The 135,000-nt window shown below is 39.0% G+C and overlaps 10 protein-coding genes across 13 annotated transcripts in view; 4 read left to right on the top strand and 6 right to left on the bottom strand.

The window, feature by feature from the left end:
- The window catches only part of p4ha3 (prolyl 4-hydroxylase, alpha polypeptide III), a gene marked incomplete at its 5' end in the record, with an annotated part of 11,164 nt that extends 3,245 nt beyond the window's left edge, over positions 1-7,919 (bottom strand). The window contains 8 exons of the mRNA XM_079246023.1: positions 1,119-1,295; positions 2,235-2,392; positions 2,501-2,552; positions 2,648-2,797; positions 5,569-5,792; positions 5,910-6,064; positions 6,547-6,671; positions 7,914-7,919. Coding sequence (XP_079102149.1) covers positions 1,119-1,295; positions 2,235-2,392; positions 2,501-2,552; positions 2,648-2,797; positions 5,569-5,792; positions 5,910-6,064; positions 6,547-6,671; positions 7,914-7,919 — 1,047 coding nt within the window. The remainder of the gene's footprint in view (positions 1-1,118; positions 1,296-2,234; positions 2,393-2,500; positions 2,553-2,647; positions 2,798-5,568; positions 5,793-5,909; positions 6,065-6,546; positions 6,672-7,913) is intronic.
- A 1,706-nt stretch (positions 7,920-9,625) lies between these two features.
- Positions 9,626-10,564, bottom strand: or95a1 (odorant receptor, family 95, subfamily A, member 1; the record flags this gene model as incomplete). Its single annotated transcript, XM_079246024.1, has 1 exon — positions 9,626-10,564. One exon carries the CDS (start codon positions 10,562-10,564, stop codon positions 9,626-9,628), a length of 939 nt encoding a protein of 312 aa, XP_079102150.1.
- A 4,803-nt stretch (positions 10,565-15,367) lies between these two features.
- LOC306760226 (diablo IAP-binding mitochondrial protein-like) lies at positions 15,368-16,915 on the top strand (the record flags this gene model as incomplete). Its single annotated transcript, XM_079246025.1, has 6 exons — positions 15,368-15,486; positions 15,740-15,839; positions 15,963-16,088; positions 16,257-16,367; positions 16,493-16,589; positions 16,710-16,915. 6 exons carry the CDS (start codon positions 15,368-15,370, stop codon positions 16,913-16,915), a joined length of 759 nt encoding a protein of 252 aa, XP_079102151.1.
- A 2,583-nt stretch (positions 16,916-19,498) lies between these two features.
- Positions 19,499-20,131, bottom strand: LOC306760227 (odorant receptor 131-2-like; the record flags this gene model as incomplete). The annotated part of the gene is made up of 1 exon (XM_079246026.1): positions 19,499-20,131. One exon carries the CDS (start codon positions 20,129-20,131, stop codon positions 19,499-19,501), a length of 633 nt encoding a protein of 210 aa, XP_079102152.1.
- A 2,523-nt stretch (positions 20,132-22,654) lies between these two features.
- LOC306760228 (odorant receptor 131-2-like) lies at positions 22,655-23,431 on the bottom strand (the record flags this gene model as incomplete). Its single annotated transcript, XM_079246027.1, has 1 exon — positions 22,655-23,431. The coding sequence occupies one exon, from the start codon at positions 23,429-23,431 to the stop codon at positions 22,655-22,657; it is 777 nt and encodes a 258-aa protein (XP_079102153.1).
- An 8,596-nt stretch (positions 23,432-32,027) lies between these two features.
- LOC306760229 (odorant receptor 131-2-like) lies at positions 32,028-32,957 on the bottom strand (the record flags this gene model as incomplete). Its single annotated transcript, XM_079246028.1, has 1 exon — positions 32,028-32,957. The coding sequence occupies one exon, from the start codon at positions 32,955-32,957 to the stop codon at positions 32,028-32,030; it is 930 nt and encodes a 309-aa protein (XP_079102154.1).
- Positions 32,958-37,736: 4,779 nt separating this feature from the next.
- On the top strand, positions 37,737-41,750 carry LOC306760779 (diablo IAP-binding mitochondrial protein-like). The gene is made up of 6 exons (XM_079246766.1): positions 37,737-37,820; positions 38,093-38,222; positions 38,304-38,426; positions 40,593-40,703; positions 40,846-40,942; positions 41,219-41,750. Exons 1-6 carry the CDS (start codon positions 37,777-37,779, stop codon positions 41,425-41,427), a joined length of 714 nt encoding a protein of 237 aa, XP_079102892.1. The 5' UTR covers positions 37,737-37,776; the 3' UTR covers positions 41,428-41,750.
- A 5,663-nt stretch (positions 41,751-47,413) lies between these two features.
- nectin3a (nectin cell adhesion molecule 3a) lies at positions 47,414-82,134 on the top strand. Its single transcript, XM_079245786.1, has 6 exons — positions 47,414-47,549; positions 67,467-67,814; positions 73,075-73,374; positions 74,404-74,521; positions 75,595-75,746; positions 77,789-82,134. Exons 1-6 carry the CDS (start codon positions 47,462-47,464, stop codon positions 78,433-78,435), a joined length of 1,653 nt encoding a protein of 550 aa, XP_079101912.1. The 5' UTR covers positions 47,414-47,461; the 3' UTR covers positions 78,436-82,134.
- Positions 82,135-124,544: 42,410 nt separating this feature from the next.
- Positions 124,545-129,118, bottom strand: rrp8 (ribosomal RNA processing 8). 3 transcript variants are annotated; one of them, XM_079246385.1, is made up of 9 exons: positions 128,980-129,118; positions 128,735-128,852; positions 128,217-128,472; positions 127,115-127,973; positions 126,000-126,129; positions 125,818-125,924; positions 125,640-125,736; positions 125,007-125,163; positions 124,545-124,902 (listed from the first exon to the last, which is right to left on the bottom strand). In XM_079246385.1, exons 2-8 carry the CDS (start codon positions 128,837-128,839, stop codon positions 125,050-125,052), a joined length of 1,668 nt encoding a protein of 555 aa, XP_079102511.1. In that variant the 5' UTR covers positions 128,840-128,852; positions 128,980-129,118; the 3' UTR covers positions 124,545-124,902; positions 125,007-125,049. The 3 variants fall into 3 exon arrangements, with proteins under 3 accessions (XP_079102511.1, XP_079102512.1, XP_079102510.1); XM_079246386.1 differs by having other exon boundaries at positions 125,013-125,163; positions 128,972-129,085; XM_079246384.1 differs by having other exon boundaries at positions 128,972-129,085.
- Positions 129,119-129,600: 482 nt separating this feature from the next.
- LOC306760939 (scaffold protein ILK) overlaps positions 129,601-135,000 on the top strand; it is an 18,056-nt gene continuing 12,656 nt past the window's right edge. The window contains exons 1-2 of one of the 2 annotated variants that reach the window (XM_079246992.1): positions 129,601-129,709; positions 130,470-130,679. In XM_079246992.1, the coding sequence (XP_079103118.1) occupies positions 130,591-130,679 (89 nt within the window). In that variant the 5' untranslated portion in view covers positions 129,601-129,709; positions 130,470-130,590. The remainder of the gene's footprint in view (positions 129,710-130,469; positions 130,680-135,000) is intronic. The other variant, XM_079246993.1, reaches the window with a different exon arrangement.

Consider the following 135,000-nt stretch of genomic DNA (forward strand, 5'->3'; position numbering starts at 1 on the left):
TAATTTCTCCTCACAGATAGCGGCTCCAGGAATTGCTCTGTCTTATCACACAATTCATTACAGCACGGCGTAAAGTCAAACACTGATGAGTTAACTGCATACCAATGAGCTCATGATTTTAAGATTTTAACAGGCACATAAGCTGTTGTATTAAGAAAATGTTTCATGGAATATTTAATGCAATTGATTTTGAGTAAAAACTCATGATGAAACATAATGAAATGGCGCCTTATAGAACTAAAGGAAAGTAAGTTACACATCAGTGAACCAAAGATTAAAAAGGCTATGAAATGGCAAAACTGCTAACTGAGAACAGACGTGTAGTCTGGCAGTTATAGTCAAAAGCTCTGTGACCCAGCAAAACAAAGGGAAACCATGGTGTTCAGTACCACAAGCCTGTTTTCAATCAGCCCACAAACTGACAATATGATGAAATAAGTACAGGGGTTTTCATCTGAGCAAAGGATGGAAAGCCAAAACCTCCCAGAAACTACAGAAACACCAGTTCAGTTAGCCCACCAAATATTCAATGCAGTACCTGAGTCAGCAGACTGAGACTGCTGAGGACAACATACTGCAGATTTAGCATGAAATGGCATCTTTAGATAAAGTTCAGAGATTTTTTAGTCAGATTTAGTCCAGCAATTTCCCCGAGCTCACTTGTTTAAGGGTTAGAAATAAGCGATTATTAAAAAATAATTTTATTTTACTCTCAGTAGCATCTGAGCATATTCCAACGGGCAACAAGAAATTAAAAAAAAAAACAAGTTTAATAACATTTTAAAATAATCATTATCTATAAAAATCAGCAAAGTGCCTGACAAAAATGAGAAGCAACATGAACTTAATCTCAAACAACATGGACAGTGACAAGTGAAAACAACAAAAATAAAATCCTGCCAAGGCCATGTCAAACTCTTAATTAGATTTTCTGCCTGTTTATTGATTAGGATAAACTGAAACAGACTCTGTGTTTCTCTCTGCTAAATCCAAAAAATAATTTTCAGCTTCAAGCTCCTCTGCTTGTTAAAAAAAAGCTGAACAAACAAGACCATTTGGGTGAAATCTGACAGATTACGGACATATGGGTTGTTTCAGCCAAGACTACAAGCACTTACTCCAGGCTTGGCAAGATTCTTGATGTCCTCGGCCTCTGTGTCTGTGATGAAGTCATGGTAAAGGACAACATATGGCTGCAGACTCAGCACCTCTCGTCTTACAGGCTGAAGCAGCAGCGCATGGTTGTCATTGGTGAAGTAGTCACAGAATAGTCGGGGGTTTTCAAAATGCATTGGCTGTTGGGAGAAATAGGCATCTGAAGTCCATTAACAACATCAAACAAGGGTCTTTTATTTTTAATCCGCATGCAATAACTACATGGTTCTTCCCACACATTCACTTTAAAGTAATAATGAATTCAGAATAATTCTTCAGAGTAATTATGGTTGTTTTATGGGAAAAGGAGTGTTTTACAACTCCAAATAAGGAAATCGATTAAATATGGGAAATACTAAGTGGAGCAAAAGCAGTTTCATATTAAAAAGACAACATTATGCTAACTAAACATATTAGCATATTAGCATTTTGCACTGTCTACATATGTATCATTGCTAACATTGCTAAATGCTAACAGGCAAATTTCAGTTTTAGTAAAAGTAATACCTGCAAGACAAAAGGTCAGACTGCAGACTTTCTGTCTACATTTTTAAATATTTATTTAATTTCTCAGTAATTTGACATGTCTACAAGTTTGTTCAAGCAGTGCAAGCTTCCAAAGTTGGACAATCAAAAGAAGCTAGCATTTAGTCAACAGAGATGAGTTTAAAGAGCTTGTCTAAGATAGAGGAACACACTGAAAATATGAGCTGAATAAAGAGATTTTTGTTGTAAAATAAGTGAGAATTTTTAATCAAATGTGTCATGAAAACTGTCTCTAAGACTCACTAGATAAAAGCTTACATTACAAACTTGGTAATGTGACACATATTTTAAGTAATACGTATAGTTTAAGTATGATTCCTCTTTCTTTTTTTCTGAATCTAATTGTTTTTGAAATTCACCTCTTCTATGGGTAGTATAACCTCTAAATTTATGGAAAGCTGTTTTTGTTCCCTCAAGTCTGAGTAAAAACAGTGAAACCAGACCATCCTGCACACGGTGCAGTTATGTTTGTCTATATGGAAGACCAGCAGCATGAACAACACTTGTCCAGAATCCTACATTTTAATGAGTACCTGAGAGCCTTGGGTCTGGCAGAGTCTTTCATAAGTTTCCCTGGTCTTTAGGTAAGAGGATGTGGGTCTCCTAAGCCTATCACCCCTGGGTGGACCTGCAGCAACTAGCAGCTTCTCATACTTCTCAACATTCTGCAAAACTCGTCCATTTGTGGGATCTGAAAAGACATGCATGTACAACGCAAATAGTCTCAGTGATAAGTTATTTTATTCACTGAAGCAAAAACAGAAGCAACAATAAGGGTTCATGCGAGAGAAAGATTTACCATGATGCAGCAACTCATGAGACACACTCAAAGCGTGGGAGACGTTTCCTGTCTGAATCAATGAGAGAAATTCAGGGCGTCACAATCGAGTGAACATCTCACAAACATCTCACAAACATGCATGTCTTAAAATGATTGTATTCCTACTTTAAAGTGGGAGAAGGCCAAGTGATCCAGAGCATCTTCTAAAGTTCCTTCATTCTCAGTGCTCCACTGTCCTCCTGCTCCCCTGAAGAGACGCACCGACTCTTCCAACCACTGCACCGAGTGATAAAAGTCTTCCTGCTCATACGCCACCTGCAATGAAACCAGTTACTTGCACCCTTTTACTAGTTTTTACAGTTTTTTTTGGCTATTTAAAGGTCACTGGCCTGCAAATTTTTTACAACCCTTAGGCACTGACTCATAGGGATAAGCTGAGTTAAAGTAACAATTACAGCATTCAGGCCAGCTCTGAGCCAGAGTCCAACTAGTTTCTTCCATCGTGCCTTTCAGCTGGCATCATTTACATCGGAGTGTGGCTTTTTCTTTTTTTAAGTAAATGGGAAAAAAGTGTTGGTACAGCTGGCTGGTCAGAGGAATACTGAAACAAGCCAAAATGAGGAGTGGAACATAGTGGATAGCCATAATGATAATATGAGACTTTAACAAATGAAGGTCTATTAAATTCATTTAAACAATAAATTAGCTCCTTTAGAACAGGAAATTGTTACTGATATGTGTTCCTGTGCAGCTGTTTGTGTTTTGATTTTTTTTTTTTTTTTTTTAGTTGAAATTAGGTTTGTAATGATTTCATCAGTTAAATGGCACAAGTGTCTCAGTGTTTGTTCCATTTTTACTCTTCACAAAATTGATTTAGTTCTTCTTTATTTCATTATTATTCAGTAATTTAAGTGAACAGCACATAACCAGCTAATTCTACCTTGATGACTGCAGTCTTTGCATGCTTATGGTATGGTTGGATATTACAAGATGCATGTGGGGGCTTTTTTGCTGTCTAAATGACCCAGTTCACTGCATCATAGAGTTTTGATTTGAGACCAAAAAAAAAACCCAATCCTAAACTTATGAAAATCTGTTTAACAATCTCATTATAATGTAAAAGAAAGTTCTTAGTCTATTAGTAAGAATCTGATGCTTTGATTTGGTCCTTTTTATGCACTATAGATGGAATTTTAAGCATCTTATTTAGCTGAAGCTTGTCTCACTCATCAGTCATCATCATCACTTTTTTGTGAATGAAGATACAAGCATAAGCATTAGGTCTGGATACTTAAGAAGTTACAAACAAATGCTGCAATCTATTAACTACTTTAACTGGTTGGAAATCAGTTTGCAGAGGATCTGATTTATTAAGTTTGGTCAAATCAAGACAGCATCAACATAGAAACCAGGTGAGATGTGGCTCCTGTTGTTCCAGGTTCCTGCAGACATCCCACAAATAAAAACTTTGTGGACCAAGTAAGTCACTTAACCTCACAAATTATCCCAACATGCAAATTTATCTACTAAACCGCGGATAACACTTTATATCCCTGAGTTTGGGAGCTGTAACTCTGCTGGGAGAATAACTGATTAAAGTCTGAAGAAACCACAGACTTTTAAAAAATGTTAATACCCAGTCTTGAAGAAGTGTCAGCTGTTTCTCAACTCAAACAACATCTAATTTTTTCCTCAGTGAAACTGACAAGCCTCAAACATCTATCATCAAACCAGCTGTTTTTGAAGAGACCTCATAAAATCCCCTTAACTGCGAACAAACTAAAACTGAGCATGTCTGTTCACAGCACATCTCTGGTAATCTTGGTCTCTCTGCTCTTTACTCCTTATTCCTCACTCCTACTGCATGAGATAATGTATTTTCCATCCAAGAGCGTGTCTATGCCGCACAATGCCCTGCCCTTACACATCAACACTGCAGAAAAACAGTAGAGTATTGTGGAGAAATCTTTTTTTCATCCCTACTTGTCGAATAGCATATTCATCCTCACATGAAAGGATTAGCAGACATGCAATTGGAAGAATCCCACTTTTTCCAGGCTGACTGGCTGAGCTCCCACCACACAGTGACTGACAGATCTGGGATAAAACCACCACAGACTTTTCGAATGGAAAATGAATCAGGGAGGGAAACTTACACCGACACTAGTTCCAAATATCTATTCATTGACTGTCTTTGCATTCTCCGTTTCAGCTCATTCTTCTCAGGAAACTGACCCTGAAGGATAGTGTTAATGTTAAATGTGTTAAACAAACTCTCCCCTGTTGAAAATCTGTGAAAAATCCATTGCAGGCTAACTTTATTTACTCAAACAGTTACTTTGCTGCTCCTCTTTTATACAACTTCACATGTTTACCTCAGTTGATATGACAGTAGCATGTAAAATGTGACAGCCTGCATAGTCAGTACTGATGAGCTAAACCCATGATGTTTACCACAGCATGTGAAAATGTTTTGGATTAGCTAAATGTCTTTCACCTCTTCTTTCAGACAGTTTAATCAATTTTTTCCTGCAAAAAAGTTAAAATGCTGCAAGGTTCCTTGACTTTCTTAAAAGTCTATCTGTGTTAAAACTTTCAGCTACCCTACAGATGGTCTTTTGGGAAAGTTTAATAGGTTTAAGGTTATTGGAGATGCATTCATAATTTCCTTTTCAGTTTTTTAAGGCAGCATGATGTGTACTTACATGATATATTGGCATTCATTTTCTCTCTCTAGTCAAATATATAACATATATTACAACCAACTCAATCTGTTGGTTTCCTTATATAGGCTTTTATGAAATGGCTTTCATTATGTAATTTGTTTTTTTTTCCTGTCTGTAAAGCGTCTTGAGATGGCATTGCCTTGATTTGACACTATATAAATAAAGTCGAATTGAATTGAATTGAATTGAATTTAAATGTTCTCTATTCTACTAGCTGCAGCTCAAGCTGTAGCCTATATTAGCTATATATTTCAAAATAAAACTAGTGGAAACCACTTGATTATATATTTGAATAATATCCGAGTGGCTGGTGGTTTTCCTGTACTGTGGGTCCTATGTGAAAAACAATTAGTGCATCACCTTCCCAACCAGAAAGCAGTCATCGCCGGTCAGAGAGACAGACACCGCAGGCATGTAGACATCAATCGTCTCGCCATTAGCGAATCTTTGGAAACGGCCCCTCACAAGACTGGAAACTTGGAGGGCATAAACATCCTGCAGCCTCATCAGTCCCTGTGCAGCCCCCTGGAGATCCTCCACTTTGGGCAGATGAGCCTCTTCCTCCTCGTAACTGGACCTGAGGGCTGGACAGCAGAGTCAAAAGGTGAACCGGTGGGTTTGGAAGTGACAGCTGAGAGGAGGAGCGTTTTAAACATATTACAACCAGATGTGTTTGTGAGGGAAGAAGATGGACAACCAACCTTGTGCATTTTCTTGGGCTTCATTGCTGTAGACGACATTCAGCCACTCTGACTGCAGGCGCTTGATGAGGGTGAAGGCCACCAGGGGGTTTGACATTGCAGTGGTGGGACCTCTGTAAAGTTCTTTGTGCAGGTCACACACTTTGGCATAAAAGCTGTGTGAGATTATGATTGGGAAATTAGATTAAAAATAAATAAATAAATAAATATATGTATATATATATAAGCACAATGAGTTATTTTAATATACAGGGTAACACTAAACATAATTTAAAAGTGTACAACTTTGATTTCAATTAAATAAGGTTTATTCTTTGAACTCTTCAGTATGACCCATAGACTGTATATAAAGAGAAACAAAGGTATATTAAGGCATACAAAGGTATGACCCCAACACTACACAAGTGCATGATTATGTCCACTTCTTTTGTGACTTCACAGTCAGTGGAGTTGAACGACAAAATCATCATTGAGTCTTACAAATAACTGAAATAATTGATCCATTTTACACTAACAAACACTCAGCCTCCCCGCGCGCAACTCTGGGACTTTATTATTCTTTCTTGCAAATGAAATATGCACATGAAGACTACACAAGATTTGGAGTAAGTCGATCTCCATCGTGACCATCACTCACCGCTTGACGTCCTCCAGTCTCTCCAACTCGTGCTCAATGTAAACTCTCAGGTTATCGATCAGTTTTTGTTCAACACTGATCGCCTGCTTTACATTCAGCAGGGACGTGTACATTTCTCCTACTGACTTATGAACAACAACAAAAACAATACCCCAAAGAAAAAAGGCACGCGCAGGACAACTCATCTCGGAGAGTTGACTTCAGATCAGCAGCTTCTTCTGCTGTCTGAATGTCTCTTCAGTCCTCTGAGCAGCTGACCTGCACGGTTCCCTCATCTGATCTCAGATCTGCTTTCACCCTGACTTTATGGGACTGGCCTACAGCCTGAGCTAATTCAGGACTTTTAGTTTTTTATTTTACTCTGTACTGATCGGAAATTGGTAGTTTTGTGGAAGCTAGTTCTGATTAAACGAAGGTCTCATTCAGTTTTTTTTTTTTTTTTTAATAGACTTTTTTCAAAAATGGGCTTTACTTGGCCTTATTTATTATGAGATCTTTAAATTTAAATGCCAAATGAATGTATTTAATCGTGTTATTGAAAGTCTTCGTGGATAGTTTGTTTTTTAAACACACACGTGTGTGCGCTCGTAATGAAGTTTGGGCTTATAGCGACATCTGCTGGTTACGATTAGCACAACACTCAAAATGCAGCCCTGAAAGTCTGTGGTCAAGTGGTCATTATAGTCGGTCACTGTTGGTTATTTAATTTGTTCAAATGTATAAAAATGTTTTTGGATGTCTAAATAAATAAATAACTTGAAACTCCGCAGATAACCACTGACCAACGATCTATAAAAAAAAGAAAAGCCCATTGAATAAGTCATGAGTTTAAAAGGGGGGCAAATTTATTATATTTTTAAAGTATTTTTTGTAACATCAGCACAAGAGCTTACTTTTAAATTTATTTGTTGAACTGGACTTTATTGGATTTAAGCCAATTTCCAGTTTGTCTCAGGGCATGAAAAATTTAACAAAAAATCATTTGCCTTTTGTAAGCTGCCTGCACCTCCTTAGGTTTAAAAGGAATTAGGTTGTACAGTGGCTTGCAAAAGTATTCATACTCCTTGAACTTTTTCACATTTTGACACATTACATGCTACAAACAAACTCAGACTCAGAGGGGTTGATTACTTTTGCACACTGCTCAGTTTTTTATTTTGTGAAAAAATTAAAATGAAATCATGTGTAGTTTTCATTGTACTTCACAATTGTGTGACAATTTTTGTTGATCTTTCACATAAAATTCCAATGAAATCTATTTATTTTTGTGGTGTGTGATTGTGTCAAAATGTAGAAAGGTTCAAGGGGCATGAATACGTCTTCAAGCCAGCCCCCGTAGATGTATGAAATAAGTCAAAGTTGTGTACCTTCATGATGTAAAAGTATCAGAATGGTGCTGAAAAAAATAATGCATAAAATCTGTCGAGAAATCTTAAAAAATAGACATTTTATGACATGCAGTTGTAAGTAGGATTTTAATTAATAAATGTTTATAGTTTATTTAAAGTACTTTACAAAAAAATCTATCTGCATGACAACAGAAATGAAATATTTTACCATTACATTATTTTGACCCATAAGGAAATCCATATGAATTAGACATGAAAACTCTACAAGTATACATTAAAGCAACTTTTTTCTTAAATCTAGGATAAACTCTATTGATATGTATCAAACTTATAAAGCAAAGGAAGACTGTTATAAAAGAATTTAGCCTTTCAAATAATTGGATCACCAAGCATTCACAAAGTTAATCATCAAGCCTGCACCAGAATGTCATGTTTACTGGCACAAGGAGAGGATAACACCCAGTACTGCTGCCAACCTCCACTTACCCCTAATTCAGTCAAACAACAGAAAAATATTTGTCAGTTCTGCTGGCACATACCTGCAGCATCTGTCTGGGTTGTGTTTAACTGACTCAGACCTATAAAACTCTTGATCTTGTCTGAATAAATTCTGGTCCAGCCAACAAAAGTGAACAGTTTTATATAATCTTTTATTCAGAGATTGGATTCAGTCTTTAAAAATGCAGTGTTGTCATTCTCTGTAACATGTATCATATATGTTATTATAGAAGACAGGAAGAGGTATGTTTATATTCCAATAGCTCTTCTGCATGTTACAATAAGTTATACGCAAGGTTGTTTGCAGATCACGATTCAGTTTAGCACCGGTTTTATAATAAGTGTGAAAGTAACTTAAAGATAATGAAATGATCAATGTTAATTAGTGTTTTATGACATTCTTAAAGATTAAAAGAAGTAAAATAAAAAAAGAAACCCTTTTGTGGTATAAGTCACTCCATTAAGAACATTTAATCCAGTGAGGAAACAAAACTAATAAAATTATATCTAAAATCTGTTTTCTTAAATGAGGGAATAAGCTGTTACTGATTATGTAAAACTATTTTATGACCCTGGAAGAGCTGACTGAAATGCCAACCCAGCAATATTTAACTTTAAACTCTTTCATACCCTCTTTCACCACACTATTACCTAATATTTTTAGATTGCTCAGTATTCTGATTGGTTTTTGGTTTCTTTCTACAGATTTCTCTGTGGTTTTATTGTAAGGGATGTAAAGGAAATCCACAATTCTTGTTCTGAGTGAAAAAAAATGTTCCAAAAATATTGTAAATATAAGCCATTTCTGTTTTTTATAGGGACTGTAACACCAAGATAATCATCTCCTACTGAAATCAGTTTAAATCTGTTCTTATATCTTCATGCTCCCTCCAATTTAACATTTTACGTAATTTAAGGTCCCTGTCATTTATATTTACTGTAAATGTGTTGGGTGTTAATAGTCCAAATAAACAAGAGGAATGATGTGATTAAATGGCATCTAGGAATTTCAAATCAAGCAATGATCCAACATGACAACCAGATTTATATTACTTTTAACAAGAAAAAGATGAAGATTATGAAGTTTTGTGCCTTTTTCATAGCTTTTTCCCTTAGTCTTTCTTTGATGACTTTTTTTCTTCATATAAAGGTTTTCCTCCAGATTTGTTCCTGTTTATACTTTACAAAAGCATCTTTTGTCATCTTCTGTTTATGTCTGAGTGAAAACTAAGTCAGCGTCCAGCCTGAGACCGGACTTTCTTTGAGGAGGACAGGAATGTTTTACTGATGTGGGCCCTGAGGCTCTGATCTCTGAAGCCGTAGATGAGTGGGCTGAGGAAACGTGGAATCAGGATGAAGCAGAAGTAATTTAGAAAAGTGATGTCCTCTGCCAGCCAGTTTGCGGTCATTCTGATGAGAATTTCAGTGATGGGGTGAGTGAAGGCCAGCATGCACAGAAGCAGCTGGAAGCCATGCAGCAGCACTGTGTGCATGGCTTTGCTCACCGACACCCTGTCCTGCCGCAGCTTCCTGGTTTCCAGCAGGATTCTCACATAGGTGAAGAGGATGATAACAGCAACTACTGCAAAGAAGAGTATATTTACAGCAGCTCTGAACAGTACCTGCATTGGAGACGAGTTGAGAGCAGTCGTTTTGCAAACCACAGGGGTAGAGAAGACGTTCACTGTGGGACTTTGTTTACTTAGTGAAAACTCAATTATGGGGAAGATGAAGCTGATGGACCACAGAGACAGAACAATGATCCAGATACGGTCTGAACACCAGGCAGTCGGGCGCTGCAGGGGATAGAAGATGGCAATGTAACGCTCCAGTGACATGGCAGCCAAGATTAAAGGCGTGTTCTGGAAGGTGGCCGTGGATATGAGGAGCATCGGCACACAGTACACAATAGCAAAATTAACTTGACCCATTACAAAGAGGAAGAGCAGCACGGAGGAGAGGAGCTGAAAGGTGTCGTTAATCAGCATGTGTGCAAACAGGATGTAACGTGAGCTGTCCATGAACTGGCTGTGAGAGGCAAAGATGTGCAGCATGACAAAAATGCAGCAGAGGAAGAAGCAGAAGAAGGGGATAACCACACACACCTTTATGATTACAGAGGGGCTTGTCTGAGAAGTTGCATTGATGGAAAGTTCAGTCAGATTTAGCATATTGCAGCTGTGGACTGGAAGGCATCTGTTCATGAAAAACAACTTACGTCTCCATTTAAAAAACAGACAAGAAACATCATCTCAAATAAAACGTCAGCTTGCAATCTAAAAATGCTCGACACATTGATCAAGAGCTGGGAAAAAATAAATGTAGTCATCCGTTTAAACAAGCTCAATTCACATTTTCACTTTCCAAAAACTTTGCTCACCAAAAAGGAAGTCAGGTTTCTGTCTTGTCATTATGAAGCATGTCTGCGGGATGCATCGCGTGAAGGAAACCCTTCTTCTTATCAGCTGTATTTGGCCAATTTCCAGCATGTTTATGCAGATGTGATTCCTCCAGAGATGGATTGCTATCGTCATTAAGGGGTGTGTTTCTCATTAGTTGCAGATTTCAGGGGGTAGGAAAGTCTAACACAGAGTTCAAAGAAAAAAAGCAAAGCAGAAAAAAAAGTGAATAATGTGCAAACTTTGTTGTTAAAGGCTTAATTGTCAGGTTAACACAGGTAAATAAATAAATAAATAATATTTTTTCCCTATTTTCTGTATGTACAATGTTTTAAAAAAGACACATGCTTAACAGGCTTTCAGACAATTTATTGCTTTTATTGAAAACTAAGATCTTCCACCCATTGCTTCTCTCTGCTTATTCTAACACAGGAATGCACCATTTTCATCCCCTTACCTTATCAAAGCGTGAGGATGTAAGTAAAGAAAAAAATACAAAACAAATAATTAATATGTCTTTTAAATTGAAAAGGCCCCCAATCAGTGCAAAACAACAGTTTACAATATTTCATCCCATATTTTTAGAAATGGTACCTAGTTCTCTCCTAATCTTAATCAACAAGGCTCAGTGAAGTATTTGTGATTTCAGGGATATAAAATGGCTTCTGCAGTGAGGAGACATCCACATTTCCCTTTAAAGGTGTATTTGAGCTGTTGACTTATTTCTGACTGACGTGGGAGCTGTCATATTGATTTTGGCACTGAACCCATAGTGCTGAGTGGACATTTTCAGCACTCCTGGGTTATTTGTTCTGGCTTTGTCTCATCTAATGAACATTAACAACCACTGACATTTCTGATCTGGAATGTGAACCAGATTAGATTCTGATTCACATTTCATGAGCTTGTAGAAATCTATGTGAGGGATTCAGGTTTGAAAGAGTTTGTCTGACTTTTAATTTCATTTTATCTAATTTTATTTAATTTAATTTAATCTTCTTTTATTTTTTTATTTTAAATTAATTTCTACTGTCATTCACCATTGAGGGCTATCTTTTATTTAGGCTACATTTACAAGTTCATAACTGCAAATTAATTTCCACTGAGTTTTGTTTTTCATTTCACATTGTGCAAACTTCTCTAAATATTGAAGAATGAAAGTTAAAATCATATTTCCAAAATACAGTTTACAGATGAGACACTTGTAACTCAGCGGGTTGTTAGATTTAGTGGGATGTGGTTCAGAACAGCAATCTAGTGATACTGCCAAATGAAAATGGACATTTCCAAGAGATGAACGGAGTTGGATTTATGTCTCATGTCACATCCTTGTCATATTCCCTTTTCTTTTATTTATAATTTTTGGGCAGTTATGGTCGTGTTTTAAAAGAAATTCATCAGGGAAAAGGGCCGCACACTATCGGGGAATTTCAGTCTAATGAACTATAGTCTTGCTCTATTTCTTGTCCTCAATGTATAAAAATGTGCCTCCCCCTATTTATACAAATACACACACACACACCCACACACCCACATTACTGCATCAATGAATGAATGAATGAATGAATCAATCAATCAATCAATCAATCAATCAATAAAAATGTTGTTTATATATCACTTTTCAGACAAAAGAGCAACACAAAGGCCTTTACATAAGAAGACAAAATAAAGATAAGCCTTCACATATCCATGTTTATATAACAGCCAGATTAAAAAGAAAAACACATCCAGTCATTTTCACAGCAAAACTAATTTGTTCAAAGAAGTAATAAGTACATCATTAAACAATAAAACATTGATGGAAATAATAATTAAAGGAATGAGCATCGAATAAGAAATAAGATAATATAAAAATAAAGACTGTAAAGTATATTAAACATAACTTATAACATGTATGTTCTCAAAACTGTATTTGAGATCACCACAAATTCCCCTGGCATCCAGATTTTCTGATGTCTGTCCAGTTTTTTTTCTCAGATTGATGTTTAAATTGCAGTCCAGTCACACATTTCATCAACTGTCCGTATCTAACATGTTGAAAATGTTTAAAACTACTTTTAACAAACTAATATTACAAAATATATTGCATATAGATGATATCAAGGTCACCTCAGCGTTCAGAAACATGCAGAAAACACAAACTACTGTCAGAAACATAGCAGGATACTGGTTCACATCAGGGTCAAAGCATGTTGCGCATGAGGTGTGTTTGGTTAAACATGTATGTAATCATAATGGTACAACTTCTTGTGGAAGTTTGCGTGAACTTTGGCAAGTCAGTGGCTTAAGTTTTGTAGAAAGGAAAATAGCTAACACAACAGAGGGGGGATGGGCAAAACAGCATTCAGCCCAATTCCATCCCACACATCATGTCAGCTTCTGTAAATGCCACAACTGGAGGATTCAGGTTTGTACCTGCATGGATGCTTGGATGTTTGTGGAGAGCAGTGCAGCTGGTAAACACCATGAGAAACATTGATGTACCTAGCAGCTGGTATGTTTGACGTTCTACATTATCTTTTCTGACACCGTTCCAGTGTCATGCTCTTACACAACAGCACTGACTGAGGTCAGGGATAACAATGCATGGTCACTGGTATTGTCTTTTTATACGGATGAAACAGTCCACTCTGTGGTGAAGTATTGTCTGATCTCTGTCACAGTTCAAAAGCAGGTACTAACAAGTTCTACACAGACCTGCTGATTATTAACACAAAGCTCCTGAGCTCAACTTTGTAATCTGCAGTTTTCATCTGACTGGCAAACATGTCCCCTCCTATGAGAGCTGCTCGGAGAATTTCGTCAGCTCTTTACGCAGGTTCTGCGTCAACAGTCGGCACAGCAGGGGATTGGACCACAATCTTTCCTAAACAACACTTTTGCATGTGAACCCGGCTAATTCAACCTTTGCAAGTAAACTCAGACTAAATACATGACCAAACAAGAAGAGATTTGAATGGGACAAATGCCACGGCAAGGACAAATAAATCTAAGCAATTTTTTAGCAAAATGATAGATCAAAACAACTAAGATGAGTTTTATAAGGACACCACACAGTCTTTAATAGTCTAAGACCTTATCTTATTGTGCTTAAACCACAGATGTGGTTTCCTAAAATCGGTTTCCTAATATCATTCATTACTTATGAAAACTAAAACCTCAAAAAATATGAATTTATTTGAACAATTTGTTAAAAATGAGTGGTCAGTGAGACAGCAAACTTAGTTAATAAAATCATTTTGTTAAAAATTATATGTTTTCTGCAACCATCTATCAAATCAAGTTTTAAATATGACAGTTTTCATACAAGAATTGCAGAAGTTGCATAATGTCTGTTAAAGTAAAATGACAGTATTGTAAAAAAAAACAAAAAAAACAGTTTTCAACCAAAATTTATTTTAAATATACTTGATGATTGTGACAATTGACCGCTTTGTAATTATATGATCAAACAAATTAACTCTAAAAATGTTAGATGGGCACACATAAACACTTTTCTGGCAGCTTCTTGCTCATGTCAACTCAGCCATAGCCACAATAAGTACACACACACAAACACACACACACACACACACACACACACCCTTTCCTCTCAAAAATGTCTTTGCATGTTCAAAGATCTACTACACTGAACACGCTGGGCTAATCCAGTGTGTCCTTCAGAAGTCAATATAAAATATGAGCTATAAAAAGTGCATTTGATAAATGCCTCATACCTTCTCTCCATTCATTCATTCATTCATTCATTCATTTATTCATTATTCAAACCGCTTAGTCCAATTAAGGGTGAAGCTGGAGTCTATCCCAGCAGTCTTTGGGAGAAAGGCAGGGTACACCCTGGACAGCTCGCCAGTCCATCGCAGACCTTCTCTCCAGTTATCCGTAAATAAAACAAACATTAATATTTAACTATTTAGACTTGTCAGAGGATGTATGATTCACTATCAATTCTTAATGTTTTCAGCTTGTTGCATTCAAACCGAAAAGTGTGTATAAGCTGTTTAGTGTATGATGATGATGCTCCACATGATCACCTTCTTCCAGATTGTTGCAGCAGCTGAAGGTTAATTGTCTTTCTAAGAAAAGGGATTTTTATATTAACCCCCTTTTTCTGCAACTGTTTGAAGCATCTTCTTATCTGCTTGACGTTCCTACAACTAACTCTGTCTGACCTTGTTTGCTTTGCGCGTGCACACACTCACAGAGCAAGAGATATGTTTCAGCATGTGTGGGTCAAACTACCACATTCAGGTTCCCTAACCTGCACATATCAGTGGAGCTATGCAGGTAAAGCCAAATGCGCACATTTTACAGGCATCGTCAACAGATCAATATGTTTTACGCAATGGAAAGGAGCTGGGGCCTTACAAAAACCCACAGGACGTGACAGTGGATACTCACTGAGCAGACTTCAAGCTTTCTGGCTGCGAACAAGACCATTTCTCTCATTTTAGAAAGACACAGTAAGTTAACAGCTAACAGCTTGATACTTCAGGAAAAACAAAAAGCTGCAGTCAGAAAAGAAAAAAAATAAAAAATTATCTGTAAGCGCAGCAAAGCTTTTCAATCTGCAAAATGCAAGCTGTTCGCCAGTGTTCAGTGTGCGCTAGACGTGCTGCTGGAGGACTTCTGCAAAATCAGATGGACGTTTCTGTGCTGCACATGAGAGGAGCACTCTCTGTTCGCTTTATTTGGTAAGTTATGACTGAAAAACAATGATACATACGTGGAGTAAAACTTTTTATGCTTTTGGAGGTTGAATTTACCAGAATATTTGTCCAGTTGTAGCCCATGACTGTAATTTAGCAGTCATTTAGTCAGTCATTTTAGCACAAGGTTAGGATTCAGTGCAAAGCAAAGAGAAACCTGTAATATAATTGTTTTAAAAATCCATTCATTATTTGTACTTTTCAGCCCTGCTTACGTTTTGTTGTTTTTTTTCTGCAGTGGCTCTGATGGCAGGAGACCTGGAGTCCAGAAGCTCGGGGATTTGGCTAGACCTTCATACACCAGCTTAGCATCTTTGAGTGTTGGTCAAGGGCTTTGGGTGAGTCTCTGGGTCCTTTCAACTGTCACATTTAATTTCTTCAATAATATTTTTTTTTTAATGCGGAGTTTAAAAGAATGAGCATCTAAAAAGGTTTTCTTTTTTCTTCTTCTCTGATTTCAGCAAGTGGAAAATCTCTCCCACTTCTCACTGATCAGGAGAGCAGCCTCTGTGGTGACAGACAGTTCAAGTACATTCCTCTCCCAGGCTACCTTGGCCCTCACTAACGCCCTGACAGACTATTCAAAGGTTGGTTTTCCTTTCATGTGAAACAAACTTCACATATTTCCTATCAGTTCCTATTGCAGAGTTTTTTTTTGGCTGAAGTGACAAAAAATTCCATTTTGAAATTTGTTCAAATTAATTGTTTTTCAGCACTTTTATGACTTTTTTGTCTTCCTTCCTTCTTCCTTCTAGGCTGTGCACTCTCGCATTGCTTTCCAAAGACAATATTTGGCCGCCCTGGGAAAAGTTAGCTCTGCAGAAGAGCAGACGCTGAAGCAAGCTATCAGTGACTGGCGTTCAGAGGTAAATGGCCATTGAAAAAGTTTTTGGAAACAAGCCATTAACATATTTTAAGAATTGTTCTAATGAAGCATTTTATCTTCAAAAACAAAGAATGACTTTTTTTTTTTTTTTTTCGTATCTAACAGGCTGCAGAGAGACTGAATGAATGCAAACGTTATGAATCAACTTGGATCAGTGCTGTCAACCTGTGTAAAGTGGCAGCTGAGGCAGCATACAGTTCAGGTGAGTAAAATCTCAACCGCATTCATTTGCATTGGCTTTATTAAACACTGAATGCTGTGTTATAAAAGTGGAGGAATTACTTTTATAAAGTCTGTGTTTTTTTCATGTGTGTGTTCGCAGGAGCCCAGCAGGCGTCCATCTCCGTCACAACAAACATTCAGGTGGCCCAGTCGCAGGTTGAGGAGGCACAGAGAAGGTCAGAAGAGGCTGAAAAGAAGTTGGCCGAGACTAAAGTAGATGAGATCCAGAGGATGGCAGAATATGCTGCTTTCCTAGAGGACAGTGAGGAGCATGAAGTGCATGAAGCTTATCTGAGAGAAGACTAAGACAAATAAAGTGTTACAGAAAAACATGTCAAAGTTCAACAGTTTTCTGTTGAAAACTGATCCATGCACAGTGCCTGTTTTACCATTTTGGCTTCTGCCTGTAGCCTTTAACATGTACATAGTGTATATATTTGTATTTACTGAAACAAAATATCAGTTTGATATGAAAATGAACCAGAAAGCACTTTATGATTACTTACAATTTCATCTTTATTTAAAACTATTTATTTGATTAGTTAATGGCAGCAAATTTAGCAGTGGAATCCACAGGAAATGTTGTGTGTCAGAGGTTTTTTTTCCCCATCGTGGGCTGATGACAAAAAGTTGCTGTAACAAAGCTATTTCCTTTTATACAGCTGTTTTCTTTATTGTTATTTTAAACTGTGAACATAACAGAAAAAAATTAAATAAAAAAGCAGAACAAACCTGTGTGTTTGTGATTATGTATTTAATGTGTTTATGTTTGTTACCTTTTCATATTGTCTCACTTATATTTTGGTCTTCTGATGATTATGAAGATGGAGAGAGAGAGAGAGAGAGAGAGAGAGAGAGAGAGAGTGAGAGAGAGAGAGAGAGAGAGAGAGAGAGAGAAGAGAGAAAACAAATGCTGGCCATGTCTATCTTAGTTTAAATTTTAATGGCTGATAAATTTCTAATAAAGGGAATAAAGACAGAATGACAGTCTGGCCTTTGATAAGAACATGAAAAAAGGAGGAAATTCACCAATTTTTAAGTCTAAAAACCAAAAATAAAAAAAAGCTCCAAAAAATGTGTAACATACAATAAATATCAATGCAAAAAATGATAATAAAATCAGTAAATTTTGCATCTATAATTATGATCTGAGATGAACTAGAGGAGAATTATTTTCTTAAATATTAAGCTAAAAACTGAGTCAACACAGCCAGAGGGGCTTTAATTTACCAGAAATCCAGTCTATATTAATGTTGCAGCACAACAGTAGTTAAAGATGTATATAATAATGAAACACTTCTTCAAGGTGGATTGTGGAGTTTTGGTTTTCAAATGTCAATGATCAAAACCAAAGGTTAATTCTTACCATTAAAGATGTATGTATGTTTCAGTTCCTGTTCAAGTTTGAAAAGTTTTTTTTTTTTAATCTATGTTTGTAAAAGGTTATTCTGTCTTTATCAAAATTTCTAACTAAATAAGTGAATAAAAACTTCAAAGGATTTTTTTCCCTCCCTCAAAGCTCATTTAATTTGAACTGAAAGATTTTTCCAAAAGCAAGAAAATACTCAATTACAAGTAAACCACATCCAGCTGGGAGACAGACTCTCCATGTCTGCTGATCCTTTTTAATTGCTATTGTGTAGATTTTCAGTCTATTAAATGTATTTATGTTTGAATATATTCTAAACATTGTAAAGAAGCAATGAGAACTTGTGAATGTTGCGCCTGAGATGAAAAGCTGAGAAACACAGTCCAAACACTGTCTATCCCAGCTTTTTTTTCTTCTATCAAACAAAGAACACGTCAAGCTTTTAAACTCTTTGACTAAAATTTTTGTAATTTTCATTTCCACATAAAATACTTTAACATTAATATTCTGATGAATATAAAGTACAAAGACAGAATATGAATTTCAATTGAAAATAGTAATGTTCATATGTGGAATAATCCAGTCTCTAAATAAGTAAAAGCAAGAAAGGTTTGGAAAAAATGTTTCATTCCTCACGCGGCAAATTAAAGTGATGAGACATTTTTGGACAAAATTAGGAAGAAAAACACAACATTTTAATAAATACTGCTCAAAACACACCATATCAAAGTAATCTTATTTAAGCAACATTCTAGATAAGATAAAAGATATGCAGATTTCATTCTTAGGTGCATGAGCATATATGCAGTTCTAAACATGAATGTACATAATGCAATATTTCACTTTTGCAATTTAAACAAGCTATCTTCATCACCAAAGGCATAAAAAATACTGTTGTGCAAATGCTCCTTCCAGCATTGCAAGTGGTTGATTTGATCAGGCAGAAAATATCATGAGATGTTCTAAACTTAAGCCAGTGAAACGCTCTGTTGAAGAGATTAAATAAGCAAATAACTTATAAGCTGTGCTGTACACAGATACAAAGTGTGTAATTCAGTCAGTCAGTCAGTCAGTCATTTTCTTAACTGCTTGTTCCAATTAGGGTGGCAGGAAATCTAGAGCCTAACCCAGGAATCATTGGGAGAGAGGCAGGGTACACCCTGGACAAGTCGCCACTCCATTGCAGGGCTGTGTTTATTTTAATTAATAAAAACAACAACAACAACAGCAATAATAATAATAATAATAATAATAATAATAATAATAATAATAATAACAAAAAAAGATAAGAAAAAAAATCATTGCTCTACAAATGATATTTTTGTATGGTTTAATTTCTTTTTTAAAGAAAAGTATGTACAAGATGCAGATTATTTTAATCACAACAAGATCATCACACACACATGCGCTCAAAAAAACATTTTAAAACACGTCCACCAAGTTAACTGTAAACATTTTCTGTTTAAAAATGAAAACCTTGTGTTATCTGAAATTAAAACTTATAATAAAATACATTTCCTTTAACTTGATGATTGTTTCTTGTATAAGCCACAGAGAGCGTAGTACTTCAGTGCACAAAAAAACATTTCATCTCGGAGGCCGTAGATGAGAGGACTCAGACATCTTGGAGCAAGAATGAAAGTTATGTAATTAAAGTACCGTACATTACTGAATAACATTAGATCGATCTGAAGAACTGCAAATTCTATGAAAGGACACCACAGCTGGAAAAGACTGAGCATCAGCTGGAAAGCATGAAGGATTACAGTTTTGAGTGCTTTCCTTGTTGATTTTTTATTCTTTCCCGAAGCTGCTTTGGCCACTTTCATTATTTTAGCATAGGAGGAAACAATTGTAACGCACATAATCAAGAAGTAAAACTGGCCAAAAGCTGATCTGAGATGACCCTGCCAGCTATACAAGATGAACATCTCCACTGAGCATATTATGTTCTGGGTGTAAAATGAATGAGGAGCAGATACAAAAAAAATAGAGAGAATAACAGTGCTGGGAACAGAACTGAGGCTGTGAATGATGATGATGAGATGCAAGGTGCTGCGTGTGGAGCACAGCTCTGCATGCCGCAGGGGCATGCAAATGGCCACATAGCGCTCCAGAGTCATAGCTGTCAGAACAAGTGGAGTGACAAACATGTACACAGACAAAACAATATACATGAGAAGACACAACCATGTTTGTATAAAAATACTGAAGTAACTCAGAATGAGCAGAATATCACTCATTAATAAAAACAGACAATCGGACAACAATATGACAGCAAATAAGATGTAACGCATTGTCTTGTAGAAAGTATCTTTCATAAGAAATATTATGATTTGAAAAAGGTTAATGCAAAGAAAAATTAAGACAAAAACTTGAACTATGATTACCTTATCACTGGTTTGTTTCGGAAACAATCGACCACCAGTTAGTGAATTATTGGATTCCATTTCTTTTGTTAAATAAAACAGCCTAATTAATCTTGAGAAAAATTAGTTTGAATAAAGTTATAATAAGAAGAAATATTAATAATTTGACTGAACTGTGACTAAATTGGTGATCAAATGTTTAGATATGTTGTGTCACAAAACCAAAGAAATGCAGAACAGATTCAATTTTCAAACCCTCTTTGCAAACCTGAAGGGTCAATGTCTTCTGCTGAGCTCCGTGCAGCCATCTGAGAAAAGGTTGTGCTTGAACTCTTTATGGAGACATCACTAAATCACTGGGGACAGTTTGTGATTATGTATTTAATGTGTTTATGTTTGTTACCTTTTCATATTGTTTGACGGTTACTTTGGTCTTCTGATGATTATAAAGATGGAGAGAGAGAGAGAGAGAGAGAGAGAGAGAGAGAGAGAGAAGAGAGAAAACAAATACTGGTCATGTTGATCTTAGTTTAAATTTTAATATCTGATAAATTTCTAGTAAAGGGAATAAAGACAGAATGACCCAGTCTGGCCTTTGATAAAAACATGAAAAAAGAGGAAATTCAACAATTTTTAATTCTAAAAACCAAATTTAAAAAAAAAAATAAATAAATAAATAAAAAAAGTTCCAAAAGATTTAGTTCTTATAGGCTAATTCTTACTGTTAAAGGTGTATGTTTCTGTTTCTATTTAAGGTTAAAACATTATTTATTTATCTATGCTTGTAAAAGGTTATTCTGTCTTTTTCAGAATTTTAGACTATATGAGTGAATAAAAATTTCAGATGCTGAAGAAGATTTTGTTCCCTGTTGATACACAAAGGCTCCTTTAATTCTAACTGAAAGATTTTCCAATAATAGCAAGAAAATACTCAATTACAAGTAAACCACATCCAGCTGGGAGACAGACTCTCTGTGTCTGTTGAACCTTTTTAACTGCTATTGTGTAGATTTTCAGTCTATTAAATGTATTTATGTTTGAATATATTCTAAACATTGTAAAGAAGCAATGAGAACTTGTGAATGTTGCGCCTGAGATGAAAAGCTGAGAAACACAAGTGCAACACTGTCTATCCCAGCTTTTTTTTCTTCTATCAAACAAAGAACACATCAAGCTTTTAAACTCTTTAAGACTAAAATTTTTGTAATTTTCATTTCCACATAAAATACTTTAACGTTAATATTCTGATGAATATAAAGTACAAAGACAGAATATGAATTTCAATTGAAAATAGTAATGTTCATATATGGAATAATCCAGTCTTTAAATAAGTAAAAGCAAGAAAGGTTTGGAAAAAATGTTTCATTCCTCACGCGGCAAATTAAAGTGATGAGACATTTTTGGACAAAATTAGGAAGAAAAATACAACATTTTAATAAATACTGCTCAAAACACACCATATCAAAGTAATCTTATTTAAGCAACATTCTAGATAAGATAAAAGATATGCAGATTTCATTCTTAGGTGTATGAGCATATATGCAGTTCTAAACATGAATGTACATAATGCAATATTTCACTTTTGCAGTTTAAACAAGCTATCTTCATCACCAAAGGCATAAAAAATACTGTTGTGCAAATGCTCCTTCCAGCATTGCAAGTGGTTGATTTGATCAGGCAGAAAATATCATGAGATGTTCTAAACTTAAGCCAGTGAAACGCTCTGTTGAAGAGATTAAATAAGCAAATAACTTATAAGCTGTGCTGTACACAGATACAAAGTGTGTAATTCAGTCAGTCAGTCAGTCAGTCAGTCAGTCAGTCAGTCAGTCAGTCAGTCAGTCAGTCAGTCAGTCAGTCAGTCATTTTCTTAACTGCTTGTTCCAATTAGGGTGGCAGGAAATCTAGAGCCTAACCCAGGAATCATTGGGAGAGAGGCAGGGTACACCCTGGACAAGTCGCCACTCCATTGCAGGGCTGTGTTTATTTTAATTAATAAAAACAACAACAACAACAGCAATAATAATAATAATAATAATAATAATTATAATAATAATAATAATAACAAAAAAAGATAAGAAAAAAAATCATTGCTCTACAAATCATATTTTTGCAAGGTTTATTTCTTTTTCAAGAAAAGTATGTACAAGATGCAGATTATTTTAACCACAACAAGATCATCACACACACATGCGCTCAAAAAAAACATTTTAAAACACGTCCACAAAGTTAATTGTAAACATTTTCTGTTTAAAAATGAAAACTTTGTAATATATTGAATTAAAACTTATATTAAACACATTTCCTTTAACTTGATGATTGTTTCTTGAATAAGCCACAGAGAGCGTAGTACTTCAGTGCACAAAAAAACATTTCATCTCGGAGGCCGTAGATGAGAGGACTCAGACATCTTGGAGCAAGAATGAAAGTTATGTAATTAAAGTACCGTACATTAATGAATAACATTAGATCGATCTGAAGAACTGCAGATTCTATGAAAGGACACCACAGCTGGATAAGACTGAGCATCAGCTGGAAAGCATGAAGGATTACAGTTTTGAGTGCTTTCCTTGTTGATTTTTTATTCTTTCCCGAAGCTGCTTTGGCCACTTTCATTATTTTAGCATAGGAGGATACAATCAGAATGCACATAATCAAGAAGTAAAACTGGCCAATAGCTGATCTGAGATGACCCTGCCAGCTATACAAGATGAACATCTCCACTGAGCATATTATGTTCTGGGTGTAAAATGAATGAGGAGCAGATACAAAAAAAATAGAGAGAATAACAGTGCAGGGAACAGAACTGAGGCTGTGAATGATGAAGATGAGATGCAAGGTACTGCGTGTGGAGCACAGCTCTGCATGCCGCAGGGGCATGCAAATGGCCACATAGCGCTCCAGAGTCATAGCTGTCAGAACAAGTGGAGTGACAAAAATGTACACAGACAAAACAATATACATGAGAAGACACAACCATGTTTGTATAAAAATACGGAAGTAACTCAGAATGAGCAGAATATCACTCATTAATAAAAACAGACAATCGGACAACAATATGACAGCAAATAAGATGTAACGCATTGTCTTGTAGAAAGTATCTTTCATAAGAAATATTATTATTTGAAAAAAATTAATGCAAAGAAAAATTAAGATAAAAACTTGAACTATAATCACCTTATCACTGATTGGTCTCTGAAACAATCCACCACCAGTTAGTGAATTATTGGATTCCATTTTTTTTATTTTTTTTTATTTGTTAAATAAAACTGCCTAATTGATTTTAAGAACCATTAGCTTTGAATAAAGTAAATATAATAACAAATAATAATATTTGTGACTGAACAGATGATCAAATGTTTAGATATGTTGTGTCACAAAACCAAAGAAATGCAGAACAGATTCAGTTCTCAAACCCTCTTTGCAAACCTGAAGGGTCAATGTCTTCTGCTGAGCTCCGTGCAGCCATCTGAGAAAATGTTGTGCTTGAACTCTTTATGGAGACATCACTAAATCACTGGGGACACCAAACACGTTTCATCATATACTGTAAACACCATTAGATAACCAATAATTTTCTATTCTATAGTCTAATCTGCAGTCATTTAGCAGATGCTTTTATCCAAAGCGACTTTTTCATGTGTGTGTTGGCAGGAGTCCAGCAGGCGTCCATCTCCGTCACAACAAACATTCAGGTGGCCCAGTCGCAGGTTGAGGAGGCACAGAGAAGGTCAGAAGAAGCTGAAAAGAAGTTGGCCGAGACTAAAGTAGATGAGATCCAGAGGATGGCAGAATATGCTGCTTTCCTAGAGGACAGTGAAGAGCATGAAGTGCATGAAGCTTATCTGAGAGAAGACTAAGACAAAGAAAGTGTTACAGAAAAACATGTCAAAGTTCAACAGTTTTCTGTTGAAAACTGATCCATGCACAGTGCCTGTTTTACCATTTTGGCTTCTGCCTGTAGCCTTTAACATGTACATAGTATATATATTTGTATTTACTGAAACAAAATATCAGTTTGATATGAAAATGAACCAGAAAGCACTTTATGATTACTTACAATTTCATCTTTATTTAAACTATTTATTTGATTAGTTAATGGCAGCAAATTTAGCAGTGGAATCCACAGGAAATGTTGTGTGTCAGAGGTTTTTTTTCCACATCGTGGGCTGATGACAAAAAGTTGCTGTAACAAAGCTATTTCCTTTTATAAAGCTGTTTTCTTTATTGTTATTTTAAACTGTGAACATAACAGAAAAAAATTAAATAAAAAAGCAGAACAAACCTGTGTGTTTGTGATTATGTATTTAATGTGTTTATGTTTGTTACCTTTTCATATTGTTTGACGGTTACTTTGGTCTTCTGATGATTATAAAGATGGAGAGAGAGAGAGAGAGAGAGAGAGAGAGAAGAGAGAAAACAAATACTGGTCATGTTGATCTTAGTTTAAATTTTAATATCTGATAAATTTCTAGTAAAGGGAATAAAGACAGAATGACCCAGTCTGGCCTTTGATAAAAACATGAAAAAAAGAGGAAATTCAACAATTTTTAATTCTAAAAACCAAATTAAAAAAAAAAAAAAGTTCCAAAAGAGTTAGTTCTTAAAGGCTAATTCTTACCGTTAAAGGTGTATGTTTCTGTTTCTATTTAAGGTTAAAACATTATTTATTTATCTATGTTTGTAAAAGGTTATTCTGTCTTTTTCAGAATTTTAGACTATATGAGTGAATAAAAATTTCAGATGCTGAAGAAGATTTTGTTCCCTGTTGATACACAAAGGCTCCTTTAATTCTAACTGAAAGATTTTCCAATAATAGCAAGAAAATACTCAATTACAAGTAAACCACATCCAGCTGGGAGACAGACTCTCTGTGTCTGTTGAACCTTTTTAACTGCTATTGTGTAGATTTTCAGTCTATTAAATGTATTTATGTTTGAATATATTCTAAACATTGTAAAGAAGCAATGAGAACTTGTGAATGTTGCGCCTGAGATGAAAAGCTGAGAAACACAAGTGCAACACTGTCTATCCCAGCTTTTTCTTTTCTACCAAACAAAGAATAGGTCAAGCTTTTAAACTCTTATGCCGGGCAGACACTGTGCGATTTTGAGGGAATTTCACAACGATGTGTCATTGTGGAAACATTGTAGCGTCGGGATGTCCGGTCGGGAGGTCATAAGCTGTACAGTGTGAGAACACTCACGAGGAAGGATTAATCGCTGCTACGTTTTAACGATGATGCTGCAACCTCCCGATCAAACTTTTTTTTTTTTTTCTTGTCTTGTCCAGCATTTAAGCAAGCAGAATGATTGATTTTCTTGATTTTCTAGATTTTTATTTTATTTCTTTATTTACTTTGTGTAAATTTTTGAGTTTCTACTGCTGGACCAGACGAGAGAGGATAGGAGCAACAGAAAGATAAATGGAAAAAGAAAGAAAGCACCTCGTAGAGATAGAGAAAAAGAGAGAGAGAGATAGAGAAAGAAGGAAAAAACAGACATCTGCATAAACGCACGCATATACACTCATACACATTTGCCTATATAGACACATGTACCTACATATTCACACTCATAGACACAAACAGGCCAATGTTAGATTCTTATTCCCCCTGCAGAGAACTAGACTATCAAGGGTCAAGAGCACCATAAACTCAGGTTAAATATTAATGGGAGACAAAGAAAACAAGCTGCTGTTAGTGAATAATCCTGCACACAACCCAGTGACTGTGTCACATGCAGAACATACAGAGTGGAACGTGTTCAGAGAAGAGTGATCATGCCAATGTGACCCCGCCCATACAAAGGCAAGAAGCAGGCCAGGAAGACCCCGAGACTCAGGTGACCGGCAGCCACCCCCAAGCACAGGATCCAACCACCCCACCCTGGAGCCAGCTATGGACCGACCCGGGAGGCAGCGGAGAGGAGCCCCAGACAGAGTCCACGCAGTCAGGGGGAACAGGCCCCAGCAGGCCCAGACCAGCAGGAACCAGCCCCGCCGGGCATCAGCCGCCCAGGGCAGACAGAGCGCGGGCTCCAGGGCCCCAAGAACCCGAAGGCAACCCCCAACCCCCCACGGGCAGAGGGCCCAGCCCACACCAATGGAGAGCCAGGATCACCAGACAGCCCTGAGCGGAGGCCAGGCCGCACCCCAGTGCACCAGCCGCGCACCCGGGGCACAAGACCCCCCCCCCCCCCCCCCCCCCCCCCCCAACATACACACCCAGGCATACACAAACACCCACAAATCAAACCCGATCAAACTTCTGGCATGTCAGAAATTTTCGCCGTCGTGCGTACAGTGCGAGTGGTGTTACGTCATGATTCTACATTCGCACCTGCGAAGAAGAAGTGGAGCTTTAAACAATGGTGGGCAACCCCAACTTCAGACGTATGCGGTGGACAAAGCTGCTAGAAGAGAGATTAGTAGAGCTATGTAGAGAACATGAGGTTTTCTTTTTTTTATTTTGTTTCAGCGCACAAGACAGCGCAAACAACTGCAACAACTTGCTGCCTGCTTGTTATCTTGTTGTCAGGCACGCTGTGGTTGTCATAGGAACTAGGAACATTTGTTTTTTGTTGTTCACACTCGAGCACGTCGTGCAGTCACACGCCGACTGATGCCGACAAGTAGTCGTGGTTGTCAATAATCGTGGCTGACAGCAGTCGTACAGTATGAGTACACATGTCGTAGGGTTAAATAGAGTACGAGGGACAAACCCGGTCGTGCAGTGGGAGCATTTCCCCGACAGGTAGATTTCTAAAATCGCACAGTGTCCACCCAGCATTACAACCTCCTGACTGGACATCCCGAAGCTACGATGTTTCCACGATGACGCAGCGTGGTCTGCGACAGCAAAATCGTGGTGAAATCCCCTCAAAATCGCACAGTGTCCGCCCGGCATTAAAGACTAAAATTTTTGGAATTTTCATTTCCACATAAAATACTTTAACATTTATATTCTGATGAATATAAAGTATGTAGACAGAATCGAAATTTCAGTTGAAAAAAGTAATGTTCATATCTGGAATAATATAGTCTTTACATAAGTAAAAGCAAGAAAAGTTTCGAAAAAAATGTTTCATCCCTCACGCGTGCAAATATAATTAATGAGACAGTTTGGGACAAAAGTAAGAAGAAAAAAAACATTTTAATAAATACTGCTCAAAAACGCACCATATCAAAGTAATCTTATTTATCCAACATTCTATATAAATTCTATATATAATTCTACATAAATAAAAGATAAAAGATGCTGTGCAGATTTCATTCTTAGGTGCATGAGCATATATGCAGTAACTTTAGGTTATTTACATAACCCCGGTTCTCTGAGTAATATGAGTGAAATGTCTCACTATGGGATGCATGCCTCTGTGCAGCTCTCAGAAGCATTAATCTCATTACGCCAATCCTGATTGGCTGGTGAACGTGTCCGTCCGCATCAGGTAGTGCCATCTACCTTAAATAGCTCATGCGGACGGCATCGCCTCATTCAAGATAATCACCTCTTCTCACTCGCCCAAGCAAGAAGGGTTGTCTGGTGAGACACTTCACTCATATTACTCAGAGAACCAGGGTTATGTAAATAACCTAAAGTTTTCTTTCATGATATTTCGCTCAGTGTCTCACTATGGGATGTGGTAGCTCCCGTATTGCCAGACAAGCTTATCCAGCGTCCACCAACCTACAGGAAAGAGTCCTCAGGATGTCAAAACGCGCATGCTAAGCACGGGGCGGAGGCATCCAACATGTAGAACCAGACAAAAGTGAGAGGCGAGGACCAACTCTCTGCGGCACAGATGTCCTGAACCGAAACTCCCCTGAATAAGGCCCATGATGAGGCCAAGCCCCGAGTCGAGTGTGCTCGTAGGCCCCCAGGAGGCTGCAAACCCTGACTTGTGATTGCCTCCACCATCCAGTGGGAGAGGTGCTGTTTCGTGACAGGCTTTCCCTTATGAGGATTAGGGATTAACCCAGGACACGAACAGTTGAGCGCTCCTTCTGAAACTCAGTTTTATCCATGTAAGTGCGGACTGCACAAACTGGACATAACGACCTCTGTTCTCCCGAGGAGAGACCAAAGGCGACCAAGTCTATAGGGGAACAGGAGCCCACCACCTTGGGCACAAAGGCTGGGTTGGGTCTCAAAATTACACTCACATCCCCGGGAAAAACTGAGCGCACGAAGGATGCACTGACAGGGCATGGATGTCGCTAACCCGTTTTGCCAAAGCCAGCAACAACACTGTTGTAGTGTCCTTAAGAAACCCTTAGTTTGACGCTCCAATCCCTCGTAATCCACACCAAAAAAGCCAAAAAAAAAAAAAAAAAACGGGATCCAGTTGAATAGTTTTACTTAAAACTTAGAGAACAATTTGTTCAGTAGTATAAAAGTATGAAAAACAAAATAAAAAATTAAATGAGAAGAAATAAAACAAGAGAATGAGAGGTCAAAAAACTGTACGGCTCTCCTCCACACTTGTCTCTGTCTGTCTGCCCCGGTAATTACAGTCACTCACCCACTGCCTGCCAAGCCAATCTAATATGCAAATCAAGGTAGAGCCACAGTATCCTCTCTTAAGCTGCCAGCCATTCTTACATTACATTAACTAGTCTAAACAAGTTATCTTCAGTTCAAATAAAAATTAGATTACATGCATTCCAAATACATCAAAAACAAACACAAAGTGCAGATATTCACAACTTAAATTCTTAATACAAAAAATTGTATTTAGACTCCTACAACTGTCTTGAGAGACACATATTTCAAATCCACTCCTTCCAGAGGCTCAAAAGGGGGGCCCTTCAGCCCCTCCAAGACCACGGCCAATTCCCATGGCGGGACCATTGGTCTGGACACAGGAAGAAGCCTACATGCTCCTTTCATAAAACAGCAGACCAGCGGATGTTGGCTTGCCGTCAGCTTTCCAAACCCCACGTGGCAGGCAGCAATAGCTGCCAAATACACTTTAACCGTGGAGAAGGCTTTCCGTTTGTGGTGAGGTTCAGCAACCGTGCCCGTTCCTGCAGCACCATAGTTCCCAGCGCTCTCCCCGTGGCCTGGACCGCGCAGCGCTGGACGCGGTGACACAGGTCAGAGATGACCGGGATCTCCTCCCAAGTTGCTGGGTCCTGGGTTTGCCCAAAGTCCTCACACAGCTCAGCCTGATACAGGGAGAGGACATTGAGTGCTCTGGCTGAGAGTGCAGCCACCTTGTACGCCTTTTCAGTCAGGGCTGACTGAAAATGGTCTGTTTTGGATGGCAGGCTGGGGCTCCTGGAAGACACTGCTGACAGTCTGGGGTGAAGGTGAGCTGCCACGAGTGGCTCCATTGGAGGCACCCGGAGCAGGCCCAAGCTCTCCATCGCCTCACAGGGATGAGACTCAGGGAACCAGGCTCCTGCTGCTGTACGGGCGGTCTCTCCACGAGCGAGTCACCTCGTCCAGCAGCTTCGGGAAGACGGGGAGAAGTTGTTTTGCCACACTCTTAGCTGAGGTTAAATTCTTCCCTTTGTAGCGGGACCTGGTGGTCTCCGCTACAACAGCCGGCCAGGGGATAGCCAGACGAGCAGCAGCGCGTTTACACACATCAAGCATGTCTGGGGAGGGAAGAAGCTGGTGTGCTACCCTCGACTCCATCCCGAGTGGTATTGGAGGCCGCAGACTGTGCAGCCCGGGCCGAAGTACTAAAAATGTCGTCCTCCTCCTCGTCCTCTGATATGAGGAGACTCGAGGCGACATCTTCATCTTCTCCATAGTCCAGGTCCAGGACGTCTTCCTCCCGCAGGGGGTCCATGGCCAAGTTGAGCTGGGAGCCCCAGCTGACACTGGCCTCCGGTACCACTATCGCAGTGGACCCGCCATCCCCTCCCCTTTCGACGGCAATGTCAGTGGAGGTGAAATAACGGTCATGTCCAGACAGGGATTGGCGAGCTAGCCATCTGAGGAGACTTTTTACCGTGAACACCGCACAGTGTTAACACGAGCCTCGGACATCTATTGCTAGCCGGGCGTGTTCCAGCCCCGGAGCAGCACAAGTAGAACTGGTGTGGGTCTCTACTCGAAATTTTATTCCCGCATCGGCAGGAACAGGCCCTAGAGTCTCCATCACCTCTGGTGTGAGGGTTCTTCGCCTCCATTCCCAGCGAGCTGGTGAGTGAGCAGGGAACTGAGGTGGTTAACTGGTGTGCTAACCATGAGGAGTCGAGGAGTTAGCTGGTGTGCTAATGCTCGACAGGAAATTTTATTTTTCGCCGTGGTGAGGCTGAAAAATAGTGACGACTGAGCCGTGGTGGGGCAAGGAAGCACAGGAGAAGGTCTGGTGTGACCAAACGAAGCAATAAAAATGTGCCTAAAGGCTAGGTAGCGCCTGGCGACCGAAGCTAAAAAGATCAGTCGGTGGACAGTTTAGCTAGCTAGCCCAGACGCGAGATATGCTGCGAGTGAGAAGAGGTGTTTGAATGAAGCGGTGCCGTCCGCATGAGCTATTTATGGTAGATGGCACTACCTGATGCAGACGGACACATTCACAGGATTGGCGTAATGAGATTAATGCTTCTTAGAGCTGCACAGAGGCGTGCAACCCATAGTGAGACATCAAGCAAAATATTATGAAAGGGAATTGCATATATTGAATGTACATAATGCAATCTTTCACTTTGTGCAAGTGAGAAAGCTATCTTCATCACCAAAGGCCAACATAAAAAAAATACTGTTGTGCAAATGCTGCTTCCAGCAGTGCAGGTGGTTTATTTGATCAGGCAGAAAATATCATGAGATGTTCTAAACTTGAGCCAGGTAATGCTCTTGTTAAGCATTCCCGGATTCTCTTCCAGCTGTGGTCGGAGGAAAAAGAAGATCCATGTCTTCCCGGGCAGAACAACGTGGCTAGTGGATGTTCCAGAACTCCGGAGCTAACTTTGTTGGGTCCTCACTCCGTTCCTAGGAGGAAGGAGGGGGGCATATATAATAAAAAGAATGACAGGCTGCATCTACTGAAGAGCTCTCCTTTATTTTTGGAGGTGCACTGGCATAAAAATGATCGCTCTCTACCGTTTTTCCTGCTGCGATCTCCGTCCACTCACTGCGAACTACACACTTACACACACAATTCCGGTCATGAACATCCGGCCGTGCTTAAGCGCATCTCGTTAACACATACTGCACATACTGAGCTGCATAACCTGCGTGGGTGCGGAACATCTCACAACACTCTGTTGAAAAGAATAAATGAGCAAATAACACATAAGCTGTGTTGTACACAGATATATTGTGTGTAATTTAGTCAGTCAGTCATTTTCCTAACTGCTTGTTCCAGTTGGGGTGACGGGGAACCTGGAGCCTAACCCAGGACTCATTGGGCGAGAGACAGGGTACACCCTGGACAAGTTGCCAGTCCATTGCAGGGCTGTGTGTAGTTTAATTTTTTTTTTTTTTTTTTTTTTTTAAAGATAAGAAAAATCATTGCTCTACAAATCATATTTTTGCAAGGTTTATTTCTTTTTTCAAGAAAAGTATGTACAAAATGCAGATCATTTTAATCACTACAAGATCATCACACACACGTGCTCAAAAACATTTTAAAACATGTCCACAAAGTTAATTGTAAACATTTTCTGTTTAAAAATGAAAACTTTGTAATATATTGAATTAAAACTTATATTAAACACATTTCCTTTAACTTGATGATTGTTTCTTGTATAAGCCACAGAGAGCGTAGTACTTCAGTGCACAAAAAAACATTTCATCTCGGAGGCCGTAGATGAGAGGACTCAGACATCTTGGAGCAAGAATGAAAGTTATGTAATTAAAGTACCGTACATTAATGAATAACATTAGATCAATCTGAAGAACTGCAGATTCTATGAAAGGACACCACAGCTGGATAAGACTGAGCATCAGCTGGAAAGCATGAAGGATTACAGTTTTGAGTGCTTTCCTTGTTGATTTTTTATTCTTTCCCGAAGCTGCTTTGGCCACTTTCATTATTTTAGCATAGGAGGATACAATCAGAATGCACATAATCAAGAAGTAAAACTGGCCAATAGCTGATCTGAGATGACCCTGCCAGCTATACAAGATGAACATCTCCACTGAGCATATTATGTTCTGGGTGTAAAATGAATGAGGAGCAGATGCAAAAACAATAGAGAGAATAACAGTGCAGGGAACAGAACTGAGGCTGTGAATGATGAAGATGAGATGCAAGGTGCTGCGTGTGGAGCACAGCTCTGCATGCCGCAGGGGCATGCAAATGGCCACATAGCGCTCCAGAGTCATAGCTGTCAGAACAAGTGGAGTGACAAAAATGTACACAGACAAAACAATATACATGAGAAGACACAACCATGTTTGTATAAAAATACTGAAGTAACTCAGAATGAGCAGAATATCACTCATGAATAAAAACAGACAATCGGACAACAATATGACAGCAAATAAGATGTAACGCATTGTGGTGTAGAATGAATCCTTCATGAGAAATATAATGATTTGAAAAAAATTAATGCAAAGAAAAACTGCCACAAAAACTTGAACTAAAATCACCCTATAATTGATTGGTCTTGAAGACAATCCATCACCAGTTAGTGAATTATTGGATGCCATATGTAAGAAGTAAAAGAAACTGCCTTAATTCCTCTTGAGACACATGAAACACAATAAACTATCTAAATAGATCATTAAATGCTCAGATACTATTAAGCACAAGACTAATTAGCTTTTAACACAAACAGAGAAGAAAACCAGCTTGCCAAACCATCCACAGCAGAACCATTAGCATGTCATGCTGAGCCCTGGGCATCCATCTGAGAAAAGGTGGCGCATGAACTCTTTATGGAGGTTACTGGAAGTCACGTGGCTGCTTTCGAAATTGTGTCATTATATACAGCAAACACACTTTGTAAACCCCATGTACCAAAGTGGCATCCACTATTACAATATACTTTACCATTGGCAAGGCCAGTTTATTTGTACAGCACAATCCAGCAATGGGGTGATCCAGAGTGCTTTGCAGAGAGATTAAATCATTAGAAAATAAGAAACGGAAAGGTGACGGACTACTGGTTTAATCATTTCATAACCCTTCTCTGAAACTGAAGAGCAGAAATGATGTGATAATGAGCAAATATACTGATGGATTTTTGGGGTGAACTAAATAGAATAGGCCCTGCGATGGACTGGCGAGCTGTCCAGGGTGTACCCTGCCTGTCGCCCAAAGCCGGCTGGGATAGGCTCCAGCTTCCCCGCGACCCTGAATTGGAATAAGCGGTTCGGAAAATGAATGAATGAATGAATAAATAGAATAGTCTTACATGTCACTTTTTCTGAAACAGCGTTTTTCTGGGCGACTTTTTTCTGATTTTTTAAAAAAGGTAAAAAAATTGCACTTTTGTTTAATTACGTACTTAGTATCTAACTTTAGTGAGGTTTGCTCCTGATTGTACTTACAGTACAAATATGTATAGTTTTGTAAGTACAAGGAATCTGTTAAATTTGAGGTTTCATTTAACCATGCTGACACACAGTTTAAAACAGTGCATCTCCTATGATACACATCTCACATATTAAACCAAACATCCATATTTTGTTACCCGCTTAATTACATTACTTCATAACAATGTGATTGACATGAGATTGATATGTCTAAAGCCTCAAAATGAAGGCTTTTTCTGTTTCTTCGGCTGAATGACAGCTTAAAGTTTTATGGAAGCAGAGTAAAGTCATGAATATAGATGCACATCTCAAAAAAATAAAAGTAACACGTTGTAGATCTTCAATAAATGAAATATTTTATTAAATACTTTGTTCTTTCCACAGTTGACAACAAAATCACAAAAATCATCAATGAAAATCAAATGTATCAACCCATGGAGGTCTGGATTTGGAGTTACACTCAAAGTAAAGTGGAAAGACACACTACAGGCTGATCCAACTTTGATGTAATGTCCTTGAAACAAGTCAAAATGAGGCTCAGTAGTGTGTGTGGCCTCCGTGTGCCTGTATGACCTTCCTACAACGCCTGGACATGCTCCTGATGAGGCGGCGGATGTTCTTCTGAGGGATCTCCCCCCAGACCTGGACTAAAGCATCCACCAACTCCTGGACAGTCTGTGGTGCAACTTGGAGTTGGTGGATGGAACGAGACATGATGTCCCAGATGTGCTCAATTGGATTCAGGTCTGGGAAATGGGCAGGTCAGTCCATAACATCAATGCCTTCGTGTTGCAGGAACTGCTGACACACTCCAGCCACATGAGGTCTAGCACTGTCTTGCATTAGGAGGAACCCAGGGCCAACCCACATGGGTCTGAGGATCTCATCTCGGTACCTAATGGCAGTCAGGCTACCTCTGGCGAGCAGATGGAGGGCTGTGCGACCCTCAAAAGAAATGCCACCCCACTGACCCACTGCCAAACCGGTCATGCTGGAGGATAACATACATATATACATATATAAAAATGGCACGCTTTCAAGCACCAGTTTAAGCACTAACAATAAGTAGCTAAAATGTTGCATTTCTTTTAGAACTTGGAGGCTTGACTGTTGGCTGTGTGGCTTGTAAAGTCATCAACTTCTGCATGTTCATGTTGAGCTGCCATGCAAGAGACTTTCAGTCAGAGACAAAAGTATTGCCTTGTTTTTCATCAGATGTTGTTTTCCTTATTCTGATGATAACGATGATGATTAGGCTGTTGTTTGTATACCTGTGTGCATTGGGAAGCTCCTCTGAAACTAATTACAAGTAATGGGTAATGGCATCATTAATTATTCAGGGACTGCTCTATTTACAGGCTCCTTGTGAAAACTTGTGTAACATAAAGAAAGAAACTCACAGTAAATAATAAGAAAACTTTTATTTTAACTTTGTCAGCAAAACTTTTAAACAACATGTTTGTTATCTGATGTTTGTGTTGGATGGAGAGAGTATCTGTTTTATGATATACTGTGGATGATTACAATCCCCAACAATTCAAAGGTCTCCATCCCTCATCCACTGCATATTTCAGAAACTTCTGGGAGAGAAGCAGGGCATACTCTACACTGTTTGCCACTTCGTCATAAGACAGAGAGCCTATTTACAGCATACAGTATTTGTCAACATATTCCTTCACAGAGTGATGAGTCTTTCTTATCTTTATATTTTAACAGTAAGACTTACATGCATTTTTATAAACTGATATTTATTTCCTCAGCCGCTCCTCTGGGTAGCTGAGGAGCTATTTCTTAGGAAATGATTTCATCTGTCCAAACATCCTCCTATGTCTGCCAAACTTCACACGAACATCTACTTCTCAACATATTGTCGTTGCTATAGCCACTGGCAACTGGACGGTACACATTCATTTCAACCTTGGTCAGAACGTGAATAACATTTATACATCAGTTTACAGAATGTTATCAATCAAATGGTTTCCAGTAAAAGACCTTCCCCATGGAACAGGAAGTTATTATCAGTCACCACTGTCCCGTATTTTTCATGGAAAACAGTCTGTATCTACAGATATTATTTCAAGACAGACTATGAATTTGTGGTATTAGGAAATGGTGCAGTATGTCTTTATTTAACTTGTATATGTTATGCTGTTGCAGTTAGAGTTAAACCATGAATAAACACAGTTCCCTTCTTCACTCTGTAACATCAGCAGTTTCTGTCCTGTCATCCCGCCATCCAAATTGCTTGTTAATTCAGTCTCCTCATTGTTCAATCTCTGTGCCGTGCAAAGGCCTCACATTTGCATTGTTTCATTTTACATGCCTGAGATTTCAAATGGAAATAATAATGCTTGTGAGGAATTTCTTTTGTATTACCAAGTAACATGAAATATATCATTAAAAAGGTAAATCAGTGGACTACTAATAGAAAAAACAGAGCAAAACAGAGAATCATTAAGTGGTATCAACTCAATCAAACTGAGCAAAAATCTATCAAAATGGTCGCAAAAAGAGATAAGTAAAAACAATTGCTCTGCTCTGCCATTTACGTCTTTTACTGATGGTAAAAAGTTGGAGGTCTTAACTGGGACTCGTCTGTAAGATGAGGCCAAGTGCCTCAAAATCTGCACAGAATTTGCTCCCTTGCCCACAGCATTTCTTTAAAATATTTAAAACTAATGTTTAATTTGATTTGATTTCATCCATCAGCTTTTTATGATAAATTTTGTGCAAGGCCCAGTAATCATTTGTTACTGGGCACATAAAGCATTTTATTAAAAGTAGCGATTACTGAAGCTCCCTAAATCACACACTTTACTATGAGGACCAAATCATAAAGTTAATTCATCACTAGAGAGAAGCATTTTGTGGTCTGCTTTGGTCTGAGTACAAGACTGTCAGCATTTTCAAGTATAGAATGTGTATGGTGTGAGAAACACAAAAAGAAGTTTAAAAAAGTGTACATAAAAAACTGCTTACACAAACCTATGTCCAAATGTATTAACCAGAAATTTAACCAAAATTAACCACTGATCTTTCAGTAGATATGATCAATATCTGACTGATCAGTTTGAGTTGGAAATTTAGACCAAAGGATATGAAAAAATCTCAAAAGAAAAAAAAAAAAAAAAAAGACACAACTGGCAAGTGGAATTTAAAATTTTGATATAATTGTCCATAATAAAAATAGGGAAAGGGGATTTGGCAGATTTGACAGAAATTAAGAAATGAATTATTCAGAAATTGAAGAAACTGACAAGAACAAATGAAAGAATGCAATACCAAGCATTAAAATGCCTTAAAAATAATTGTTTAACATTGTCGGGGGAAAAACTGAATTCAAGAATAGATAAATTATATAAACTGAATGTTTAAAGATGATGGTGAAGTGTGACTGTAATTTATAGTTTCCTGTTAGCCAACATCAGACATACAATTCAGACATTTACTGTGCATTTTTATGTATACCATGGATATCGGAGTATTTATTTTAAAATCAATAAAATATGCTGTACACAATGGAAAGGATGCAATTACTTACAAATGGGCTGTGAATCTTTTTCTTTATAACGTTATTATTGACTTGTTTTTGTTCTGTGAAGTGAATATTTAACACTTTCTAACTAATGTGAAGATAGATATCCAAGAGCCCTTAAAGGTCAGTCAAAATTATAAATGGCCCACTCCAGTATTTCTGATAACAACGAAATTCAGAGCATTTGAGAGACAGGGAGTGCCCAGCCACCCAGAGGAGAAAGCTCATGGAAACAGTGCAAACAAGGATTTTACTCATTCCTAAATTCATATTTTATTATAGAGGTGGAAATTTTTTTCTATTCTATTTTATTTTAGTTTAGTTTTGTTTACCTCATTTTATTTTATTTTATTTTTAGTTTAGTTTAGTTTAGTTACCAGCTGACCGCAGTAATTTCATGATGATGCGTAGGAACCTTTGTTCCGTGGCGAGAGCTTTTTATGGTGGCGGACCAACATGGCCGCGCTCGGGAGAGGAGTGGCGTACTTCAGTTTCTTTAGGTCGGACGTAAATGAAGTCAAATGTCAATGACAGTCGTTTTACATCTGCCTTGAAATTCATTTAATTATATTTTAAGAGATAAATCATTTTAATATACGCTGTTGCAATACACAATGTGTTTTTTCCCCTAAGTTAATCATGCTAAAACAATGTTCAGCCAGGCTGACAGTGGAATAAATTTTGTTTTCTTTCAGTCTGTTTTATATTTTGTGGCATAATTTGATAAGTCTACTTTATAAGTTTGACTCAAAAGTGTGTTCATTGTGTTCAGGATTTCTGCTCGTATCCTGTTCAGCAAAAAGCCATCAGTCCGCAAACTGAGCAAATGGACAAATATTCTTCACTCAGCTGTGGCGTCTTTAGCTGTGGGCGGCGGTCTCTGTGCTGTACCTTTCAGAGAGGTGAGTCTGTCCCTTCACAGAGTTTACAACCCCTTTTTAATTCACAGCATTATGAATTTACAGTGTTATTATCTGATGTAGGTGGAAAACCTTTCTCATGACTCCCTGATCAGACGAGCAGCCTCTCTGGTGACAGACAGCTCGAGCACTTTTCTCTCACAGACCACTTTGGCTTTCATAGATGCCCTGATAGAGTACTCTAAGGTTTGTCTTCTTGTTCTTGTGTGATTTCATCCTAAATGTTAAGCTGAATGTTAAAAAAAAAATGTTCTCCTTTGCCAGTGAAACAATTAGAAACACAATTCCAATGAATTGAGATGTTGTGTAAAACAAAACAGAGTACAATGATTTGCAAGTCCTTTAAACTTTTTTTTTTTCCTCAAATATTCACTAATTTTGTATTTGATGCCTGCAAAACATTCTTAAAAAGCTGGGATGGGGACACTGGGTTACATCACCTTTCCTTATAACACTCAATAAACCTTTGGGAACTGAGGACACACTGTTGATGCTTTGTAGGTGGAATTCTTGTTGCTTGATGCACAACTTCACTTGCTCAAGCAGGGTCTCTGCTGTTGGATTCTACATTTTGTAATGCACTCGCATTTTCAATGGAAGACAGGTCTGAGCTGCAGACAGGCCAGACGACTACCCACACTCTTGTACTATGAAGGCACAGGACTGTAACTTGTGGAGACTGTGGCTTGGTATCATCTTACTGAAATAAGTAGGCATGTCCCAGAAAATGACATTGCTTGGATGCAGCATGTGTTGCTCTAAAACCTGTATGTACCTTTCAGCATTAACAGTGCTTTCACAGATGTGCAAGTTTACCATGCCATGGGCAGTAACACCCCCCCATATCATCACAGATGCTGGCTTTTCAACTTCACATCCTGGATAATCCTTTTCCTCTGTAGCCTGAAAGGACATGATGTCCACGATTTCCAAAAGCAATTCTGTGTTAATTGACGATGGTTTTCTAAAATGTTCCTGTGCCCAAATGGTATTCTCCTTTACACAGTGTTGTTGGTTTTTAAGGGATCTGAGGTCACAGGCTCTATTACTACTATTGCTTTTTGCTCATGCAGTTGTTTACAAAGTTGTGACCTTCACCCCATCCCTTTCTGTGAACAACTGAACCTTTCTGGGATGTTTCTTTCATACCCAGTCATAACACTCACCTGTCTCCAATTAGCCTGTCATGTTTTTTTGTTTTGTTTTTGTTTTATTAGAATTTCTCAACCTTCCCTGCCTTTTGTTGCCCCAATCCCAGCTTTTTTTTGGAACATGTTGCAGACATCTTATTCAAAATATATAAATATTTAAAACAAGAACAGCAAAGTTGATAAATTTGAACATTAAATATCTAGTCTGTTTAGAGAATGCAATTCAGTATATGTTAAAAAGGATTTGTAAATCATTGTATTCTGTTTTTTATATTTGACACAACGTCCCAACTTCATTGAAATTGGGGTTGGAAATATAAAGTTTATACAGTCGCTGGGTAGTTTTAAGTAGTTTAGTCTTTCATTGCATAATCTTAAGGGATTTCATACACCTTTATAGAACAAGTTTGTTGAATTTTTTGTAAAAGATGTTAAGAAAAACCAGGATAACTTCTTCAAAGTTTAGCTTGTTAAATCATTAATAACAAATGACATTCTAATCCTGAAACGACACAAAATTTTTGTGCATGGAAAATTAAACATAAATAAAGAAATCTAATTGGTTACAGGGCAAAGTCAGGATAATACTGATTTAATATTGAAACATCTTTGCATTCTTATTACATCCACATCTACAGTACTATTAACAGCATGTATTGGGGTGACACTGTGGTTTGTCATGCTTTCTGTAAACATGTAAACTCAAAGATTCACGATAACCTACAACCTGCCTACTTTCTACTTCTTCTGACAACAAAAGCTGACTTTTAAGACTTTGTTTAATTTAGTGTTAGATGGATCATGGAGACTTAAGGTGTTAGTGTATAAACCCATAAACCAGGGGTGCCCAAAGTCGGTCCCCGAGGGCCACTGTCCTGCAGGTTTTTGATGTGTCCCTGTTCCAACACACCTGGGTTCCATTAAATGGATCCAACAGCCAATGAAGTTCTGCACAATGAGGGATCAGTTTGAGTCAGATGTGTTGGAACAGAGACACATGAAAAACCAGCAGGATTGTGGCCCTGGAAGACCAGAACTGGGCTTCCCTGCCATAAATCCACCTCATCACTGGTACAACTTTCAGTCCAAACATCTTACAATTTTTTCTTCTGATTGATTCAATACCTTTCATCAAAAAGCATTTAAAAAAATCTTCTTCTGTGTTACTCTGCTTCCATCCCTGCTCTCTGCTTCCTAATAGGCTGTTCACACACTGATTGCCCTACAAAGACGTTATCTGGCCTCTCTTGGAAAACTGACTCCAGCAGAAGAAGATTCAGTGTGGCAGATAATCATTAGCCAACGTGCTAAGGTTAGTTTCTCTGACATTGGAATGACTCCTGGGAGCTTTGATTTGATTCATTTATGTTAAGATTATAATATGTAAACCCTGCAATAAATTGTTGATCTGTTTCTGCCTGACTTGTTTTGTTTTTCTTTTTAATTCCTGGCAGGTTAATGACATACAAAATGAATGCAAGCGCTTTGAGTCGACCTGGGTAACCGCAGTGAGGTTGTGTGAGATGGCGGCAGAGGCATCGTATGTGTCAGGTGTGTAGAAGATATGGTGCTGTTTAGGCAGGTTTTCTCAGGTCTTCTGTAATCAGCCGTATTAGTTTTCAGTTTCTTGCCTGTTCCTTTGCTTCTGCTGTCAGCATTGCACTCTGGGTCGTGTTTGGATCATTTGCGGTCATTCAGTGGATCTTTGACTAAATTAAAATGGAGATTGACATGAGTATCAGCTTAACAACCACACCCAGCATCAGAACCTGAGATGCTGTGAGTTCAGCCTTTAAAGTTTGTGTTTGTATCCATGTGTGTTCTCAGGAGCGGAGCATGCGTCCATCACAGTGAGGACAAACATTCAGCTGGCCCAGTCGCAGGTGGAGGAGGCCCAGAAACTTTCCCTGGATGCAGATAAACAGCTGGCCGAGACTAAAGTGATGGAGGTTGAAAGGATGGCTCAGCATGCCGCCTCCTTACAAAGCGGGGATGATGAGGAGGAAGTGCCAGATGCTTATCTCAGAGAAGACTGAATCTAGTATTCACATAAATCCAAATCCATTGACTTCTATCATCACCACACAAACTTCTTTTCTACATGTGTTTGATTTGTTCAGAATTTAGTTCAACTGCAGATAAACCGCCTATGAAAAACATAAAACAAACAAAATGAGAGTATCTCCATAATGTAGATCGTACTTTAAAGTGTGGGGCCACTTAAGATTATTTACTGGACTGAAGACTGTGTAATTGTAGGACGGTGTCCTGCTTGTGACATGACGAGCACCAGAATCTGTTATACTCCTTTTCCTGTATTCTGGGAGAAATATTAAAGAGACAAGTGAGTCGTCGTTCATTTTGTGTTTCCAAAACTCATTTTTGAAGTAACTCTGGCAATTCAAAGAAAAGAAATTTTATATTGAGAAAAATCTATGCTTCCACTTCTCTTTATTGCTCAAGGGTGAAAGTTTTTTCACATTTGGTCTGACTTTATTGTTATTGTGAACAGATGTTTAGTATGAGATGCATCAATGCCAACTATGTGAACAAAATATCCCCTGTGGTCATCTTGGGAGAAATTCTACTTTTCTTTAATGGCTCGAAGCCACTTCACAAAACAGCCAACTGGACCACACAGTTGACTAACTCTTTTTTTGTGAGGTTCCACCTCTCTCTGTCATGTTAATGTACACTTTAATTTTTAAGGACTCATTTCACCAGTAATGCAAGATGTAAAAGTTTGAGCACCAAATTTCTGATTGATTTCTTTAAGAGTAAATTTGATTATAACATTTCTTTGTAAATATTTTTTTATTCTTTTTATTTACACTCAAAATAGTAAAAGGAATTGTATGAGGCCAGAATTGGGCCCCCAACATGGTCAGAAGTGAGCACCACACCCTTTGGCAAATATCAGCTTTTGTAAACACAACTCAGTTGTTGTTTCTGTAAAAAGCTTCATGTTCTTTTAAGATTTTTTTTTCTTGTGTGTATTGTTGTGAGTAGCATGACAACATCTTTAAAGTCATGGCTGGATTTTTATTTCTTTTAAAGTAATCCTCATAAAAGCCACAACTATCTTTTTATATCATGGTATTTATCCAATTTTCCTTTTTTCAACATATGCTGCTTGCTTCAAGAACTTTATGATTAAATATATTCTTTCTGATAGAGAAACGTTCTCTATCTTACTGGCTGTACTACAAGCCTGAACTTTTTATTTGCATTATCAATGTGCAAGCTGCTCCTTTGGAAAGTGTTTATGCTCCTCCAGATCCTGCTTGGCCCTTCACTACTTCAGTGATTTCTTAATTATATTCAGAGTCTCAGCTGGTTTAGAAGGAGGAGTGAAGAATTTCATTGGTTTTATTTGTCTTTTTCTCACACTGAAGTAAAATATTGTTCCAAAAAGTTAATCAAGGTGTGAGACTTCAGCAAAAGTTACTAGGTGCTAAAACCTATAGGAATGCCAAAGATTCTGCAAAGTGCTTTATTTATTCTTTCTTGCTGTAAAATTGTGCAGAATATAAAGAATACCCTTATCTTACTAAAATATGCTTCATCTTTGACTTTAAACCTTTTAAAGAACAGTGTGTGTAGGTGTTTGGCTATTCTCATTGCCAAATGTTTACATGTCACTGTGTTAGTTGTAAAATGATGTTCCTCTGCTTGTTATCTTCTTCACTCAGCAACTATACCTTCACAGCAAATTAGCCATGTCCAGACTCTGTCCTGCAGCACTTTCACAGTGTTTCTCAGCCCCCCCTCCCTGTCGTCACTTCATCTGCAGCATTGCATCTTTCCACACTGACACAGAGCAGGAAACAGGACGGCGGGCCTCTGGGCAGCAAGAAGAACTGGATGAGTTGTTATATTTTTACGACAGGTTTTAAAATGGGAAACACTTCATTATTGGAACACTTCTTTCCAGCAAGCGGCTGACTTGTGGGCAGATGGTCAGCCTTGAAAATGTGATTAATGCGGTGACCTCACATGCATGTGCAGAGTTTGCAGCTACATTTTACTTGGCAACAATTTTCCAACATAAACTTATAATGTATAATTATACTCCCATTGAAACAGCAATTTTGCTGGGATTTGGAAAAAAAATAAAATAAAGCTCTTCTCCTTAATCTCAGTTTTGCCTTTAAGCTTTATTCCAGCAGATGGCGATCTAAATCCATTGCTCCAGATTCATGTTTGCTAAGTTTATTGCAGTGTTATTTTTATCTTATCAATGACATGCTAGTCACACTTTACCTTAATTAGGCGATATTTGCATTGCTTTATCTGGTATGGTGTGGAAAGAATGGCATGGGAGACCCAGACTGTTGGAGAACATAACAGGTAGAGTGATAATGCTGCATATCCTGGTGCAAATATCTACATTGGCATGTAATGTTTTGTCCTCAAGCTAGTTTGAGCACAATTTGTTCAATACAAGTGTGTATGACTTTTAATTATTCTAAACCAAAGACTATATCTTTTTTTCTTATTCATATATCTCTGCATAAATAAGATATTCAAAACAAAGTATGTTGTCACATCTCTGTCTTTCTAAATCCGTCATTAAATTGAAAAATGCTGTTTTAATTGACTTCACATATACCTTCTAAAGGTCAGTATGTACTGCAAAGGGGTCATTTCAGAGGGAGCTCATTAATGGGAAGACTTACGCGGAGCAGCAAACACAAGTGTGTAGTGTCAGCAGTGAAGTGACCTCTCCCTGATCTAGATGGCTAAGCTTTGGCAGGGGATGGGAGTGTGAGTGGGGGGAGGAGGCCCTGGAAGGTTTTGAGGTGTGCAAGGACTGGCTCACCAATGTGACTAGTGAGGAATGTTGTGTTTAACAAAGGCTGTTTTCACAGACTGTAAAACCAAATGTCCCAGACAGCCTGTGTGGATGTGCAACCACTGGTCACAGGGGAGATGGTGCCAATGCAGCTTCGCTATGGAGGAGCATTTTTTCAGCACAAAACCTCAAATGAGGTAACCACAATTACAAAGGTTACGCACCATAAATGCTTTCAAACTATTAAGTGCCACAGAGCAGATTTAAGCATTTATACTGCATCATGTGTTTGTGCCAGTGGTGTGAATTAAGCCTCACTGAAATAGTTTCATCCAAATCTGTGATGCTTTTAGCACATTAAATGTTAGGTGGCAGCAAATAAGATATGACAGACACCAACCTTCTTATTACACCAACGTTACTGTTCTAGTGTAAAGTGACCCAGCAGGAGTGATTGACTGGTGAAAAGGACAGCACTTTCACCTGGGGATTTATGGCACTTTGAGGGTATAAATAACCCACCAAAAGGGTATAAAAGCAGGAGGTATAGTGTGGTGACACATCACGGGTCATGCTTTAATCACAGTGAAGCTAAGCTGCAGCACTGGAGGAGGGAGGCTCCCTGCACAGTTCACGTCTCCTGATGTAGACCTGGAGTGGCGCTGGAGGACGTCACTGCAGAATGAAACCGGTGGCACAGCTTGAAGGGGGGGGGGGGGCACAATGAGACAAGCATTCTTGCTTATCTTCAGTGAATAAATATGATGTCCGCCTAAAACTGCTGAGGGAGCAAGTTTATCAGCTCAAGCTTCAGTGCGTGATAATAACACTGTGCAGCACTATGCAGTGTTGAATTCCTGAATGAGTAAATGCTGTAATTATCTCAAAGACAAGAACAATGCACGAGCGTTTCATTACCACTTTGTTTTAGGATGGAATAGACGCAGTGTGTCTGCATTGAATCTGTTGAAAGCGCTCTTTTTCAGCACTTTGCTGGCATGTGATTGCTTTGTCCTTCACTAGATGTTCTCCTGGGGTTTACATTAACTTTCATACTGACTTTCTTGTTTTTCCCACAGTTTTAGAATCAAACACTGGTTACACATTGCCTAAGTAAAACTGTCACATATTGGTTAATTATTATGACAAAATCTTAAAATTTTATGCGCAGTCTCATATATATATATATATATATATATATATATATATATATATATATATATATATATATATATATATATATATATATATATATATATATGTATATATGTATGTATATACATCATTCTTTGTCATAATTTCATTAGGTATGTAAGCTAAAAATGATTTCTAAGTGATTCATTCTCCTGAATCTCTATTTGTATTGAAAGAGTCGTTACCAAAGTTCAATGTGGAAACGGCATTCATATGAGCTTACAGTTCCAAACCTGTACAGGAAAATGGGATCTATAAATAACTTAAGTTTAGATTATAGAAGTGCTGCAGTATAATCAGTAGGTTTTTGGTCCTTTCCTCATGACACCCGTAAGACCTGCCAAAACCAGATAAAGGTTTGGTTGCCTCCTTAAAACAACACAATGCATCTTTTTTTTTCCTTTTTTTTTTTTTTTCTTTTAGTTCAGTCAATGCTGCAAAGGCCATAATCATACTTAAAAAGTAAACAATTGCTTGAACAATGACTGGTTTTATGGCAGATTTCTGAGTGTAATGCATAGTTTCACAAGATTGCCTTGGGAACTGGGGATTCCCAGCAATTTCACGTTGTCATTATTTTAGGGAAAAGGTGAGGAAATAAGCACAATAAAATCAAATATTTTATACTCTTTTCAGAACTATTATTGATAGCAATGTTTACTTTATGTAAATTGTGTAAGAAATACCCCTGAAATAGACTGATTAAGCACATGTTCAAGGACTGTGATCAATAAATGAGAAGAACCTCCAGATCCAGTATTTGTTTTTGGGTGTGATCAGGTCAGCTGACAATGATTTAACAAGACACCATTCTTGAACAAATACTCACTTAATCAGATTATAACTGTTACTTGAATGACCTGTTTAGGTATAGTTTCAAATACTGGGCAAAGGCTGAAGCAGCTTGGATTACTGTGGTGCATCGGGAAGACATTTGATCTGTCCAACTGTATATTAATTCTGTGGCATCACAAGTGAGTATCCTGTGTGAAAATAAGGAGCCCCGTATCAGATGGTATGACCTCCATGGGGTCTTGATTTCAGCTGCATGTTGTCAGTCTGGCATTGCATGAAAAGGCAAAAGACTGTGAGACTTCTTAAATCTTCAAATCAACTATGGCCAGCTCTTTAAAATGGTTAAACAGTCAGTTGGGTGTATGCAGTCAAGGCCAGATTATCCAATAGACATTATGGGCTCAGGCCCAGGGGCCTACGCCCACTTGGGGCACATGGGGGGCAAACACCAACAGTTTGGACATGAAACATTCATTCATTCATTCATTCATTCATTCATTTTCCAAACCGCTTAATCCAATTCAGGGTCGCAGGAAAACTGGAGCCTATCCCAGCTATCTTTAGGCGAAAGGCAGGGTAAACCTTGTACAGCTCGCCAGTCCATCGCAGGAACATGAAACAAAATGTACATAAAATCCAGATAGTTCCACCACAGTGTCTAGTGTCTTGCTATTGGTACTACTGGCTGACAGATGTCAGAAATGTTGTTCCACAGTGTATAATTAACAATTTTCTAAATGCTGCGGTGGGGAAAGGGCCCCCTGGAACGTTCCGGGCCAAGGGGCCCGTGCACTTTTGATCCAGCCCTGCATGCAGTGCAAAAGAAAAAAAAAACCAAAAAACTGGCACTAACCGTTTTCATTTAGGTCTGTACTAGATTTTAAAGTGGATTACTTAAATTTTGCACAGTTCTTCAGTGTAAAATTGTGGCTAAGAGATGATGTATCTTTCCTAATCCTGAATATCTGTTTAGAGCTTCTTAAAAAACTACATGGGTATTTTATGATTGATTATTATGTTCTCTATAAATCCATATCTGCATAGTGACATCTAACCTTACACATCACATAATGTGAAGCAATAAATCAGCGAGGGTTTGACCGAGTGGCGTGCATACAGCACGTAAGTTACGTGTGTTGCCGTTTGTTGTCCTGCAGCAGTGGTCCAGCCCACGCGGCTCGGTCGCCATGGAGAGAAGCTCCCAGGGAGCGCGAGCCAGCCAGAGAGAGCAGAGACGAGCGACGAGGACGGATCCGAGAGCGCCTTGGCGCACAATCACACGAGTCATGGAGAAAAGATCAACGCACAGGAGGACTTTACTAAATGGCAAAATGCGACTTTTAACTTCTCTCCTCATCTTTTACGGTCTTTCTGGTGAGTTAGCGGCTTCTTTCCTGTTGAGCTAATTCTACTTTTGGGATAACAGAAGTTGCAGCGGCGCTGCTTTCCGTTATCAGTCATCGATACGGCAGGACTACATAGGTCTTTATGTACTAAACTGACTCCTTAAAACTCACTCACTTGTCTTTAAGCCAAGTTTAAGGAAGCTGGTTCATGTTGTGGACACTTATATATCAGATATAAGGTTACAGAGTTAGCTAAAACTGCTTTGCTTTTTCCATTTGAATGCAACAAAAGTTAATGTTGACTCACTCCGCGTGCACCGTCTTCTCGCCGCATTCAAGCTAAACCAAGTTGGTTTTTCAGCCTGTTTCTTATAGGATACCACTTTTGACGTCACGCCGATTTACGGGTGATTATGGCCACACTTTCCAGCAAACTATACTCTGTATATCATCACATCATGCCCCTGCTGGCGTCATTGAGGGAAATATCGGCTGGTTTCTCCATTCAGATAGCAACAAGCCCATTGAAAGGCTGCACTGATTTCCAGTGCACGAAAATAGAAACCAAATGGAGTAATCTGGGTGACAGTTATGGTGAGTTAAGAGGAGCTCCTTTCTGAAAAGTTTGCCAAGTAGGGGGGAGAGGCAGAGCAGACTCCCTCGCTTTGGGCGTGAGGGGTGATGGGGGAAATGAAGACATATTTCAAGACAAGCACTGCAGTCACAAAGTCTCTGGAAGTATTGACCCGCAGTTGGGCTAAATGCCAGCCAGAGCACCTTCCAGTCCCATCCTGTCCCGGGTGAAGCAGCTGGAGAGGTTTGCTGTATCCAAACCTTGAGGAGGGATTACAGTACATGGCCGGCCCACAAGAGGGGACAAACACAGAGGGTCACTAAAGTAAATAGGACTCAGGAAGGCACCGTTTCTGTTTTTTCCATCAATGCAAGGGCAGTTTAAGCTTTTTCAGGCATACACATCTGTCAGCAGGTTCCAATGAAAAGAAAAGAACAAGAAAAAAAAAGGAAGTTGTGATATGTGACATTGACCTATAATAACAATCATACTAGCCTTTTAAAAGTTGCCCCATGCTACTTTGACAATAGACACTAGGTCTGTAGAAAATGGTCTATAGATTTTCCCAGTATGCAATCTTATTTCATTTTACGAATCAAAGATGTGCAGTTTGAAATGATTAGAGAGTGAGAAAAATATTTTAATCGGAGAAATCCTACCCAAAGAAGTTTTCTGGCAATGGTTTAATCCTTTCTTATAGTGACTAGAGTGTTTTGTTTACTGCTGCATCAGCTTCATTTCTCCTGCTTACACTCACACACACTTGCAACACATGTTTTTGTAGAGTCCTCTTCATACCATACTTTTTCCGTCTCTACCCACAAAAACACTGGTTCATAAATCAGCGCAGGGAACTGATAAACAACACACTGTTGCAATCTAAGATGATTAGCTTCCAAACTTGCTGTTTGGCACCATACACATGCAGATTTGCAGTCCAATCAGTCACCTAGGCAGCTAAATTAATTTATTATCAAAACAAAAAGCAAACTAGACAGTCATGGGTTTGGTTGCCTTTTTTTTTAGGCAGGAAATGTTCTACAGATTTCTGACTATGGTTGGAGTTCATGTGGCTGAAGGATACAGGACATCTTTTAACAAATATTTTTCAAGTCAGGTTTCCTAACTGTGTCGTGTCCAGATTCACTTGTAGCGTCAACGGGGTTGTGAGGAGGGGATTCGTTCAAGGCGTGGCTAAGGACTGTAAGGTCTGTAATTGAAGACCACAGTTTTGTGGTTTCTTCTTTAGGGGCCGCATGATTCACGATCTAAATAAATAATGTAGTAATGGAGCCACCTAAATTACAGACCTAAAACAGAAATAGATTAGAAAAAGCAGTGCACTGACTGAACAGATTTGATCCCTGTAGAGGTTAATAACTTTGTCACCACATGGCACAGGGTGGATCAGGTCGAGACCTCTCTGTGACGGTGGTGGGGGAGTGTTTGGATTGTTAGATAACTTAATATAGACTTTCAGTCACACACTACCCCTTCTGGCATTATTGGGCTATTGTAATGTAAATGTTGAAAATGCGTTTGTCACAATAACTTTTGCACCATTGGCTTGAATCTCCTTGAAATGACCTTAACACATGAAAAACTGAAAAGTTTTCACTTTGTAGCCAAAAGTTAATAAATGACTGATGTTAATCATAAACACAGGCTCGAGAAAAATATGCATGAAAACTTCTTGAAGTAAGTTTGAGCATTTTAATGCACATCTGTTAGGCACGGCTGTCGCATCCATTTAATCCTACTAATTTGATCCTAAATCTCAGTTATTAAGGACCTGATTGAATACTCCTAATCATGTTAAATGCAGGGAGTGTTTTCTTTTTGAAGGAAAGCCATCAGCGGATGAGTGTGGGGCTTTGTTGTGTGGCATGCTGTTCAGACACCAGGCTGTGGTCACCAGCTTCTGTTGACTCCACCCTTTGCTTCCTTTTCCTCAACAGATGTGACTGACTGTCTGAGGCTGCGAATAGTAGGCAATTCCCCAGTGGTCCATTAGTGAATTCAGCTGTAAACCCCCACTTTAGGTCATCGCTGGACTTGTCTGGAACTTAGCTAAAGATAATGAGTGTTAAAGCTGATGCTAGCGCCTCTAAAGATGCTCGTTTCTGTTTATTCTAATGTAAACTTTAAGGATTCTTCAATCAGGATTTTTTAAAAGTTTTATTTTTATTTATTTTACTAATCTCCAAGATGGCTTTTTTTTTTTTTTTTTTAAAGGATCAGTTACACAACTTTTCAATTGTGACTTTAATCCATCTCAGGAACATCTCAGGAAATATAGATATTCCTTTTAAAACTATTTTTACCAAAGCAAGGAGCTTGTTGCTCATAAGTGACATGCAGGGTCTGCATGCTCAGCAAAATGCAGGGATGTTTGATTACAAAAAGTAACAGACTGAGAAGAATCGAATCAATTTATCCGTAAGAGCCACAGCTGAGACTCCCTTCGGAGCAAAGTAATTTCTTTTAGCTTGAGATGAAATGAAATAGCTGCCTGGTTGCATGTTCAGGAGCCCTCACAGTCCTTTCTGCCAGGGTAAACCTGAGCCCGTCCTCAGACAATAAGAAAGATTGGACAGTTGAGACCAACATCTCTCTCCATGTCCCAGTCTCAACACTGATGGAAACTCTTAGCTACATCCATCTTTTGTTTGACAGAAACGATGAGAATGAGTTCCAGTTTTACCATGAGCCTACACCTGTTAATGTTGTAAATAATTCTATTTATTTTCTTATTTTTACTGCTGACTAAGTACAAGAACAGGAAAGGACTTTCTAAATAATTCTTTAAATCACCTTTTGGCAATCACTTTATTGCTTCAATGCGATGTCAGTGCAGCCTTGAGTCATAATTTGTTTGATCAACAATACTGCTCTACATAACAGAACATTAATTCAATTCAATTCAGCTTTATATGTATAGCGCCACTTCACAACAAATGTTGTCACAGGGCACTTTACATACACATCATTTCAAGCCAATTCATACATAGCCTATAATAGAAGCCAACTGATCCCAACATTACCATATCAATATTGTTTCTGAGCTTTATGGGCATGTTTCAAATCTTAAAATTTAATGATTTAAAACTACAATGAACTTATGTGACCCCCCCCCCCCCCCCCCCCCCCCCATGCAGTTTTGTAGACATTTAAAGGGTTGTACTATACTGTCTACTCAAATATGTTTAAAATAAAAGTCACAATGAGTCCATTGAGTTATCTATTTTAGTAAAGAAACACCATCATAAGTTATTCTGTTGTGGTCTTGCCTGCACAATGCCTTATTTTACAGCCTGCTCACCAAATTCTCTGCCGCTTTAATCCTTTCTGAGGAACAAGCTGTATTCCACATGCTTCAGCTTCAAGGAACTAAATTAGCTTTTTAATGAGATTTAATCTTTGTTTTCTGACTTTAAAGATTGATATCCTCTCCCATAATGGATGTGCTAAGTGGCACAGGGAGTTAGGGAAGTCAGACAAGATTTTGATGGGATTTAATAAAAATGTTACATATAGAAAGGTGCCAGCTTTAACCTTCAACCTCACCATCTGGTTCCATGAGCTAATCACTGCATCTCTGATGGTATTTAGTGATTCGCATCTACATCTCATGGAGATCAATGCTGAGAGTTGGTTGTCATTAAAACCACAGCAAATAATCACTTGGCCATTTGGAATGGGGAGGAAAAGGTAAAATGCTTAAGATTTACTATTTTTCAATGTGTTTCGTGCCAGTGTGTCTTGTCTACTGAATAAATCTCGAATAGACAGGAACTCACTGTTTCAGTCATTGAGTCATAGGAAACTGCACAGTATAAATGGCTTCCAGATATTTCCATGGTTAATTACCTGCTGTGAATGAACAGAGGAAAACTTTCTAAACTTGTTTTGCCTGCTGTTTTCAGGAATCAGGGTTTTTCCCTAAAAGAATAGATCAGACTGTGTTATTGAGGTGAGGGTCATTTGGACACTCTGACTTTACAGTCTATAGTGAAGAGGTATATATTCAGGATGTGCACAGTCAGCAACTGAATCCCCCAGGAGAGGAGCACAAAGGTTATGGGAAACAGGTGTGGCCGAGTTTCACCACTCACTCTTATTTGTCTCATTCTTTTCAGCTGTGGGATGGGCACACAGTCAGTTGTGTGCACTGACCCACCCCCTACCACCCAAGTGGGAGATTATTAACACCCACCAGTCAAATACTCGGCTCTGTTATCTGTAAGATTGTCCCATCTGGAAGTACACAAGAAACAGTGACATGCATTAAAACTGTAGCAAGGAGAAACTAACTGCTATGTGCATCCCTTGTGCACAGTAAGTCCATCCTGGATTTTACGCCAATGCTACATGCACACTACACCCATTTTCACATCCCAGTTGCACAGTCTTTATTCAGGAATAAAACCTGGGATGTACAGAAAAAAGGAAAAATGTTTTTCCCCTTCAATTGATCTGCTTCTTCAGTTGATCTAATCTTCATTATGTGTGTTTTCTGTTTCATAAATAGATATCAATAATCTCAAACACAGAGTGTAAACTGGAAACAGAAATGCAGAAAGCATTTGATGTGGATCTCAGGATCCAAACCATAAGTGAACAGGAAATGTTCACTGCATGCATTATTTAGATAATTGATTTGCTGGTGACTGGCTGTACAAAACTATTTCTCGCTTTACTGATGCTTTAAAGTTGCTGTATGTCAGTTGGAAATATTATGACTTTAAACAATGATGGATTTCAAGTAGATTTCTGACTATTTTGTAACATGGGGATTTGAAATTCAGGGAAAGGAAGACCTGGCCTCCAATTCAGTCTTTGTTACACAGATGTAGTTTAGGATGCAGGTGTGTTGGAAAAAAAGATCATATTGATATTTCACAGTCTGCGTTTTTTAGGTTCTCACCCCCCCTTTTACTTACATTTAAATTATAAACCTGCTCTAATTTTCTTTTCTTGATCAATACTGTATTAAAGATGACCACGTAGATTCAGGTTTTGGTCTAGATCAGTATTGATAAAAGATTCCATGTTTGTATTCCATCTCTCTTTTTCAATCGTTCAGCTGCTCTGCCACAGAGAGTGTTTATAGCTGCTCACGTCTAACAAACATGATAGTTCAGCCTGGTTACTATTTTTGCTTCTGCTTGAATTACAAAACAACTGTCCTGTTCCACTTGGGGATCTAACAGAGTACTTAAGTATTACATATTGCTCAGATTTCATTACATTTCAACGAGGAGGGTGTTTCATTTTAAAGGCATACTTACCCCACAGCTTAGACTTGTTGTACCAGGGTTGCACAGTCCTTATACATTTAAAATATTTGTCTTTTATCATGTTTTGAAGACAGTAATTGACCCCAGACATGTAACCTGAGTTGCAGACTTTGGTTTGGATTTTCTTTGTGCAAACTGATCTTCTGTGAATAGAAGTGGGAGGAAATTGTATAGTTACTCAGTTAAAAGGAAGTGTTGACCCATTTGACTAAAGTATGACAGTTGTATAGGATGTCTGCATCACCGTTAGCAGAACAGCTGTCAAAATCAAATGAACTGGTATGTTATTATCAAGAAGAATCTCTGCCTTTTCTGTAAGGTCATTATTGATGTGTTTCTATAGGTTGGGACTTTTTCAGCAGAAGTCTTGAGTGACCCCAGACTCTGAAGTGACTTTGCTCTCTGTTCACGCTGGGTGGTACATGGAAATTCAGATTCCCTCTTTAATCTGTGACAGAAACAGGGTGAAAGTATGTGCCTGGATAACTGGGTGTGCTGGGAAAATGGACTTCCTGGACATCATAATCTTAAGGGATACCACAGTGACAAAATTGCTTACTGGTTTTATTGACCATTGGATACACACAGACAGTGCAACTTCCTCCCACTGTTGTGAAGTGGTGACTGCTGACATGCAGGGCAGCAGTGATGTTTACTTGTAAGTCCGAAGCAGCAAATGTTGTTGATATTATTTATAAGACAAGTAAAATATATTAAAATAACAAAAAAATAAATAAGGAAATATCTGCACATAACTCGTGTGTATGAAGTCCATCTCTGACTGTCCTTTTCATATCTACTAGTACTTGTAATAGTTTTTGTAAAAACTCTTGGGTGGGTTTTGGGCAGGGAAAGTGGGGGTTTTCCAGGGTACTTAAAGGAGCCACTGCTCAGGAGGATAGACACAGAACATTTAGCTGAATGCTGCATTCATGAAAGCATCTACACATTGATAGTGTTAGAATTTTTTGCATCTTTAGTATCAGTCAAGCTCAAAACTAACTGATTCTGGTGACTAGTCATACTGACAATACATCTCTACAAAATTAAAATAATTCAGTTAATTTATTAAGCTATTGATAATTATGGTTATTGTGAACTGAATGCTGTATTTATATTTATTCTGTCATGACTTGTGTTGTAAGGTTTATTTTTCTACTGTATGAAGAAAAGAAAGACTTTTTAAGATGACTGTTGTGGGCGTACGATTGGACAGCTCTTAAAAATCAAGTTGACCAAAGTTGGGGGACTAAAACAATTACTTCTTTGTATGAGATGTCTGTTACTAAATATGTATTAAATAGGCATGAAAGGAAATATGAGCATGCCCGGTGTCTGTATGTGGCTGAATGGTGCAATTGTGTACTGATCACTGCCCATGTGCATCTCTTATCTTTGTAAAAGTGAAACATAATAATTCCTGACATCACGTTGAGCCCATGAATAAAAACATACATTGGGTTTGGATTGTTGGGAGAAAGGGGCGTTGCGAGAAATCAAAAATTGGGCAATCATGAGAGTAATTTCAAAGGAAAACACTAACAGTCCCTCTTGGGTCTCTGTAACATGTGGGAAACTATGTTTATGTTACATTAGATCTGCCCTAATGAAAGTACAGTAGTCCATTTAGACCCAGGCTAGGACAGTGGCTTCTGTCTATAGCTCAAAACCTTTTATTTTTTTGTCAGGCCCCCATCGCCGAAGAAGTACCAGATCCATTGTTGTTCCGCTGAAGAATAATTATACAAAGTTATATTATTTTGGTCGTGATGGGGTCTGTTAGCGACTTTCAGGAAACTAAGACATGTAAAAACAGTAAAAACAATCTTTAAAACCAAGCAGAGACCATGTAGACTGGAGCTTATAGCCGTGTAAGAAATTGATTTAAATACCTAAAGTAAACGTAAAACGTATATATGACATTTGCAACAATTTGTGTTCAACTTGTAGAGTTTTACAGTAAATGACAAGGATTAGTTAAATAGATAATAAACCTCCCATGCAACACCATGTGGTGTAGCTTGTTGACATATCAGCTGTGTAATGTGTGGATACCTGGGCAACTGTGAAAGACAGCTCTGCAAACAAGTTAATTTACAATGAGTGACTAAGCAACACTGGTCAGCCAGTAGCATTTTAGTGTTAACTCATCAACTGTTAAGCGCAAGATGTTTTTGCGCAGCTTCTCTCTGGGTGTGCAGAGGATCCCTCTGCACACCAATGGTGCACACACCCGTGATAATGAAGGCGAAAACTAAATGTTTTGTATGCTAGCAATCTAGAGTCATTTATTCTAATCCAGTGTGCTCTCTTGTCAAATAAAGCAAACATGTTCTCACAACCTGCAAGCTGTTTTTGCTGACTCATGTAGTCAGCACTCTTAAAAGGAATATAAAAGTGGTCCAGAAGAGGACAGCACCAATGAACACCTACATTTATTACATTCTAGTCTTTAATTTGGATCATCCCAATGATATTTGCTTGGTTGGCCGTGTATTGTTCTGGGATGTTGGCAGCAGATACCCAATTAGTGATAGGTCAGGATGCTGGTTCTATGATACTGTGTGATGCATTTGTGTCATAGTGTTTGTGCAACATTTATTTAACATTTTCACTGAGAGCAAATACCATACATTTTTTTCAATCACCTGTAAATTATTCTTTGCTAAAGTACTTTCTTAAGTCCATGTCGCTTTGTGGAAACGATTTCACCAAACTTTACTTTCCCTTCTCTGGGTGGAAAAAAAAAACTCATGCAGTACAACCCTGTTTAAGTGATGTGTTTTGGTTAGATAGTCTGGATGTTGGTGATGTTGTCTTGGCAAAAGGTGCTTTACTTTCTTGGCTTTTGCAACCTTAATATTGAAATTGGCACCAGTAGAAGAGCTCACAACCTTTTTCAAGTAAAACTACAAATATCGTGCTGTAAAAATTGCAGGGAAAATGTCTCTTTACAGCTTTAAGATGTGAAGAGTTGCAGTGTAGTATTATGAGCATAATGCACTTAAAGAAACTGTTTAAGATGGAGCATTTCATTAATCTATAAGGCTAAATAAATATTGCATTTTTTAAGCCATTGAAGTATCAGATAACAGGATTTTTTTGGATTTAGGCCTGAATAATATTGGGAAAAATCTGACTAATCTGTGATTGTGATTTGATTTTTAATTTAATATTTGAAATTCCAGCTTTTGATCAGTGTTCATGCAGGCATATATTTTTTATATTAGTTGGATTATCACAGGAAATGACATAAAAAGAAAAAGAAGTTATTTTCTAAACCAAGGATACACAGTGGAGCAATGAACAGCTTCACATACCAACTATGAGATGCAGCCTGTGGCCAAAACACTGAAGTGTCATCATTTCATCAGAACATTTCAGACATTGGACTGTTTTCTGTCCTTGAAATAGTGATGTGACTTCACAGCTGAGTGTAGCGGTCACATGATGTTTAATTCAATCATCTGGACCTACCTTGTATTTGCCTCATCTTATAAAGTTGTGAGCCCTCTCACCAGGACAAGTTTGATGGGCTTCAGAGGGAAAGTAACTCCCAGTTTCTCACAACCACCCCAGTCTGTTCTTTCTACACAGCGGCTGCCTCATCTCCCTACCTCACCACACTGTGAGAGAGTGGATAGTAAAATTCAAATGCGGGGAATGAAACATAAGGCATATGCCATATAAACATATTTGAGGCTGACAAAGAGCAAAATTGTGGGCAATTTTTAAAATCCCAGCCAAACAAATTTTTTAATCCTTAAAAGAGAATGTCTGTGTAAAAGTATATAGAAAATCCCTGAATGCAAAGATCTGGGTGTGAAGCCAACATAATTCAATGGCTGATTGAGTAAATATCCAAGGTTTTACATGACTATACATCATCAGAATAACAATGATCAGTTCAGGTCTATGTTAGGTTTGAAATTAGTGTTTTATAGAGCAACATTAGATTACATATTACAAAATGCCTGCATGGTTGTTAAATTTTGAGTCAGGACAATGTCTTATGGTTATACAGTCTAAAAGCACAGTGATGGCAGTGATGTTGTTTTCTTTAGGTTCTAATAAAAAAAAAGTCCTTTCTACTGTGTCTCTTTAAAAAAAAACATGGCAAAAATAAATTTACTTCTCATGCTGCACTTTATTACTATCCTTGGTGTTGAATTAACTTGCTATTCTTTCACGTTTTGTGAACAGATGACAAAAAATAACATTTGGTGTCCATCTTGGAGGATGTAGCATTGTGTGCACCCACTGAAATACCACAAATCCCCACAACAAAAGACAACAAATCCCACACAGCAAAACCGGATGGTGAAGGAATGTTTGTGTTGCTTCGGTACACATCGACAGACATTGTCCTTCAGAAGTCCTACAGCATAGCTGTAGTTGACTCTGATGAGAGGTTGTAACCTCTCATGACACTGTCTATGTCAACACTATTGATCTTATTCTTTTAAGGGCTGATCTTTTAATCAAATGTGACTCAGATGAGAAGGGCACGCAAGTCCATATCTCTATGGGGGAGCAAAGAGAAAAAGGTTTTGAAGGGGACAGTGACATGTGAAAGAGGCCTGGCTGCCCCCTTTTTAAAAGCCTGTCAGCCTGTGTTTGTCTCCACCATCAATTAGCCCACTAAAAAACCTCACACCCTCACAGGATACAATGCTAGGAAGGAAGGGGGTAGATTAGAGCTAGAGTTGGGACTAATGCTTTCTTCACTCTGCACAAATATATCTTGCGAGGAAGGCGTGCTATAAAACATGCAATACACCACTTGTCCTATCCTGTTTCTGACTGATTAAGACAGAGTTATAGACCTTAGGAAAATAGAGCAAAAAGTCTGGGAGGCCTGTGTTGGATGTATAGTCATTGTGTGTTTTTTTTTTTTTTTTTGTTCACCCAGGGCACTGCTTTAGAAACCAACAATGCCAAACAAATAGCTCTACTCGGCATCCTGACCTCATTCCTTTTGCTGTCTTTAACTACGCCTCACATTCAGAACCTGAGTGATAAGATCCCAGTTAGGTAGAAGTTTCTCAGTTGTTTCACAAAGTGTGGACTTTGTCTGGAAAAATCAATGTTTTGACTTCAATTCATTAAATAATAATATAATTATTTGATGACGGCATCCAAAGACTCTACTGTGTATTATTCCACTCTCACAGATTTGTTTTGGGTAAGGTTTGTACTAGGATTTGCTAATGCACTTTTTAAATGTATGGACATTTTAAAAATATGACCTTGGTAATCAGATGGACGTTGAAAAGTCAGTCACCATTTTCATTGGTCTACTGTTGACTTCAAAGCCTGTAAGAAGTATGAATTACTGCTCATTTAAAGAGTAATGAGATCCTGCCCTTCAATTTGCCTGCCTCTTACGCTCACTTGAAAATCACTGAAATAGAGAAGAGATTTAGGACTAGTTGGTGCACACCAGCTCTGTTTGTAGCTCACTAGAGAGGAGAATAACATGCACGGCCAAACCCACCATATGCCTGCTCAGGGAACACAAATATTTTTATCCATTTTGGTCAGACCACTTTCTTTAGTGTGATATGATCAAATGGAATATAATCAGCTTTGAGTTTTAGCAGCGCTTCCTCTACAATTTCACAGTTACTTCATCCATCAGTCTTTTTTTTTTTAATCACTACCAAGCAAGGGTGAAGTTAAAGCAAGGGACAGACAACCATATATAATCCAAATATTTCTTCATAGCTTCAGGACGTAGAAATACATCTGTTGAGGATAAGACAGAAGTAAAGGAAGCAACTGAGAAAGAAAAAATGATTTTTGCATCTTCATTGCACCTCATCACTTTATTTGTAATGAATACTAACAGGAGGGTTTTCTTTATAGTTCGATGGTCAAAGTTTGCCCAAATTAAGCTAATGGGTAATAAAAACAAATGTTAGAAAAATGTTTAGGATTTAGGTTGGTTGAACAATCCCAAAAGTAGTTTGTTACTGAACCAGATGACCCAAAAGAAGCTCCAGTTTTGGTTTTTCAGGATGCTGACAAAAAGTTACAGTCTTCTGAGACTGGAAATGGATTCACTTTCAAGCCACAGTAGTTGGGTTTGCGCAGCAGATTTTTTGCATTGTGCAGATATGAATGGAAATTTTAAAAATGAAATAAAAAATCCAGATATTCATCAAGATTTATGAAATTGCATGAGCTGGGTTTTATTTGTTTTCAAGGGGACTTTAGGAAACAAAAAAACACTGAGTGAGAAGGTCACAGTTTAGCGAGTCTAGCAACCCCTATTCTGGCAAATATTGAAATGATTTATGTCATCAGCTGTCTCAAGTCTAACCCAACAAGCACCGAACTAACAGAATAAGTAGGCATCTTTCCATATAATACAATATCTCAGATAATGAAAGCACTTACCTTTCTGAAGAAGAGCTTATTCCCTTTTCCCCTTATAGATGCCCACTGCAGTTCCTGTGGATCTTGACTCTTTGATGTTTGTTTCCAGTTGGAGCAACTACTTCTTCTACGCGATTAAAACTGCTAGCAATGCAGCCAAGACCCCCCAAAAGGCACACATTATAACTTTTTCACTCCAAGTGAAGTTGTTGTTGATTTTTAAACTTGTCTTAGACAAAGAAAGATGACAAAGAAGAAGATTGCATGCGATATAGTAAGTTCTGTCGTCTCTTGTCAGATGCTAATTTGCTGTCCTGAACAGCCAATTAAGAGTGAACTCTGTGACTGACACACGTGAGGCAGATTAAACATCTGAATTGGCAGAAAAATGACAGATTCTGACACAGAAACAGATTTACCCAGCAATGGACTGTTGGATAGGTGTATGAGGGCCCTAATTCCTCTCAGAGGTGGTTCTTCCCAAAATTTTGGTCCATTAAGAATAGTTGTAAAGGATTCAAGAAGTGCTATTATTGAATCTCAAAAGCCTAAAAAAAAATCTAATCACAATAAATGATGTAATTAATTTAAAAAAAACTAAGAAAAATCCTGTCATTATTTACAACAGTAGACTGACGTGCAAAAACAAAAGAATGATCTATCTGTCTGAGTTCAATTGATCTCAGAACATGCATAATAACTGGCTCGGCCAGTCACTTATTTTTCACTAGTTTTCACAGTTCCTGGCTCCTCATCTGCCATTTCATCCCACTTCTTTCCCTCTCTCAGTAACTGCCTTATTTCTTGCTTTGTGTCCTTATTCATCCTCTACTCAGCTTCCCCTTGCTTTAGTCCTAAACCACGTTCCATCCTGCACAGATCTCTTGTCTGCATTCTTCTCCTGTGAGGTCTTCCCGTCAGTCCCTCGTGAGTGCTGTTTGACATGATAATCTATGCATGGAGTTTGTCTACATGAACATGACATATTGTCTATTTTGTTACTGCTTGGGAATCTCTTGGGCTGTGGTCTTTCTCGTGTCTCTCACGGCACAGACATGCACTGCAGGCTTCACTGGGAGGATCCGAAGCCAGGAGACACTCTCTCCTGGGGAGGTCAGGGCCAAAGCTGGGTTAGGTCTAGGTAGGTGGGGATTTTGGCTCAATGAGAGGCCAATACAGAATGTTTTTAGCCAGTTGCCAGGCGAAAAGGAAGGTTTTGATTTAACATTGTGTCTTTCAAACAGCTTGTCGCAATTAGTGATGTCAGAAGGGAGAGAAACAAATATGAGGCATTTCTTCAAAGAGCAAGCATTTCCTTCCCATGAGTTCATTCTTTCCTTGAGTTTCTCAAGGAAAAGGGGGTAAAAGTGCAGCCTACTTGTCGTTGTTTAGAGCTCCTCTCTGTGAATTAGGCATTATGATGTCCAGGAAAATGCATAATTTCTCAAAACTTCTCATACATTTCTGTGTGTTTACTGTGTGAGATTGATAACCAGTAATACCTATGGTGATATTCCTGACCTGTTCCTCTGCTCTGCAGCAGTTCGCTTATTCCTCAGATGAAACTGTAGGACAGCTTTGTTTAACGCACTGCTTATATTTCATTTGCCAGCAGTATTTTAGATAATATGTCACAGTGCTCCAGTTCATGAGTCCTAGCTCTGTTCTTCATACTTGCTGCTAACAGTGCCAAGTTTCCCCACTCTCCTCCTGGCTGTAGGTATCCCATGCAGAGGCCATCTGTCTCTCCCCCCTAATGGTAAGGGTGGAGTCCTTTTAAACCCCTCCACCCTTCTCTCCTCTCTCTCCTCCATATTTCTAAATGCTTTACTGTAAAACAAACACAACATAGTGTGCATGGAGTTTAGTTTCTCTGTGTGCTTTGACAGGCCTGAAAGCTGACACACCAAGACAGACTCACAACGTACGGTAGCAGTTGGAGCTGCGTGTCAGGTAGCTGTAGTATGTAAAGCATGTTGACGAGAAGTTTAGTCTGAGACACGTGTCTGCAAACATCAGTACAACGTCACGCATGCCAAACATGTTGGTTTTACTACTCGGACAACCTGCACCGTAGAACTTTTTTTTTTATCATGCAGTCCTTTGTGTCCCTGTTATAGATCCAATTGTAAATTTGTATATCACTGTCTGGCTTTTGCCCGTTAGATATACTCTCACCAATTTCTTAAAAAACGTTTTATCCTAACTAGAAAGACAACAAAGTTGTAGTGGAAGAACAAACAGCTGTTGTGTCAACTCAGATGACCATGGAGTGAAGAACGCAAAAGCCACACGACCCTGACCCTGATTTTACCCCCACACCGATGCACTCAAAGGACTCTTGACAGAAGCAATGCAAACACAGGATAACAACTGCACTGTAAAGCACATTATTGTCCTACCATCTTTTCTTTTTTTTTTTAAGCCCGTCCATTAATAGAATAATGGAGAAAAAAACAGAAGTAAATGGTTTTCTAAATCATTATAGTGAAATGATATAATTATTTTTAGTGACTTTCCCAAATGTCTTTTCAAGTAGATTACAACTGAGGTGGGTGGAGTTTAATACTTTTAAGGGTAATGGGTTAACAGACTGTTACCCAGCAAAGAAAGACACAGACCAAATATTTAAAAATGTGGATCTCCAGGGAGAAAAAAACAAACAGGAAAGCCCGAACGGGATATTTCAGTGTTGAACTTCCACAACATAATTCTCAACGTATTTCAGCTTGAGCAGCTATTCAAACAGAAGGTCTAACTCTTCCCCACATGGTCACACACTTTTTTCTTATTTTGGAAAAGAGAAATTCTGCCTGTATGCGCAGTATGTGTGTGTGTGTGTGTAATCACTGAAATTACAGGGGACGTAATGGAGCACAGGGAGCTTCAGCTTCCTTGGCTATATTGCTCACAAACCATGATAGCATTGCTGTGGCTTACCACTCACATTCATGCCAAAGACTTGAAATACTAGTCAGCGGCCCACTTTTATAAGCTTTACTCCATACACATCCGAGACTACGTACAAAGTGGAAATTTATAGCTCCCAAATATAGTTTACTCTCACAGCAACCATGTTAAAAAAACTGAGGTGCCCTGTTTGAATATTTTGAATGAAATCAACATTCATCAACATCTGACATTTTTCTAAGAAGCACATTAGTTTATAAGGTTTAATATGGGTGTACTCTACAATTAAGTCTGGAGCCGAGTTGTAAATCTTTGCACAGTCTCTTAAAAATAAGCATGTGTTCATATCAATGAGTCATATCTATGATTATTCCCACGAAAAAAGAGGACAAAAACAGACTTGGAGGGATTTTTATTTTCATCCCGAGCAGTAGCCCCAACCTGCAATTTAGGATTTATTTCAGGTTAGTTTTCCAAGATATGGTCTCTCACACCAAGCTGGAAGTTTTTTGTTGTTGTACTTAAACCACGTTGCACGTGGTGATCTGTAGATTACTCGGAGTGGGAGTTATTGGCACTTACACTATGACTGGGATTGCTGTGATCCAAATCAGAATAGTGTCCCGATTCAATACCATATAAAGAAAGGAGCGCTATTTATTGATGCCTATGTTCACATCCTTTGTTAAATCCTTTTTTCCCCTTTTTTTACACCAAAGTAGAATTTTTAAAGCAAGTTTTTTTAATCAGATATGAACCCGCTAAAACACACAGATTAAATCATTTCTTATTGTCAGTTGTAGTGAGTTACTGCTTACCTTTAAAGCTCTTAAAGGTACAACTTGGCTCACCAGTAACACTACCACCTTCCAGCAGACAAGCCTGTAACTATGACAACATTATAATTTGTAATGAACCATAGAGGTCAGCCCTACACAGTGAGCTGAAAGTGAACTGCCAGCTGTCTTGCAGACGGTTAAATTGATCGTCTCCTTTTTGTTCCTGTGACTTATTGTTTTCAATTTTAGAGCACTCCATGTAAGATGTTACTTTGAATAAAAGTAAACTGTGTCTAGTTCCAACTGCAGTAAAGTTAGTAAAAACTAACATGTGCACACAGATGTTGTGTTTCCATCAATACCATACAGAGTGAGAGCTGAATTAAAACACCTGTGACCACTCCAGAGTCATGTGACGTGGGAATATTATGGGCAAGGAAACACTGTCAAATTACCTTCAGAAACCAACATTTAGTGTGTTTTTTTGTTGTTATTGTTGTTGATTGTTTGTTTATTGATTGATTGATTGATTGATTTGTGGAATTTGAAGTAAGATGATTTCCCTCTCTTTACAGTACATTTCAGCCTAATATAATCAACCATCCATCCATTTTCTGTATCTACTTTACCCCGTTAAGGGCCACAGGAGACTGTTGCCTCACTGAAATTGCAGTGTAAGGTTGCCTACAGCCTAAACAAATTCCAGTCCATAACAAAACTGATACACCAAGACAGACACCATCCCATGATCACACTTATTAGAATCACAGGTTATCCTAACATGTGCTGCGTGAGAAGGCTGCACTACAAAGCTGTAAACATGCAAAGTGGAGGGTTGAACATAGATTTTCAAGTAGTTTTAGAATCACAAAACAAAACAACAAACATCTGATTTTACGTGAACTTTTGACTTTTCTCTTTTGACAGATCACTGTCTTACACTGGCCTACATGTTGAAAATGTTTGTGTGGAGGATGTCTATTTGAGTGATCATCGCTGTGTGTTTTTTATCTTAATGTTCCCCTCAAGCCCATGCCTGTTCCTCTGAGAGCAGAGGAGGATCATTACAGAAAGCATAGGAGATAGATTATGTGCCTTGTTCGATCCCTTTGTTCTTAAGCATTGTGTTGATGTTGAGGACTTTGTAGAGTGTTTTAATTCTCATTGCGTTTCCATTGTAGACCAAGTTGCTCTGATAAAATCTGGTAATGTCACCAGAAGACTAATATGTCCCTGGATTGACGATAATATTCATAATATGAGAAAGCTATGTTGAAAAATTGAGCGTCTTTGGAAATCCACTGAGCTAGAGCTTCATAGAATACATTTTAGGGATTTGATCTCATTAAATGAACCAATTAAGGAGGCAAGATCCAAATATTTCTCCCAGCTGATAGCATCTATCAAGAGAAACCCTAAAGTGCTTTTTGACACCATAAATTCAGTTGTGTCCCCTACTTCATCAGCTGTCCCTGTGTTTTGGGATACTGACAGAAATGAATATTTGGACTTCTTCACGAATAAGATCAAGGACATAAAAGCTCAGATCCTTCCACCTTCCTTGTGTAATTCAGCCCATGATGAACTCCATCTCAAAGTTGGTCTTCTTTTAATCCTGTGTCATTTGAAGACATCTCAGCTCTGGTAGCTACAATGAAACCTTCCAGTTCGGTGGATGTACTTGCTTTTAAGCATTTTCTCAATGCCTTTGACACAGTTGGGCCTTGGGTGACCAAAATGTTTAAAGTGGAACTATTATGCACATTTAGGCTAATTTATTTTTATTTCTGAGACCAGAAGGGCTGGGATTGATCGAGTTATTGTCACAAATCGCTTTATTTACTTCAGACCGACCCTCTCCATAGGCTGTCAGATCAGCCTGTGGGCAAAACGAGTGGATTGAGACTCTTCCGCATTAAGCCCCGCCTCCCGCCACTGCACTACATCGGGAGCGCGCACAGCAACTGCTTTTGCAGTAACATCTCATAAACAGAAGGATTAGGCTAATATAAACTCAATAAAAAAAACAAAATACAATGTCAACACATAGCATACAGCCCTACATGTTGGAACCTGAATCAGACCCTGAAAACGAAGTGGAAAACAGCAACCCACAGCAATGAATGCAGCAGGATGTCTCTCTTTGGTAAACTCACCAGCCATCGTTGGAAATAACTTTATCCGACATTTTCCACCCGCCTGATGTATTTGTAGATGCCCTTGTTAACCAGTAGAAGGTGACCAAACACCTTATCCCCCGGGACGTCACAAGGATTTCCAAGTAGAAAAAACTCTCTAAAACAACGCGTTTTTCGTCACCATGGAAACAAAACGGAGAGAGTGCTGGAACTCAAACTCAAACTCAAACATGCGTTTAGGTGATAAAAAACAGTGCCGTTCACATGTCTGATGAGGATTCAACACTGTAACACTGTAGAAAGCTCAGAAAACTTGAAATACCAGAATAGGATCCCTTTAACCTGTTGCTCTTCTCTGGCATATTGAGTTCATTTAAGCACGCTATTGTGGAGCCAAGACTCGAGAAAGTTAACTTGGACAAATCAGATCTTAAGAACTTCAGGCCAATTTCCAAACTGCCATTCCTTGCTAAAATGTTGTAAAAGGTGTCAGCAAAGCAACTGATTTCATATTTAGAGTCACAACTACGTAATATTGCAAAGCTGAGATCAATGGTGTCTAAGCAAGAGCTCAAAATGATTATACATGCATTTGTGTCGTCGCGATTAGACTACTGCAACAGCGTATTCACATAACTAAACACAACAGCACTGGCTCGTCTTCAGACAGCGCAAAACTCAGCATTGAGGCTTTTGACTAGAACCAGCAGGAGAGCCCACATCACACCCGTGTTAAAGTCTCTTCACTGGCTTCCGGTTAAATATATTGTATTCTTTTTAAACTCTTGGTACTTACTTTGACGAGCCCTATGTGGACAAGGCCCTAGTTACATTGAGGACTTAATTAAGCCCTACAGTCCAGCTTGAAGGCTGAGGTCGACCGGGAAACACCTGTTGATGGTCCCACAAACCCGTTTTAAAACCCGGGGAGACTGATCTTTTAAAGCTGTCACTCCCCGTATTTGGAATTAGCTTCCCCAGGATCTGCGCTCTCTGGATTCAGTAGATGCTTTTAAAAACCTCTTAAAACCTTGCATTTTAGCTCCAATTAGACTCCGTGACACTGTTGTGTATTTACACTGTTGTGTTTTTCCAAAAGTTGCACGTTTTGTATGTTTTTATGGTTGTGAACCACTTTGTGACCTTGTGTCAATGAAAAGCACCATAGAAGTAAAGTTTATCTCGTCTTATCTTATTTTATTTTATCTTATCTTACATTATTATGCATGACCACACAATCCCCCCTACTTACACTTTAAGTTTATATTTTTTTTTATTCTGGGACTACTGCTTTTCTTGTCAGTCCTTGATTTTGGCATTCAAACAGCTATAAATGTTCAAAGCCAAACTTGCATGTTGTAAGACATTCAGAAAACCTGTGGTTGGGCCCTGAGTCAAATTAGGAGCCTCATAAAAAATAAGGAATAAAAAGAAAGTTGCTGATTTTGTTTCATCTTTTTCCAGAGATTTTTTTCATGCTTTTCTAAAAGGTGCTCTGATAATTGGCAGGAGGAACAGTCTGAGTGTCCTGTGGTGTAAGTGTGCAGCTTGTTAAGAAGGAAAGCAGAACACACACACACAGAGACACAGAGGAAATGTGGTATCAAATAAATGTGTCCACAAGAAGACCAGAATAATGTTAGTGCACATTTTTGTTTAGCTGCTTAACTTTACGAGCATACATTTTCTCCCTTTTCATCCCCCTCTCTCTTGAAGTGAATATGATCTCATCTGAGAGAACATCTTATTATTTGTTGTTCAGAAGCATCCTTCTGTTTAATTACAGTAGCAGCGATGATGTTCTGTTATATATGTTTTTTTTTTTTTAACCTAAATGTCATCTTTGTCCTTTTCTCTTTGCAGGTGTTAGCAGTAACCAGGTGGTTGTTTCTGAGAAAGTGAATGCAGTGCTGGGGAAGAGCATCACACTTGGCTGCAGAATAGAAGTCGGCTCCAACCTCAGTCTCACACAGAGCTCCTGGGAACGCCATCTTCCTTCAGGCACCATTACCTTGGCAGTGTTTAATCCCGAGTACGGGACCTCATATTCTGTAGATTATGGCAAGCGCATCTCATTTGTTTCCCCTTCGATACAAGATGCCACCATTACCCTTGAAGGAGTTGGATTTGCAGATGTTGGGACTTACACCTGCAAAGTGGCCACATTTCCTCTGGGCAACACACAAGCATCAACTTATGTTAATGTATTAGGTAAAGTATAACTCTGTTATTCTTCTGTCTTTACAGACTTCATCATATTGTCCTTTAATCTCACTTTTCAGCGAGGGGTATTGTTTGTTGTGATTAAGCAAAGCTTAAGTGACCACGAAGTGTTGCTCTGGAGAAATAAACTGCTCCCTGTAGCCCCCTAACATTTAAACCACGACCTGGAAAGATGCCATGTACATTTACATCACTGCAGGACTTAGCAGCTGCAGAGATGCTGCTGTGGTGCGGCCTCACTTATCTCATTCAGTTCAGAATTACTATGAAACATTTCTGAGAGGCTTTGGTTTGACCCATCTTCATCACAGCTTCTCAGAAATGTTCGCCTCAGTGTTCCAATGAGTTTCCATTTTATCCTGTTCCCTTATAAAGTGGATGCAGGAAGTTCAAACTGCCTCAGCTTGTAACTGTAAAACAAGTTAATTGCAGGGTGTGATACAGAGTGAATCTTGTTGGATTTCCCCAAGTTGCATGAAAAGGTTTCAGGTGTTGAACAGGTCTTGAAGCTACCATTTTCATTTCTTTTCCTCAGCGTAGTGTTGATTGCTGATGGATGATGTTACTTCTTTACATTTCATTGCTGATAATAATAACAACACAAACTGCCATACAAGGGCACGAATGACAAATGATATTTTTCTGGATCTGCATATTTACCATTATCAATTATTTGCTAGAACAAGAAAAATATCAATAAATTAAAGCTGTACCATACAAAGATGTTTTATTTATTATTTGTTGTTATTGCTACTTAGATGTAACCGTGCCAATCTGATGAAATTCTGATGAGAATTTCAGTGTTTGATCCCTGCTTATTGATGTATAGGCTGTGCATTATCTGTAGAAAGAGATTTGTCACCTTAAGGACATAAGCTTCTCCTCTGAAAACGAGGACCTTTCTTTGTGGTCAGCATAAGTTTCAAGCTTTAAAAAGGAACCGGTGCTGAGAGTAAGATATTGCACTGTAGGCTGCAGCTTTTTGCCTTCCTCCAGAGACAGGAGGAGACTCTGATGTCTAGTGAAAGGTACATTAAGTGCTGCTGCAACAGCCACAGTGTCTGAGACCTTACAGAGTTCAGTTACACCAAGCTGTCCTCTCTATTTTGGGCTTAAAGAAACACATACGCACCCATATGCAAACACACCTTTACAATTCAGATGTAATTAGGGAGGGATTGTTTTAGAAATACATGTTCTCTGCTCTCTCCTAGATATCATTTACCACCGGTGTTTATCTTAGAGAAATAGCATTGCAATTAGAAGACGTAATGTCAGCAGGTTTATATCCCTAAATGGCCTCTTCATTTGCTTTGTTTTGACTCACATTTTTAACATGACTTTCTGATCACAATGAAACATTTACTCTGACTGTAACAAGGTGGCAGTAACACAGCCGTTACTGCCCTGAGGAACTCTGGACAGCTTTTTCTGTATGTGGAAAATATTTTTATGTGGGGGTTTTCTTTATTCTCCTCTTCTTCCTCTTTGCTATTTTTCCTGTGAATCATGGAGCTTTTTGTGTCTAAAAGTTGTAGGAAGGGACTCTTTTTCTGAACTGATGCACATGCCATCTTGGCAGTCTGGTATTATCCTCTTTCATTTACCAATGTGACAATGTTGTCTTATTCAGATGCACCTTCAAACACTTTTAAAAGACTAGAGCTGAAACCGACCATTTCAGAGTTGAAAAATAGATCCTGAAGTAAAAGTTGAGATAATATCATTTTAGATCTGAACAAATTATGTCAAATTCATGTAAAACCATGAGCTAATTGGGTGTAAATTATCTGAGATCATGCAAATTTACTAACTACCATTGCTATATTGTAGTTCTATCTTTTAAAAAGAAAAAGGAATTCATCTCAACTCAAAATTCCTAGGTTGATCCAAGGTTATACTTTGAGGATTATGAAAAGCACATCACTGCTTTTTCATTCCTTTTGAATTAGCGAAAATAAAGCAATTAAACATTTCTAACCCATGAATAATAGACCAAAGTCACGGCAGCCGTTGTAATGATTAACAGGTGCATTGATCATTGACATCAGGAATGACACACAAACATACAAACATACACGATTAAGACGAAAACATATAATATCAGCATATACTGTATATAAGCTTCCTTATTTTCTTTGTTTCTTTCTGACTTTGTCTTCCATGAAGATTTACAAAACATTTTAACAGGAACTCTGTTACAGTAGCTTGTGCGAAGCAAAAGTTATCAAGTGTAAGTAGGAAGGAACCGGGAGGGGAAAGTATTATACAAATTACATGAGCTACAATGACCTTTTGTGTTTTAATGCTGACCATTCAACGGAAATCTACTGCGCAGTTGACTTATAAATGAAACATCCACACAATGAAGTTGTACAAGGTTGGTTTTACTGAAACGAACCTGCTGCAGTCTTTCAGTGTTTAAACTCGAGGAATTCGATACAACCACAACAGCATTCATTTAAGTGTCGGGGTGTGTCGCTAAACTGGTAAACTCTTTTTTTTTTTTTTCTTTTGTCTTTTATTAAGCAATTAAATTTAGTGCGAGAGGGTTTTAAGTTGCTTTAAATGTGATGAGTGTCAGGGTCTCTATAAAAAAAAGTTTCATTTCTGCTTTCAGTTAAAGTGATCCTGGACTTTCCCACAAGCTATAATTTGTTTGCATGTTGCTATAGATCTAATATCTTGTTTTTGTAAACTATCTGCTCAGCCTTAACAACCAATAGTTTGGCTGCTTCTCACATGCAGTCATTTTAACAAATGTTTGACTGGGAAGTATTTAATCTCCATTTATGTTTTTTATATTGTTAGTTTTTTTCTTTTTTTTAATCTTGTTTTCTTCCTTAAAACCCCTGTGTCAAAGAATTACTCCCATCTGTTCGCTAATTGAATGCAAACAACAGAGTAGTGCTCTCTGCCGCCTCTAAAGCATGTTTTACCACTACCGAAGCCGCGGAGGGTCACAAATGTGAAAATGTCAACAACTTGTACAAGTGTCCCGTCAGGACACTTGTACAAGGATGAAGTACCGAACAACACATAAGTCTTTTTGGTTATTGATGCCCTCCATTTATTTGGTACCAAGCTACGGCTAATAACTAATGTCATCGTGTGAAATCATGCGACTAGATGGAGTACATCAACCCCCACCATTCTTGACAAATCAGCTGAAATAAATTATGAAATGCAAAGAAAAACTGATGTGAAACTTATGTGAAAACTAACAGCAACCAAAACTTGTTGCAGCGGAGTCTTTCCACTGTAGGTGAACAAATGATCCATCTCTGCTATTTTATATAGAGAGCAACAGTAAAATACCCAACTCAAACAGGAGGATAAAGTCTGGACTACCTGACCTGTTTCTATCATAAAGCCAAAATAAACGTCACTGTTAGATGGATTTAACTTACCTGTCCAGCAGAAAGCTGCAACCTCCACATCAGCTTCGAAGCCCCCACCCCCACTCCCTGACAACACATGGGGATTCTTAGCTAAAACCAGTAAGGCTAACAAGTTTTTCCCCTTTCAGCCACTCTATTCAAAGATGGCGATGCAACATGGACACACTTTCCCATAGGGAACTGTACTGCATGTATTTACAAATGACTCATTCTGAGCTATGAGAATGCTTTTATTAGGAGGCAATTGTGATTTGACTTTGAGAAAATACATATTAATGAAAGTGACACTTGACTTTTGCTAATGAAAAGCCAAATTAGTCATACATAGTACCTTTTAAATGATGGTTTTTAAGATCATAATGCCACAGTCACTCCAAAACTGTAAAAGTACCTTTTTTATTCTGCTGTTGATAAGTCTTGCTGGAAAAAACTGTCTATGTTTCATGGCAACTGAATATCCAGATGAATCCCGCTTCTTTAGCTTTCCACTCTGCTGTCAGTATTCTGTGTGCATTTGTGGATCAGTGTGTATGTGGACCAGAAAGGGCCAATGCAGCCAGTTTTCTGAAAGGAAATCGTTACCTGTTTCCTCTTAACACATTTCCACTCATCCAAAGAGTTCCCCTCCCTTTTTCATAGCAACTCCAAATTAACACGTCTATCTGATTTAGTTATTCTGATGTTTCAGCCGGCTCGCCTCCCAACATAGAGCAACTACTGTTTTAAAAGCCCAGTGAGGAGGGGCAGAGAGACGTGAGTGAAGAATGTGAGGTGGAGCACTGGGAATAGCGTCCACACCCCTGCAACGGGTACGCGAGACAGCAGGTTATTTTTGGAAAAGAGGGGGCTAATAGTTATTTAAATGCCTTGTTGGACCTCCTGTTTGGAGGAGAAGGATGGCCCGATGTGATGGCCTTGTCTGCATCACCTTTAAACTTATCAGCATTGCATTAGGTGGGGCAGCTGTTAGCTAGTTGTTTTTAAAGGCAGACTTGTAGAGGTTTTTGTATTGCAGCACAAAGGAGAAAAAACAAACAAACCAGAAGTGTAACCTCATGCAACCTATGCAGTTTGTTTACTTCACTTGCAGCATGTCCTCCCCCCTTCTTCAGACTCTTGTGACGGGCTTCTTTTTTTTCTTTTCCTTTGATACTAAAAAAACCAAACAAACATACCACAAAATGCCATTGCTGACATTTTTTCCCTCGTCTAGAGCAGTGTAAGATAAACTGCATTGCTTCTTTGCTGAACTGGCAGCGAGTAACATTTTTCTGGTCACATCCCACTTACGTAGATATGTTTTAGTTTTATGTTGAGAATCCTTGTGACAACTAAACCCTCAGTCATTTTCAGGCTGCTGGTGTAACATTAACCCAGCTCTGAAGTGAAGAGAAGCATAAGGTGACTCAAGTGACTCTGTTTATATTTGACAACTAAGTCAAATATAAACACGGTACAAGAGTTGGCTGCAGCGTCAGATTGAGCGTTTTCTATGGTTTTATGATTATTTTCAGGCACTGATTAACTTTACAGGAGCTGTATAGTAAGACTAATAGCACTGCTGCTGTATTACCATTTCTCAAGCTCACAACAATAACAATAAAATAAGTCTGAAAATAATCCATATCACTCTTTAGAACGGTTCATAAATTTTTAATGTATGTAGGTGAAATGAAAGAAGTCAGTTTGTGCTCTTTTGGGAGTTAAGTACACCGAGGTCTCTTGACATTATTTATTCATACATATACATATACACAAAAAGATCAATATTCATTTTGTGATTTTCTCTGTCTCTAAGTGTCTCTAAATTCTGCCCCTCCTCTTTCTTTCCACTCTCTGGCAAACAGTGGTGCCTAAGGTGTACGTGTCTGCAGGCCCGACGGCTCTCCTGGATGGCACCAATGAGTCACTGGTGGCCACCTGCATAGCAGAGCGTGGACGCCCCGCCGCTGAGGTTTTCTGGGAGACAGAGCTGTACGGGCGATCTGAGCGGCAGAGTCAGGACGAGCCCAACGGCACCACGTCTGTGCATGTGCACTACATGTGGAAACCTCAGAGCTACGCCCAGGGGAGGACGCTTACCTGTGTGGTGCGCCACCCGGCGCTTCAGACGGAGTTCAGAATACCCTACACCCTAAATGTTCAGTGTAAGTGCTAAAAGACATAAAAAACCTACAGAATCTGGACCTCAAATATATTAAAAAATGACAGTTGTTCTAGCTGTAATTGTGACGCTCGAAATGTTGTTGCTACCTGCACACTCCCATTTCCTCCTCACTCATAAAAGGGTTATTTGAGAAGCATCTTATTGTCAGAGTCTCAAATGCATACTTCCTTTGCAAGCTGTGTGTTAGCCTTTGCTTGTTCTGTGTAAGTGCAGGCTAATGAAGGTATGCTATGAAATATTGATCAGGTTTAACAGCAGCACAAGTCATAGGAGGCTGTGGTGGTCAGTGGATAGAAACACACAAAAACCTAAGTTACTACAGTAAGAAAGAGGCTCTGAGTTCAATAAATCATGTCAATTGCAAAGGCAGGGGATTTTAAGTGCAAAAGAAGCACAATTTCGACATTGAACTGTGTGAAAGGGGTCAGCAAACACGGAGAGTGGAGGCATCTTCCCACGTCCAGTAATGAGTTCCTCATTTGTCCTCCAGAGAAATCAAAATGAAAAATTTTATGTCTAAGTCGGTGTTTGCTGTGTTTTATTACAGTGACATGTACCGGGCTTTGTTTCTATTTTTTTTTCTATGTCACAGCGAGGCAAGTAGAGTTTATTATTAGCTGCAGTTCATCTACCATCTAAGTGAGTCTGTCATTTTCTAACTTCCCACCAGCTCAGGCTCATTTGTTTATTTTCCTGGTTCGATTCAACCAACAGATCCTGTACCCTGTTACTGTCCTGCACAGTCTTTGTTTTGTCATTGCTCACTACTGTGCGTATAATACGTGCTTTGTTCCTTCTGGAAAAGCTCATTTATCATTAGGGTGCTGGGAACAAAGTGACCAGCTCAGTCCTAGTCTATGTGAAGAAAATTAAACAGTACATTTTCTAGTTGGTAAAAGGAGGGGAAAAAAAAGGAAAAATCCCAAAAAAGGGCATTCTTTAAAAAAAAATGTACTGATCGTTAATTCTGCACATCTATAATTCTGTCATGTTGCTTTCGGTTCAACAGTTGCACCAGCTGTAACGATCGAAGGAGCTGACAAAAATTGGTATGTGGGTCAGGCAAATGTAAAATTCACTTGCAGAGCCAAAGCCAACCCACCTGCACATCGCTTCACATGGATCAGGTCAGTATCATCAACACTCTGCTCAGTTTTTGTGGACTTTTTCTTTCGTTGCCTCTTAATAATGATTGATATTGACAAAAGTAACCTTTTGTCACGCATAACATCCATTCATGCTGTTGATATTGATCCCAGAACAAGTTAACAAGACTAAATCACAAGAGGCTCAAACAAACCCTCGCTCACTTTGGAATTTTTGTTTCAAGTAATTGTTTTCCCGTCTTATACTTACTGGAAGCTTATGGGGTTTTTTAGTTTTTCTTTTATTCAGGAAAATGATTCAAGTTGCTGTCTGACTACTACTGCTTCTTTCAAGTGGTTCCATTTACTGTTTTGCTGCACTAACTCAACATTTATTGTGATGAAGTTGTTCTGAAATGTGAATTTACACTCATTATTTATCCTCAAGATGTCTGTAGTTAATGTTGCATCACATATTCTGCACCATTTAAAAAGCGGCTTTAAAATCATGTGTTAAAAAATAAACTCTTCACTCAAACTGGAATGCCACGAGAATTCAACTAAATATCTTACTGTCAGATAAACTGCTGGCTACAGCTACAATTTATACCAGTTTTTAGAAAGATACCCCAACGACTGAGGATAAGTCTTTATTTGTACTCTTGTTTTTGATTAGCACAGGAAGTGGAGCATGTTTGTATAACTAATAATAGAAGATGTGACATGTCGGCTTGGCTGCAGTTTGGCTCTATTAGTTTACGATCTATACTGGGTTTAAATAAATTTAAATGTAGCAGCAAAGCAAAGCAAAGAAGCTTGCAGCTATAAATTACCTCCAGTATAACTTTGGAGCCCGGACACTGGAGCTGTTGAATGTGCTGCTGCACCATTTGGGAAGCCTCCCTGCTATAAATAAAACATTCCAAACAGTTCATGCATCAGAGTAACACGGGCCCATGCTAACTTTTGTGTCATCATCTAGATTTGAAAGCAATCATGCCATTGCATTATGAGTCTGATGAAACTACTGTTTATTTGTTGTATAACGTTTTCCTTTGCAGATTTCTGTTACTTTCTGCACAGTGAATGATCTGTCATGCTTAATTTCTGCTCAGGTTGGATGGATTGATGCCTGAGGGTATTGAGATCTCCAACAATAGCCTTGCTTTCCACCGCCCACTGGAACACAATGATTCTGGAATCTATCGCTGTGAAGTGATGAATGACATAGGTCTCCGCAGCCAGGATGTAAACTTCTGGGTACAAGGTACATTTGTCTCTTTCACACAGTTTTCTGGTTTATTGATAGATAAATCTGCTCAACTGAATTTGTATAAAAGTCAACATCCAAGTCTTTTGAACATTTTTTTGTGTAATATTAAATTTTGAGAAAAAAAAGGCCACAGATTAAGACTTGTAGCGGCGCTAAGCCTCCATATAAATATAAATGTCCCTGCCGGGATCCTTTTTCACACATTCCTGCCAGCAGTGTAGATAAAAAGTATCGGTACCAAATGTTTCCAGTGTTGTGGTTTTGGCAACATTAGATGTCTTGGATAAGGAAGAAGCTGTTTACCCCTGCTGGTTCAGCAAATGTGCACGCATGTAGCCTTTTTCTGTGCTTTGTTAAGGTCAGGTTTCACAGAAGGATGTAATGAACTTTGCTCACAGATTTGCAGTACACTGAATTCTGTTTTTGTACCTCATAAAATCTGTTACTCAGCAGTATGTTGGATGTTTACAACACAAGCTCACCAAATGTGTTCAAATGATAAACTTAACTCAACGCCTAATAGATGAAACTACTGAACTCAGCTCATCCATCAGCCAGGCTTCCCTTTTGTTTGGGCTTGATGCTTTCCGGTAAGCTGAGCTGCTCCTGTCTGCTTCTTCTGTCTTTCTGTGTTTGCTGCTCATGTTCATTATTATAAAGCTGAGACATGGATCCTGAGAACTCTGCATCTCTTTTTATAATCATTTCTTTCATGCTCCTTTTTAATCTGTTTCCAACCAAAGCAAATGCTGCTTTTGGACACATATTTCTCCAACACACGCGGTCTGTTTGGTTTCTCACTGTAGGGAGGAAAAGGCTGGAGGAGTCTCAACACAGTCTGTCAGGCTCCATCTGTGTACAGCTCTGCTTTTGGAGTCCTACTCCAAATGAAAGCACAGCTGACATCCTGTCCAGGGTGGACTTGCACTGAGCAATTATCTTGCCTCTCTTGTCAAGTATTCAGACTTTGGGCATGCAGCCTCTTGCCTCTCTCCCCTGTGGAGATGACCAGGTTGGCCTCAGTAATGCTCCATTCCCCCTTCAGGGTTTGTTTTGTATGGATGTTACACATTCCCAGTTGTCTCTGCAAGTTTGTGATTTTTGGCAGCTTGTCACTCAGATGATCAGCTAAATGGTTGCAGAGCCTCGTGGCCTACATGAGGCTGCAGTGTCCCACCGCATGGTGGGATTGATGTTGACTAACAGAGGTAACTGCAAGTATGTCGGCTACCTAACTTTGATCCGTCTCCCATATCCTCCCCCATGCTTTCGCTTCATCCTGATCCTTCAGGCTCACACACTGTGTATAATTTCACATAATTACATTGTTACTCACACAGTTGTGGAAATCATTATAGCTCTACGTGTATTCAGGCTTTGACAACCCTCTTAGTGATGTAGACTTCTTCTTAAATGGAATTCATGTGGCCATATGGTCCGGTCTTTGAAGTGCCTGCAGACTGATCAAACTCATGTTATCAGGCTGCTCTCAGTACCTGAGGCTGCAGGTCATTAGAGCGGTACTTACCCTGACCTTGAGCTCCTTGGAGCTCTTTTCTCCCCCCAGTTCTGGCTGCTATCACAAGAACTGACTACTGGAGGACACATCGGATGCAGGAACCTCACATCGATCCTGCAGCGTTTCATCTTCTCACATGACTTCCCCACTGCAGGGTTTAGAGAGAAAGGCGGAAGAGCTAATCACACTCCCTCAGATGCTTATGAGTGCACGTCCTCCCATCTCTTATCTGTCTCACTGTCTTGCTCACACATTGACATTTTGCACTTAACCTCGTTCAGTCTCTTTCATTTGGCCGTTTTTATTCTGCAGCAGCGTTCGACAGACCTGAGTCAACGCGACGCTCCACCTCACAGTGATGCTGCTGGATATTAATCTAAAAAAACAGCCACACTTGCTTTGTCAGTTGTTACAGAACATAAAGTGCCATCTCTCTCCTCCTTCGCTTTATGACTTCTCACTCCACTTGCTGTCTTCTCTCTTTGGTTTTAAATTTTTCTTCGCATTTGCTCTGCAGATCCACCCCCCACTACTGCAGCCCCCAGCACCACTGCTTCATTCCTCCACGACACCTCCGGAACTGTGGACCAGCGGAGAGCCCTCTTCACCTCCCCCACCTTGGCCTCCATCCCTGATAGCAGCCTGGGTACTATAGTTGGTGGGGCAGTGGGTGGAGTTCTGTTCCTGATTCTCTTGCTGATCCTAGGGGGCGCTTGTTTTATGCGCCAACGCCGAACCTTCAGAGGAGACTACTACACTAAACAGTACCTGGGGCCCTCGGACATGCAGAAGGAGTCTCAGCTGGATGTGCTGCAGCCGCATGAGCTGCAGGAGGTCTACGGGGACAAAATGAGCAAAGGCAGCCAGGAGCTAAAAGCCAAATTAGGTGGGGACATTATTTACCCTGACTATACCCCGGAGCGGAAAGACAGGGATGACTGGGCCGACAAGGGGGATGCCAATAGGAGCTTCAAGGAGGGAAACTACTACCCAGATCATTACAACACCCAAAACATGCACCCATGTGGGCCACCTGTGCACAGTCCCATTGTTAACAACGGCTCCCCCTACCTGCCGGAGGACTGCTATGACAATGGTACAGACAGCGACTATGTGTCCCACATGGACGGATCTGTGATTTCACGAAGGGAGTGGTATGTTTGAGACTAGATGCAGATACAGAAGAAATGGACAACTGACTGAGGAAAAAATCAACAAGTGACAGATATTTCACTGAAGGATGTGTTGTGGGTTAAAAACGCATAAATGAAATTTCTCAGCTCTGCCTTGATTGTAACCACTTAACCTTAAGGATGTGTTTGTGGACTGTATTATACTTTTTGTAGCATTTTGAAGCGCTACAAATGAGCTGGAATGCCTCAGTAATGTTATCATGTTTGCTTTGGCATACAAAGTTGTTGTGACTGATGTGAATGAGGTTCTGTTTTGGGTTTTTTTTTTTTCTGCTTGTTTGTGTTTGCACCTGTCTTTTCCACAGGTCACAGGTCAGGCGTTCAGACTTGTTGGTGAAGTATTTACACCCTGACTGACTGAGCTCTGCTCCCATAAAACCTCAACGTCTGTGGCATTTGGGAAATGGTCTTTTGACTGGTTAGAGCATTTTCACACAAACGTTCATCATGGCTGCAACCAGTATTTAAAACAAAGGATACTGCATGCTTTGTGAATGCAAAAGTATTGGGTGAAAGGGAAAGTCATGTGTTTAAAAGGGAGAAAGGCACGGGCATTGAACCAAGGGAAAAGCAAGCCGATTGATGGGTGTTCATTACATAAAAACACTGCCTTGTGTAAACTTTTTAGTGCATTTCTTCTGTGGCTGTTGCAAACTCGCAGTATCTCTTATCCATCAGTCATGAAGTAGCAAACCTGCCTCCTTCCCTGCGGAAACACCTTTACTTTTAGCTTTAGTAATACATGTATTTTACACACAACCCTGTTCCTAAAGTAGTAATCCAAGAAATGGGCTTTCAACCAGCATTTATTTATTTATAAATATTTTTTGTTACAAATGCACAAAGCACACAATCTCAGGTTGCTTTTACATAGTTTAAAACAAAAAAAAAAAGAATGAGGAAAAAAAAAAGGGGGAACTAATTTAATACAAAGCCCCCTCATTAAAATTCTTATCTTGCTAAAATCAGCAGTGCATTTTTCTTTGTCAGTGTATAAACTATAAGTGATGTGCATCTTGGGGGGAAAAAATGCAGTTACCTGATCTCCTCCCAGTTTGGTCTTTTTGCTCTTATATTGATTTCTATAGTTCAGAGGCTTTGATTTTTCCATGATAATTTAAAGGCATTTTACCCTAATGAAGATGAGTAGCCATGCCTACACCCCAGTTTGCCCGCATTCAGGAGTTCACTTTCTATTACAAAAACAAAAGATTAAGAAGTTTGTGGTGTAGACCTTGATGAAAGTCTCATTTCATTGGCAAATTTTTCTAAACAGTTGCAGTCAACGCTAAATCCCACCACATGACCTACAAGATTAATTCTTCCAATGCAAATAAAACACTGATGTGGTGTAAAGAAGTGACTGTTGAAATGATGTATGATTACATGCAGAACTGTGGCACTCCAATAAAAACTACTCCACAGATACTAGAACGGATGCAGCAGGAAAAGTCCTGACCCAGACAGATTAAAGCAGAGGTTTCATAATAAAGTGAACCAGACACCATTATGCTTTACAAAATGTGTCGATCCAGCCACATTCGTGCAATTAGACAAACAGTTCTGTTATTACAGTTGTCAGTAAACATCAGAAGGAGCCAGCCGGGCCTTTGGCCTTCTTCACTTAGCCATGATAACAGGCTGCGTCGCTGTCTTTCCCATTTTCTCCTCACTGGTATTCTACAATTTCTCTCTGATAGACCAACAGCAATTGGTTGTTGTAGGTTTTTATAACATAAGATCAAAGTAAGGACTTATAAATACCAGATGTGAATATAGCAGCTGTCATCGGCTGACATTGTGCGGCTTCATAAACCAACCGTTTCACTGCAACCGTTTTGATGCTCCGCTGTCGTTCGGGATTGTTAACAAGCAAAGAAATGGGGAAACAACGAACTGGTCCTTCATTTTTAGTTTGATGTATGATGATTTTCTTGCTGGAAGCAGAGCGAGCAGCTGATGTCACCCCTGAACAGGCTATAATGTTGGGGTTTGGCTCCTCTCAGGATATGCAGAGATCATGGAAACAAGAAACCTAATCCATGAGTGAAGAAAATCTGAACCGTGTGGCTCTGAGCTGTCTGTATAAAAGGCTCCCCGAGGCATAGATATATGTACGTATTTTTTTCCTTTTCCTCCAAACAACAAATCCAGCGAAATTAAGTTGAAACAAAAGGAATGACATCATGAGTGATCTCATCTCTTCCTGCTTGATTTGACCTCACACTTTTCCACTTCATGCTCTGTTTTCTTTCCTCAGGAATGATACATGGATCAAAGTGGCCTTTTGCTAAGTCTCGTGTGAAAGGGAAAACTTAACCCTTTTTTTCTTTAAAAGAGTCCCCCTTTTAGGTGTTTGTTGCCAGAAAAAATACCTTCTATGTGTATTATAGTTGGATCCTTGCAGGAGGTTGGCTACACTTTGATGTCTTCGTTTATATTAGGGGTTTTATAGATTTTGGGTGCACTTCTCCACCCTCGTTTTCTCATGCAGGGCTTTAGTCAAAGGTTTAGATGTCTTAGAATAAACTGCTTTAATCTCCGTAGCTTGCTCTCATCACCACACGCACACACACACACATACACACCCGGTCACCACACATCTGCTACTGCAGCCCGCATTCAAAGAGCGATCCTCACCTCAAACCGCCTGCTTTTTAATCAACTTTTATGTCCTTCCTCATCACACTTGGCGACAGAAGTGCTCGAACTGTGTGATATATGACACTTCGCGTCTGCATGCACTTTTTTTTATTTTCTTTTTAAAGTAAGGCGACTTACTTATGGCTGACAACTTTAGTTTCTTATTTTGTAGAGTCACTCAATGCAAAAAATGCCTCTTCTGCTTTAAATCTTTCCATCAGCCTCAGCTTCATTTCAATACTGACTAAAGCTAAATGAGTTGAAGTGATTTAATTATTCTGTACAGTTCTTTATCCTCTATTATGGTCTCTTCCCAGCTGGTTGCCTGTGTAGTTTTCTGCCAACAGTTTTCATCATTTTCCATTAGCGATGTTTATACACATGTACATATTATGGATGGGATTAGTCTGGGATTAGCTTTTCTCTTGGTTGTGTACAGTTTGTTCTGGTCTCCCCTACTGAATAGCTGGTGCCTTAATGGGCGGAGCGATGCACAGAAACTTTAGAAGCTGACACTTACTGAAAGCATTGATGCAAAAGATATTGATCTAATAAAAATAGGGCAAATTTGCCCTTTTTATGTGTATTCCATCTTCATATTTAAGATTTGCTGTTAAAGCATCAAAATAGACTAAAGGTTGATTTTCATGCCTTACAGACTTTAAAAGGACACATGTAACACGTTGGTTACTGAGAAAAGTTTCACTGGGAAATCAGGCAAGCCAGATTGAGAGAAAATATTATTGTTGTGTAAATATGCTGGCTTTTTTTTATTATTATTAAGATTAATTATAAAAATCTTTTTTTTTTTTTTTTTTGTATGAGGTCTGTCATTTTCACAGAGTATTAGTTTATCTCATGAGTGTCCAAGGTAACATAGAGGGCAAGCCTGTTTTCACTGCATTTTCTATTTGTTCGGGAGAGTTTGTGACCAATGATTTTGTATGATGTACTTTGAATGATTGATGTCTCACAAGAATCAAATGAAAGGGTGGTAGATTGTGTTTTGTTGTTCTGTTTGCAATAAAACCACCTTTATTGCAATCAAATGCGTCCTGTGATCTTGCTTTCACAGAGGATTTTTTTTTTTTCAATAATTTTCCAGTTGGTGAATAGAGAACTAATGCAGCTTTCTAATTACACATATCAGCATTTTAATGGAAATTTGATACAAGAGGGATGCAACATTATTGCAATAATCCCGAAGTAAATACTCACAATATTTGATGAATGCATGGCTTTTAGATGATGTGCAACTAGACATCAGGTTTATTTTAAAAGGCTATTTTTTGTATTTGCAACTTAACTGCATCAGTGTAAAATAAATTGATTTAAGTTGGTCAATAGGAAAAATAAAATGACCAATTTCCATGTATGTCTGTAGTTAAAAATGTTCAGAACTTAGGGATTTTTTTTTTTTTAATCAAATCAAGCAGAGAAAATTTTGTTTGACCTTTCTCTTAACATTTCATCTCATGAGATCTGGCAACACGGATATTTCATAGTGAAAGAAAAGCAAATACTTGATTGACTGTAAGTTTCAGCATTTACTCATTTAATTAACTTGTTTTCATTTACTTAAAGTGGAAACTTGAGCCATGCATTGATTATCGTACCATTTATTTGTGTAGCTTGTAATGCACTTTATGACAAGGACTCTGAGAGACAAGTCATTTTGTCTCAGTGGGACCTTACTGTCAAAGTGAAGGGCAAATAAATAAACACTCAGGGCTCTGAGCCAATCCTCTCCTTTCATTTCTCAACTTGTAATTCTTCTCCTTGTGTTCCTTTCTATACCACTTGAGATGTGCGCCGACAAGTTGAGCCAAGTAGAATTTAGCAAAGTGAAGTTTCTTTTCTGCAGCTAAAATTTGCTGCGTCATTTTGCTGCATTCATTGTTTTGTTTCAGCAGCTGCATCTTATGATGCATCTGTCCAGTGAGGACTTGTAGTATCCATTTTCTTTGTTTTTTGTTTTTTTTAAACATTTAATTCAGTTTAAAATGAGACGCAATACAGGGGCGGAGCTAGAGGGGTCACCAGTGGAGCACCGACCACCTCTAAAGCCCAGCTGGACACTCCAGATGCCGCCACTGGTGGTTTACAGGTCACTGGAGCAGAGGGACAGAAAAAGAATTTTCAGATTTGCATGGATACATTTTTTAATGGTTTTTAACTAATTATCCTTAAAAATGTTGACATTTGGCTGAACATTTCTGGAAGAGATACCGTCCCTGTGCTAGTAAAGCTGCTAATGCTATGAAAGGCTAACTTAATGCTAGCCTGAAGCTGTTCAGCTTGGTTCTACGCTGACCACAGTCCTGCAGGTTTTCATTGTATTCCTGCTTCAACACACCTGACTCAAATTAACAAGTAATTGTGAAAAACTTGATCATCTGTTGGATCCGTTTAATTTGACACAGGTGTGTTGATGTAAGAATACTCTGGGACCAAGTTAAATGGCCCTGTGTTAGACTAAAGTCTCAAGCTGAAAACAAACTATAAAATAAGCTCAAACCTCTCCAAGTTACATCACTAGAGTTTTACCCATTTCGATGGGATTCTAGCATTGTTGCTTGTTGATTTTGAAGGTCCATCCATCCATCCATCTTCTGCCGCTTATCCGGGGTCGGATCTCGGGGGCAGCAGCGTAAGCAGGGAAGCCCAGACTTCCCTCTCCCCAGCCACATTTGCCAACTCTGCGGGGGGGATCCCAAGGCATTCCCATGCCAGCCGAGAGATATAATCCCTCCAGCGTGTCCTGGGTCTTCCCCGGGGTCTCCTCCCAGAGGGACATGCCTGGAACACCTCACCAGGGAGGCGTCCAGGAGGCATCCTGACCAGATGCCCGAGCCACCTCAACTGGTTCCTCTCGATGCGAAGGAGCAGCGGCTCTACTCTGAGCCCCTCCCGGATGACCGAGCTCCTCACCCTATCTCTAAGGGAGAGCCCGGCCACCCTGCGGAGGAAACCCATTTCCCTGTATATTTTGAAGGTGCAATATGAAAATGTGGCTAAATATACAGTGTTATTTTGTACGTACAGGAAGATATAAAAAACTAGATATGTCTGATTTTGTTTGTAAAGTAGGATACATCTCAGACAAAAACAGACCCCTGCCCCAATGTGGCACTATCCACACAAGTCATTGTGGTGAAACACAAGGATCCAGTCTACCACCACCATCCGACACAGTAGACCAGAACAGCGATCGGGAAAAGCCATAAAGCCCACACTGCTACATCAAGTGTAGTACGGGCTTATTTCCAAACCAAAAATGAGCTTTCTTTGGAGTATCTACAGTAATTTGTATCACAAATTTCCACTTGGTGATCCAGATTATCAATGTAAAGATATTTTATATCTCATGTATCTCTTATGTGACCACCCCAGTGTACGTGAGTCTGTGTGTTTGAGAGAGGAACAGACTCACTACCTTGTTTACTTCATGTCTGCTCTGATAAAATCTGGCCACTCTCTTGCAAACCCGAACATAAAATTCTAGGTTCACAGCTGAATGTGTAACATACTTTTCATTTGCCACAGCAGATATTTCATGTGGAAGTAGGCGGGTTTTCTGCCATGTTTGCTTTTGATAGGGTTATCGGTACTCTATCAAAGAGTTATTGAGATTATTTTATTTCAAGTTTGAAAGTTAAGGGGAAAAAAAAAGAACTTTTTTAAAAAAACTTCTTCCAATTTCTTCATGAAATTTAATATGGTGGAAAATGACTTCACAAGTTGTGCAGAGGTGTTATGGTTACACATAACATCAACAAATGTAACATATTAAATGAGTTATGGCTTTTGTATATGAACCGCTTATATGTATTTTCTTTCGAAGATGCTGTGACAAGTAACCAAGACAACCAGCAAAAATCAAATGAAATAATAACAGCTCTGCAAAATAAGAATGCATTTTGGCCCAACCATGGTTACCATATTCTCTAACCTTATAACTTGTATTTTGTGTGAACCCAAACACTAAAAGAGTAACAAAGCTTGAGGGGGTTCAATGTTTCTATATGTGCAGTCATATACGGATGTATTGACTGAATTACTGAATAAAGAATTTGACATAGCAGAAGTCTGCAATTTAACTGGGAACATCTTTGTTAAAGTTTCTCTTAACAAAATAAGATAATTCATTTCTTTTTATAGTACCTCTTTATAGACATATTGAATTTTTGCATTTGTTGCATAGATACACATTTATAAAGTAGATGGATTTTCCTCTTTTGTTTGTTCAATGTTCATTTTGACTCTTGTCCCATATGTTTCTTCTTCATACTGGTTTGATGTCTTGATTATAAAGAGTTCTTTTTGGTTTGAGGCCTTTTCAGTTGATTGCCCTGATTTTATGATCCTGCTGGTAAAATACCATTTAGGTATTGTTTGCTTTATTTCATCCAGACAAAGGCAGCTTTCTCAAACAGTGAGCTTTGCTTGCTTGAATCAATGCATGTGCTCTTTATTACTTCATGTTAAAAAATGTTCCCCCATCAACCTCTTAAAAGCTGTGTTGGAAGATGATTTTGGGACATTGGGGAATGGTGTAATATCCTATGCAATTTAAAGATGTGTCATGATACTTCCATTCATCCATCCATCCATCTTCTGCCGCTCATCCAGAGTCGGGTCGTGTAGGCAGCAGCCTAGGCAGGGAAGAGCAGACTTCCCTCTCCCCAGCCACATTTGCCAAGAGATATAATCCCTCCAGCATGTCCTGGGTCTCTACCGGGGTCTCCACGGGAGGGATGTGCCCGGAACACCTCACCAGGGAGGCATCCAGGAGGCATCCTGACCAGATGCCCGAGCCACTGCAACTTGCTCCTCTTGATGCAGAGGAGCAGCGGCTCTACTCTGAGCCCCTCCCAGGTGACTGAACTCCTCACCCTATCTCTAAGGGAGAGCCCGGCCACCCTGCAGAGGAAACTCATTTCAGCCGCCTGCATGCGATGGTACTTGTACGATACAATGTAAGTACTTGTACAGTGGTACTTGTACGATACAATTTAAGATTTCTAACCTTCTTGGCTGTATATCCTTAAACTGAGACATAGGTTGCTGGAAGGTGCAGCACCTAAACTGATTTCTTATAGTACTTTTCTAAAATGCAAGGCTTTTGGAAATTGGTTCAATACTTGCAAAATATATGGAAGAAAATTTCATTTTGGACTTTTTTTTTTGTTGTTGTTGTTGTTTTGCAGAGGATCTCTCCTTAAACCTTTGATGCATTATGTCCACTACGGTGGACACCCATTTAAAGGCTTTTCTGTCGTATGTTCATAAGTGGATGGTATATTTGCAATTTTGCCACTTCAGTCGAAATTAGGAGTCATTTAACACACATCCACTCACTGAAGTTGAAACAATAAAATTTTATATATATATATACACAAACACATTTACAAATTTTACCTCATACTGTTTTCTAAATATTTCTACAGAAGAGATAAAATAAACAAACTAAATAAAAAGTCAAATAACATGAAAGACAAAGAAAAGCGCCTTCGTACGTGTCTGTAGAAGTAAAATATTGTATTTGGAAAAATGGGCATTGATTTTTTAAAATAAAACATGCGTTAGAGGGTAAAAAATCCAATCTGCATACGCTGAATGGTTTCGGACTGCTATCATGCTGGCTAGGAGACCTGCCATTCAACAATAGAGGTCAACTTGTGAGCCATCAATCAGTGACTGGCATAATCTCCTGACTAAATTGGCAGCATGTGAGCATGTCTCTTTGAAATCGGTCGGTAGAAGAGAGCAAATGCTTCTGAGAAAGGGGTCATCTCCCTATTTTTAGTTTTTCTTCTCACAGTTGGTTATTGTGACCTTGTGCATATTTATATACTGGAATATGAACAACGTATTAATCATAAAAATGAATAAATACATGAGATATGTGTAAAGCAAGGCCTGGCCTTGTCTTCAAATACTTATTAATAAGCTGATCAACAGCTAATTAATAAAGTTCAGCAACTTGAACCTTAACAAATGAAAGCTGCTTTGTTGTTCATATTTAAGTCCCACTTTAAAGAATGGACTGTATATGTTTCCATCTAATGCTGATTAATCACAGAAAACACAACAAAAACAGACTGAAAGGTGGTCGTTTTTCCTTCATTTAGACCACAAACCATCAGTCTCTGTCACCTCCAGCTTCTACCACTGTCCACACCTGTGTATGGACTAAGTGACCCATCTCACACAAAACTCTCCATCCCATCTAACTCAGCACCCTCTTCATCACCGGCACACAGAAGAAGAGAGTCAGGCTGCTGTTGTCACACCCGCAGCAACTTCAAGGCTGCTGACCACCCACAGCTCTCTCTTATCACCCAGCAGTCCTCGGAGAGTAAGACTTTCTCCTTCATATCTTCTGAACTTCTCCCACTGAAATTTTGCCCGAGAACGTTTACAAAGGAATTTACAATGGCATCCCTAATCCAGGCCCTCCTGCTCTAAGTGCCTGCTTTTAATCCCCAGAGTTAACCTGGCTTTGGAGGTGCCACAAACAATATCAATATGAGTTGTTTAGGAAAGTGACAATCGTCCCCTCCGGTCCAGATTAAGAACAGGAGGAGAAACCAGATACTTAATCCCTTGTGGCATGTTGGGGAGAAAGCTCCCTTCTTGGACTTCACTTTCATCACTTCAGCATCCGCGTCAGTTTGGCCTTAAAGCACTCACTCTATTATCACAGTGTTGCCTGACTGGGATAACCCCAGCCTAATCCATCACTGCGGCCATCTGCATGTTTGTGCAGGTAGGGCAGGTAAATAATGCTGTGTGTTGGTGGGCTTGTGTTACCTCTTATTTTTCCCTTCTTAAGTTTTTGGCAGATGGCTGCAAGGGGCATTTTTTCACAGCTAATGAATCAGTCAGCAAATGTGTTTAGTTTTGTTACCTTGTAAAACAGCAAGCGGGTCCTTTCAACATTCTTAAAAGACCCCACCCAAAGAAATTACCATCAGCATAGCATCAAATCTTTCATGGTGAAAGCTCCTGCTTTCGTGCTCCTGCCATTCTCCCAGTAGCATCCCTCGCTATGTTACTTTTCATCATTTATTCACTCAAAGTGAGAAGTGGTCTGTTTTGTGCTCCCACGCTGCTCCTCTTCTTAAAAGAAAAAAAACACAGATTTATAGCTAACGAATGCCACCGCAGCACCAGGGAGCTCACATCAAAGCCCACAGCCGACTGGGCTGGGCAGACAAATTGTTTGAGCTCAAGGGTTTGGAAATAATGAAATGCTGCAGAGGCTGGGAGAGTGCGGAGCAGTTACAACAAAAATGTTGTCACATGGCCCGCGGCCTCTCTTGGCCCTCGTCTCGGTGTGAAGCGTGTGAGGCTCCGGGGCTGCAGCCACCTGTGGAGGCCAGTTGGCCTCTGGGAAATAGTAGATGTCTGATTGAGTCACAACTTGTGAGTGTTGTCAGTTGTTCTCTGTTGTTTCTTTTTTTTTTTTTTCCTTTAAAGGGGTGCTATTATGGTGTTTGGAGTTTTCTGAGCTTTCTACAGTGTTGAATCCTCATCAGACATGTGAACGGCACTGTTTTTATCACCTAAACGCATGTTTGAGTTTGAGTTTCAGCACTCGCTCCATTCGGTTTCCATGGCAACGAAAAACGCGTCGTTTTAGAGAGTTTTTTCTACTTGGAAATCCTTGTGACGTCCCGGGGGATAAGGTGTTTGGTTACCTTCTACTGGTTAACAAGGGCATGTACAAATACATCAGGCGGGTGGAAAACGTCGGATAAAGTTATTTCCAACGATGGCTGGTGAGTTTACCAAAGAGAGACATCCTGCTGCATTCGTTGCTGTGGGTTGCTGTTTTCCACTTTGTTTTCAGGGTCTGATTCAGGTTCCAACATGTAGGGCTGTATGCTATGTGTTGACATTGTATTTTGTTTTTTTTATTGAGTTCATATTAGCCTAACCCTTCTGTTTATGAGATGTTACAATGACGGCAAAAGCAGTTGCGGTGCGCGCTCCCGATGTCGTGCAGGGGCGGGAGGTGGGGCTTAATGCGGAAGAGTCTCAATCCACTCGTTTTGCCCGCAGGCTGATCTGACAGCCTACGGAGAGGGTCGGTCTGAAGTAAATAAAGCGATTTGTGACAATAACTTGATCAATCCCAGCCCTTCTGGTCTCAGAAATAAAAATAAACTAGCCTGAAATGCACATAATAGTTCCACTTTAAAGGGTTTTTTTGCCTGAAGTTGTTGAGCTTTCGAACAAATCACAGGAAATTGTCCTGCTTGTCATATCACTGCAGAAGAACACATGTATGAAACCTATCCTCTTGACTACCAGTAGTTCAAATTTGTCCTCTGTGGAGGACCTTTGTAAACCTAAATATTTTCATCTCCCTGAATGCTACTGAACTGACACCTTTTGCTCTTTAAAGAGGACATTTGGTGCTTTTAAATGGTACCTCATTTGTGGGGGTGGGGCTTTGTGAACTTTCTTTCTCTCTTCAAGAAAAACGGCCTCCATTGCAACAAGCATGTTTTATGGGAAGAGCAAAAGTGCATAATACTTTTCTTTGTGCAGATTTTTACTTGAAATTTTGTAGTTATATTTTCATTGAATATCTTATAAACACATTAAAATGTTTCTTAGATAAATATAACTAGATTTTACCACAATATTTAAAAGTTTAAGCAATGTCCTCCATAGTGGACATTTGTAGTTACACATTTTTTTTCCTGGTAGTCAGGAGGATATGACGACATTATGATTATCCTTTTGTTGTTTTTTTTAAAGCAATGTATGTTGAATTCTATGATTTATTGTGTTTATTACGACTGTTTACTGTTTAAGTTTCATTGTAATGGAATTTACTGTATAATTGTATTTTTCATTCTGTAAAGATTTTATGGTGTCATCGATGAGGGGGTTTTGGACTAGATAAGTGCCCAACTTCTTTCAAAACCCTTTTTTTTTAACTTAAGAAACTTATTTTATTTGTTGTTTGTTGGAACCAATATTTGTTCTTTACAAAGTACTTTTTTTTGTTCAAATAAAAAAAATTAAATAAATAAAAAATAAACTTGAATATTTGCATGATGACAGAAAGTCCACCCACTGGTGTGATTCAGCTACAAGAAGGACCTCACATTGAGACTGTTTTATAAACAGACTGTTTTTAGATCATGACACTGTGCATGAAAAAAAGCCCAACCAGCATTTTGGGTTTTCTTTCTTTACTTCATAATTTTGTTTTGTACTATTCTTGCTTTTTCCAAACAATACTACAGAAAATTAGGAAGCAAAGAGGGCAGAGGGAAAACTCTGTAATTAACTCAACTTAATCCATTGTTCTGTAATGACCAAAAGGAAAAAAAAAAAAAACCCCATCCATTCTTTGTTTAAAGTTTTCTTACACCATACAATTGGACAAAGTGTTCTGTCTGTCTTTCACTGCCCTTTTGAGATTTACTGGCCACAAGTGGAGGTTTTCATTGTGATGAACAAAGCATCACTTAAATAATGGAGTTTATAACCAGTGTGACAGACACGGTGGAAGCTGTCTGATTTGCGGAGTAAAAAAAAAACAAGAAATAAACCAAATCTGTTCAAACAAAAGCTGAGGAGAGCAACAGATACAGAGACATCTGAAACAAATCACATTCAGAAACCTACCTGCATCACCTTTCAGCAGCACATACCCGACTTGTTTGCCGTATAAGTGAGTGTGCTTCCTACAAAAAATGAGAGGCCGGGCAATGTCACAAAACCCTCTTTGTGCGGGGATTCCTCCGAGACTGAGAGCAAAGACAATGAAGGTTTTCATTGATGAGCGACATTGTTACTCTAGATTGCACTGAGGGCCATTCACAGATCAGATCATGTGGGCTGTTGCCAGCCCACTCTGCTGCCGTGGAAAAAGCTTGCTGCTGAGGGGCTGCGTTTTCTCTCTGCTGACTCAGAAAGCTATTCGGAGACAGTTTCTTTTAAATTACTGAGAGCAGCACATCTCATTCCACAATGTGAAATTAAACTGTGATAAATGAGTATTTTTCTATAATAAGGTGCAAACACAGTGAGAAAATATCCCTGTCTGAGCATCACCACCACCCACTGCAGTTACACTCATCTTTAAAGGGTCAAAGGTTGTTACATGGTTTCACATTATGTGGCTTGGGTTCTTCCCGTGAATCAGGCTGTAACTGGGCTCATGCCACAGGCTCTGATCAGAATGGGTGGGCGGCCACTTTACTGAGCTGTGACAGAGGGACCCCCACACCCCCCTACATTGTTCTGCAGTGCTGGAGCAGCTATAATCTTCTGTGAAGTTTAATCCCTGCAAAACAATGCTATGTTCCCTGGGAAATGTCCATTGGGTATATAAAAGGGAACAACAACATACATTTGAATGAGGCATGCTTTACTACAGCCACAGAAGGAATGCACCTGCTTGTGTTTGTTGAAAGATATACTACATGGAAAAACTACACAATTATATTTTTTTAGATGTTGCAAAAACCAAACACGCACATGAACTTCTGAGATACTTTATGTTTTGTTCATGCAGTCAGTTGAAAAATCTCAACTCGGAGCAACCTTGAGCCGCAGTCTGAGCGCTGCAGCTGTTTCATATAAAATGAAACTTGTCCCACTTCCATTTGGTTTCACTTGCATCCAAAACAACCGTGTTCATCAGTTCCACAAGGCTCCTGCTGAATGTTGTAAATCCTTCATTCAGAGGGAAGCACCATCAAACATTTCTGTTGTTTTCTTTCCTTTCCCCAGTGCTGGGACAAGTTTTTTTTTGTCCCACCTCTGAAATCTCAAATAATTCATGTATAAATGAACTACACACATAAATTAAATGTGTCCTGAGATGCATTGTTACTATCTTAGTAGAGGAAAATTGGTCTCTTAAATGAAACAGAATCAACATTTTCTGGGCCTACCTTTTAGGGCCACATTACATATCTAACATAAGTATAAGTTCTAAAACTACTCTTTCTAATATACAGAGTTTCTACTGTTACATGTCCTATTTGGTTTGCAGAAGCCTGTTGCAGTGACTACCTGGCAAGATGCACGATACAGGTTATATTGTATATCATAACAATTGTTCATAATATTTAAAATGACCTCATTATCAAAGTTGTTAACTATGTCAAGTCAAGTAAAGCAACATAAGATGTTGTTCTGAGCAGTTCACCCTCCTGTCCTCCCACTAACTTTCACAAATCTCAGTTAGTATGATTATATATCGAAATATTCAGCTAAAAGAAAATTACAGGATATTTTTTCACTTTTCCTCTCATAAAAGGATGTTACAGTGGTTCGTACTCTTAAGGGAGTTCATAAAGGAAACACCCAAACAGCCTTTTATGTCCAGATAAGCTGATGAGTTTCTATCATGGCTGCTATTTTTTATTTAGGATTATTTCATTATTTTGGGATCTTTTTAAGCAGAAAATATGGCTGCAGCCCAAATTCCTTAAGTTTCCCGAAAGTCAAATAAATGCACAAGTTTCAGTGAAATAATGAGAATAATAAAATAACTACATTGCTTTAGCATATTGTTATGACAAACAACACTGTAGCTAAGAAACTGCTTTAACAATACAGTTACATGGTTATATCACTTCATATACAATTTATGATCTATAGTTTCTGATGTGGTTTGTTGAGGTCTCAGTGAGTTTACTTAATTTTATTTAAATACACTGCTGTTTTGTGTTCTCGATGATATTTCCTTAATTTTTGTGCATTCAGTTTAGCCTCCACTTTTAATTTTTATTGTGTGTTTAGATTCTGTTTTCTGTTAAAGCCCATCATCCTAAATATCCTCAGCTGTCTTTACCTGTTTCTCAGATTGTTACCACCTGTTTTCTGTTCCTCATTTACTCACCTGCAGCCAGTCAATCGTCCCTTCCAGGAAATATATAGGCCTTGTTATTTCCCCGTCTCTTTAGCCAGATCCTTTGTTTATGTTCTATTGTAGCCATTAGTTCTTCATGTGGCCCAGTTTTCTTTCCTTTCAGTTTATATCTGGATTATCTGCTTTGAATCTTCATATGTTTATTTGAGTTAAAGCCAGCCTTTGTCCAGGGTTTGTGTCTTAGGTCTTTACTGTATTGCCAAACCAGGACACTATGATCCCAATCAGAAATTTATCCCTCGATTCATGCATATGTGTTTCTGGTTTGTTTGGCAAAAAGAGTTCTTTGCATGTATAAGACTCGACTTGTGTTCATCTAGACCTTATTAAAATGTGACTAATTTGATGGAAATCCATCCAGGTCTCCAGTCATGACACTGAGCAACTGGGACAAATCCCCTGGGGGCCACTTGTGAGGACAAGCCATCCAATACTTAAACTCAGTTTCAATGTGCTTGTGTGGCTAAAAGGGACTCCTGCTATTCTCTGCTTCCCTTGTTAATTTTAGTGTTGAAGGTCTGTTTCCTTCACCTGTCTGCATCTGTCAGTCTGTGAATCCTAAGAGGCCCAATAAGCAGCATCTGATCTGTCTGACCAGACACCCAGCACACCCTTTGCGTGCTCCCAGAGAGCAGCTGGACCTGGTCGTGTGGATGCAGTCTAACAGCCGCACCGGCCATCCACTCCCCACTCTGTTACCACCAGCCGTGTGCATATGACAGCGCCCGTCATGTGACTCCGGCTTGCTTCAGTGTCAGAACTCAGCAGACCACCACCAGAGGCTGTTGTGGTTAGTTCCAAGTCCTTGAAGCAGAGGAGTGGACATAAAACCTCACATCACATTAAGCTTCTGCCAGCTCAGCTTATTGTGAATAAGTCAGCTACTTTGGGTTTTATAATGTTTAATCATCTGTTTAGCTCTGATTTGTGCCAATTTTCCAGCATTCTCCAGAGTCTGTTATCAGGCAGGGTAAGCTGTCCTGACTGGGACAGATGAGGTTGTCACAGTCAGCTGTTTGGCTGGATGATGTATCATCAGTGCTTGGCCTAACAATCAGGACATGTGGTTTTTTTTTTTTGTTACAACACCATCAGTCAACCTGTTAAATATCTGATTAATAGTTTTGACTCACTGCTAGGGCTGAGAGAATCCTCACATATCTGAAGAAAGAAGCCTGTATCACACAGTTCCGCATTGTTAAACCTGTCATGCTTTGGATATTTTAATTTCTTCTCGGAGTGTAAATTATTTCAGGACTTTTCCTTCACCAAAGCAGGAGCCAAAGGATGTTGTCATTGTTTTCTACATTCTGGTTTCTTAGCAAGATGATGCAAAATAACCAAACTGATTTTTTATCAAGTTTGTGGTGAGGTGGAACATGGAAAAAGGGCGTAAAAATAAACTATTTCCATTTTAATTACATTTTAGCATAGATCTCAATCTTTTTCTTTAAAACAGACAAACTATGCACCAGGGATTCGTTTAATATTTCATAATAGACAGATTGCAATCAAAGCAAGTTTCCAGAAACTCTACATCTTAAAGTCTCCACTGCAAACTGGATAACTTCTGACATTTTCAGTGAGATCTTCAGTGTTGCCTAAAACATTATCTGTGGTGTACAATAACTGACTGCATGTCTTAAAGTGTTTCAATAATCTTTTTTTTAGTTTTACTGAAGTTCTATTTAGGAATATTTATAAAAGCCACATCATCTTGCAGGTATACTTCTGATTCTGTTGTTTTGTTTGCACTTCTTATAGACAATAAGGTGCAGTTCCATGGACTATTTTTGCAGCAGGACCAACATGTTATTCTGGCTGAACAGTTATTATTACAGGGCTTAGGATTTTTTTTTTTTTTTAACTTTTTACTTTAACAATGGGTTTGGATCAGTTGGCTGTTTGGATGCTATGTCACATTACTTTTATCATTGATTATAGTCATGTGGGTGCAAAACAAAGTAATACTGAAGCAGTTAACTTCATCACTGAGCATATAATGGACGGAAAAAAAAACCCATCATGATCAAAGCCAGTGCAGAAGAAGGAAACGTCTGGACTTTTTCTTTCCTCCTTTCTTGTTGGACCTGTTCACTCTATATGTCCATCTCCAGATTGACTGTTTGACTTCCTAATGATCTTCCTTCTGCTTAAAACTGCAGCACTTGTGACTTAATTAAACACAGCCATGATCATATACAGAAGCAGGAATGACAAAAGCAAATAGAAACAAAAAGAGGAGATGAACTCCATTGTTCCACCACAACACTGGCGTGCGTTGCCGGAGAGGCTAGGATGAGGTGAAACACAGCTCACGTCAAATCGAATAAATTACTTTCAACAGGGAGAACAGGGGGAGGCGGGAGGCCCAATTTGGAGCGTTTAAAGTTGAACAGCGTGAAGTCTTAATTACTGAGACTTAACACTGGCCAGGGCTGCGCTCAAGCTGTGACGGTCAGGAGTTGGAGGTTGTTGCCCCCATGGCTTCAGAGGAGGAAAACCAAAACTGAAGACCAAACATAACTTTTTCTTCTCTCTCGATCAGCAGGAGGGGGAAAGTAATGGTTGGTTAAACTCTGTCTTATTTCTGGATTGTTGTTGGATCAAAGCCGTTATTGCCTCATCCTATTCTTCGCTTGGTGTTATGATGAAATTCATTTCCAACAAATTACGCTTTCTTTCCACCTATTATCCATCTTGGCAAATTGAACTGTCATGCACATTTGTGTTTATTGGCAGTAATGATCCCAAGTAACTCCCCGCTGACCAATCACATGCTAATGCTTGTTGTTCAGATGAAGAGGGGAGGGGTCAAGCTCCTGGAGAAAGATCAGAGTGGATCCAACAGTAGGATGTGATGGTGAGAATGATAAGGATGTACATGTCCTTTATCTTCATCCCAGTAAAGTCATATTTAGTTCTAAGAAATCATACTCATATATGTACAACTATATAATCCTGATTATATAGAATAACACAAAAAGGGCCTAAGCAGTTGCTCTGTTAATTTGCCAATGCTCGTATACACTGGAAGATTAAACTTTAGATCAGTCTCTACACAGATGATGCACTTTCCTATACACCTTTTTTTTACCACTGAACAGCGAAGTATGTTGACTTCCCTACTGTGTGTTTCTACTGCTGATGTCAAAGCAACCTGTCTGGTGGACCTAGATGCACAAAGCATTGAGGGATTAACTTTTTAAAGTAAATGAGAAAGTTTATAACAATTGTGATTTTTACTTCATCATGTATGATTGGAAAATTCAGCTTTACATTTGCTCCATCTCTAGGTTATCAGACAGCAGTGGGCTCCCATGTTCTGGTGCCCATGGTGCAGTTGGGGGGTCTCCCGAGGGTCAATTTCAGTTCTGGGCCTTGAACCGAGGTTGTCCAACTTCACCACTTTAACCACCAACCTGCCACACGCCCCCCCAAAAAAGAATTTAAAATAAATATATTATCACAACATACAGGAAGATGGACCATGTGCATGTGTGGAGCAACAAGGTCCGTTTCAGTATAGCTGAGTGTTTTCATGCAGGACTGATTTAATCCCCAACCACACACATATAGGTGCTTCTCTTTTGCTTGAGTCATGCAGTATGCTGAATGAAGCTTGTTACATTGTGTAATCTTATGTACATACTGATACAACAATGAAGAAAGGGTTAGGATTATTAGGGTATTAAGTAGCATAAGATGCAAGTAGCAAAGTAAAATTCACCTGTTTACTTAAAAACTCTTAAGTGACTAGTTACTTTCCACAACTGATTTTAGACAAGGTTATTAACCTTTTCATGCATAGTGGCCATATAGTGGACACCTATTTACAAGTTTTTATTCCATATTCTTGAATGAGGGTGGTATTTTTTTAAATAAACCACTTCAGTGGATGTTACTAAATCATCCAATACGTTTCCACTCAATGTAGAATAAATAAATATACATGATATATAATATAATTAAACACAATATAGTTATGCAAGTTTGCCTTTGCAATAAATAGGAAAATAGCTATATTTTATTGAAGATTTAGATAATATAGTCATGATTATAAATTATTTTAGAAATATCTTATAGAATACATTAAAATAAATATTAAATCATGATAAATTCCAAATATCACTTATAAACAAGAAGCATAATTGCATATGTCTGTGGAGGTAAAATACTGTGCTTAAAAAAATGTTGCAATGTTTGTAATAAGTCATTCATGAAAGGGTTAATAAATAACCTTGTTTAAAATCATCAATGAATGGATCATATTCACTATCTATACTCTCTTTAGCATTTGGCATTGGTGCATTCCTTCATGTCCTTGCTGGATTTGCTGAAACAAGCTTAATTTGATAGAGGTGAAATGGAACTTCATTTAGTTAACTGAGAACTGTTCTTTTCACGTCAACACATTTATCTGACAGTCCAAACATATGATCTAATTGTAATATATAATTGTGATCTTAATATATGATGCTTCTTATTGTATTAAAACTGGTTCTGATATAAGTAATAGCATAAATGCATTACAAATATCTTGTATAAAATAGGAAATACAGTTTTCACAACTCAGATATGTTTTAGTCAATTAATTGTTTATATCCGAATATAATAACATTATATATATATATATATATATATATATATATATACATACATATATATATATATATATATATATATATATATATATTATATATATATATATATATATATATATATATATATATATATATATATATATATATATATATATATATATATATATACATATTTACTGTGAATGATTTCCTTCACCAAATTCATAATTACCAAACAACATTTAAGTATTTTTATTGTTTTAGATAGTCAGACTCACTTAATGCTGCCGATTATCTGTATTAACATGTTCACTGGTAATGTGGCCATGTCTTGAGTTAATGTTAACACCCATAAATTCTTGTAAAATGTTTCTTTTTTTTTCTGTTCTTCTTTGCAGAGTAATTTTCTTTAATTAAGTAAGTCAATAAAATCTCACCCAACTTGAACTCCACATCTATCTTCACAGCTGAAGCTCTTTTCCTTCCTAATTAGCAAAATATCCGGGCTTCTCCTGTGGTGATATCGTGAACAAATGTCACGGGGCAGTCTCTTCCGGCCAATGTTTGTGTTTGTTCTTGTGTAAAGATCTCCCCAGGCTGTGTTACCTTTCGAGGCCACAGACTGGCCCATCAGCAGCCGTGAAGATCAGGGGTCTGCAGCCGTGACGATATACTTTCATTTCAGCCAACTAGTAATCCCACAATGCAATAAAACTGTCTGGCCCCTGTGTCTGGCTCCAGTCAGACCAACTTTACTCACAAAAACTTCCCAACCCCCCTCAGCATTATTAAGTAGAAAGTAAATCTTAAAGTACTAGTCCACATCTCTCCCTGCCTGTCTATTTTTTTTTCTCTTTTTCCTCCAGAATGTCTTGAAACAGTTATTGCCAAAGACAGAGTCAGTAATTACATACAAGCAGAGGATCACATGTGTTATAATGAGGGAGTGCATCTCCAGCAAGGCAAGACACCAGTAAGGCCAGAGGCCACTGGAGTGAGGTCGGCTATGTTTACGCTGGCAAAGCAGCTGCAGTTTCATGCAGAAAGTGTCTCTGGGTTGAGACTTTATCTCACAGCTGGTTTTGGTCAGTTTTTCAAAGCAAACGAGTGGCTTCAGCTCTTTCTCCTTTGTTTTGGTACATCACTCTATGAAGGTAAACAGTTGCAAGAGGAGTTCTCACATATAATGTAAATCTATAAATCCCCTGTCAGGCTGAGTAATCTTAGTTTTAGGGAACACAAGTAGAGCACATCTATTGCTGATTCAGTCATTAGTTGTGCAGGTACTGAGTCATGAAGTAGCCTGGGAACCAGACGTTTTGGAGACCTCATGTTTCGTTTGATCTGGCAGGATGGGTCTGGCCCTCCTCCCGCTCAACAGACTTCCACTTAGACTTTCCCAAGCTGAGCCAATCACAACAGTTTGTATAATATGTAGTGGATTTGATGTGATAAGACTGTAAAGAGAATGGCTGTTGGGGCATGTTGTTCAGTGTTACGTCACTAATTCACATTTGCTCATTTGTCTGGCGATGGCATGTTTTTTTAAAGCCAGATTGTTGTCTGGACTATACATGTTTACCTAACAGTGATGCTAAAACACAAGTAAGAAGCTGCAGATGCACTGAAATAATGGATAATATTACACATCCTCTAAGCAACAAACAACCAAGGGGGCTCAGGCAGAAACAACTTCAGGTCTGCTGTAGTGAGGATCCCTACAGGAAGTCACCACTGCCTACATAAACAAGCCACTGCTTGTGTTTTTCTTCCAGCTGATGGTGATATGAATCTTGAACTCCTCAGAACTATTGAGTTTCACTGTATCACCATTTGTCCATATATTTCTGTTTATCGTGACTCTTCACAATAACTATTTGTTTAATTATTACAACTGAAAAAAATGTATGAGGCTGTTTTCCTTTGGGAATTGAAGATGTATTATTCACTTGTGGAGTCACCAAGATATTTGTTTGGGACTTAAGTCCTAATTTTTGGAAAAAGCATCCAGTGAATATTATCCTTTTGAAATCTGATACTAAGTTAGAACCTTCATGTGTATCATCTTATCTATATTTAATACCTCATCTCAATACAGAAAATGTGAAACCTATTGATGACCTTAGTTTCCTTGTTATAGATCCATTTCATGCAGTGCAGCCTGAAATCTAAGCTTCTGGTATTAACCTTACTTCCTGTATCACATATTCTGTTTCTATAAGAAGTCCAAATGACCCCTGAGCATCACACAAAGACAATAAAGAGTAGATTGTGCAAGAAGGAAACTGAATGTGAAAAGGTTTAAACCATTCATCTTCCATATATAATCCATCTGAGATATTCTGACTGTGTTCAGATTTTCCACTCATTGACTCACTTACTATACTAATAAAATGCTTGATCCACTGAGAACTGAATGGATGGAAGGGGTAAAGAGTTGCTCTTGTATTTTAGACTCTATTGCTTCATAATTATGCATCCTATTTTCCCACTTACATTAAAGAAAGTTAAAAAAAAAAATCGACGTTGGATGTCAGCTTAGCATTCTCTACACGAACACAGCTTCAGCCACCTGCCAACAATCCCACAATCAGCTCCTCTGTGTTAATTTTGTACAATTTTTTTTTTCCTTCAGGTTTGTCTCACTCTTTCATGCATGCTTGAGTCTCCTTTTGCCATCACACAGGCTCTTTTACCTGCTTCTGCCGGCTTCTTGTTCCGACTTAAACACTGATTTGCTGCCAGACTCTGGAACATGAATCTATCAAATCATGTTCTGAACAGAGGCTATGATGTTATCACAAACCCACATGGCAAAACCTCATGAATCCTTATGATTAGGTGTTTAGTCCAAAGGTTCCCAGGATTTTAAATCCTGCTTAAGAAGAAGCTGGACCCATGCCTGTCATAAGAAGAAGCTGGACCCATGCCTGTCATAAGAAGAGGCTGGACCCATGCTTGTCAAATGCCGATCACATCCGCAGTCTGTCACCAGCAGCATAATCACTTAACATCAAGAAGCAAATGCTGAGTCAGTGTAGATAAGTTGAAGGTCGGCCTGTGTGCTGGCAGATTCTGAGAGAGAGGCGGTCACTCGGGGACAATGCATCCTCCTGGCTGGAAACTCTTGTTTGGGACAGTGTGTGCTGATGAGGTTGCACAGATACAGTTTCTGTCTGCGCCAGAGGTTGAACGTGTGGGAATGGTCCTTTGGATCCTGTTGTTAAAACTTGTGTTAACATGGGCTGAGCTGCAGCATAGTGTGCTGCAGGAATGCTCTGGCTGAGCGGTCACTGCGTACACAAAAGGCGCCACGGGGATTCCTGAGAGTCCCCATCCTCCGCATACGAGTGTGAGGATCATGACCGTTCACATTCGTAAACAGACTGCAACCCACCCCAGGAACCGCCCCAGTTATCATAAACAAATGCTTTCCACATATATGAGCTGCATGCCTTGTTGGTTTGGGGTTAATTTAAATTGATTGATGACATGACACTGTGAACTGATAGTAACTGTGCACTTTAGGATATAATTGCCTGTCAGGTCTCGTGTATTTGTAACTGGACATTGGTGGGCAAAGCCCTCATACTGTTCAAGTATCCACAGTGTAGACATGAAAAAAAATACCTGTAAAATGCTGAACTACCAGATAGAGAAGTCATGACACAGAATCATCTATTACAGAATATATACAGTAGATTACAGTTATTCATATATAATGTATCTGAATCTGCTGAGGAACTGATTATATAATCTGTCAACTTCATGTAAAAGACATTAAATTGGGAAGTGCACTTTAAGGCATGATCATTTCCACTACTAATGCATTGCTTTGTAACAGTTACCAGTGCTTCCTGTAGGTGGCAGTCGTGAGATTTACATAGCAGAAGTTTCTACATTCAGGCTTCCAGCACAAACTTTTCATCCGGCACGTTTTGTGTTTCACATCTGCTACTTGAAACTTAAGAGAGGAAAGTGGAATGAGCTCGTATCAAGCACAAAAACAGGTGCAGCTGTCAGAACAGAGACGTCCCTTCAGCTAAGCATCTTTGTCTCAGTCACAGCCGTGCGAGTGTCACTTCAACGTGGCTTCTCTCGTCTCCTTAAAGAGCCACTAGACAGAAAGATGAATGGAAGCTGCAGAGCTAAAGAGGAACATTTAGGTGTGATTCAGGTCTATAAAACTCTATTGATTGGCTGCTCGCCTTCCTGCACAGTCCCTGCCTGGCCGGTGCCAGAGCAATTTGTCCCTCAGGTCTAAGGTTGCATGTGAATTTTCTGTCGTGTCAGCTGAGTTTAAGTGCAGCACATGCTTGAGCAGAGGTGAACTCTCATTATCCCACATTGCTTTAATTAAGAGCTTGCTGTCAACCAGAGCAACATCTTTAACTCATTTATTACCTCCTGCAGCAGGCACCGCTTAACTGCAATGAGCAATATTTCATCTTCCATGGTAGAGTGTGTGTCTGTCATAAACACATCTGAAGCACATAAATTCAGCTGAAAAGGCCTATAAATGACTGTAGTCCAGCCTGCCTGTTTAGTAAAAGCCAGGCTGGACTACACTGCCTGAAATTAAACGTTAGCATAGTCTTAAAAGGATTTGAGTGTAAATACTGTTTTGTGGTTTTGGATGTATGAAACCAAGCAAAGTCTCGTTATTACAAGTACCTAATCTCTTCATTTGATCATGCTTGGTCACTTGAGGGCAGAGGAACATAGTGCAAAATACACCTTATTTTTGACATTTTCAGCATGAAACTGACTCCTCCCTGCAGTCTTAACCTTTCTAAAAGAAGAGTTATAAGTTTGGATGCATATCTAATCTGAAACAATAATGAAGATTTTCCAGCAGATGTCATTTTTTTTATGCAGTGTAGAAAAGCTGACAATTTGCATTTGTAGACACCACATACAAGCTCCAATTTCCAGCAAAATGTATGGGCTCCTCTTTTGTCCTGCACAAGTGCACGCTTCATCAACATGCTAACAGCTCAACGTTTAAGCAGATGCTGAGGGAAGAAGATCCTGATGTTTCAACTGGGAAGTGTGGCTTTTTTTTGTGTGTGTGTCTTTTGCTTTGCTTTAAGTACCACACTGATACTCACCATTAAAAAGCATTTAAACTAAACATTTTAGGGGTCCTTCTGGTGAAAACCCAAATAGTAATCCCACAACTGTGTAAATAATTCGATTCCCAAGCCCTGAATCAGATTGATACAACTTTTTTTTCTGATAGTTTCACTGCAGTCAGGTTCTGAAACACCCAAACCAGACAGACTTGTGCCAGAGTACCAGATCTTGTATGACTGGAGCGAACATCCTCCCTTCCACTGTGGCTTCACTGCTCTGCTTGTGGCTCAGCCCTGCCTGTCAGAATAGTGACAACAGAGTTTGTTTTTTCATACATCAGAGGAATCATTTGCCAAATCTTTGTGGGACTTAAGGCCGCAATGAAAACACACCATTCTGGTCTGAGGGAAGAGTTTTAATGCCATGAAAAAAGTATGTGGGACTAAAAATACCTGGTTTCTTTTACTTGAGAAATCTTTTGCTCACAAATCTCAGAAACTTTGCAGCCACCACCGACTCTTTCATTTAAATGTTTTATCACAAAATATTTTTATCACAGTCACTTGTCGTGATTCAGACAACTTTGTTTCCACTATGACTAATCATCACCTTTCTGAGTTGCAAGCGTTTGCTTACTTACACATTCAGTGGAGCAGCATTTGCATTCAGTTGTGGACATCTTTCCAATATTCTCTTCTCCTACTCTATTCTGGCCTCTCAATTCCTTAGGGAGCTGTCTGACTCTTTAGCTGCTAAATGCTGTGCTATGTTCACCACCTATTTCCTAATAGTGTTTGTCTGCTGTTTGGTGCTGAGCTGGTGGTTTGCACTGGAAACAGCTCTCCTGCTGCAGTTAAAAACAATGCAAGGCATATGGAAATCAAGTAAGCCTTTAGCCAAAACAATGAGCACAAAGATGCTAAAATGGAAGTAAGTGATTGTTAACATGGAAGCCTTCTGCTGTTTGTAAAACAATAATGATAACAGCAACTTTAAGACTGTAAAATGTGCACATTTGCTCTTTTTGATAATTTAAAGATAACAAAGAGATTAAAAAAAAAAAAACAGACATTACACAGAAGGATAAAATGCAACAGTTGTTTGCTGTCAGATTTTAACCAGCGGTGTTGTGATTGGTTTTGACTTAAGATTATTATGTGATAATGATGTTTTCCATCGAGAACCTTTGGACTGAATGTAACTCTGGAATTGATGAACTTTTTAGCTTCAGAAGCTTTTCAAACCAAGAGTGCGTGATTATTCTTTGCAGAAAAAAACAAAAAAGCCCAACTTGACATTCATATTGCAGCTCTACTAAAGGTCAGATCATACATCTAAAATATGACTTTCAAGTCAACCTGAGCAACTTTTTCACACGGCCGATTTTGGAAGTGGTTAACAAGGGTGTGTCCCCCCTCCTCCTGCAACAACAGCTTTGTGGTTTGGGTTTTAAAAGCATCTAAATGCACAAAATATGAACATGACTTCCTTAACTGATTCATCAATATTACGAAATACAATTTTATTGATATAATGGTTTGTTAAGCTTCTCTAACTCGTCCCCTTCTCTGATGGGAGGTTGCAACAGCGCACGCTAACAGCCTGCTGGTTGTCCTGTGGTGGGAGAAGCTAGGCCTGGTGCCAGGTCTGGAGGGGTGCACAGGTCCAGTCATGCCCAGCACATCCCAAACAACCAGTGCATGAACCAGAACCATCTGCTGCCCATTTCACTTACACTCGCACTTGATGCTCTGCCAGTTTGCTTTTTCACCCCTGGAACGAGACTAATCCACCAACACCCCCCTCCATCCAAATATGAGCCACTTAATCTGGCAGGACACTCTTGTTTTCTTCTCTTTCATGCCAGAAAACAAAGAGATTTACTTTCCTGAAATGTATTTCAAAGCAACGTCATTTATCACAAGCCCTCTGTCTCACTCCATCCACCTCTTACTGTAATAACCAGATATGCTTCTCCACTCTGCTTCGGTGTGTTTAAGTCATTTCCATCAACTGAATAACCATTAAGCACTCAGCAGTTCGGACTCGACTGTTAAAGCACATAAATGGCTCATGACCTGAACATTAGATGCATCATCTTCGGAAACTGCTGGATCACCGTTTGAGTAATTTCCACCAACTAAATAACCATTAAGCACTCAATGTGCTGTCCCGTCAACTGCCGGAGCAGCGTGGGGCATCGAAGAAGAAGAGACTGATCGGAAAAGTTTTGACTCAAAGAAAAACAAAGAGACTAAAAAAGCTTCGCTTGATGTTTCTGTTCTTTGACAACTTTCAATCTTACAAATTTCATTCATTTCTCACCAAACTTTGCAGCTTCACTTTAACGTTTGCCCCAATGACTCATGAGAAATATGGCATGGTTTGGCTTTCAGAACCTGTAAGACGCTTCCTGTCAGTTGTAAGAAGGTAAAAAAGCTTGTCTTTCAAAATGAGTCATCTTACGCTGCAAACACACAAGAAAGCGCTTATAGAAACCGTGATTCATCAAATATCAGTCAGTCTCTGTGTAGTGCCATTTTTATTCTGTATTTCTTTAAATGAATGATGTTGAATGATGGAAAAAGAAAGTTATGGGACTTTAAGAGATTAAACATAAACATTCATGAGCCCATCATGATTCATTATGGATCAATAATATTTTACTGTAACTGATTATCGCATCAGTAACCATTATGTGCTCCTAAAACAGGCCAGGAAGTTGTGTGAATGAATCTGAGTGCCTCTATATGCTTTATAGTTTTATGTTTGAAGTTTCCTCGTCTGAATGAAAGGTGTGTATCGTCTAATAGCTGAGTGTGCAGCTGCTTTTGTGATCATGCCTCTCTCATTACAAAAGTGCATTTCCCATCACTTTTTCATCTGCAGAAATTATTATCAGGCAGTGAACTGTTTAAAAAATTAAACCACATATCACATATTAGGGATGACAGAGAAGTTATCATAACTAATACAGAAAATGTCAGGAAAAAGCAGATAAAAAAACTAAAGAGGGATCATGAAACATAATTACTGCTGTAAAGGAAAAACCTAGTAAGGGCTTTTTTTTTTTTTTTTTTTTTTTTTTTTTTTTAAATAAAAAAGTTATTTTATTGGGGGAATAAAAGCAGAACCAGAAAAAAAAATAACTGTAGGAATACTAACAATGCTCAGGCAAAGCTAAAATAGAATAAGATTAAAGAAATAAGTAAAACTTGCAGCGTGAAGGATTAACAGTTGTTTTGATAAAAGGCGTCAAAGAGAAAAGCTTTTAGTCTTGATTTGAGGCAGCTGAGAGTTTCAGCTGAGCTGCCATTTTCTGAGTTTCTTCCACATGTGACAAGCATAAAAACTGAAAGCTGCCTCGTTGTGTTCAGTTGTGACTCTGGGAACAGAAAGTAGATTTGACCCCGATGACCTGAGGGATCTCATTGGTTCATGAATGTAATTTGGCTTTAAACCAGTCAGTGCTTTGTAAACTAACAGCAGAGTTTTTCTTCACAAACAAGAAGCTAGTGTAAAGATCCGGGGGCTGAGGTTATGTGATCCACTTGTTTGGTTTTACTGAGGAGTCGAGCAGCAGCATTGCGGACTAACTGCAGCTGTCTGATGGACTTTTTTGGGAGACCATAGGAACAGCGTTACAGCTGTCTAGTCTACCAAAGATAAATGCATGCTCAAGCTTTTCGAAAACTTACAAGTATTTTGAGTATTATTATTAAACTAAAAATGTTAGTTGTTAAAATGACGTGGAAACAACTCTTTATATAGGCAATTATCTCTTTAGTTAGCTCTTTACATCATAACCTAAGAACCCTGGAAGGTTCAGTGTCCAGTGTCAGTTCTAAGGTATTCATTCATTCATTCATTCAATCATTCATTCATTCATTCATTTATTTTCTAAACCACGTTGTTCAATTCAAAGTCTTGACCAAGCGGCAACCTCTGGCGGTTAAAAGTGAAGCCTATGCAGAAGTGCATAAAACTGCAGTTCCCCCTTCATCCACTAGGGGCTGCAAAACAGAGCAAATCCCCATAGACTCCAATGTTAAAAAGACCAACTTCACAGCAGAAATAAACACGTTTACGGCCTGCTTCAAAAATCCATTTTTGGTTTGTAGGTCAGGTTTACCTTCATGACAACTGTGGGGGGAGTGAATTTTTTTCTAACTCGCCCGTTTAAAAGTAATTTAATCTCGAAGTTATTAGGGGCGTGTCCTTTTGATTGACAGGTAAGAAGAACGTAGAACAACCGTGGTTTTTAGCTGGTTAACATTGTGACTTAGCTTTAGCCCGCTTACCTCAGTTAGCTGGTTACCTCCTGTTATCTCCAGGTAAGCTCGGTTAGCTCTTAGCTACAGAAAGCTCAAAGTTTGCTCGATGTCAATCATCCACCATGACGCTCACGGCCTCCTTCTTAGCTCCACCTCTTTGCCCATATTTGTACGATGTGCCTCTGCCAAGATGGCGATGGTAGGAACCGCCCATCGAGCTTCAAATCAGCTCTTCATAAACCTATGGGTGACCTCACAGAGGCTACGTCCATCTCTTTATATACAGTCTATGGTCTTGACTGGAGCCCATCCCGGCAATCTTTGGGCGAGAAGCAGGGTACAACTTTAGCAGGTCATCAGTCCATTGCAGGGCACAAATAACGACAAAATGGCACCTCATCCAGTGGGAATTTTTTTCATTTGTATGTCAGAAACTACAACTAACAACTCTTCTCGTTTTTCTCTTTGGATCTTCATTACTAACAACCTTAGTTGCGATATATGTCATGTCCCACTGTCCCATCTCACGTCTTTCATTTGTGGATTTGACTTTAAAAAACGACTTTGGTTGATCTACATTAAACTGAAGTGAATCAGTGTGTCCACAATGAAAAAGATAGCAATAAACTTTGTATTAAGTCATTCAAACTGGACCAGTCAGTGCTTCTCAGACAACAGCTGGAAACAAGAAAACCTCTGCTTGTCATGTTGCTAGCATATTGTGCCGACAGATTGTGGAAATTTACATGCAGGCAGCTGTTTAAAGACATTACAGATGCACCACCCAGAGAGCCATGTAAGCTGATTGCATGGATATTTGGGGTTTTGCTTCCTCTTTGTACACAAATGCCAGCAGAGTCACAGGCCAAAAACTGGTATGTGGCTCCGATTGATAGTGTCATATCAATCAAGTTTTGTGTCAGAGTGGAATCTGTGTAATTGCCTTTAAGTGTGTGTGTGTGTGTGTGTGTGTGTGTGTGTGTGTGTGTGGGAGAGATGCCTGGCCTGGTAAATGTTCAGCTGTAAATGATCAACAGCAGGCCAAGCTGGTGCTGATGATGATCAGTGAATTTTCTTCCTCTGAAGAAAGTGAAGATAAGGTTCACAGAGTTAAAGAGGTTACCATGCATCCTCTTTACAGACAGCTCTGCTGGTGCTTCCCCCCCCCACACACACACGCATTATTATTGGCTGAACACCAACCACCTTTTTCCAGCTAAATTTCCAGATGTGCATCCACAGAGAAAGAAATAAAGAGAAACGCAGCAATGTCAAAAAAAGGAAGTCCATCTGCAAAAAATGACAAACACTTTGTCTGGTAAATGTATACAATTCATTGTCAGTCAAATGAATTAGCTCATGGACAATATATGACACATCCGGAAAAAGAGTTAAGATTTCCAGACTCCTCCAAAAACTTGCCTCTGTTTCTGCCCTCCTCCTGGGAAAAAAAACCTTGTCGGGTTACTTAATTAGCAGGAAAAATTACCTCCATCTTCATGTCTGTGCGATTACGCTACGTTTGAAGAGACAGACCTGATTATGTGTCAGGAGTTTGCCCTAAAAAGCAAATGTTGCGCGTAATTTTAGTAATAGACTGAACTGTGTTTTACCTTCCAGATGTTTGATCATTAAGTCAGAATCAAGTAATAAGAGCTTTGTTGTTTAAATAATGCTGCTGACAGAAGACCCTCCTTTCTATCTGTGTGATTCACATGCAGTTTTCTATGATCTGTACAATATAAGAAACATCACATCAGAATTTACTTGCCTCTCACAACTCATGAAATTTATAGGAAACATGAAACTGGAGCTTGATTTGAAGGCTTTGAAGGATTTTCAAGAGGAGGATAATGTGAAATAGGCATGAAATTAATCATTTAAAAGGTCAGAGATCTGAATCAGAGCCCAATCAGACTAAATTTAGTCTCTTAATGATGCTTATTCTTCCTTATTTTCTCTTTTAGGAGTCCAACTCCTCAGTTAAATGGGATTTTATATGCCTTGAATTCACCAGGTGCATTCAAAGGTCTAATGATTTGCTGTTTAAGTGAGTTGTGTGGATGAAAGCCATTTAAAGCTCTTTAATAACTTTCCGATTGGGCACAAAAGCAAGTTGATGTAAATCTTCCATTTTTCAGTTTTATTTATTTTTTTAATATATTTTAGATGAAGGCTTGGTTTCAGGCTAGACTCAAGGTGACATTTAGTTTTTCAAGCTGCCAGTAAACACCCTTCGAGGTGAATGCATACGGGGAATGAGACGGTATTTTTCTTGTTGTAAAACCTACTTTCGCAGAGGCTCTCACTACCAACCTGCCAGTTTCATACCAGATCATTTAAAAAGCCGTTACAGACCGCATGGTCCAAATGCATTGGCAGCATTTTTTTTTTTATCATGTCTTTTCATTCATTGTCATCCTCCTGTGGTTTGGATGACTCAACACTGAAGCTGATCTGCAAGAAATTAGATTGCAGACTTGCAAATGCTGTGCACTGCAGAGTTCCTGCAAAAAACATATATTTGCCTTTCTCATTCATATTTGTTTGCATTTTTCCTTACAGGATGACAAATTGTGCAAGTAAGTCTGTCAGAGGACAAAAAAAAAAAAAAAAAAAAAAAAGCAAAATCAACAAACAACAAAAAACTTGAGAGTGAATTACAGGAACATTGCACCATAAAACAATGGGCACTTGTGAGTGATTTCCCAAAGAGCAGGGCAGGAGCAGTAGTACGCTGTCTCTACGCTCAGACAGGCAGTCTCTGAGGGCCCCCACAGGGACAGGATGGTATGAATGATGCATGGCTTCACCACTTCCCAAGGCGCCCTGCAGTACGAGGCAGCTGAGTAACTGAACAGACACATCCTGCAAGGAAACATGAAGAACTCAGACTCTGGGCATCCTAGAAGTGAAAGAACACACACACACACACACATACACAATAAAACGTGTTTCAGAAAGCAGAAGTGGTTTTATGCACAGCAGTTGTGTGTCAGTGTGCTTGTGTAAGTGTGTGGTCATGTGCACATACAGTACGTGGGTGTATAAGTGGCAACAAACATGCACACGTCTGTGTCAGCTGTACAGGGTGTGCAACTATAACCATGAACCACAGAAAACACACACACTTTAAATGCCTCTGTGCCTTACATATTGTCAGTGCATCCACCTCTTTGTCACTCACTGACACATCATGGGATGCTCATGGCTATTGGTTTTGGGTCTTTTCCTAAACGTTGCTCATTTATTGGAAACTGAGGGTAAGTCTGCAGGGTTACAACCCATCTGTGACTATCAGCTGTTTATGGGCTCATTTTACTGCACCTTAAGGTCTTATTTAACCTGTGGCATTTCCACTTCACACTGCTAATGCAGTTTTCCTACCTGATTAGTCAAATTATAAATGCACAAAGTCTATAAAGACAAATAATTGACTCTATAACTATTTCAGTGATATATATCACTGAAATGTTTGTATTGTCATTCTGGCAGACAGTTTATTGTTATTGATCAGCTGTGTCACCTAAATTTCTTTATAGCCTTTTAAAACTAATATATGAGGGTTGTTAAGATTTCTTTTCTGGGGGAAGACCCTCAGTAGACTGCACATATTTAGAGATCCTACTTTTTGTAGGCTTTGATTCTGCACAGTCACTGGGACTTTAAGTTGGAAAGGAAAGTTTAAGCATGAGAAAGAACTCTGCATCCTGCAGTTGAGAGTCTTAGCTGTTCACCACTTCTCCACCCTGCAGTAGAAGATTTGCTGGATGTCACTGCTGAGTTGTTACTGTTTGGTGCAAAGAGAAGCCCCTGGGATTTAGGAAATGTGTGCACTTGATGAATGCATAAGTTTTTCCCACCTTTTTTTTTTCTATTTATTGCTTAGTTTGTAGCTCCAAGGCATTCCTTCTCCATTCTTGGCTGACATTTATTTAGGCAATAACCTACAGGAGCAAATGACTTATGGACCCGGTAGGCATAATTGAAGTGATACAGCATATTTATTTCTCCCCTCTTAAAAGGCTCTGGAAGCTCTCCATATTGTTTCCATTTGCTGTGATATATAGTAGCATTTCAGTTGTAACAGTGCTTGATGCAAACAGTTTTGTTTAGGCTCACAGCAGCTGGCTGAATATTGTGGTTTACAATGACATAGTGCCGCGTCATGTTATCATTGTTACACTTATCATGTATATAAAGCTGGTGAGAAGTTCTTTGCTTGAACTGAATGATAAAAGAAACTATGTCCTCAAGTGCACTTTGATGAAGTCAACAGAAGAAAGAGAGGGAAGGGGACTTGGTGTGCATTGCAGAAATGGTTACACACTGTCCTTTCTGGAAGTGGTAAAACCTGTCATTGTCTATTAAATACGCTTTCCTCTGACAACTCTACTGATTTTCGCACCATGTGGAGTTGAAGAGGTTGCTACTGTGTTTGTATGGATTCAGGCATAACTTCTGGACTCTTTTCATCAACATAATGGAGTCCCTGGTTTAATGCACATTGAATAAACCAAGACATATTTATCAAATGTCATTTGATAAATATGAAATACTACAACTAAGTCCAACACTTGTGTTCATACCTTTGAGCGAAGACAGCTGCAATTTTGACTTTCATATCATTTTTTGGTTTCTTTCCATCCTTCTTTGCTATTGGTTCTGAAGATTTCAACATTGGTTGAATTTGCATGAACTGACACTGCAGTTGCCAGATGAAAAAGTTACATTTTTAGGTTTATGTCAACCTCAAATTTGTATAGTTTTCATGTTTCAAAACCTCAGACATGCACACAAGGTGTCTACTGGTCCCTGACTGAAATAACAAATGCTATGTTAACAGCCGCAAACAAAAGTAAAATCAATTTTGGGACCTTTTTCTTTTCAAAAAGACATGGGAGGGGACCTGAGTTTTGTTTTTTGACATGGTTTAGGCAACAAAACTACTTTGTTTATTTATGAACATATATCATACGTGAGCATTTTGTGAGCCTAATAAGCACCTTAGAAACAAATATTTTATTTTTTCTGACAAAGGATGCAAGCCATCTTACATGGAGTCTGCAATGTTGCACTTTTATGTGTCTTTAGCCCAGTACAATGCAAGCATTAGCTCCAGCAAGGGCTGCTTGTGCTGTTGTTAGCCACGACATGCTTGAAGGTTTTTCCAGCCTGTTTCAGGGGAGTTCTTTTTCTTTCCACTGTCACCTTGTGCATGGAAATGGGGGTTGGATCAAAGTCAAGATTTGATGCAGTCTGTTGGTTTTCATTAACAAGAGTATTTATTATAAATCGATTTGAATTAAAGTGTCTATAAAATGCCCTGAGATGACACTGGTGTGAAGTGGTCCAATACAAAAAAGAGTTGAATTAAATTGATATTCAATTTGTTGTAATCTACAAATTTGCCACTAGAGTGGACTAATCTCACACAAGAGGGATCGATTTAAAGCAAACCAGAACAAAATGTTGTTTCTCACTTCCAGATTTACAAAAGTTGAAGGATTTACTCATCAGTTTTCTAGTTTGCTTTCTGAGTTTTTGCCTTTTTTCTGATGGTTCCTTCCTTCAAAGAGATTATTTATTTTGCTTTTATTTTAAGCAACATTTTTCTTTGTGGGTCCACCTTATTCACTGATTCACCTGGATGAATAAGTGTGGTGTTAACAGCAGCATTCTTGCACACATTTACTCCAAAGCATCAACATATTAGCATTTAGCTAAATGCTAATACTCTGCTAGCCCCCTTTGTATTGATTAATCTTGCCCAAGGACCCCATAGATGCAGTTAGTCAGCCTCATCCATCACAGTTTCACTATTGTTGAGAGACAAGGATGTGTAAAAATTCTTTCACAGGCACGACGATGAACATTTTCACACTGTAGTCGGTCTTCTCTGTAGGAAGACAGTCACATCTTCCCTCCAGTTTGTCTCTGTCGGTGTTTGCACTTTCAGCACTGTTTGTATGAACTTCTGACTTTTCATTATTACTGAGCATTGTGTTCCTCTGTGTTTCAGGTTCAAGTGAAGAGCAGATTCATGTGATCTCTCACGTCACAGCGGTCCTAGGGGAGACCGTGTACCTGAACTGTGAATACCTGGGTGAGATTCAGCTCGAGCGTGCTGTTTGGAGACGCCAGACTAAAAATGCTAAAGTAGCGGGAATTTCAGCTGGAAAACCTTTTAGTCGTGACAGCTTCTCACATCCAGACTCGCTTACCAACCTCACTATTCAGATGAATGTGTCTAGTGTGGATTACGAGGGAGAGTACGTCTGTGAGTTTGAATCAAACGAAGAGTTTTTCAGAGACAGTGTATTTGTCACTGTTCTGGGTAAGTTTTAAGTAAATATGAATGTATATGTACATACACACACACACACACAAAGATTTTCCCACTTAAAGATGCACATTTTTGAATCTCAACTCTAGTTTTAATTAAAATACTGCAATTTGTGAATTCTTCCTCAGTTCAGCCTGATATTCAGATCCTGGTGAATGAAGAGACCATAGATGACACTCACTACCAGTCTGTGTCATGCTCTGCTATCGGAGGAAAGCCTGCACCTCAGATCAGCTGGTTGATTGGCGGACTTCCTCCATCGGGTTACCCATTCAGTGTAAATGTGACTGAAACTCTTCACTCAAACAGAACATGCACCTGGAGCAGCACCCTCCACTTCCCCACCCACCTGCAGGATGAGGACGCCGTGACCTGCGTGGTCCAACACCTGACCTTCCCAAACCCCAAACTCACCACAGTGAGGGTGGAAACGTACGGTAAGCTCGTGTTCACCAGAACTCGTGTGATTGTGCCTCCGTTGCAGGGAGGTGTTGCATCACCAGTGAGAGGTTTGCAATCAAGCACCATGACTCAGCATCTTACAACACTATAACCTTCTCCTGCTGCTCCTTCTGACTCTGCTCTACATACACACTGACAGACCATAAATCACACCGCACAGTGCGGCGCATTCATGTGGGAATGCAGTGTTTCAGTGAAATCGAGCAAAGGGAACAAAAAACAGTAACAACCCAGCGACTAAAAAAAGAATGATAATTTGGTGCAGTGTACAATTCTGTTGGCTATATTCTGCCAGAATGTGGAAATGTGCAGGTGTGCACGTGCATCTTCAGAGCACGTGCAGCTACACCTACTGACCTGGTAAAACTATTTTCAGCTTTAACCAAGAGTTTGGTGCACATTTTTAAATCATCTTTACTAAGAAATGTGGCGCAATTACTGCATTTAATGATGACTTTAATGAAGAAAATAAACGGTTTATTTATTTATAATATTTATATTAGATTGATTACATTATAGAGTCATGTAGAGGTATAACCTGACCCAGTTTTTGCTCCTGGTCAGAATGAACATTTTTGCAGTTAGGTTATTGTTTTATCTGTCATCACTTTACTTAGTTAAAAAGCTCCAACAATGCAAAGAGATCCCAGAAAAGCAAAAGAACAGAGAAGATAAACAGTTTATATCTTAAACTCTAAGTAGTGACTGGACAATTAATCTTTCTGACATTCCTGTTTCCCTCATTTTTGATTGACTCAAGTGACCTAAAGAGTCCACATCATGCATGTTTACATAGTAAATGGTAAATGGACTTCTAGTTATGTCCAGTAATATTTATTCATAAGCTCTGCCATCACCTTATGTCATAACAGTCAACATACATGACATAGTTTAACTGTGCAACATATAACACATTGAAACCAGTGGGTGTCACACGACAACAGAAACCATGCAAACTGGACCAAAACAGGAAATGAAACTTTGTTGGTTTCCTTCAAGCAGCTCACACAGACCTCTATTTAAATTTAAAAAAAGAAAAAAAAAAAAAAAACAGATGAGAGTTGGCTCTAATATCTCTCTCTGGCTTTTATGCAAAGGTCCTTTTCCTTCACAGTGCTTGTATTTTTTTTTTTTTCTGTCTTATAGTCACCTCGACCAAGGCTCCAAATGAGCTAAGGCTATATAGGTAAAGGTCAGACCTAAAGCTCACCTGCCAGCTTCTGTAGGGTGAGCACCAGCTGTGAGGCATGTGCCGTTTATTTTAAATGTCAAGATTTTTTATTTTGGCTTTCATTTTAACAAATTAGAGCAACCACAACGTCAAAGATACCGTATGTATCTCAGTTTATGCAGTGCAGCTCAGATCTGAACACAATCCACTCACTGTAAGTCCTGCACACAATGCCATGTTTCCTTGTTCAGAGAAGACAGAAGTTGTTTTGCAGATTTGTTGTACAATATCTGATCTGTCTGGAGCAGGCATTCAGTTTGGGGAATGATTTTTACATGTGACATTAGGGCAGGCTGTTTTAATGCTTGACAGTAGGCGCGAATGATGCTTGGGTCGACACAGTTAAATTGGTTGATGCCTCTTTTGCCGCTTGAAAAGTTGCACTTTTTACTAACTGTCCACTACAAAATATCCCAACAAAGCAAAGCTGCATCTTCAATCCAGTTTGGCAACACAAGAAGTCTTTCTATTCTGAATGAATGTAAAGAGTGGACACCAAAAATGCATAAATGTGAATGTGGCGTAACTGGGTCAAATTTTGACGCATAAAACCTTAAATGTGCAAAACAAGCCCAGTCTGCTTATTCATCACAATGAACTTAGACTTCACTGATGCACTCCTGCTTTGGTCATTTTCTAACTGCTGTGATTAAATCCACACAAACTTTGGGTGTTAACAGGTGGAAATCACTCCCCAACACCTTAGCTATTATTAAGTGTTTGTTCACCGCCTTTACTCATTAGGGGTGCTTGGATGTTGCATGGCAGCACAGCTTTTATGTATTTGTAAATAGACTCTGATCTTTGATGATTCCTGGTATTAAAGCCTGTGGTTCTCCTCCCAGCTTTGGTTGGACGGCAGCTGGTCCAGGCATCTGCTCTCAGCTGTAGTTCAGCCAACAGATGGGACAGGTGATAAGCCTAAGTCAGCAATCTCCAAAACCCAAGCAGAAGCCCCCTTTTGGCCCGTGTTTAGCTAACATTCAGTCCATCCGGCCTCAGCTTCCTATTTAACAAAAAACACCCTGAGCCTCTACTTGCTATCTGTCTTTTTAATTTGCAGGGGAAAAAACATTAGGAGCTTGTGAAAATATAACTCTTCTCGCCTTTCTTCCAACTTCCTAGCAAGGCCAAATGTGACCATTAAAGCAGAGATGATACAGCAAGGAGGAAATGATTTCTGGGTGGTCTCTTGCATTTCATCCAGAGGGAGACCTGAAACAAACATGTCTTTGGCTTTGAAAATGACTGAGGAGCTCCAGAGAGAATATGACAAAGACTCTGACATGCAAAGACTCTCAGTGCATCTAAATGCAGCGGACTATGAGGGGGAAAACATCACCTGTGAGTTTAAACACCCAAAATTTACTCAAGTGGAGTCAAGGTTCACAGTGCTGCCAGTGTTTGGTGAGGATATCTCAGATTTGGAAAAAAAAAAAAAACCAACACTGATGCTCAAGAGATAAAAGTCACTAGAAACAGAAATATCTTCTTTTATTTGCAGATTTGTCTGAGGTTCAAATCCATTCAAATGTGGGGATCAGAAGTGACGACTTCAAGGGAACAAAATGTTTAGAGCTGCAGGAAGGACTGAGGGATGCAGTTATCAGCCTGGAGGTCATGGGGAATGTGCCACGCTACAAAGTTATCTGCAAAAAGTAAGAACTATTAGGTGATGATGGAGCAGTCCATCAGTTGTGCTTGTCGTAAAGGAGGGCTCACCTAAAACTGCGATAAATGTGACAACATGAAAACAGATGATGTGTTTACAGTTTGCAACGAAGAATCTGACATGCCAGGAGGACGATATGTTACAGAGATGCATGGAAACAAAAAGAAGTGAAAACCAGGGGACTATTTTCTGCAGTTTAAGACAAACTTTCCTCAGTTGCATTAAATCTTTAGACCACCTCAGCCTTAATGGTTAATTGAGGAAATTGTCTTGATTTTTTTTTTTTCTTTAAGATACTGCTAAAATAGATAAATAAATAAAAATATATAGGGGCAAAATATATGATCAGTACCACTTTTTTCTCACGTACATATAGACAGAAAAAATCTACACATCCTGTGGAGGATGTGGTGACAACATTTGGTAGCCAAAAACCACAAGTGACAGACTGCAGGAAAAAGATTCAGATATTTTTTTTCTGATTATTTTATTGTTTACCTGAGTTGTCACGATATCAGATGCCAGGTAAAATAAATACCAATACTTATATTATTACAATATTTATGGGAAAAAGGCCATCTGGAAATGTCCTCTTCCAGTTTGTTTGCTTTTTGGGTCTTTTTGGCATATAAAATCACCCTCTACATCGCATAAAAGTGTGTAAAAAGACAAAAAAAAAAAAGCTACAGAATGTACATATATGAGCTTCAAATAGCCTAACAAGGTCTTCTATCAACACTAATGGAATAAAAATAAAGTCTCTTATTTTATTTGTTTGCAATACTTATTAAGTGTCAAGCCAGAAACATTTATTTATCTTTGTAAAACAGAGATAAAGGACCCCTGCCTGAGGGTGTGGAGCTGGTTAAAACAAGCCTAACCTTTGGGGGTCCTGTGGCGCTTCACCATGCTGGTCTGTATGCATGCGACTTCTCTTACCACCACCTTCACACAACGCTGCGGCTGAACATCACAGTCAAACCTCAAGCTCAGCAGCTCAGTAGGTTCAACTTTTCCACACATCAAGTCTACTTTTAATTTCTTCATCCTTTTACCATGAAAGTTTGATGGTGAGTCTTCTCTCCTCACCCTTCTGCCCAGTTCCTCCCACAATCCGAGTTGATGTGCGGAGTGAAAACGGACACAGGCTGGTTGAGTGTGTAGCGGCCGATGCTGTTCCTGCAGCCAACGTGTCCTGGTTTCTACCTGAGGGTGTTTCTGCAGACTTTTGGTCCAACTCCACAACTTCTAATGGGAGCCACTCTGTCAGGGGAGTTTTACGCCTCCCTGCATGCTTGCATCAGGAGCTCACCACAGAGTGTGTGATAAATCACTCTGCATTTGAGGAACCGGAGAACAGGAGCGTAACACTCCCTCTTTGTGGTATGTACGACAAATCATCCGAAGGATAACTTCGTCTCAGTAGAGGACACATTGTGTTTGCTCGATCTTTAATTTTTCACTCAGAAGTAACACCTCATTTCCTGTTGTTTAACCTCTTCCTCCCCTGCAGCTCGCCCCAACATCAGCGTTAGCACCAGCACTGAGTGGAAAGATGGTCACAAGTACACAACGGTGCTGTGCTCTGCGGTCAGCGTCGCTTCGGCTGCTGTTATAAGCTGGCATGCTGCAAACAGCAGCATCAGTTCTCTGTTAGAAACAGAAGTCCAGGCTGAGGGTTTGGTATCGGCGCAGAGCTCTGTGCATTTCCTGTCCTCTCTGTATGCTGGTCAGAATTTAACTTGCATGGTGAAGCATCAGACTCTGGAGATGCCTGAAATACGAACAGTTTATATTCCAGTGCAAAGTATGTTCGCCGTATCTTAGAAACGTTTCTTTCCTGGAGACATAACAACTACTCATCCCCCTTCCTGTTGCCCCTCTTTGATTTTTTTTCAGAAAAACCTCAACTGAGCGTGTCTGTGGTGAAACAGCAAGACTCCTCTCTCTGGTTGGCAGTGTGTGACTGCAGGGGGGAGGGTATCGGGATCAACCTTGCCTGGGTCCTTCCTGAAAATACCAGGGGTGAAACATCCCTGAACACCGAATACGAAGGACACAAAGTGAAAGCCAGGCTGATTTATCAATTTCCCCTGGCCCTGCATGAAGGACAAAACCTGACCTGTGTGCACCAGTTTGAACATGGGCTCACAGAGAGGAAGACAGTTCACATCCCCAAATATTGTGAGTTTAAATGAGACGAATATAGCAATTCACATTAAAACAGGAAGAAATCCAACAATTCAAAGAGCAAAATTAGAACTGAATTGATATTTTCCACAGATATTTCTTCTTTGAGAGTCCTGAACCATACGACTCCTCTGCAAAGTCGCTACAGTGACCAGCCTGTAATACACAGATTGTCTGTCCACGAGAATCATCACAACCAGAAAATACTGCTCAGAGTAGAAGGCAACGTGCCAGAGTACAGCATCGACTGCAGAAGGTGGCTATCCTGAGAAGTTGGGCTTTTGTCTGAAATGGGAATAAATAACAGGATGGAAAGATTTGCAAACTATCTAAAGCTTGTTTTCCACTGAAAATAGTAGAAAGAAACGTAAATGAGAAACTGTGAAATGGAGAAATATTGTTCTTTTCCAAAACCACAGCAAATATTGAATGTGACCTTCAGACCCCTCAGGGAGCTCTGCTGTAAAACCAGACACGATTTTAGTCACGGGTTTCATTGCATGGACTCAGAAACACACTAAAACCATCGTCACAGAACAACACAGCTCAAGCTAAACCTTTACCATGCAAAGAAAAGAACATGCAGCACCGGTCCAAATTTTTAACAATCAAATTAATCCAATAGGAGGAAGAACGGGTGTTTGCAAACTTTTGCATTCATTTATTGTGGTGAACGTTCTCCTGTCCCAAATTTTGGAAAACATGTTTCTGATTAATTCCAAATGGGGGCATTTTTAAAGAACAAAAACAAATCAAACATAGATCTTAATATCTGATGCTGTCTTTGTACCGTTTCCTTTACCTGCGGTTAGATCTGTGTTTCCATCCACTGAGCTGCAAACAGATATTTTATCTGTTGTCATACAACATTTGTATTTTATTTCATTAGAGCTGTGGAGATAGCTAAATCACACTTAAAAAGTGTGAACGAAGTGTGCCACACACAATTTATTATTTATCCCCAAAACTCAATTAAGAATAAACACACTGAAATAATTAACTTGGTTGTTTCTACACAGAGCAGAATTGTGCTAAATGACCGACAGCATGGAAATGGTTTTATCACTTTCTTCTGAGACCAAAAAGTAGAATATGAAAAGATGGCTGCAACCCTGCTTGCTGTCTGCAGAAAAGTCACACCAATAGCTTTAAGTTCCTGTTAACCAAACCAAAGTAGTGTAAGCTGCTGTGATTCCTCCCCAACCCTCAACAATACAGGGAAAATGTTGCACTTAACCACCTACATTTGTGTTTCAGGAATGATGGCTCGATTGTTCAGATGCATGGAGCTGCAATGATCATCCCACCAGGGCAGGATAAAGGCCTGTATACTTGTTGGGCTTCTTTCTATCACCACACAGCCATGGTCAACATTCAAGTGGAGCTCATAAGAGAGGACGAACAGCTTAGTAAGTGTCTCCAACTTGTTCACTTGCTGCTTCAGATGCTATCATCTGAGGTGTGCTCCTTTCAGTATTTGCTTTGTTGAGATTTTTTACTGATATGTATGCATGCGTTGCAGTGCTGGTAACCATGATCTGCATCCCATCCGCCTTTGCAATCCTCATTCTGCTCGTCGTCATCCTGTGCGTGTGCTGGTGAGTTCCACAGGTGTTAGATCGACAGGTGATGTGCTGGCGGGTAAATGAGGCCAGCAGTATCAGTGCAATACGATACAAGACAAACAGGATGTGTGGCTCGTTAACCAACTCACCAACCACCCTCTCACACTTGTCAAGTTATTCACAAACAGGAAGTACTGTGGCGAAAGCAGACAGGTGCCTCTGCCACCGCAGCTCGCTTGTAGACAGGTAGAAATGTTTCGTCAGTGCAAAAAAAACAAAAAACAGATTAATTTTCCTGCTTTGGCTTTTAGCTGTGTTACTTCTGGCAGTTTCTGCAGACGACTGCTGATCGCTGGTCCATTATCATCACAGCCACATTGCAGAAGCCAAGGCAAAGGAATCAGAAAGTCAACATGCTCGGAAGTTATTAATATAATGAAACTCGAGCTGCCATTCATCGGTTGGAAAAATAAAAAAAAATTTTTAAAAATCCACACAGGAATATCTTTGTGCTGTTGCTCCTGGAAAAAAAATCAGTGGGTCAGACTGTTTACAGCTGTTGGGAGACATTTGTCATAATCCTCCAGCTATTAATGGTTTTCTGTCTGTATAAGTTTCCACTGCAAGATGTGAATAAAGCTGAACAAGAGTGATTTGCATCTCGTTTAAAGAAGCACAACAATCTGGCCAGAATATTTGGTAAAGGTGTCATTTTTTGGAAGATTCTCTTCCCTGTTGGACCTTGTACTGGTGGGAGGATCCTGTCAAGCTAATTTGGGAAGGTCAGTTACCCAGTCAACAACAAGAAAACATGACTCCCCAAGAGGAAAGCTATTTTGGGACTAACCCCCTCATCCTCCCCTCAGCAGCAGGTCATCACTGGGTTGATGCCACTGAGGTCATAATACACAAAGTGAGCTGCTACCCAAGATCAGTGATGAGGACTTGGGTCACCACTGCTATTCATTGATATTCCTGTTGCATACAGTGTTTCCAGCTCTTCAACTTGACTGAATCGATTGTGTGTGTGATTGGCTCACAGTGCCATCTAGTGGCAATCATTTTTACTTTATTAATCCCGAATGGGAGCTTTGGCACTGCAGGGCCAATGGTGGATGACAACTACTGGCACTCTGGGGACTTGAACCTGGGTTTTCCAGATCCAATCCCACCTATGACATATGTAGAGGCTAGATTCCCCAAACCATAGAAACCAGCAAATCTGAAAAAAAAAATTTATAAAAAAAAACATTTTAATTCAATCTTTTTTGTCTACTTGTGTTGCAGTAAAAGAAACAACAGGACACAGTATAAGGTATTTATCAACTGAAATATTAAGTATTAGATTAATAATGCTGTATTTATTCTAACCCTTTTGCTGCACTCTATTATTAAGCAGAGGGAGTCTTTGTCGGGCTTGACAGCTCTAATGCAGGATCCCGGCTCTCCTGAGGTGAAGAAGCCATCAGCAGCCGCCGAGGACGGTAACAAGTACCCTCAGATCAGTTATTCCATCGTCATTGACGTCAAGAGTACCGTGTGAATAGGGAGATGCTTTGCAGGACTTCCTATTTTACCTTCATCTTCCATTACGCAGACCTGTGAAGGCTTGCTGAAACTGCAGCACTGCTGAAAATTGAACTGTATTTTGTTTGAATGTAGCATCTGAAGTTGTTCTGAACATGTACTGAGCTTTTATAACAGACTGGCATTAATGGTTTCAAAAGCATAGAAATTTGCACTTTCTGTCTTACTTGAATTTTCCATCTTGGTTTACACACATTGTATTTTTCAGGGATTTTCATTTTTTCTGTTTTGTATTTTTCAGTAAAGCTTTTCAAATATAATTTTCTTGGAGTTCCTGTGTTTGTTAAAATACATGCACATTTGCAGCAGTAGTTGAGACAACTGAAACACTGGTATGGTACTTTTAATCATCTAAATGAGTTTGGCCAATCCTGCTGTGTCAGCAGGAACCATGCTAGACATAAATACTTGCACAGTTTACTACTCTATGATGATGCTGCAGGCTGAAACTCCATGAATCAGTCTGAGTGAAATTGCAGGAGTGTTGCACCCTCTTGTGGCAAATGACTACACACGCAACCGAGTAATTATTTCTACTATAGTCCACTGATCGGCCATGACACTGCATCTCAGCTGTACTCAAGCTGCTCATACTATGATTAGGAAATTTCATAATGGGGTAAAAAAAAAAAAAATATATATATATATATATATATATATACTATCTTTAATGTTTCCTGGAGAGTTTCCACCTATCTAAATATATTTGCAAAGCAATCCACAAAGACCCCCATCTTGCAACCCACAATATAAAAATGATCTATTATAAATATGACATTCTGCCACCAGAAACTTTCGCACACTCTTTGGCTACATCCTGACTGGCCAAAGCTTTTGTTGGGATAAGAAGACACTCATTAAAACACTCATCATTAGTGAACACCTGTCTCTAAAGTAAATATAAAGCATTACAGGCTGTTCACGTCAAAATTAACAGGGGAGGTAAACATATCCACCATTATCTGGGTCATTGACTATCTTACAGACAGATCTCAGTTTGTTCAGCTGGGAAACATCCACGTCGGTAACATGGAAGAGCCCGAAGGCACGGTCCTGTCACCATTCCCAGTACATCTCTGATTTTAAACACAGCTCCAGCTCGTGCCACCTGCAGAGAAACTGATGACTGTGGTGGTTGAATGTATCAGAGATGGACAGGAGGAGTTGCTGATGAGCAACGTTGTGGACTGTGGACTCCATCCCCTTCTGAATATGAATAAAACGAAGGAGATGATTACTGGCTTTGGAGGAGGAAACCTGCACACCAGCCCATCAGGGTCATGTTCACGTTGTGGACATCTACAGTATGTAGTTTAAGTGCAGTTCAGGCTGTAGTGGAAGAGCAACACACATGCTGTGTAGAAGAAGAGGGGGATGAGCATAATCTTACTGTGATGGAGCAAACTGCCTGAGATGTTCTTCTGGTCTGTGGTGGCCAGTGCCTTCTTACTGCTGCGGTGTGCTAGAGGAACTGCATCTGCTCCAGGCATGTCAGCTGGATCAATAAACTCAACTATGAGGCTTCTAAAACCATTGGACACAACTTGCAGACACCGGAGACAGTCAGACTGAACAAACTGGTCTCCATCACGGACAACCTGCAGTATACTGGAGGGACAGGAGAGCTCTTTCTCAAACAGACTCCTGTAGCTCCAGTCAGAAAACCATTTCTTCCATTTACAATAACTGAACGAAACCTCCATGTGTGAGGGGTGATGGTCTTCTCTGCACTGAGTCATATAGCCATCCATAAACATACGTGTGCAGTTTCTACATATAAACATTTTATTTTTGTGTTGCACTTTTCTTGTATATATTTTAAGTTTATTTTAACCGTTTACACTTTTCTTATATTTCATTTCTCTCATGTTAATTGGACTGCTGCTTTAAAAAGAAATTTCTTTCATCGGATTATTAAAGTACCCATTATTTAGTATCTTATGAAACTTAAACCAAGCAGTGATTTTCTCCAGAGTACTCAGGAAACCTGCATGTGCTTCATTCCAACATGCACCCTTGGTCTTACTTTCTGCAACAGTGAAGAGGTGTGAAGCGAAACAGACCTACTGAAAACTATAGACTGAAGCCCAATTGAAAAGCAATCAATTCCTTTTCACCACAATAGTCTTGTTAATGCTGTGGCTCCTTGTGTGGCTCCATAGTGCACTGCTCCACTTTGCAGTGAAAACAGCATAAAATTATCATCATGGAAGAAAACATTTCCTGCATCTTTCACATGATGACTTTGTAAATGTACATATCAACAAGCATTATTCGATGTAAACAAGCCCTGTGTCCTGATGAGATTAGAATGCAACTCCCAAGGCTGCAAAGGCCATGAGCATCTCAGAGAGGCGGCTTACGAGCAGGACTCTCAAGCTCCTCAAGAGCCACTGATTCAAAAACATCACTGTGCAAAACTTGACAAGCTGTTAAATCCATTTAATTGGAATCAGGTGTGTTGGAGCAGGGAAACATTTCTTGAGGACTGGAGTTTCAGATCCTTCTCCAGCTGTTTATCATGTAGGCTAGATGAGCGGCTTTTACATGATCTGTTGTTGGGAAAGTGTTACTGGCAACAGACTTGAGCTCAGTCAAAAACTTTGGAAGCTAAATTTACATTGTTTAAAAGTTAGAAATGACAGCTTTGAAAACCATAATTATGCAAAACATTCAACAATCACAATGGATTTTTCCACAAAAACGTAATAATCTGCTGATGAATCTCGGCGCGGTGCAGACAGAGGAAGGCATGAACTCAACAGAATCAGAAGATATCTGAAAGCTCTTCGCAGCTTGAAAGAACATTTAAAAACAGGAAGTCTAAGCACTGGGAGGCCAGGGTGTCCAAACGTCTCTTTTCACTCTCTGTTTTTCATTGTTGGATTTTGGTCGCCACTAAAAATAAAAACATAAACAGTTAGCATAAAATAAAAACAGATTTGTACCAATCAAAAACACTGTGAATCCAAGAATAGCAGTACATTTATATTCTAACTTACACACACATTTTGTTCAGTGTGCACGCTTAATTCCATTAGAACATCATCTTTTCTTGTACACACACGGCTTCAACTGCAGTCCATATTTCTTTATGTTTTTTGGAGCATTTCCCGTCTTCCTAAACTCAAAGGAGTAGAAATGTGTGTTTTCTGTATCCTGAAAAGCAAATGAAGACAAAAAAAAACACAAGTTATTTACACACATTAAACTCTGTCCTCTGTTTGCTAAAAGTCTTTAAACCAACTTGATCTCCATCTAAATGCTTTAAATTCAACCATCTGTTTGTTACCAACTTTAAACCAGTTCACTGAACGTTCATTTAAACCTGTGGTTTCCTGCCCGCAGCTATAAATGAGAAATCATACAGCTGCCACCAACCCTCACTGCCAGCTCAGACCTCGAAAAGGAAAAATAAATTGAGATACCTCTGCTTGCAGTAAAGGTTGTTGCATATTTCTGTACATTTTCATTTGCAGATGGAAAAAAGAGTGTAAAATGCAGAGGACTGTTCTTACTGTTGGAGACTGAGCTCATCCTTTTATATTTAAAACAGTCGTGACAACGCCGGCACAAATTTCATTAATACTTAATGAGAAACACCATCCCTGATGTTGTCTTTTCTGTTGTCTCACCTTGGACACCAACTTGAATCCAAGTTTTGCCAGAGCAGAGATGAAGTTCCGCACGTTGTCAAATCTGCTCGCCACTTCTGCGATTTTAATGACCCCCCTGCCATAATTGAGCAAAACCAGTTACTTTTGCATCGTCAGACCAAACAAGCATAAGATCAGTCATTATTACATCATTTACCCGTTTTTTAAGACTCGATTGGCCTCAGCTAAGAAGTCAGCCAGGTTTGTCCCCATGAGAGAGAGACAAAACACGGCAATGTCCACAGAGCCGTCCCCAAGAGGCACCTGCACAGGGAGAATGTGTGTTTTAATCACGGCAGCGGGGACAATTAATGGACTATCACACAATGAGATACTCACGTTGGACATGTCACAGACTGTCACAAGGTCACAGGTAGCTGCAAGATCGAAGCTGTGCACTTTATTCTTCACGCTGCGCGCTATTTTACAGTCACCGCAACCGAAGTCTGCAACCACCAGAGAGGAAGATCTGCAACAATAAAGTTTTCAGACTGAATAGTTATATGCGTAACTGTGAAGAGGTTGGCATGCATATGAGGACGCATCGTCGTTTCATTCTTATACAAGCAGATGTTTAGTTTTTATCACAGGCTGAATGAAAACCTCTGAAACATAAGTCTATATTTTGCACATTTACAGGGTTATATATGGTATTATTTGGGAGGTCTACTAATTTAATGTTTTACAGGAACATTTGCCTAATATTGCACAATTATGCAACCCGGAGTCTGAAATGCTTTATTGTAGCTCCTGCCTCTTTCTTCCCTGCTGAGAAGCAGTAAAAACTATGTTACAGACTATTACCCCAATTTTGTAAACACAGATCTTCCATGAAAATGCTAATATCAATAATAATACAAATATCTGGCTCAGCTTAGGTTATACTGCAGGACAAGCAGCAAAATTAACACACTTTAACAGCTGTTTACTGGCTTAAAATATATAAATAATTAAGTAAACAAATTCCCAGAATGTATAATTGACCCTCAGAATTTCACCAGTCAATCCCGGCTATTTAACAAAGCAAAAAACAAAATATGTAACAACCATGCAGCGTGGGTATTGTTTACGTTCAGTTTAATTTAGCATGTTCAAGTCCATGTGCACTATCTCTCTCTCTCTTTTTATATATATATATATATATTTATATATATATATATATATATATATATATTTATATATAAGATAAGACTTTATTTATCTCACAATGGAGAAATTCACTGTTACATAGGCTCTCAGAAACAACAAGGAGGGTGCGAATAGTAATGAAAGGTGCAAACAAAGTAGATAGTGCAAATAGGTAGTAAATAATAATAATAAAAATAAAAATGGAACTAAAATGCACTACGAGTTAAAAAAATCTAAAAAAAAAAAAAAAAAAAAAAAAAAAAGTATATACATATATATATATATATATATATATATATATATAGTTTTTAATGAACTCATCTCACTTGTTCTGAATGTAAGCGATGATCTGATCCACGGGATTGGTGGGCCACCTCTTAACCTGTGCCGTGTAACCTTTGTGGTAAATCCAGAAAGCTTGTGGGTCTTGTTGGAACATCCTCTTCGCCTCGCCGCTGGTTGTGCTGTACATAACTTCATTGATGTAGCGGAAACGAGCAGATTCCAATCGTTGCTCCATGCGTGCTCGGAAGGAGTCCGAACCACTTTGTTTCACCTCTTCCTCTTCCTTCTCCCGCGATAAGGCTGGCTCGTCTTTCTGCTCTGATGGACGGGCACGTTGGTCCATTTCCTGGCTGAGGAGGATCTTCCGAAGTTTCTGTCTTTTCAGACTCTGTTCTTTGCTCAGTTCTGGTTTCTGTCTTTTCATGGAGGGCTCCTGCTGATTGTCTGTGATCTGCACTTGAACTTCACATTTGATCAGTTTTGATCCAACATTAGAAGAATCACATGAAGTTTTTGTAGTTTTACTCTCTGCTTTCTGTTCCTCTGTTGTTGGAGTGTCCTTGTCAGTGTTTTTCCTTTTCAGCGGTTTATGTTCTTTCTCATTCCTTTGCTGGGTTGTTGTCTGACTGGCGCTTTCATTGTTATTGTCATTTTGTGATTTTATTTTGCCTGTTTCCTCCGGCTCCTGTTTATGAGCAGTCGGTGCTTCGTTTACGCTCTCCTCCGGTTTATTCTGCCTGTATTTATTTTTGCATTTTCTCTTGTTCTTCATCTTGTTTTTCCACTGCTGTCTGCTCACTCTCTCTGTGCTTTGAGGTTTGTTTGTGGTCACCTGGGCAGAATCTATCATTTCATTCTCCTTTTTCTCTCTCGCAGTGATTTTGTTGGAGTCTGTGGACCCTGGGGAAAGAAAATATATTTTAAGCAATGTTTCTTTCTTTTCTTTAATTTTTTTTTTTTTTTACAGCCAAAGTGTGGACATTTGTCAATTTTAATAAACGCTTAAATAAAATAGACAAACACCAAAAATAAAAACCCACAACCTTGATGGGGATAACTGTTTGCATAGTGTGCAAATCTAAGTTTTTCTGCAGCTCTAAATGGGAGCGTATAATATAAACTTATAATTCATGAATTACTCACCAGTTTCCTTTCCTTTTTTCTTGGGGAAAGTTTTTTTTTCTGTGACTGTGCGATTTACATCTTCATCCTCTTGATGTTCTTCTGATTTCTCTGTATGTTTTCTCTTTTTCCCCCTTTTCTTCTTCCTCTTCTTCTTAGTGTGTGACGGTACCGTTTCTGTCTCACTGTCACTGCCCTGCAGATGGCTGTTGCTCTCCCAGTCTGGAACTGGTCCCAGTGTCTGCAGGGTCCGCAGGAGACTCTTTTTTCCAACAACCTTGGAAAATCAGGATAATAGTAATTAGACCTTAAACAAGTTAGCCTTTCTGTTATTGCTGAACAGCATAATATATATAAGCAAACTCCACTTAATACGTTTTACAGAGCTATTTATTTGGCTCAAAATGGCTCTGTAACAAACGCAGCAGGATTTGTACAGTGTTGATGCTGTATTCGAATATTTCAGTCTGGTAAATATGAGAGGTTTCCCCTTGTTATTCTAATACGAAATTTATTGGGAAAAGCAAAAAAACATGTACCTTTACATCTCTACTGCTGTTCGCTTTCTCTGTGTTTTTGCGGACAGTTTCACTCAAAAGTTGGGCTTCTTGTTCATCATTCCAGTCTTCATCTTCAACAAACATGTTTACACAATCCCTGTAATAATAATAATAAAAAAATTAAACCACAAAAATCTTTTTTTCTCTATAAAAATGCAAACTGTCCATTCAAATCCTAACAACTGCGGATCTGACTAAGACAAAAGAAAAACAAACCGAGTTACTTTTAAACAGCTGCTGATATTGTTGTTGACGTTGTTTACATGAAACTATTTGTTTCGCTTAACGTGTAATTACATCTAACAATAGTAGAAACTCATTGTAAAAGCCGTAAGCCACGTTGGTCTGTCATGTGCGTGTAGGAAGCAAAACAGAACTGTGGGCGCAGGTTGATGACGTAGAGGACGAGAGCTTTCTGGGTAATGGTGTTCGTATCTATGGTTCATATGACGTTCGTCTAAAAAACGTCTAAAATTTTTTTTTTGTATACCTGTGTTCATTTGTATATAACTTATGTGATATTTTATGCCAAACTTTTCTGTTAGCGCTTTTGAAAGTTTGTTTACTTTACTAAAACAATGACTCAGTGCTACTTAAAGGTATTTATCATTCATTATATTTAAACAAAAGACGTACTGTATGGAATGCTCTTTTTGTATTCTGCTGTGATCAAATAAACTCAATGTTTTATTTATCTGGCATATTCAGTTCTGCAGTATGCAGGAAACCTTTGGTTCACAAAAAGCATAACCTCAGGCGTTCAAATTTCAGCTCTTGTGCGGTTCTCCGTCTCGCCTGAAGGGGGCGTAGGTCTCCGTTAGCCATTAGCAGCTCGTACGTGTACGGTGGCTCTGAGGGTGTGGACGTCCCACATTTACTCAATTTACAGGATACCAACATAGACTCTAAACTTCTCCCCTAACTGTATTATACTGCCATTGATAGACATATCAGGTAGGTGTACTGGCGTGGACGTAATTCTGTTTTGTTAAAAAAAATAATACTTGCATTTTAAAGTGGGCATTTTTATTGTAACCAGTTAGCCAGCGTTAAATTAGACTTCTACGGCGTCAAGATACTGTGTTAGCTTGCTAGCAGAAACTTGCTTCAACCTGATTTAGCCAGACGGAATAATATGTTTGTTATGCGAGGACCTTGTTATGGGTGCTTAATCTGTCGTAAGGAAGAAAAGTGTTGCCAAAAGCTGTAGTGTTACTTGGCTAAACTTTTAGCTTTGCCCCTTCTACGCTAGCTAGATAGCAGTGCAGCTACTGCATTGGTTCTCATTTGTAGGCTGGTTTTAGACCAAAAAAATAAACATCCCACCCATTTCATTATTTTGCTATTGATTTGTAATTAATGCAAACTGGGATCTTAGTTAGTTACTGGTATAGTGTTGCTTTTCAATCTTGATTTTTGCATGTATGTTGCCAAGAAACAACTCCTAAGTATTTTTATTTATACAAATGTGCCCCATCATACAGGATGTTAGTCATGGCCAAGTTTTGTGAATCACAACACCACAAATGCACCCCCACCCAGTAATACAAATAAGATTGCTCAGTTGCTTAACTTTTTACAGGATAAAAATAATGTTGGACGAAATTTCACATTGATGGAGGATGGTTATGTCAGAATTATTTTTCTCTCTCTCGTTGTCTCTTCTTTTTTTTTTTTTTGTTTTGTTTGCCCTCCCCCATATTGCATACCACAGTGCCTGTCTAATTGTGTCCCAGATGAGGGTCTAATGCTGGCCAGGAATTGGCTCAACCGCTCAGGTCATTGCTCTAAGTTTAATTCTGCATCTGCTTTCACGAGAAGACTACACCAACAAAATGGATGATATCTTCACTCAGTGCCGAGAAGGCAATGCAGTGGCAGTTCGTTTGTGGCTTGACAATACAGAGAACGACCTCAATCAAGGGTGAGTTAAGGTTTATTTTCCTGACAATGATTATGTCCAACACAAAATAATGATATCATCACATGAATATGCAATATGTTATTCTGGGCGGGTTTGAGTTTGTTTGGTAGAGGGTGCAAAAACATTATTCATTGGAGCATCCTATTTCTTGGGCGCATTTGCTTTCTTTTGTTGTCTTTTTCTTTTCGCCAAAACCTGCCACTGCACAGTGATTTGTATGAAACTTGCCACAGGATGATTTTGCGATGTCAGATAATTTAGATCTGAATCTCAAAGAACTATGCACTGCCTCTGCTTACTTTGAGTGATGTGTTCTGTAGCTTGGTCATTGATGCCTGAGCCCGCCTTTTTACTCCTTAGAGAGATTGTGGCCTGAAAATGAACCCATTTCCTTGTGGGTGCATGTTTATGTTCTGAATGCCAGTGGAATAATCCAAAAGCATGATGTTGGACAGGAAGCATAGTACAATGGCACAGTTAGTCATGCTTATAGTAGCTGCTGCAATTAGTTTCAAGCTCAACAGTAATTTTTGGTGCAGGAAATAGTTAATGCATCTATGTATATCTTAATGCTTTTTAGGGGATGGAATAATTAACTTTAATATCTTCATCAGTCTTGTGATGTTAACCATTGCTTATTTTTAACAATTCTGTGAAGCTGGTGGAGGGAGCCTAAGTTCATGTGTGATACTCTCTATTTGCATGTGTTTGGACAGTAAATGAAATTAGAGATATATGTGAAGTCATCAGGCATCTCTGTAACAATTTATATTGGCATGCTAAGTGTGCAGTGATTGGGGAATGGGGGTGTTCTATCATGGATTCAGAAAACTGGTATTTGCTTACTGAACACATATAGAAAGTAGTGAATCTGATTATTTTCTTTGTCTATGTTGGAGCAGCTTCCTTTTGGTCTGTTTCCTTCATGTTTTAGTTTTTTTTTTTTTTTATGCTAATTTATTTACATCCTAATGCCATATGCGATGCAGGTGAAAAAGTTATTAATGACATTATTTTGATGAAGGGACTTAAATTTGAACTGCTGCTTGTTAGTTGTGATGAGTTTTTCTGCGTTGAGACATAACTGTTTGGTTTATACACACATCTATAAACACAATATCTCTCAAATTCTAATAATACTTGAGTTGTGCAGTGGTTGGATCATAAACATCGCTTAAAATATACAAAACATTTTTTAACAGTTCCTGTTGAAATTAAGAGATTTTTTTTCACTTCTCTTTTGTTGTATTTTGCCTTTCCAAGTGTCTCTTTCTTGTATGATTATGTGACTGTGCTCAGCCACTGTGGACATACCTCCCCACATATGACAAGCCCATTAGCTGATTACATGTCAAGTTCCTTTTTCCGGTTGATATATCTCCACTCGTTCACACATTTATTCTTCCTGTCTTTATTTTGCCTCCAGAATCTTTCCTTCTTCTCGTGCATGGGTTTCAGTAAAGCCGCTACACTCGGGTCTCTCGCATCGTTACTGTCATATTTTTTGTGCTCCCTGATGACAGTGTGTTTACACTAATGTAACTCCCAGACAAAGACTAGTTGTGGAATGCTGAATCTCCTTACAAGGAGTAAAGCATGGGCCTCAAGGGAACCTTTTACCACCTACAAATACTGAGAAAGAGGGGAGGAGATTGTTGTCGTGGGCGGGGTTGGAAGAAACTGAGAATCTTTGTGTGTGTGATGCCAAATAGTGATCTTTTCACAAGAGGAATGCACAGTTAAGCCCATAGCAGCACACATCACTTCAGCCTACTTATATGCTTCCGGCATTTGGCTCCCGGCGGTATAAGATAGCTCCTCTCATTTCCTCTCAGTACTTCCTTAAAACTTGGAAAGCCTAATTGCAAAGCTTTACATACCGTCTGCCAAAAAATGGGCTGTATAGTTTTAAACTTTGGTGTTGTTTGAATATGTTTCACGCACTGCCAACTTGGCCTATTGAGCTAAATTGTATTTCATGATATAGTTCTGTGCAGAAAAATTATACATTCATAAATCCAAATGAGTTTTAAAAAAGTAACTTTTTTTAATGAAGTAACATCCTTTCTACAAATCGGATCAAATGGAATGCCGTTCTTCATACTTTACGAGAATCTCTTTTTTCATATTCTTTGTTTTCGTAAAGACAAAATACAAATATTTTATTGCATAATAGTTAATGCCATTAGTTTTTATTTTATAGCACTTGGTGTTGTCTTAAAATAAGCTTAACACGGGATCTCCAGTTTTCACTTTTAATAAGGTTTAAAAAAAAAAGACTTCCTTCATAAACAGATCAACTTCCCCCTTCTGTGTTGCTATGATCTCAGTTAAAGTTACTTTAGATTAATATTTCCTCAGATTTCCGACTCAGTTACAGAACCAGTTAGATCCATTATGTTTAGTCATTGTCAGCATGACGGGGTATCAAACCTATTAACTCTGATTTAAATTGTAGTTCTCCTCCTTCGCAGTGCCAGATTCTGTAAAGGTTTTTAGGGTTTTCTTGTGTTTTCTGTGGTCTGTCCATGCAGCTACTTTAAATACACATAGGGGAGCAGCAGGAGTCTGTGAAAATGTTGGAATAAAATGTGTCAGTTTTAAACTTAATGCTGATGAACATTGTTTATGTTTGTTTCGATGTTCTTCACTGCTTCATTTTTACATTTTCATCGTATTTGAGGTGAAATCAATAGTTTGGGTGTGGTGTATTTTTGTTGTGCAAGTTTGGATTATAAATCTGGTAAGTTAAAAATATCAAGTTCCTGAAGAGGGATGGTTTTTATATATTATATATTACATAGGGTGCAAACAGATTTATTTTGAAGTCCATGTGTGAGAATTAGTTCATTTCTAATGTTATATTGGTGTTTAAACAAAAGATGAAGATGCAACATTTATCAGAGGTCTCATCACTAACTTTGTACAATTTTTGTAATTTTACAGATTTTTTCCTTTCTTTTCATTTTCTTGTCACATTAACAATTCATCATTAGTACAATTAGCTGCAGTGGTAGATCAGTCCCCATTCAGTCATTTACTCCTTTTATTTGAATCCGGTTGGACTTTTTTTCTTCCCTCAGCTGAGATTTGTCATTTGATCTGGAGTTTATCTCAGAGCAGACATACAGGGTGCAGACAGGGGCTCTTCCTCTGGCCCTTCAGTCTGCCAAACTGAGCCGTTTTGGCAGGTGGAAGTGCCTGAAATAAATTACCACAGTCGGTACAGAGGAGGCGGGGGGGGACAAGCAGGAGGAAACCCTGGTGCTTCAGTGCTCCTGGGTCTGGAAAATGAAGTTAGCTTAAAGGGAAAATCTATTCTATATAAAAGGTCTGTAATATGAATACATACAGAAAGCAAAAGGCTGAGCCTCACTCGATGACCGCAGAGGTCTGAGTTTCCTGACGATTGTAGGGTTTTATTAATTTATACAGTATTTTGTTTTTAAGTTACAATTAATTGAGTGCCTGCCAGGGCTAAACAACCTTTTCGAAGTTATCTGCAGTATGTTTTGGGAAAGTTAAACAAAGAGAAAGTAAATTGTTTCCCAAAACAGAATCATACAACCAGTAGAATTAGATTAGATTTTAATTTAGACAAATGTAAAACACAAAACTCCTCTTGGTATGCATTACTAAATAAATCAGTTGCTAAGAATGGCTGTAATTCAGGATGAGAGAGCAGTAATGTCATTATTGTAATACAACCTTTGGAAATAGACAGTTGCACTTGAATTTAATTTTTAATTAGATAGCAAGTAAATTTTGTGGAGCCGTAGCTTATTGATCTCAATCCGATAATGTGCAATTTATTTTATTTTATGCAATGTCTTATTCCAAAAACCACAAGTTTTCAAGGGTTGCAACACAAGATGCCCTTTTAGATACTGAATCCTAATGTGGTTAATACTGTAAACAGAATAGCATCAAATTGAGTTTGTTACTGAGGGATCCTAAAATTCAGTAGTTGTTGTTTTAGCCTAGGTCTTATTATCCCTCCATTTGGTTGAGTATTCTGTAGAAATCCTTTCTGCGATGTTGTCAGGCGCTACTAAGACACTACTTTATCATGGACGTTTCCCTCATGTTTTCATATTGCAGCTGTTTGGCAGCTGCTGGTCACTTAACATATCAGCACCTTTTCCTCCAAATACGACAGCAAATGGGGCCTGGATTTAAAAATACTGACTAATTGTTGAAGCAGTTTATTAAAAAAGCACCACTGAACTTTTGCTGATTTTCTCATCGGGGTTGCCCCCCTATCGACGGCTAATTTGGCATCAGTCTTTTCATCCTAGCTATTGTGAGCTCTTTCCAGTGT

Source organism: Telmatherina bonti, assembly GCF_933228915.1.
Source record: "Telmatherina bonti genome assembly, chromosome: 9".
NCBI lineage: Eukaryota > Metazoa > Chordata > Actinopteri > Atheriniformes > Telmatherinidae > Telmatherina > Telmatherina bonti.

Bases quoted from the DNA above. Each gene is read 5' to 3' on its own strand.
- nectin3a (XM_079245786.1), top strand. From the start codon at position 47,462: ATGGAGAAAAGATCAACGCACAGGAGGACTTTACTAAATGGCAAAATG. The intron at 74,522-75,594 runs GTCAGTATCATC...ATTTCTGCTCAG, and splicing joins CATCGCTTCACATGGATCAG to GTTGGATGGATTGATGCCTG. The intron at 75,747-77,788 runs GTACATTTGTCT...TTTGCTCTGCAG, and splicing joins TGTAAACTTCTGGGTACAAG to ATCCACCCCCCACTACTGCA.
- rrp8 (XM_079246385.1), bottom strand. From the start codon at position 128,839: ATGTTTGTTGAAGATGAAGACTGGAATGATGAACAAGAAGCCCAACTT. The intron at 128,473-128,734 runs GTACATGTTTTT...TGATTTTCCAAG, and splicing joins ACAGCAGTAGAGATGTAAAG to GTTGTTGGAAAAAAGAGTCT. The intron at 125,164-125,639 runs GTGAGACAACAG...TTTGCTTTTCAG, and splicing joins GATTCAAGTTGGTGTCCAAG to GATACAGAAAACACACATTT.
- LOC306760779 (XM_079246766.1), top strand. From the start codon at position 37,777: ATGGCCGCGCTCGGGAGAGGAGTGGCGTACTTCAGTTTCTTTAG. The intron at 37,821-38,092 runs GTCGGACGTAAA...CATTGTGTTCAG, and splicing joins GCGTACTTCAGTTTCTTTAG to GATTTCTGCTCGTATCCTGT. The intron at 40,943-41,218 runs GTGTGTAGAAGA...GTGTGTTCTCAG, and splicing joins AGAGGCATCGTATGTGTCAG to GAGCGGAGCATGCGTCCATC.